At 36.2% G+C, this 133,342-nt stretch overlaps 1 protein-coding gene across 1 annotated transcript; it reads right to left on the bottom strand.

Moving 5' to 3' along the window:
* Nucleotides 1-23,140: 23,140 nt before the first annotated feature.
* On the bottom strand, nt 23,141-133,022 carry AUH (AU RNA binding methylglutaconyl-CoA hydratase). The gene is made up of 10 exons (XM_031507278.2): nt 132,797-133,022; nt 123,730-123,797; nt 123,545-123,632; nt 91,930-92,016; nt 76,483-76,575; nt 75,508-75,564; nt 28,104-28,291; nt 27,179-27,229; nt 25,357-25,404; nt 23,141-24,530 (listed from the first exon to the last, which is right to left on the bottom strand). The coding sequence occupies exons 1-10, from the start codon at nt 133,020-133,022 to the stop codon at nt 24,453-24,455; spliced, it is 984 nt and encodes a 327-aa protein (XP_031363138.2). The 3' UTR covers nt 23,141-24,452.
* Nucleotides 133,023-133,342: the final 320 nt, after the last annotated feature.

Raw genomic sequence — 133,342 nt, 5'->3', positions numbered from 1 at the left:
AGCAGTGTCAAAAAGATGAAGCCTTCCAGCTTCTTTGTAAACAAGCCTGATGAAGGATACCTGTCTGATAGCTATGTGAAGGATTTAAGCCTCAAATTTATTTCAGCCATGCACTGACTACACCGCTCTGGAAGCTCTCCACTTTTCCCTAGATGGTAGGGAACAGAAGCTACAGCTGCTGAAAGGACTACACACACTTGAATCTCAAAGATAGATAGATAGATAGATAGATAGATAGATAGATAGATAGATAGATAGATAGATGATAAATAGATATAGATGTGTGTGTGTATATATATGAGGGTGTGTAAATATATATATATGTACACACATACATGTAAAACCACCATTATCATGTGGAGTTACTCTCAGATTTGCTCACAAAAAGGAAAGCACAGGGCTACCTGGCCTTCTCTTCACACAGCATAACCTTTGCCCCTGGAGAACCACAGCCTTAGGAAGAATCACCAAAGTGCCCTCCTGGAGAAAAGTATCTATGAGGAGACATCACCAAAAAGCAGCTACCTTCCTTAACAGGCATACTTCTTTTTTTATTTTATAGGAGAAATATATTCTTAGTAGTACTTATTCACAGTAGTACTTTCTCAAAGACAGGTTATATAAAGTGATACAACACACACACAGAAGCATGCAAAAATAAAATATGAATGACTCACTGCACTTATGCAAACTAAGTTGCGTAAGCCTGTTTTTCTCAGCTCTTAAAAAACCCCAAAACAGCACACACACAACCCTACAAAATGAGCTGAAATGCTCAGTTATGAAAGCTAAAATTGCTGAATAAAAGCAGAACTCCCTCAGCTTCTCTGGGCCCTTCACACCCACATCTGGTATACTGTTTACTAATGGATAAAAATAGAAAGTTGAAACTTAACAGACCCTAACATTTATCAGAGTATTTAAGAATCAAAAAAGAAAACATCTGAGAAGTGGCATTCACTTCTCAGGCAAAAGAAACCTAAAGAGGGAAAGATCAACAGCTACCTTTTAAAAGGGATCCACTTAACTCTCACTGAAATTCTACCTTCTAGGTACTTAGCAAGGACAAGCTAGAAAGAAAATAATCAACTGTACTTCTTAATTTCAACAGGTAGATAATTTTAATGTAACCTAAAAAGAATTTAATCTTTCAAAAAAATCTTGCAGAATTTCCTCTAAAACATTACATTCAATCCATTGTTGGCAGATGACTTCACAAGACTTGATTTCTTAAGCAAGCACAAAATGCATTTTTTTTGCAAAAGAGCAGGTTATTTTCTTATCTGCCAGAACCAGCAGATGACAAGAATGGTAGAGGTGGGACATGAGCACATGGGTCACTGTTCAGGGATTCAATAATCATTATCTTGCTCATTACCATTAACAAGGTATCCCTAATCAGCCCATAAAGCAATAGCTGTTTAATTGCAGATTTGGAAAAGTTTGGCACACCAACTTTGAGAGCTGCCAGATCATGCTTTTGAAGAGATAGGCCACACATTTAGATAAAATAAGCCCTGAATTAAGGAAGGTGTAGCATGAAATGAACCTTCTAATGTATTCTCACAACTATGATCCAAAATAATCTGAGAGAGCTTTTACAAATAATCCTTTTAAATTGCAGTAGTAGCATTACTTTGGTGAATAATTCAAATCTATTTCTATGAGAAGATGTCAGGCTAGAAAATTGTATGAGACAGCTAACTCACTCACAGGATCCTGTTCTCTCTGTCTCCTAGACACAGCACACAGGCAGAGCATGACATACATCAGCCATTGGCTCCTATGAGCACCTGAATGCCACAGAATCACAGAACAGCTTGGGCTGGAAGGGACTTTAAAGAACATATTGTTCCAGCCTCTCTGATATGAGCAGGTTGCTCCAAGTCTTGTCCAACCTGGCTGTGAACACTGCCACAGATGGGGCATCCACAGCTTCTCTGGGCAACTACCCTCACAGTAAAGGCTTTTCCCTAACATCTAATCTAAATCCACTCTCTTTCAGTTAGAAGCCACTCCCCCTTGTCCTGTCACTGCAGATTGTGAAGAAGGATCCCTCTTTGGCTTTCTTCAGTAGACCCCCTTCAGATACTGGTGTGAAGTCTCCATGCAACCTTCTCTTGTCTGAGGTGAACACCCTCAGTTTTCTCTGCCTGTCTTCATAGGGAAAGTGCCATTATCAATTTTGTGGCCTTCCCTAGACTTGCTCCAGCAGCTCCTGCTTATCTAGGTGGCACCAGAACTGCACAGGTGGGGTTTCTCCAGAGCAGAGTAGAGGGGAAAAATCACCTCCCTCGACATGCTGGTCACACCTCTTTTGACACAGTCCAGGAGGTAACTGGCTTCATCAATCAACACCCCCAAGTCCTTCTCCTCCAGGCTGCTCTCAATCACTTTGTTCAACCTGTAGATGTGTCTAGGACTGCCACAACCCAGGCATAGGACTTTGCACTTTGCTTTGTTAAACTTCATGAGATTCAGGCAGGTCCAGCTCTGAAGCATGTCCAGGTCCCTGTGGATGACATTCCTGCCCTTCCATGTGACTGCATCACACAGCTTGGTGTCAAACTGGCAAACCTGCTGAGGGAGCACTCAATGCCAAGTCTGTGGCACAGCTCAGAGAAAGGGCAGGAGGCACTGAGCGTGCCAGTGTTGGAGCCAACGCTGAGAAGAGCTGTAGCACCAGGACAGGCAGACCAGGAAGACCCTGGACATGATGGCACAGAGTGCCACACTGGTAAAGGACAGCAAAGAAGGGAACAGAGAAGGGAGACTGCAGGATGGCTCAGGAGGAACTTGAGGCACAGCAAAAAGAATTTTTAGCGGTGAGGCTGGCTTTACAGAGAATACTGAGCAGCCACTGGAATAGTCCATATTACATGTAGGAAGAAAACTCTTTATCACATCTTCTTGCATCTCTATCTCAGATTCCAGCATCTCCATTCCAGCCCTGCAACTGCAGAAAAAGGCCCTGATGGCATCCTACCCTCACAACTGAAAGAGCTGCCTGGTTTGTTTTACATGATATATGGGACACAAGTCCTGATTCTGTGCCCACTGCCTGTTACTTATTCAACATGACAGACACATAGAAAACAGAACAGAGTATATTTAGAGGAAATAAAAGCCTAGACTTCAAGGCCACAAGCCACAGCTCATTGGTTTTGTAAGATATCTTTAGAAAAATACCATTTTCTGTGTTGTGGTAAATTAAAAGTTTCTATTTGAAGAAAATATTGATTTTTTTTTAACTACAGAGTTGGCAATAAAAAAAAGTATCTTGCTCTCTGTCACAAGAGCAATCAAAGCAACCCTGATTTTCAGAGAGCTCATGGATGACCAGACTTCAGTTTTAAACTGCTGCCAGTACATCAGCTTTGAAGTACAGGTTTCCAGCACACTGGTAACCCAAAAATCTGCCTGCACTACTGCCTCAGCCACAGAGACAGACAGCAGTCAGGAACCAGTTCTGTCTGCTCTGGAAGACAGCCTAAAGCAGAATCAGCAGTTCCCCTGCCTTCAAATTAATCTCACTTAACAGAAGGCAAAGAACAACTACATGGACTCCATGTTTCCAAGTTGCTTCTGGTGCTAGAGCAAAATATCCTTCAAAACTGAAAACTAGCCCAGGTTTAGTTTCAGAAAGAGTCCCAGTATCACACAGTGTGAGCTGCTGCATTTCTCTACCTTCCACTTAAGACACTGGGTCACTGCAAGGTGAGTTGAGCCAGGGGCAGTACACCATACTAGGCAGCAGCAACACCAAGACAGTGTCTTGCTAAAGATCTATCAGTAAGACCTTGATGAACCATATTTCAATAATAAAACCACTGCAAAATATTCCATTCTGGGGAACCAGATGAAGGCCAGTTTGTACTGCTGACTGCTTTAACATGTTTTAAGCAAATTGTCACAGGTATCAGAAACTTCTAGCACTGCAACAGTTTTGCATCGGTCATTTCTGATACACTGTGCCACACAGATCAGGTCCAGAAATTATATAATCTTTTCAGCCACAACAAACAAAAAAGAAATCCTTCTATTAATGGAACTTAAGTGCATAATCACAGATAAATCCAGCTTGATGATATTAACAATACTGTGGTTGAGAAAGACACAAGGAGGAGCTGAAAGAAATAAGGTGACACGAATCTAAGACCTATCCTCTAATCTGAACTCTACCCATTCTGTCCTGTCAGAAGTCATATAAATTAACTTTCAAACCTTAAGATGCTTTTTAATTCTGGGGAATTAAACAAAGCAGAAAAAAGTTTTAGTCCTATCAACTGGATGGTTGATATTATTTCCAAAGTTTGTCAAGTCACATAAAGTCAAATCTCATATATAAGTTTTTGCATAACACAAATTTTTCAGTGTTAGGCTTTTCAGAAAAGGAAACATTTTGAATAACTAACACACACCAGAATATTGTGCATGTAAAAGTAATACTATTTCAGTATACTTTGATTTCCATTCAACTTTTGTCTTTCAATAGTGCCACAAATAACCAAACAGATTATTTCCTTCATTCTGTTTTTCAAACAACATTAGAGGACAAAGACAAAATGCCCTGTGAGACAGGGCAAAATTCAATTTTATAAGCATCTATTTTACTGAAATCTGCTAAAAATATCCACTTGGGTTTCACAACTTCATCCTGACCAATAACAAGAGTTCTGAATTCCAGTGGAGATGGAGAAGATTACATGCTGGTACTCCATAGTGCTTACCCTGATAAATTAACTTTATTTTTAGGAAGTACAGACTTTACTTTCAAAAAGTACCACCACCACTACACCCAGGTTCTATTTTTAGAGACAGCCAAGAATCTACAAATTCAAACCAGACAGTTATGCCACAATTCAAGCCGAAGGTAGGAATTTTTCCCTGTGTTCTTTACCAGTTCTTCCCAACTTCCTGATCTTCCTTCCTCTGAGCAGGAGGATGAAGAACAGCAGTATTATTTTATTCATTGTGAGACTACATGAGTGCAAAGAGCAATGATGACTGAAAAAGGAAAGTGACAACACTCAAAAATTTTGTATTCCATATTTACCGTGGACAAAAGGATGCTTTCTCTGAAAATGACAGTCCAGCTTCCAGATTATGCATTCGGGTTTTGTTGAGGCTGTAATTTGAGTAAAAATGAGCTGACATCACAATTACAAATGCTAAATGGCTGGCCCAAGTCAGAAGACAGACACCCTAGCCCTGAGAAATGTCAGTCTGAGTGAAGCCTGATAGCTGAACTTAGTAACTCACACACACAAGGTCTCTGCTGTTCAGCCAAATTCATAAATCAGTTTGTGACCAAAAAGCATCACTGCTGGGCACCCTTCTCAAGCAGACAAGCCCAAAACGATAATGATGGGAGTTAAACTGTTCTTCCAGCCCCAGAGGCAGGGCTTTGCCACACTGACAGAGCTGCTCTTCAAAGCTAGAATGACTCTGGTATTGCCCGTCTTGGTGTTGATGGAAGATGTTTGGCTTAGCAATTACACTAGACATGTCACACATGATGTCCAAATTCACTTCCTGGTCCTAATGAGATAGCTGAAAAGTCTGATACAGAGGCTGTTTTCTTTAAAAAAAAAAAAAAAATATAGTATGCTCCACACATGAGGGCATGATAAACACACAGATATATATGTGATTACATTATTACATATTGATGTCTATATGTAACAGAGAAATTCTAAACATATAGAAGTGTAGTAGGCTTTGCACATGTATTTCACAGAATTACATATCACTCCCTTCTGTAATCATCACCTCAGTACGCACCCAGTTAATGCTCACCTGAAGAATGATTCTGCCCATTCTTTTGAACATTTTAGTGCTAAAATTAAGGTATACTTAATTTTGAATGTTAATTAAGCCATTCCAGATATTAAATCCATTGATACCTGATAAAATTATCAAACACTATGTACCACACAGCATTTATACTGTTTAAATAGACCCTTTATCTAAGAAAAAGAGATATAAATGAGACCCATGTATCCAAGTATGAAAGTGCGCTGCACAGGATACTCTTCTTCAGAATATTGTTAGCAGCTTAAGCAATGCCACACAGCCAAGAGCTGCTTGTGGCATTGGTGAGTTGTGTAGAGAGGCTGCAAGTGAGGAACAATGAAAACAGAGATCCCATCTATAGTTTAATTAATTTTTTTTGTGACACAGTGTTTGCTTAGCATATAAGCACAGATGGGTCTATTTTTTGCTGTGCTATCCTAAGCCAGTTATAGAAGCCTAGTAACATACAGCTACAAACTGGCACAAGAATTATTTTCACCCTTTTTATAACCTGGGGAGTAAACTTTAGCTGTGAGTACATCACAATTCCAATATAAAAGGACTTGGAAAACAAAAGAACACCAACAGTTTGTGTGAATTCCAACTTTACAGCTATTAAATAGACAGAAGCATATATGCATTGACCCACAGACAGTCATATATTATGTGACATTTTTTAATATACACACCTGTTATATTTTCATTTTCAGGGATGAAAATTCTGATAACAGAAACAATTGTATGAAAAGGTGTCATCTATTTGATTATTAAAACAGCTCACAAGTGCAGCCCTACAAGTCAGTTCAAATACTGTAAGGTAAGCCTACTCAGAGGAATGGTAATGAAGTGGGTATGTGCTGGCACATCATATGTGCTGTGTAAGCAAGACCTCCTCTCAGCTGCTGCATCTCTAGCTCCCTTCAATCACTCACAAGTTAAGTCCATTTGACTACCAGCTGCAGTTGCAATTGCAAGTTCTTTATAAAGACTTCTCTGTTAGCAGCTCTGGGTAACTTGACCAGTCCTGGAGTTTTTTCTCCTCTCCTGTCTGCAGAGGTACGCTTGTGTTTAGGGTAAGCAAATAAAGAAAGATGTGATAGACCAGGCTTGAACAACAAACAGGTCAGACATGGTACACCAAGTTACAACTTAGTGAAAATATGTCCCACATGGTCAGACAGATGAAAGCCCCCTGACTTCTGAGTGGACAGCCAGTCAAATATTGTCTTGCAGCTGGCCGAGATCTGGGTGCACCTGGAAGAAGTTTTGGGAGAAGGGTATTTGGAGACCCACAAGGTAGCAATTGTTTTAAGATATAGATCAGAGGTGTGGAAAATATTTGCATGGTGTTAGCTGCCACAAATCATGCAACTTTTAGTCGTGCACTTCTATAACAACATCTTCTGATGTATTTCACAAGAAGCCTGTGTTACGTGGAAACAGGTAAATGAAGACAAGCACAAACTATTTCCCAGCACAGCTCTGCTAAAGCAGTACTTACTACTTTTCTTTGAAATAGAAAGCTTAAGATGGCACACAGGAATTAAGTCCTGACATCCTGGGGTGAAGTACTACTCTTTTTTTGCATATGCAATGGAACAGCAAGCGCAGAAACAACATTTGTATCCTGACTGCTAGTGCCACTCCTTAAGTTCTAGGCCAAATCTATCTAATATATCATAAAGACCCCTCTCTCAACAGACAATTCAGCTGGAGGAGAAAGATGGCAGCAGAGCACACATTTGCTCCCAAGCTGCCTTATGACACTTGACCAAGAAGGGACTTCCTGACCTGTGAGGGGAATTCCTCTGACTAACAGTAAAGTTTCCATTCCATCAAGCTAACTCCCCAGTTCCAGCTCAGCAGGTGAGAATTTAAGGCAGTGGAACCACAAAAAGGTGATTGAGGACAGTGTCCTCTTGGCTGTCATCCAGAACCTGGTTTGCCCCCTGAGAACACTCCCTTGTGCTGGTGTTCCATGAAAGGGATAGAAGGTCCCAAAAATGGAACAGGATAAAGGGTCTCAAGGAGACAGGGATAGACTATCCCAAGTATCACTTGTTTCTTGGTTTGGTTTTTTGGGGCTTATTTTTTATTTTCACTGAATTAATGTAGAATTCTGGAGAGAAGAATAAAAAGGCCCAAAAGGCACTTAAAATATATTGCTCAGCCCATATGCATGTCTCAACTTAAAAATCCTGAGGGTCCATTGTCACAATATGCTACATCTCTCACCGGTATACCAGCCTTCACTGTCATCTTCTAGCAGAGTTCCTTGCACTTTGCAGATAGTCTTTTGTATCATATTTTATCCCATTAGGATCATAGAATCACAAAATATGCTGAGTTGGAAGGGACCCATCAGGACCATCAAGTCCAACTCCTAGCCCTGTGTAGGACAACCCAAGAATAAATCACACCATGTGCCTGAAAACATTGTCCAAAAACTTTCTGAACTCAGATAGGCTTGATGATGTGATCACTTCTCTGGGGAACCAGTAAATTGAGAAATAGGCCTAAGTGTGTATAAAACCCAGTATTTTGCAAATCCCATTTGTTCAAGTACATTCTGACTCTCAGAGACAACAAAAGAACTATGTATCCATGTTACAATCCTCAGAACTAAAAACCTCAAAATGCTCAGCCCTAGTCTTGTCCATGAAAACACCTGAAGCCTTACAGGATTGTGTTGGATTCTGCACTCCAGAATAATTTAAAACTGTCTCAATCAAGCTGATTAGACACCTCATTTATGCCCAAGCCCTTATCTTAAAACATAAAAGTCAGGTGCTCCTCCAATCAACCCATGAATAGATTGAATCCAACATATGTCAGTGTACATCTACTCCACTCACTGGGTAAGGCTGATGGAAAAAAATAATACTCACCACTTCCTTCATTTTCTTTTTCAGTGCAGCTGGAAGTGATATACTTTTTACCCTGGATATCGGATAATCATAAGTCACTGCCTCTTTTCCTGAAGTGCTTTAGGTCTTCATTGCACAGGAAGGCCTCCTGAGTGGTGCGTCAGCCTAGAAGGCCAAATTTTCAAAACCACTGAAGTTGCACTAGTGACCAGCAAATCACTGGTGTGGGTATGGGACATGATGAACACATGTGGAAAAAAATGAGCCTAGATGGGTAGGACACCCACCTGAAGGCGATGAGTTCTCCATTTTGGTCACTAAATGAAGTTTGGAAGCAATCATATGAGCAGAAACAAGAACATGGGTCTTCTTATCACCAGTCATGAAAAAAAACCACCAAAATTCTCTACACTGAAAAAATTGTCAACAAGGAAAAGCAGAGTAGACAAGTACAGCAAGAAACACATGTGGGTTTGAACAGAGGGGATAGGTAACTGAATTAATTTGTATCAGAAGCCAGCAATCCACCTGCAGTCTAGAGAATGCATGTTTCACACCAGTGTCTGGATTCCACTTGGAGATCCAAATACGTGCTCTTCACCAAAGTCCAGACTATGCCTATGATAATCTTTCACACAGCTGCTTTCCCTCCAAAAGAGCTGCCTTTCCCTTGATTTAAGTGGTCAACATCAGCCCAATAAGCTCATTATAATCAATCGTGCTGGTACTTCCTGCATGACTTCTGACATTCTCGTCTGTTGAAACTCCTCTGACCTTGGGGCTGTATCCCATGGATCCTGCTTTAATCCACCCCTATGTTTTCCCATAATAAGGATCATATAGCCCAACACAACAAATACAAGCACACATACAATGTTTTAAATAATTAGTAGTTTTCCCTTAAGGGTAAAAATGTTCTGTAATAGTATTTCTTTTTGTTATGAAATTATGTAAACGACCTTGGTGTGGTAATATTTTGTAATATGTCTGTGTTATGCAATTAAGGCTGTAGGATTCAGTTGACTTATGTGCACCTGGAGATACTGACAGATAGTGGAGACTTGGAGCTGTTGAAAAGCACTTATATATCCTTATGCTTATATAGATACACAGATAAACACACAAAACATCATACCTATCATCAGTCTACATCCTTTTATCAAAAAAAATATTAGGTACAATAAAGCCTGTGTAGTTTAATTTCTGCTCATTTCCTGTTCTCTTCAAATGAAGACCCCTTTATAAATCTTAAAACCCAATATTTGTGCCTTTTTTTAGGGAGGTAGATCTCTTGTCTTCTCTTCTGCTAAGACATGTAAATTTTGTTGACTTCAGCTAGGCCAGGGCAACTCAATATCCTCAACCTTGATTTTGATTCTTTTTGTCAGCTTTCAAATCAGCTTGAAGAGAAAATGTAAAAACTTGCCAAATGTTCCTGTTTGCAAAGCAAATCGTACTGCCAAGAACATAATAGTTTGTTTATTTAGTGACTTCTTTCCTTCTAAGATCATCGTGGTTAAGGTGATCTGAATGACAGTATTCTCATGAAAAGCAGTTTCACACTTCATCTTCCTCTTTTCTTTAATTTCAGCAAAGACAGTGGCTGACTGTCTAACCAAAAGTTTATCTCAAAATCATCACAGATCATGTGGTCACGCCTAGGGAAGTTAACCCTTAAGCACCAGTCTGCTTGTTGCCTCAGCACAAGCATCACAGTTAATCACATGCCTGTTGTGGCAGCATCAGGCATTTTTTCACACTTTCCATCATCCCACGGATTCTCTCATCTCAGGATTGTGGGGTAGCAAATCTGTGTAGGAAAGGTAGGTTTTTAATATTCACCAAAGAGTTGGTGTGAGAAAGGAATTAATTTGTTACTGCAGGGAAAGGCAACAGAAATATCAGTGTTTGGAGGCTAAGGAATATGACAAGAAGGTTTAGGATCAGCCTTAGTAAATAATACTGAGACAATGATAATTGTGGTCAGAAAGTGTCAAGCCTGTGCAAGATGAAAAGGTAGAGAAGGGCTTTCTTAGAACAAAATTTTACTAGTTCACTACTCTAAAAAGATTAAGACTGCTTTCATGTGGTTTCTGTTTCCCTCCCCTAACTCACAATCTGTCCCCTCAGTCCTAGGGTTCTGCACAGGGCCAGATCCAGGTCAGGCCACACTGTGGTTCCACAACATAAGCAAACACACAGATGTGTGTGGCACCAATTACTGCAGTTATAAATCTGAAACACAGAGCAACAAACTGACACCAGAGTATTTATATATATACACCTTACCAGATATGACCATTCCTTGAAGTGGTCTGTAATCTACAGCACTTCCATGACCCCAGTACACTTTGCTGATGTCATGAACGTGCAATCTACCTGTCCTTGTAGCAAGCAGCATCAGGCTCCTCTGGGTAGGATCTTAGGCTGCACTGTACACTCAGTGCTGAGCAGTGTGAGATGGATCTGAAAGCTGAAGCCATAGGTCAGGGCAGAGTTCAGGGTCTTCAGCACAGCACCTTCAGAGGAGTGTACTAAGTGCACTACAACAGAGTGCTCTGAGTCTATCAGAAGCTCTTCTCCCACCTGTCCTTTACATGAGAGCCTGCATGCTCTAGAGGTTCTCTCCAGGAGTACTTCAGTTAATTTGGTTAGCAGCCCAATGGATTCCACATTCCAGTGCCATGGCTGCCAATGTTACTGATAATCTATCTACGGAGAGAGCTTTTCCAATTGAAACATTGCAGCTGAAGTTCAGAGGCCTTGAAGAAAGGTCTGCTACGGAGCATATGCTGAACTCTGACAAGAGGTGCCACACTGCTTGCTAAGCATGTAACTTATATGTGAATGAGGATCAAACTCTAGGGCCTCCTTGGGAGTCAATGGAAAGGAGCTGACACTGTCAGCTGGGATGATGAACAATTACATTGATCCGAGCACCTCCAGATACATAGTGAGCATTCACAGCACTGAATTAGTAAAATAAAGTATTGATCTGGGGAATTATTGATATTGCCAATCTCCAGAAGATAATAAGAATTCTTAATATTTCACAGGATTTGGCTCTAAGGAGCTGCGCCTCAGAAACAAATGCTGCCAGCCAAAATACTTTGCACTGAAACCACTAAAATGAAATACCTACCTTAGAGAGCTGGTTTTGGTTTTCTGCATCCATCCTTTTAGAATATATTCATGTGATATAGAGAAAACAGATACCACATTCTTTTACCTGTACCCTTATATTTCATCCTTAAGACAAGAGTTATGCCAAAATCATCTAATACTGAAAATCCTTCGGAAAATACTGTACTCTCAGTCCCTTGTTATGTCAATCACCTGCAGAGGGAATCCAAAAGTCTTATTCATTTCCCATTCAGTAACTTTGTCAAACCACACTTTTAATACAAGAAATGTATTAAATTATGAAGTAAATATAAGAGATCTATTTGACTCAGATGCATTACCACTGTTTTTTTTTCCCTGCATGCAAACTGTCACTCTCATTTTCATTTTGTTAATTACAGAAAATGGGCTGATTTTTAATGTCTGTTCCAGCAGAGCTGAAGATGTTGATTTCAGACTGATTCAGACTTTAAAGTCTAATTCATGCAGTTGATCCACAAAATTAACCGGAGTATAGGTTTCATCAATTTGGTAGAATGTCTTTTATAACAACAGATGGTAATTTTTTGATGTACTCTGTTACAAAATGTAAATGTAAATGTACTCTGTTACAAAACCACTTTAAATGATTTCTTTTAAAAAAACCACCAACCAACCAAACCAAAACCCACCAGGAAACTACAAAAATTTCTCCCCCCACAGTGCTCAGATACTTTAACCCAAAGAAATTGCTGACAGATTTGTTTTCAGCACAGCAGAGTAAAGAGCTGACAACGTATTTTTTGCTGGATATGGTAACCTAGGTCTATTTTTAGGGCTTCTTTTCTTTTTTTATAGTACACCAAAATAGCACTGGGCTTAAAAATCACCATCTGCTTCTAGGAATTAAATAATTCTCTGAAGAATAGATAATAGGCATAAAAAGCCTACTCCAAACTCTCAGATCTTTCACAGCAGGATTGAAAGTCACATGTTACTTGTAAACATAATTTATTTCATCAAACAATACTGCAGGGTCACAACACCCCTGTAAGTGTTCAATATACCTATTTATCAGTTATCACCAGCATAAACTGTTTACATTCTAGTCGTGAATGACTGACTAGCAAGAACTATTGCTATGGCTTTCTTTTATGATTTAGAATAAAGCTGCTGATATTTACAGCACAGTAGACTCTCCCCATTTCTTTCTTCAATTTTGATTTAGTTATGGTGGGAAAGACTAATTTGTAAGGATTTTTTTTTTTTTTTGCAATTCCCATTAGAGCTGTTCTGCAATTAGCATGTTAGCCTTATTTGCAAATGTATGTAAAGAAATCCGAACTTGTTTGCATCCAGCTAGTTTGGATCCTGCTAACAATGATTCACCATGTCAGTTCAAGATGGCTCTGGACACTTTCTCACTGGCTGAAGCCTGTCAGCAGTTTTCCCATCCTCAGCATTCGTGCCTCTGACAGCTTGGATGACACTGCTCAACAAGAGAAAACCTGGTCCCTATCTCCTGTGCTCTACCCATGCTTCAATAGCCTTAGAAAATAACACGGTACCATTGCTATCTGTCAGTCCTGACCCTTGTATATTTGAACTTTACACTATGTAAACTGAGCTAGAAAAAGGTGGAAAAGGAGGATCCATTAGTTTTCCGTGAAAAGTGGTTTGATGAAAGAAAAAAGACTCATGCTCAAGTGCCTGTTCCACTTCCTTTCTGAATTAAAATTCCCACAACTTAGTCATCACACTTTCTGTGAGGGCTCCAGACACAAAGAGCACATACCCAAGATTAGATGGCACATATCCCCTCTCCTCAGCAGGGAATGTTGGGGAAGTGGGAGCAGACATTGTATGAAAGAATGGTCAGAAGGTGGAAAAGGCTAAAGAAGAGGAGAAAACCAGTTTCACTGGAATGCGTGCTGGTGGGATGGTGTTCCCTAGTTCTGTGATTTCAGTAAATTTTCAATTGCAGTAATTTCATATTAAAACATTTCAATGTTTTGAACCACAGAAAAGCATTCATCTTTTTAGTATAATTTTCAAGAAATTTAGTTTGGTTTTGTTTGTTTCCCCATGATATTCTGTTAAAAAAAAAATGTCTTTTTCAGAGAATAAGACTAAATCTTCTAAAATAGAAAATGAGATAAGACAATGCAAGATATTTTAAAAGACACACAGGATGAATAATAAGCAAACTTACAAAATGAAAATATTTTGGAAGTATTGGTATTTAACAAGTATAATTGTTAACAGGTTTGTCTTATAGTAGTTATTTAAAATAAAAGTTCACAACAAAAACAATTCAAAAAAGGAGACGTCCATTATTCATATTTATACTTGGTGGATTACAATTTTTGTGAAATGAGTTGTCTAATATTTAAAAGGCCTGCTAGTGACCACTGTAGCAACAGTATTTAGACTAACATTGTGACAAAAAGAGAGAGAATAGTCACAGAGAAACATATGCTTTGTTGGTATATCCTGCTTTGGCAGCAACAGGAATTCTTCAAAGTAATGTGCAAGAATAATCTCTTTGTAGTAAACAATTAAGAAATATTTTATTTATGAGGGAAATTAATTATTTTTTTTTCTTAGTTAGTAGTCACTAACTAAAGAAAGGACCTTTTCCAAGAAAGAGAAGAAAAAAGTAATCAAGACAAGCAACAGGTTTGAAAACTTTAAGTGTCTTTGGACATTTTCAAAGGGGACTCTTTTTACTGAAGAACAGTTGCAGAAAAAAAGAAAGAACAGATTACAAATAGCCAGGATTCCTAGTGATCTCACTGGGAATTACACATTTATTTGGAAAGCATTAAAGGAATAAGATTACAGAAGCAAGACCTGATCCAAATTCCATTATGTAAATGGAAAAAGAAAATTTTGTTGTCTTAAAAGGAAATTGAATTGAGCCGTTAGTTCCCAGTTAATGAGATACTAGTAAATGTTGAGGATTGCAGGGAAAGTGATAAAGGAGAGATGCCATTTTGGGTTGGGTTAGTTTTTTTTCATATTAAATACTTATTTAGGTTGTGATTTACTCAATATTTATCATCATAAGACTCTTCCTCCTACTGACTACATCTATCTAAAGTGCTATTCAGACGCAGAGGAAATGGGGCATACCACTGATTCTAAATGTTTCATTAGAGTATATGGATGAGCAAAGAAAGCTATTTAACCTGCATACGATCCATTCCTTATTCCAGACAATTTATTCCTTTCTTCAATAGCATAGTTATTGCTGTTTCTAAAGGTATTGCCTGGTTTGAAAAAAAACACTTCATAGGTTCCTCCTTCTTTTACAGTTGAGACACTTTTGTGATTTTTTTTATTCCACTGAAGTTGCTTTTGTTAGTGCATGGAATCACCTAAATGAATGCCAAGGCTGAAAGATCTCACAAACAGGTTTTCCCACCACTGCTAAGGCCAACTGGGCTCGTACTCTGCGCACACATCCTAGAATCTGAACCCAACCCCAAGACAAAGGATTAACCTTTTGTGCTGCAAGGTTCTCAAAACTCTCAGCTTTTGCTGGACCCAGAATAAGTTCAAGGCACTCAGCAACTGAGTCTGCACAGCAGGACTGTTCTAGCAGCATATCAGAGGCATGAGACTTTTTTTTCTTCTCTGAAGTTGTAAGTACACATAGGGGACTACAAATAATGTGAATTTCAAGAGAGAAACAGAGGCATTTTAATCTATTTTTCTTTAAAATTAATAAATTCAGGCCGTGTATAAACTATCCAGTCATATCCTGTAAAAGTTTAAACAGTGAAACCACAAGGGAAAATAAACTAACATCTCTTCCCTTTTTATCTTAAAAGTGTCTGAAATGAATTGGTTGCTAAAGAAACCTGATATAATTGTGACAGAGTGTTTTGAAACCCTTAGTGGAGTTCATCTGAAACCTCAGCATAACAAGTGGCCTCTTATCTGCGTACTATTCCAGGAAGAAATGCATGGCATTTCGTCATCACAGCTGAAAGAGTAGCTGGCTCTGCACGTAGGCTAAGCGAGAATAAGAGCCCTCAGCTATAATGAGGGCACGCTGCTAGCTAATGCTTAGTCAGAGGCCATTTCCTTTAGCCTTTGCTACTGCTTGCAGGAGTTGGAATGCAGGAAAAGGCAAAAACTAAAGTGAACATGCTGAAGGTCAATGTTTACCTTCTGTACTTTTTCTCAATGAAGATTAATTCTGAAGACATGGCACATATGCATTAATGTGGTGACATCCTAAACCATCTCCCCTATTACAAGGACTTTAAGCAGATTTATTTAATGTGGCAGTTCATGAGTAGAATTACTTAAAGGAGAGAGAATCATAAAAAAGCATATGTCTCTTTTTTTTTTTTAGTCTGACATTTAAAGGCAAATTAGTAAGTGGGAGTTTAATATAGATATTTCCTTGTGAACACTGATGTTGAATTTCCAAGCAGGCAAACTGACTTTCTCCTTAATAAAGCTCTTGAAACATGGATAACTTTTGGCAATTACTTCAAAACCAATTTTTTAGATAGCTTATAGCAATTATTTCAGGGATGAATCTTTACATGTGAGGGAATATGGTAAGGAACATTTCTTTTTATAGGCTTTTCCTCTTCTGTACATCCTGAAGATGATAATATGAGTGATGTACTGTCATGACACTTTTTAACATAGGAATCTGCATAATTTGAACATGGAATGATTAATCATTTAGAATATGAAAATGTTAAATATGAATGTGTAGCAATGTTCAGGCTGTAAGCTTGCAAGACACTTCACTCAGGACCACATTTTGCCTTCTTACTCTGCCTGCAGGAACATTGGCAATTATTGTGAATTTAATGAGCTATCACTATCCTGATTTAAGCACACAACTGTATGTACTGTACTACTGAACACACTGGACTGAGTCATTTTACATACATGCAGTTGCTGGTCTAAAGAAGGGCTAGATTTGACTTGTTCTGTTTAACTCACTGGCTGAACTGAAAATAGTTGGCACAGATTTTTCTCAGGAAATTCAAACTTACACAAGCAGAGGAAAAACATTGCAAATGAGATGCTGCTGTGTGCAAAAATTCATCTTGGGTAAAACTTTAAACCCTAGAAATAAATCTTGTTTTCAATACTCACAAATAGGCTTTTCTATTCAACTCTGAAGGTTTAAAGTAGTTGTTAATCAAACACTGTACACAGTACTAAGCAGCAAAGTGTTCAGTTATTTCTGAAACACGTTATTTTGAGGCTATGTTTGAATCTTCCATATTTATGTGATGAGAGTTATGTCACAAAGTTAATCATTCCCAGGATGCTAGCATTCGGGGTAATGAAAAACTTCTTGTGCAAGCAGTCATTAATCAGTGAGTCTAGCATTGCATAATGCTTTCTGAAGCATGTGTTATGTGATCAGAGTACAAGGCTGCATAATACAGCAAAGTGTTTATGCCATATGCTGACCTTTTCTAAAGTAGAAATGGAGCCATGTGATATGCTGCTTCTGCCAGCATTTGCTTATTGCCAATAATTAAGTTTGATGATAGGAAGAAACACAAACTTGTATTGCTTTAGAGTTCTAAAAGGAAGAAGCTTTGAAGTTTTTGGCACCATAAAGCACAAAGATAGCCAACTTGGCTTGGATACGCTACCGTTGTCCATTATAGGCACCGCCCATCAAAACTGGAATCAAGTGCCCTGCTCAAGTGGTTACTGGCATTTGTGTAAAGGAAAACATGTGCATCGTTACAGGGCTGCTGTACTAACCAGAAGAACATAAAGGTCACAGGAGCAAAGCAGCCAAAAGCATGCCTGGTACCTCAAATCTCAGAACAGCATTATTACATTTGATGTTCTTGTGCAATAGTGCTAGTAAGCAGCTATTACTTAATCTCCTACCAGTATTACACAAAACTATACTTGCGAAATACTTCAGATAAATATGCTGTAATTATACGAAATATAAAAACATGTATAGGGCAAAATGTTTTTGTAACTCTGAACACACATACCTGTGGGGATGTGGTTTGAGTGAACTATTTTAAAAATTGAATCCATGCTTGAAAAGCTTCTATGAATAAGCTTAAAACTATGTGCTGGAAGAAGAATGGATACATGGACATATATTTTATAACTTATACACACACACACACACACACACACACACACACTTACACAGTGTGATCAAAAGCTCTGTCCTGTATACAGCTATTTTGTGTCTGTTGGCAGAATCAGGCTACTGAGCTGGAATAACCAGCTTCATACAACTATTTTAGCACAGCCAACTGTAGCTATGCCACTGTTGCTGCAACATCACTTCTCCTTTCACTTGCCAGTGTTTCCTTCTCTCTCACTGATGTCTGTCTTTTCTACTTCGGAGAGCTAGTACAGACACTGGTAGTCAGTATCTGTGAGTATTATCACCTATTAACAGCAATTCAGTTCCATCATGTGATCTGTGATATGGTACCAATGTCTGAAAAATTATTTCTGATATCCCTTGCTTACACTGAGGAAGTATTTTCAAGCTTAACTAAGAATTCTAAAGAGTAAAGCACAATCACAAAACTAAGACATCTCTATACAGAGACATAGATGTCCTAGTCCAAAATTCAGATTCTCAAAATTCCTGCTGAGATTTTGCATTAGGAGGTGATGATATTAGGCAACTGCACTTAGAAAATGCTGTATCCAAGGCCTTTTGGAATTAATGAATTAAACCTTCCACATCTGAGTCTGACTCATTAAGGATCTTCATGTTTAGCAACAGGAGTCTGTACAAAGATGTTGGGGAAAACAGCAAAGTAAGCAGGTCTCCTATCCTTGTTAAGGCATCTATTATAAAACTAGTGTGATACTTGAAGGAACTGCATGAGGGAACTGCAAGGAACCTTACCTCTATAAAATATTAGGTGGATGTCAATCTCTACATCCCAATAAATTAACTTGTAGAATAAATTAAAGTAGAGAAATTTCTTCATGCATAACTTCAAAGAATCCAGTGAACAGGTCACTACTGTAGAAAATTTTGGCTCAGGTCAATTAAGTGAAAGGAGACAGCAGAAACTGAGCTCCTTTGTGTTTCATGAGTCCTTCAACTACTGAGCAGTTATACAGACGGAAGCACAATAGCACATCCTCTTCACTTTTTCGAAAAAGGACTAATATCAACTAAGATTTCTAAAATCCAAAATGGAGACAGGAATTTCATTCCACCCGAAGTGGAAAAAACCCATGTCCATGTGTTATTTATGAACTAGTAACTTAGAGAGAATCCTTCTTATGCTGTTTTTGTGGCTCCCACCTCCTTTCATATGTTATACAGACTCTCTAGGAGTTGTGTTTGGAGGTTACAATGTCTACTAGTCTTTTGGGTAAAGAATTCAGGAGCTGAAACTAACCAATACAGAAAGATCTACTTTGTGGCACTGCTCATGAAGATACTAGAAATTACTGTGACCTAAGTATGCAGCCTGAACCCACCCTACCAAACCTCTTTCATATACACTCTTCCAAGACCCACTGCTTCTTAGAAACATGATCCCTGGCTTTCTTCTCCTTACACCTCTGCTTGGACAGACTGGCCAAAAGATGATAACTACAGGACTACACGAACCATTCACCTGAGGGGGTCACTAGCTGGGGATACTCACATTCATTTATAAAAATACTTCAGCTTTGAAGACAACAGTCCCAGCAGTAAAGACTTATTACACAGAAGATGCAGAGTCAAACTCTTTTCACACAAGCCTACAGATGTATTATTAACATTTATAAGTCGTGAAAACACAACCTTCACAGCTCTATCCTCACAATAACATTTTTTAACTTTGTCTTTCTAAGCTGGATGGAAGAGACACATTTTAAAAAAACTTGTACAACTGGCATCAGAATTTTTAACATACTAAAAAGAATTGAGCCAAAGATGATATCACAAAGTCCCTTATGCTTAAGGGAAAATGTTAAATCAATTAGCAGTTGCCAGAATAAAGAAGCAACAATTTGATGTGCAAGTTCCTCACAAAAATAACAAACTTTCCATGTTCTTCTGAAAGTGGTTATATTATGCAACAAGAAAACTTCACCATATTCTCAGCTCTTTAACTTTACAAAAGCTTTATTAGCATATGCTTCAGAAATTATAATCAAAGTATTGTACTCACAAGCCAGAACTTTGAAGAGTTTATAAACATACATGTATAGACTATGCCTTAGAGGGTTAATGTACTATTTTGAACTCAAGTATTGCAAATAGGAGTTAGCTTTGACACAGAATGTTCACACCCTCTGTAATAAATTCTTTTAACATACTTCATATTTCTTCCCATGTGAATGAGTGTCCTTGGAAGAATTATCTACTAGATAAAAGCAGAAGATGAAATCTAAGTCTAGACTTATTTAAAGGGGGTAGACACTGATCTTATAATCTGTGACAGTGGCTGATTAATGAGTTGCTCATGATTACTGCAGGCCTCTCCAAACTGCAGGAGCAAATGATATTACAGGACTGGGAAGAATGTGCTATCTGGATGCCACACCTTTGTTGAAACTTAAGAACTCACACTGACTCCTACTACATTTATTCTAGCCCTGAACTACCATATGTACACGACCAGATACACGGTAACACACATGCATGCTGTGTGCTTCTGTGGCAGAATTTCTGTGCTACAGAATCCACAATAAGTATGGCCACTTGAAGCAGTCATGGTACATGATGTGTGGTGTCTACTCTTTTGCTGGTTGTACTCTTGCATAAACAAATTCAAAACTTCCTGAAGCAGAATAGTAGTATCACATCCTGAGGGATTGATTTGGTCTTGCCTGACAGTCTGGATAATTTTATTTACATGTACACACTTACATATGCATATACACATACACATGCATGCATATGACATGCCAGTATACCCACACATATATATTATAAAGCATAATGAATACACTGTGTAAACACAGCACACTCTGCATAACTAGAGAAGCTTATATTCAACTGTATTCCAAGGTTGAAACAGAGCATGATTTAAATCTATAATAAAAAAGGCATATTACCTAATCTTTAGTGGTAACACAGTAATTTCTGATTACATCTTTCAAACATCTTTCAGGAAACTTTTTAAACTCTACTAACTTTGCTTATAGAATATCAATGTTCTTAAAGTGAAAACAGCCCATACAAATTTTTAAAACTATTCCCTGCACATTTATGTCTGAGACTCAGAGGAAAGAAAAGCCAACAGGAAAAAAGGGCAAAAATAGAAAAAAAAGTCATTTTAATCCCACAGAGTAGACAAAAGAAATTTTATTACCTTCAGCTGAAAACAACTCTTCTTTTGATTTATCTGCTTGCCATTTTTCTTTTTCTCATTTTTGGAGATAGTTCTTTTTCTAGAATTGTGCAGAAAAATAACATCTTAACCACATCATCATGAACTTTAACACACCTTGAGTACATGGACTGTATCAACCTCAGTAGAAAATGAAGCCCTATAGCTTTTCAGCAGTGCCATTAGGTTCAAGAACAAGGCTAAAATTTCACAAATGAGGCATGAAAGCACATCTTGCTCAATGCACACCACTCAAATGAACAATGATTTAAGTACACTTCTTAAAATTCTAAATAAATCCCCTCTCTAATCTCAGCAGACATATTTTCAGGGATTTTCTTGAATGCAAAAGGTGCAAGTAACGACTATGCAGTGATAAATTAAGATTTCAATTACTCTTTTCACTTTGCTATGAATTGGTTTGGTATGTGAAGTGACACTAGTGCCAAAACCCCTTTACTCCCTAAGTTTCCCAAAACCAGATTCCAAGTAGCATGATATTCTGCCCTCTTCTCTGCCGATCTCTTCAATAAATGTGACTATTATTAAACGTATCAAAGAGTAATGAATGAGTAAAATAAGAAGCAGTTGAGAATGATCCTGATGTTTACTTTTCTAACTATAGCTGGTTAAAAGCAGTTCTAGAAAAGCTTTGACATGAACACTGATATAGGATTATGACTAATTTAATACAAACTGACAGAATTTCAATGACTCCAAATGTCATAAAAAGGCTCCATTGAAAACATCTCCAAAAGTACTTAACTGTATCATTACATAATCTTAGAATAAATAAAACACACCTTTTTTCATTACAGGTGAGCAACTCAAAAGCATTGAACTGACTAGAGCCATGCAGATACTTAGTATTCAGAAATTCAGTAAAACTACTAAGAATGTGAGTTACTTTATATTGAAAATATAAATAATTTGCTACATTGAAGACTAAAATTATATGTGTTATATAAAGTCACACATTAATTTATGCATTAAACTGTGAATTTCTAGGCAATTCAGTAAACTGAACTTACAAATGTTGTGAAATTATCATCTGATAACTAATAATAGGTAATGGACCTACCTGCGTTATAACTTTTTCAATATCCAACTCAGTGAAAGGCAGAACTCACTATCCACTTGAGCTCAGCAGAAGCAGGAGAAAAAGCTGCTTATGTCTAGGGACCATGAGATAACCTTTCAGAAAACCAGTGGAGACCAGGGCTCACTCATCCATGAGGTGTTATGGAGAAAAGCATGACTTTACCAGGAACTGAAAGAGTTGAGCCTAAGTGCTTGAAGGAGGATTTGCCAGATCATACCTTTCATAAGGAAAAGTCAGCCTTTTATATGAGCATTTTTGTTACAAATAACACTCACATGGAAGCAGAGTTCTAATACTCCTATTAATTATGAGCACTGCAGCCATCATAACATGTCACTTAATAAATGAGATAGTAAATGATTAACACATCTTTTGCTAAAATATTGTTCCTCCAGAATTAGTTCAACAACACTCTAAAGTACCTTTAAAAACTGTTGTACTGATATTCACTTTGTAATACTATTCAAACTGTTCACTTCAAAGATGGAACTCAAATTCTGATGATATGACGCTATCTTCTTATGAGAAAAAGAATGCAGTGACCACTGTGACAGTAAAATTATTTTCTGAGATCAAAACTGCTAGTTAAAGGCACGAATCCACACAGTCAAAGGCCACAGTATTCAAAGTTATTAGATGTTTTTAAATAGACATTTACTGAAGCTACTTAGTAAGTGCTTGGTAGAAACAGAGGCAGCTCAATAACCAGAATGTGTATCAAAGTTATGCAACAGAAACCCATCAGCAAATGCTTAATATTTTTTTCCTATTAACATAATTATTTTGTAGTCAGTAAAAATGAAAATTACATGTTAGCATTTCAAAAACATGAGAAAATGACCCTCTAGGCTTTATATAACTATCAAAACAAGTACCAATACTTTATTTGCAAATTATTGTGCAAGAAATTATTGACTCAGCAAGTTTACCAGTCAACAAAGTGTGAGCTCTACCAGTCATAATCAATTTACATGTAATGATATGTCTAAATATGGATTTAAATGAGTTCTTGTCATTTCATGTTGATGAGCTGCTTTATCATCATAGATATGGACAGTGACCATAGCTAATGTTGCAGAAACAGCAAAGTGTGCACAAGTTTCATGAGCCAATGGTAACCCAACACAAACAAATTTGTTTTCACATAAAAAGACAGCCTTGGACTGCTAAGCCGTGTTTATTTTCCAGTCAAATTAACAAAAATACTTTCTATGAGGTTATTTCCAGACATTTGCTGTATATGCTGCATCCACTGCAAATACACAGTATGAATCACAAGACTTCTTACCTTGAAACTTACTGCATTTCTCTTGCAATGCATGAAAAGAACTTTGAGGCCAACACAAAATAAAGAACCTTTCAACATCTTCCCTGTTGTATATAAATACACATTCACAAAACTTGCAAAAGGAATATTCTGAAGATTAAGATAATTCTAGGTTCTATTACAGCACATTCATCATATCCCCACACAGCCATCTTTAATACAATCATCAAAAATTTTAAATAACTGGGGCAAATGAAACAAAGTTCCATTACAGTGCTGATCAGCTGATATGTTGGAAAAATGCAAGACAAAGGCAGGTTTAACATACAAGAATGGATAATTAAAGGCTGGCCTCGAAAATGTCTTCATTTAATACAATTAAATGAATATAATGGCAACAACTTTATCAAAAGGACACCATTAAGTGCTAAAGTGGATTTTATTTTGCTTAGGATAGAGTAAGTAAGATAAACAAAGCTCAGCAATTTTCTAAATTATAATCCTTGTCATTTCCCCTAGCTTTATTAATATAGATATTCTGATAGAATACTCAAATATAATTTTTACTGATATACAGGATCATGTAAATGCATATTTGGTACAATTTCTTATTTTTGGTGTTCGGTAGTTGCTTTTGTTTTGATAAAATGATAGAGCAGATTTATGCTTAACATCACAGATACATTTTGTCTATGTAAAGAATTACAGAGCTTTTTCAATCATGGAATGGTATGTTTCATACATGTGAAATCTTAAAAATGCTGCATGAACCTGTGACTTTGCCATTACACAGATCAACCATCAGAAACTGTAATGAGCATGAGCTGACACACATTTCTATCTTGGCTTTGTACAAGTATGGACACATTCAAAATGTAACATCTGTATGATTTGCTGTTACTTTGGTGATTGTGATATTCCAGGTGCAGATGCAAAGTGCACCTTAATGGTCCTCATAGAAGTACTTTTATCCCCCTGTATTTTAAAGGCATCAGATTCTTTTATTCTCCCTTGTAGCGAGGAGGTCTCTTCTCCTTAAATGCAAGAAGGCCTTCAATTCTATCTTTTGTTGGGATAGTCTGCAATGACCAGAGTAACAATTCATTATTGATACCAAAAACAATGCCAAGAAAAATATTTTCATAAAATCTTAGTTCTTCAATGCATCCAAGATGCATCAGAAAAGCTATAATACAACAGAAGAATTAAAACTATATATAGTCAGATATAGGAATGTATCAGACACTTCAAGAGCATGACAAAAGGCTGATGAACAATTTTTTTTTTTTGGGTGTGGGGGTGTGGGTAGAGGGAGAGGAGAAGGTGGAGTTTATGTTTCTTGGGGTTTTTTTTGCTGGTTCAATTCTGGGTTTTTGAGAGGGGAAAAAAGATTAATAATCTGATTACCACATCTTAAATAAAAATATAATGCTAATGCTTCTATTTCCATCATTAAAATCTTGTCTCAACATCCAAGAACATATAATCTCAAACACATCATTCCCATGATTCACTGTCAAAGAGGTTTGTCTCAAATTTTTACTGGTTAACACATAAGCCATTAGTGCACATATTAGTGACGTGTCCTTCATATTATTTAATGTTAAACCAAAAGAAAGCAAAAGCAAGGCAGTCCTTGGACTGGCATGGTGGTGTGTGACTGGCTAGGTGTACAGCTAGTACTGCTTCACTACCTTCACCCTAACAGGACTGGTACAGATGTCTCCTGACCTGCACCTCCTCCCTTACAAAATCACAGCAAGTAGATGGAAGTTTAAATAAAATGCCTAAAAGTTTGCAGAAGAAATCACAAAGCAATTTCTAGTTAAATTTCTGCACGTTTCATCAAAACAGGCATCAACAAAGCCTGTTTTCTGTTTTCTTCATGTAATCATATTTACATACCTGAGCATAACAAGCTTCTTCAATTGCTAAACCTGTTACTAAGTCGACCTGAGGAAAAGAATACAATGGTTTTCACATGAATTTTAAAATTTATTATATATTATTTATAATATATAAATTACAGCTCACAGCTAACATAAGTATTGTGTTTTTATATGCCATATACTAAAATACTTCTGCAAAGTTCTTCTATGCTACTTCAATATAGAAGTGCTATACTGACATGTGCTAATGCTTATTTTTGTAACAGAGTCCTGATTTAGCCATACAACTAGCATGCACTACACTCAAAATGTCTGCTCTTTACTATGAGTCATATGGTTAGGTAAAAACCATTAGCTACCTCCACATTTATAATAATTTCATTTACTACAGTGGAAAAGATGCACTGTATTATTATGTAAAACTTTTTCTGAAACAATGTATCTTCAAAATATCATGTAAGAACAGTATAGCATGCCACAAAATAAACATAAATTCAAGTTCACAAGGGCTTAAAACAGAAAAATAAAGAGAACCATGTCTGTCCTACATCATCATCATCATCATCATCAATTTTTAAAACATTTAGTTTCTTTGTGAGCTGTCCTGAACAGTTTAAAAGGCTGAATTTTGGCCTCACTATTTCTCCATCTGTCTAAAGCACCAAATGCTACAGAATTCACTATCTCTCCACTTGATGACTGGAAGGACTATGGCCATGTACCACAAGCAGTTTTCTAGGGGAGATAAGTTATAGCATAAGTTATCAAAGGAACCCATGAAATCTGCGCCATGGCAGTTTTGTAACAACAGCTTGGATAACAATTTGGCTTGATCGGTTTTGATACAGTAGATCTTGTCTTGGGCCTCAAGACTGAACTAGAGATGATCATTTAGAGTTCATCTAACCCTATCATCCCTAATTTTATAAACACCATTATTTAGACCTTTCAATCCACTATATCTGGTAGTCAGATAACTTAGCTTGTAGCATTTTGAACCTTGGGTATTGAAATAAATTTAAAATTCCACCATTACTTCCTGTGGAAACTTAACATACTCTGTGCAATGGCATCTGAGTTTGATTCTCAGGCCACCACTTACTGCTGTTATGTTTTGCTGAGCTCATTAGTTGCTTTTGACTTTTAAGAAAAAAAGACAAATTCATCTTCTTGGATTCAGATGCTGCACATGGGATGATCCTCTTTCCCTTGTACAAGATTGAGCCACAAGGTGCCTTGGTGCAGGGCCTAATTCTAAAAATGAACAGACCTGTTGAACTCAGCATTAAGATATGTACGCCTAAAGTAAGACATAAGTCCAGATAGGATTTTAAATGAGCTTTAGAGCTGGGTCAATAGTGTGGCAATGGAGTGGCAATCAGAATCAAACATGAAATCAGGTTTCAGGTACAATTTTAACACTAACTGCTATTAAACTATTAAAAAAAAAAAAAAAGAATATGTCCTTCAGCCTTTAACTTTATTAGTTACTAAACACTAGAGCTTGACAAACTTAACAGAGTATGACTTTGATCGTTTTTCCCACCTGAGATTTGAAACACAATTTGTTCATAGTAATTTATGTTTACTTTCTTCTATTAAAATTAGCAGAGTATACACTACTCTTGAGGTTACTAAGCCTTGTTACAGAAATCAGCATCTCAGGAGTCTGAAATTTAAAAAATTACATTTCAATCTTTAGAAAGTTTTGACCAAATAGGCTTTGAAAGACAACACAATGATAAAATAAAAACAGTTCTAGAAAAAGTATTTCACCACAGTACAGCTGTTGCCAACCTGACTTCCAGCCTACTCTCATGGACAGTAGAGATCCTTACCTCCATTCCCTGATTGATAGCCAGTTTTGCAACTCTCATTGCTACTGGTCCCTAAAATGAGAGAAAGTTTATTGACATGTCATCTAAACCTGAAAGATTTGCAATTGAAGACTCTGCAAATCAATAATCTTATATCATGAACACCTAGACTTTGGACCTTTGTTAAATTTACAGTCTATAAGTCATATACCCTAGATTTTATTATTATAGTAGACACTTGCTTATAAATTGACAGTTTAAGAAATTTTAAGAAAACATAAAAGTATATTATTTTCTAAAGAACCTAATTATTGTGTTTGGTTTATGTTTCAAAGGTGCTGAGTGTGTCCATATTTGTCAAGCTTTATCAATTTCCAGAACCACTGCATGTTAAAATATTTACTGTACTTTTAGTTGTCTATCAAGGTGCTCAAGACACAAATAACCACCAATAAATGCCATGCTTAAGCTACAACATTTTACATTTCCAATGAAAAATTTTAGCTGTTACACTTGTGACCCAATAAACTAGTTCACTAATTATTTTCTTTTTCTGCCTCCTATGAATTTTCTACCCAAGACCTTTTGCCTCTCTTCTGAGGAGTTCCACAGCAACAAAGTAATGTATTAAAATAATTGCTATACTAAAAAATAAAACCTGTATAATTTTTTTTCTTGTTTAAAAGTTGAAAGCCAGCACATATAATGAAAACACAGACCAGATCATGGCAAGATGAGGACTGATGGAAGTTTTTTCCTTCACTATGAAATAATTACCAAATAACACCATTCAATGCATGAGAGAAAACTTCTGATTACTTGCTACATAATTACCATGGCTTTTTGATATATATTTTTGTGACAGTTCTCTTTAATAAAGCTGCTTCTTTTTCAGTGTTATTATTTGGTAAAAACTAAAAACCGAAATCAAAATAATTTGTTATACCTGAGGTAAGAATTCTCTCGCCAGAGCTAATGCTCTTCTGTACGCAGCATCCCCTGCTTCATTCTGTTCTACCACATGGCTAATCAATCCTATTGATTTTGCTTCCTCACCATCTACAATGCGTGCAGAGAAGATTAGTTCTTTTGCCAGTGACACTCCAATTGTGCGAGGTAATCTTTGTGTCCCCCCTAGAGTTTGTAAAAAGACAAAATGCAAATATTAGTTTCCCATGTATCTATGCCACAAATGTAGATGCCTTGCTCATTTTAAGTATTTTCATTTTAAATTCCATAAACAATTACACAGACATACAGAAATTCAACTAGTACAAAGGCATTATTAAGTACCTTCTTCAGTTTTTCAGACTACATCTAAATTGAAATCAATTGCACTGTTTCTTAGAAAGACATGTAAATAACTGACAATAGGTACCATTAAAAGAGATTCTGTTCTATTACAGACAAGTTACCTTACTAATATCAGCCAAAAGCTGAACAAAAACTACTTCACAGTAATTAACATAACCAAACCCTGTGTTTCTTTTTAACACTACATATTTTAATGATATAAATCACCACTTCCAAAGAATTATACTTAAAAAGAAAATATACCTTAACAAGTCCATTCTAAAATTAGCACCTTAGGGACAATATTTACATGTAAACAAAACTAAAAGCACTACTAGACAAGGTCTCTAAGAAGCCATGGTTTTGCCTTGTCTCACTCCTGTATAACTGATGCAACCTTAAAGTGTGAATACAAAAACTAGGGAAGAACAAGGACAGGTGCAGATCAGCAGAGAAAGCATCTAACTTTATAACAGTTAGCATTTCTTAGCACATTAAAAACTTCTTTGACTTATCAGCATTTTCAGAAGGTCAATAAGCAGTAACTACATTAACCAGAAATGAAGATTGCTTAGCTGGACTAACAATTAACTTTTAAGAACTAACAAACAATGAGAATGTGGGAATAATCATTATCAAAATTGAAGATGTAGATTCAAATCACTGAAGAACATGTTTATGAACTAAGACAGTGGAAATGGCCTTTATCCAGGAAAAAGGATTTTGAAAATCAAAAAATCTACCATTTTGACATGGACCCGAAACAAATACTTAATTTATACAAACAGTCTGTAAGCAAAAATTTCTTTCCAAATAGTTATTTCTGTAAGAGCATGCTGATATATTTAAATGTAAATACATGTACATATGCAAGAGGAATATTTATAGGAGTTGTTCGAAGTGGGGTGGTATAACATGTGTTCAACTAACAAAATATTTTAATTTCTACTACATAATATGGACTAAACCACTAATATTTTATTCAAACCATTCAGTTCTCTTACTGATCTTTCCTGAAAATACTTTCAATATGAGATAAATAAACTGACTGGAAACAAACTAAATGTTTTTGTGATTTAATGATTCGGCTTTCTATTAATATTTTTCTGAACCACAAGCTTCAGTGCTACTGTATTCTTTCCTGTAAAATCAGATCTGCCATTGAACACCTTATAGAATAAAAAATTGTAGATGGTTTGGAGGATTTCTGCCTTATGCCTTTCTAGAATAGTAGATGATAGCCTATAACAAAAACTGAGTTACATTTTCCATGCAAAAACTGGAGGAATGAAAAGAAAAAAATTGTAACAATTAAAATAAAATTTGTAGAAAAAAAGCATTAGTAAATACAAATAATGTGATGTTCTCTATGATCCTGCAGTGCTTGAGAGGATTTTAGCAAGTCAGTCCTAATGGTCAAGGGCAACAGATATTGAATAAATTCTGCTAATTCTGCTAATTTCTAAAGTTAGGCCAGTGATAGTGCTAGGGGTAAAATATTGCTACCAGCACAATTTGGAGACATTCTTAATAAAGGGGCAAAGGAAGGACACACATGAAAGTAAACCCACACTGGATCCCAAAAACCACTACAAACCCTGAAGCATAAGCCTTCCCTTCAGCCTTGGCTTGCCTCACGGGTGACATTCATGGAGAATGACTAAAGCTGTTTCTATCAAATTTATACCAGGCCTACATGCCAGAAAAATGTGAGCTGTGTTTTCAAGAAACTCACTGCTTCTGATACAGAGCTGTTCCACAACCACCACCCCTAACAAATATTTCTTGGGTTTTTTATTTAAACATTGAATGTCTCTTAATTTCTCACCCAAATAAGCTGTCACACTAATCAACATCTATTCTTATACACATTTTAAGCACACATTGGAACATAGCAAATGTCTACCTTATTCTCCTTAAGAATATTTTAGTCACAAATTATTCCTTTCACGGCAGCCATGGAATCTAGAAATGCATCCAGTTTGGCTTTTGATTAAAGAAAACTATTTGTCCAAATCATAAGACCTGAAACCATATGAGGCTGTATTTACTGACTCTGCATCTTCTGCTTCTTTCTTGCACGTATTCCTAGTATCTTTCTTTCTTTAATTATCTGCCCCTTCCTTTACTGTTTTATCTCTTCTATTACTGCTTTACCAGGAAATGCTGAAAACAAAGTTTCATTGAGCAACAATATTTCATAACTTTGACCAAACAATGGATATGTTGAAGCATGAAATAGTGTTTATAGATTAAAAAAAACTGTTCTTGCCAGTGTCTTACACAACAATGATTAAAGAGCAAAAAAAAAAAAAAAAAAAAAAAAAGGAAAAAAAAGAGCAGACTATAGTTGTTTGGCTGCCTCCTACACTGAAAAGCCATTAAGCAGAGGAGCATACTCTTTGATTAATATTTACAGAACAGAAGCCAACAGTTCACTGCATCAATCATATATATTCAGTAGTAGGGGTAAAAAACTTGCACACACAAAAGCTATAAGACCAAATTAATCAAATGCAAACAACACACTATAATACATCCAACACACTGAAGTTGCATCAATTTATGAAGAAAAGATGGAGTATGCCACAGATAGACATTCTGTTTTGGTAATACACAAAGAACACACAGTGTCTGCCAACTATAATCAGAGCTAAAGGAAGTAACACCCAGTCTTCAAAGACGTTACTTAACCAAGGCATTTCATCTAAATGTAGTGCAGAATTTGATAGGAGAATAGTTGTTTCATCTTCACAAATTTAATGGCATGTTATTTCAAGGACTAGTGATCTGATATTACTCACTGTGCAGATAAAAGTATTTAACATACAGTTGCAATGTAAATGTATTCTTACCTGAAATGGTATAGAGTCAATGTTGTAATAATTGAAAATAGCATTTTTAGATATATTATTTCTTATTTAAAGTTTGCTTACTGTGAAAAGACACAGTAAACAAAAGACTGCTAATTTCTGGTATAAAAACTATTAAACAGTATTTTTTTAATTTAACAAATAGTTAATTTTATATGAATATTTATTTACTATGAGTAATTCATCATTTAAAAAATATGTACACAACTGGTTTGAATTAAGGAAATTACGTGATAAATGCCCAAGAGTATATCCAACAAGATGAAGCAACCAGCTTACTGGAAATAGATTCATCATTCTGGCAGAGAATATCTACAGTCAGTAGTTTCTCATAGCTGATGGCACTGTCAAAACATATTATAAAAAATTGTGTTCTGACAAAAAAAATCCAAAATTTAATTCAGTAATAATCCTGTTTACTAAATCAAGTAAAGAGAGTGTTCCTATCCTATCCTATCCTAGCCTAGCCTAGCCTAGCCTAGCCCAGCCCAGCCCAGCCCATTCTATCCTATCCTTTGTTTCATTCACAGCAGATGAATTTAACTGACAGATTTCTAGCTTTCTTATTTTAAAGAGTACTGTGCACATCTTATATTTTATTAATAATCAGCAGTGAAACCAAAATCAATCATCCACAAACCTTCTAATTAGAAGTAAAATGTATCCTTGTGGTCTTTTTGCTGAAAACTCTAAGTAGATTTTTCACTCTTCCATCAAAACTCATAAAAATATGGAATGCAGAAATCCACTGTTTATAATAGTGAATCCTCAACAATGTAAATCCATGAAAAAGCCTAATATGGATAAAATTGTTATTTTAGTATAACACTTTTCAGTCATATTATGTCCTATATTAAAAGTCTCTGTTACAAACATAGCTTCCACTTTTAAAGTACCTGCCATCTGTTGCTAAGTTAAGAAGTTTCCAAAATACAAAACATGCTAAAGGTCTAAACACTGTACCTAGATAACATTTGACACAAATTTTCCAACAGACTATTTCCAAGACTAAGTCTCGACCCTGAGAAGTTGTATATGCTTTAGTTAATTTAAATCCAGGTATAAATATTTATGGGCTCAGGCATCCCCAATTTTGTCTCAGAAGAAAACATGAAGAGCCCTTCTCCAGCACAAACCAGAGAACCAACTCACAACCAAAACCAGCTTAGACTCGGAAAGACTTCCATAAAGATGCAAAAAGATGACAGGGTGAAAACATGATGGAGAAGAAAAGAAACAAAACACTATTTCTGTAAGATGAAAAAACCCACTGAAATGAAAAAGAGCAGGCAGTAGGTAAGGCCACTCTTATATATGGCCATGTAGCTGTTGCTTGGAAAAAGACTGGAGATCTGAGAAAAGACTGAGACAGTGGCCTGAGGTTGACTCAGAGGTTGCACCAGGGTCTGTAATGACTAAGGAAAGAAGTTTTTTGAGCAAAATTTCATAGTAGGTTGCCCAAAGGGCTCACACAAATCTGGCTCGTCGGTCAGGCCAAAGAAAGCTCCACATGCATGTCAGACACAATCTCCCCTAGCTGAGGTCCAAGAGGCAGGACAACTTGCTGTCTATGCCAGCCTGGCTGTGGCAAACCCCATCTCCAAAACAGCCCACTTAATTTGCAAATCAGTCCCTAGCTTTTACAAGCCGTTCTATTTATCTGCATCTGTGGATTGATTTATTTAAAAACCTATCTGAAAAATACCTACACCAAGCCACCATGCGTGGGTGGCTTGAGGATGACATCTTAAATCAGAAGAATGCAGTACTTGGCTTGAAGATGCATGAATGCTTAAGATGCATGAGAGGAAGTGTAAATACACTTTAAGAATTCACTAGCAGTTAAACAATTACAGCTTTTCTACTGAAAGATGAAATGGTCCATGTAAATTAGAAAAACTCATTTATTTTCAAAATAAGTAATTGTAGATTGAGAAAATAGAAGATGTTTCCTAGCAGATGGCTGCATACATGAAATGGATGGAACCGAAGAAATGCATCTGGAACCCAAACTTTATAAAAAGGACTCCACTTCAAAAGGTATTCTGCACCTGGCATAAGGAGCTCACTCCACATTTCACTCACAAACATGGTACAAACAACTCCACTGTCAGATAAAACACTGTTTGAGAAGCACAGATCTGTGTTATTCCCCATGGACTCCCAGGGCTTGCGGCTCCGAGCAAAGCTAATACACACGTTGACAATATTATTTGGTTTTAAACTGAAATTATTTGAGGGAAAAAAAAAAACAGAAATGCCAAAGACTGCTCATCTACTTATTAACTTTTACTTAAGTGTACACAAGTGCAACAAGCATGAGCACACAGTAAGACCGTGTGCCTTCCTGTTACTCCATATAGGAGCTTGGTATTTTGTTTGATGATGCAATCAGTCACCTTAAACAAAATTCAAAAGTAGAAACACATTAAAACGTAAGTCTTCTTGCTGCAGATAGATATTAATGGCCCATAAGAAGGCATTTTCCAGTTTCAAAATTACACCCACAGATTTATGAAGTCATTACTCAGCTGTAACAACAGGTAGGAGGTTTAGACCAGTGCTGCACTGTATGATTGTACTTCATAAATCATATGGGATTAATGTGTAATATTAAGTAAGAACTTTTATTTAACTTGTATTTTAAACAAATAATTTAACTAGTCCATATTCTCATACTTTTCAATTGACTATGATGGCTCAACTTCTTTTAATATAAAAATCAAGACAAGAAAGAAACAGATGAGAAAACTTTCATCTCTACCTACAGCAAGTGAAAGAGAAAAATCAATTACCATGGTAGTATCCTATTTTACTTATATTTTTAATGAGATCGCAGTCTTAAGTGGGTCAATTACTATAGTTTCCAGTGGATGGAACTGGAATGAATAAACAACAAGCAAAGCAAAAAGCAGACTAATAAATCTGAAGTCTTCACTGCTTTAAAGCAAGTGACTTGAATGTTTTCTTCACTTGAGTGCTCTTCTTACAGACGTCTACCATTTTATTCTTCCACATAGTAAAGAAATCACCTAAACTGCCCAACCAATTCCTATTTCTGAACTCTATTCTTTCTCCCATCCTGACTACTATTAAATTAATCTGCTTTTATCTCTTCCAGAATAAAGGGTTTTTAAGAATTGATGTCTGAAATTATTCATCCCTGAAATTCTGTGACTTGAGGAACACTACAGAAGGAAGAATTGGTAGCTAATACAATTTAAGCTCAGGGAAAATGGCAAAATCAATGAGATAGCAGGAGGACACAATCTCACCTTGTTCAGCTACCAAATCCCAAGAAGGCAGAGCACTCTTACTGATAAATAAATGCAAAATTAACTTGTACATACAAAGCACATTTTTCATCTTCAGTTAAATGTACTCCCAGCAGAGGAAGCATACACTACAGCTACACTGCAGTAACCTAGTACTTAGGCTATATCCTAATATCTACAACAATTTGGGGGTGGCTTTGAAAACAGAGATTCTACAAAAAAATGGCCAAATCCTTCAATACTGGCATGCATCAATATAGCAATATACAATGCAAAAGGAAACTCTTCCATAAATTGGAATATGAGATACATTAGTGTCAACATTTCAGTTTAAAGCCAGTTCCTGTGCAATAGAGGACCTACTCCAATAAGCACAAACTGGTATTGTAACACTTTATTGTCTGGGACTACTCAAACATTTTTCCTGAACTTCAGCTCTTCCATCACCTTCTTCATATTTTTTAATTATTGAAAAAAAAAAACATAAATCAATATGTGAGAGGAAATCAACAGAGACTAAATAAGCAGTTATTCTGAGTCATCATCTGTCAGATGGTTACAATACTTCAGGAATTAAATACATTAAGAGAATACCTTCTATGTTCCTCTTGCCTGCTGCTGTGACATAGCAATATAGGACACATGTAAGTCCCTGATTTTAGCATGAAATGCAATATGTGCAAGTCTTTCCCCCACTGATGAAAGAAACTAGTGCTAATTATATTCTTCTGTCACCCAGTCAAGCACACAAGTTGGATTTAATGGACCTTTATATTTTTAAGGATCAACAAATATATAAAAAATATAAATATAAATATAATATATTTTTTATATTAAATGGATCTTTATAGTTTTAAGGATCAACAAATTAGACACTAATATTGCTTTCCTTACATCCTACATCCAAATTCCATGAAGAAAGACATTAGGAGCTATATAGGCATGAGGTAATGAAGAAATGAATCCATATCAACAGCAAGAGCTAGAATAGCTGACCTGCATCTGTGGGGCCCTGCACTGCAATTATTAAAAAACTTACAAAAATATTTTAATTACCATAAGTCATTAAGAATAGTTTGTATAAAAAGCACAAAGGTTCAACTATATAGGGAACATCACTCATTTCTGACTAGCTGGCTTCAGGCAGGAGTGTTCTGAAGTGAGCAGAGCCCACTGCTGAACACTTTGTGCTTCTACTTGTGGCTGCAGCCCAGCTACTGGCTCCCAGTTTCTGGATCGCTCAGGGCACTCCAGATCTTTTGACCCTTATCTGGAAGAAATCCATCTGCTTGACTAAAGATTCAGTGCTAAAGCTCTCCCAAATCCTCAGCAGGTTAGGAACATTTTACTGGAGCCTGGAGACATCAAAAGCTCTATTACTGCCTAAGTCCTTCAAAGAACACATGGCATTTGAGAAGGAAACTAAAATTTTTTTAAAAAAATCCTTAAATAAAGGACACTTTTCTCTTGAAATCTGAAGAGAATCATGGAATCTTTAAGAAAAAAAAAAAAAAGAAAAAAAAAAAGACAAGCCTGCAAGGCCAGAAATTTGATGAGCAAGCATGAACCCACATCACCTTCTTGGCCTCAGTCTCTTTTCTCTTTCTTTCTCAGATAAAATGGAAATTTTTAACAGACTTACTACTTTTGTTTCATTCTAAGCCTGTGTTTCACCCTAGTTACTGCCAGCCTTCTTCCCTACCCAGACTCAGTTGTAACATTTATTCTTCTTGGAAGTAGACCACTGAAACAGCTCAGAAACTGAAAGCATTTATCACACCTCCATTTTTAATCCTAGCCAAACAGGATTGTATCTTACATGCACATGTAATTGAAGGTCATACAAAGAGCTGTAGGTGTTTTGTGGAGCCATCTGGTGAAATACCAAAAGATAAGCTTGCAGTGTGTCAGCATGCCTTTTTATGTTACAAAACATAAATATGATTTGAGACAGTCTACTTAGCTCTCTCAGTCTCTCTCTTCTATTTCCTTGTCATATGTGTCTATTTCTTTAGGTGTTTTTAAGATTCTAAAACAACATTTCTGGTGAAACAACAAAAAAAATTATCTGAAACAAAACATTATAGTTTTACAACTTGTTTTCAGTTGTTAATTAAGGGCAGGCATTGAATTGAACTCTCTGAATGTTAATAGTCCTACATACACCTGAAAAAAACTTACTAAAGTGAATTTATCTCTTCCTTCTAGCCTTTTGCTTGTATTCATGCCATGTACTAATTCATACCAGTGAGAACTTGTGTGAAAGAAAATCCTGGTTTTTTGAACAGACAAAAATAAAATATAAGAAATAAAAAGGAGGCCGTTAATGCGACAGTTATCTTACATGGCACTCACACTGAGTGTGTGGAATATCCTTGAACAGAAGCAATTTTAATTGTTTTCCACAGATTATTCTCCAGCCCTGGAGAATTTATATCCTCTCTTTATTGGTTCATTACAGAACAGAGGGCAAGGTGCAGCTGTGAGCTCAGGCTGCTACGTTTGAATTCCACAATCTCACCCACCTTTGACTAAACACAGTCATGACCCCCTACAAGACTCTGGCTTAGGTCCCTAAATACAAGAGCAATGGTGTTTGCTAACACAAGAAACAACTACTTCCCACTCAAAAATTAAGAAACATTTTCTGCAAATATAAATTACATAGAGCTGATGCTCAAGGCACACAGAAAGGAAGGCAGGGTATGGGGTGAAAGACATTTTTGAAGAAAATAACACTGGGAAATTGAGGGTAGAGAGTAAGCCTGAAATTGAAGGGAGTTAGAACAGATGACTGTAATAGGAAGAAAAATTTTCAGTGATCCTGTACAGAGCTTCTAAATGTCTCCTTTTTGTGAAAGATCATCACTCTATTTCCTAGAAACTAGGCAAATAAGGGCTTCCTTTAGCTTGGTTGTTTTCTAGAAATGTCTATAAAAAATTCTTAGAACCATCTAAATTCCCTCTGGCCAATAAATATGTCTCATCATTCTGCATAGTCAAGGAAGCCAAGAAGATATGAGGACCACATAAGGCCCAAGACAAGAGAAGAATTTCACTCTATTCATAATGAACTAAGAAACTCTCTCTGTCAGGTATTCTTCATATTAGTATATTGAACTAAAAGGTTAAAATTAAACTAACTTTCATCCTTTTTAGTTTAGATAAACCAAGTTTCAATGTAGTAATTAATATTTCCTAATGCTCAGATGCAAAATAATATCAAAATGTGCACCAGTCTAGGCTTCTGAGAGACTGAATTCTTAAAACACTCATGTCTATGTCAAGTACATTGCACTCTGTTCCAGTTTTCTTTACAGTTTCACAAAACTGCCAGAGCAAGAATTAGCGTAGAATTACTCAAGAGAAAACTTAGATTAACTTAGTCATCTGATTAACACTGTCTTCCCAGATCTCAATTTCTTATTAAAATATAAATAATATTAATATAGAGTTGTTTATGCAAAGTTACAAAGGATTAACAGCTTTTTTTCTTATGATGAAAAATGGAGGTAAAGAAGGAAGGACAGGAATCTACTATTTCTGGAATTCAGAGATTTGCAATAGTTGGCTCAAAAGAAATCTCCAGAGCCAGAAAGGTCCTGTGAAATAATTAAGGAAACAGTTCTCCATAAATCATTTTGTTCAGCTTGTTTTGTGGTGAACTAACTTGTGCAGCTGTTCTTCTGAGGCAGACTATACAATTGCCATTTCATTTGTTGAATTTTCTGTGTACTGAAGAAAAATGCCAGACATAAGAGTGAATTCATTAGGAGTTTGGAAACTATTTTTCTTTCTCATATAATACAGTCATAAATGAACATGAAATGGAAATAATTAGATTCTGTACCCTTATTCAGTAATGACAGATCTCCAGATAAGTAAACTACTCAATTAAAACAGAGCCACAAAATTCATACTAATATAAAAGATGTATTTTTAATTTCCTTCAAATTTAACATTGACCATAAGTAGATGAAATGTAGTGTTTTGTCTTATGTTGGCCTGACACATTGATAAGACTTACTTCATCAATCAGTCATCAATCCTTTGGCAGCTAAAAATAGGGCCAAAACAAACTAGAAAGCTGTGCTCCCATATCAGAGATGTCAGATGTTTCATTATATCTTTACATTTCCTAGCTGAGAGATCAGGAGATGGCTTAGCTGTGTTTTCCAAGTACCCTTCAGTGTTCAATAATGCCATGATGGCAACCATACAATATAATTAAAATATTTCTCAACAATTGCATTTTATCTGTTACAGGATAAATTATGCATAACTGCATTTTGTATGAGTATCCTAAATTCAGTTACTGTACCTCTGAAACACATACATTTGATTATCTTTTAAGCTTAATCAGGTGGTTTTGTTTATTCATTTTAGTATATAAAAAAGATTATCACTTTTGATCTTCTGTTCCTCAAAACCCTTAAGTACATATAATGTAATAAAAACAAAAGTTTAGCCTAATATTTTCTATCTTCTATGCTGCAACAGAAAATGTCCACTTGTAATATTCATAAATGAGTAGTTGAGAGAGTTGCTATTTTTAGGTATTTATTGACACAAAAAAGTGTTAAAGCTTGTATGCTCTAACAAAAGCTTTTTTCCTCCCCATTTCCTCCCCCTCATTAAAAGCTCATACTCTTACAGCTCCCTACATGAAAATACATGGATTTCTTTTCGCTAAATTTTAGAATTCAAACCAACTGCTCTAGAAGTATAAAATAGGTTTAATATTTTCAGTTTGCTCTAACACATTATATCCATATCTGTGAACAAGGGAAGTGAGACACATCAGAATCTGTTTTGCAGCCTCTGTGATTATGACTAATCCAAGTCCGGTAATCACTGTGTAAAGGCTAAATTGGCTTTTCTAAAAGCAGAGGGGTGGAACCTAATATGATATGTTACAGCAGATGTGTGGAAGTTTTAAGTTTACAAATCTGATTACACCTGTTAAAATTTACAAACTACCCAGCAGAATACCTTAGTGCATCACAAATTGACTAATGTGAGTTTATTTAGAAAAAGTGAAGATTAATATTTTTGTTGCCCACTTAAAATTTTGTCTAAAAAGTCAGGACAATTAGGGGATGAAAGAAGCTGTTTGCTGGATTTTTACCTTGCTAACAAAACAAAGCTGTTTATACTTCTTCACAGAAGTTTTGGGAAAAGCAAACTTCTTATCATCACCACAGCACAATTTCCTCACAGATACTACTGAAATCTATTTCCATAACATTCCTGTAGGATGAAGCATTATCACCTTCATGTACTTTTTATATAGAGAAATGAGTAATTGTTTTCCCAGACCTAGGCTAAAAAATGTAAAGAAAAAGGGCATGATGTTAATTTTACATAAGCAGGAAATAAAATATACAACATACTGAGTATTAGAAGATCAAAGGAGAAACATCTACTTTATGAAGGAAGGGGTCAGTGAAAAAATGTGTCATGTTTCATAATGCTTATGCATAAAGGACATAATTTCAGTCAAAAGGCATTACAGTGACAGTTGAACTTATTACAGTTTCTCCAACTATCATTAGAAAATGTGAATTTACCAGTAATTAGAGTGAGTATTCAGACATATTTTACTTTGAGCAGAACACAGGTGGTTTTTCTGCAAAATCTGCTCTGTTTCCTATCAGTTAATGTGTGTAACTCATTTAAGTTCACCAGACTCTTCACTCTGAGGAGCTTAGCCAAGATGACTGTCTGGTCCCACACTGAAGCATCGGCGAGACTGCAGCTCTGCAGTGGACTGACCAAGATAAATATGTTAGGTTTAAGAAGAAAAAAGTACTAGGCAACCTGGACAGGTGACTGAAGTACACCAAACTCTGGCCAAAGGCCATTAGTCAAAGGAGAAAGCTGGCCAAGAAGCCTGGCAGTTCTTCAAGGCTCTCCAAGTGGAGGGCTTCTACATAAGCAGCTCCAAGCAGCTCCATTTAAAATAATTTTGAGGCTTTAGATGTGGTGAGGAAAATCTATGTATGAAGTAGAAAGGTTGCATAAACAGCTAGCCAAAAGTCACAGACTTATTACAATTAATTTCTTACCTTTTAATTCATTTGCTTCTTACTGATTCCTGCCTTAGCTTAATGCGTCAAAAATTTTCTTATTTCCTTCTGCCATACTAGCTAGCATTCTTAGGCTGTTCAGTTGTCTTTATAATTCACCACAAAAAAAAAAAAAAATTGGTTCAGTGCATTATACAAAGCTTTGTTTCTCTCCAGGAATTACTGTCCATTTTGTCTCACCGATCTCAGATTTAATTATGAGATCAACTTTCCCTTGTAAATTTAGCAGGTTAAAGTTGAAGGTTAATAACTTTCCTGAGTTCTGCCGATTTGTAAGAAATGGGCTGAGACAGCATTTCGCACCCTACTGCTCAAACTCTGGAGGTGAATATGAAACCTGTATATGGGGATCAGGTAACAGTAAGAGAGTCTGCAAAAGAGTAGATGTTAATTATCTCTGGCAGGAGGAGAAATAGCTAAATACTACTTGGTTCAATTTTCTAGTACCCCCCGCAGGTTAATACAAAGGAGTAGCATTTGGCTTCAAAGTGAATGGCATATATATCCTGCCTAATTAAAATGAAAATAAGACCAAAGGCCTTTTATGTTGCTATTAATATTTAATAAAATATTTCTAGGCTTCTGTGTGAAGAAATACCAAAGGGAGTTCTGACTGTATTTCACCCATCTCCTCAATTTAAGGAAATGATAGTATCTTTTCCACAATAGCATAATCCCTAGTATTATTGCTGGGACTACACTTAATAGTCTTTCTTGTTTTCAGTTTCCTTGCATACATATCAAGTTATCCAGACTACTCACACTATACTGGTCAAAGAGATAACATCGACAGTTCATTTAATTTAGTTACTTCAAGTGTAAACTAATCTTTCTAAGATAAATTCAGGATTCAAAAATAAATATGGAATTCTGTGAGTTCTCTGAACTAAGGTGCTATATTTTTCATTTCTTATTGCATTGTCTAACAATCTTGCACTTTCTACTATTGTGCAATCAATTTTCATTTCACACCCATATTAATTTCCTTTGTATGAAATAATACTGGAGGCAGATTATTACAGATCTCATTTTTTGTAAGTGCTAAAAAAGTTAAAATCCATTTAAAAGTTAACACTTAATATAAAGAATCTTAGCGATATGATGCATTTATAACTCTATTTCAGGCAGTGCTGGTAGCATTGCCTTTATTATTATAATATAAAATTTCCCAATGACAAATATTATTTTTATTTAAGCATAATCTCTCAAGTTTTTTAAAAGTTCTTCCCTTCATTAGTACTATAAAGAATCTAGCAATCAGTTCATATTGCTAGACTGGTGACAGGTTCTCCTAATTCAGCAAAAAATGTTCAGCTGCACCTAAGAATGAAACTCATAGGAAAATGTGACTTGCTCAAAACAGAAAGGAAATAAAGAAAAGGAAAGGGAAGGAAAAGAAAAAGGAGGGGAAGGGAGGGGAGGGAAAAGAAAGCCTTGTTTTGAGTCACTGTAACATTTTTACATTGGAATACAGAGTTAAATTTGGCTTGACTTTGGTAGCAGTGTCATTTGCAAGCAGAACAATATATGTGAGAAACTTTCAGTCTACAAAAATTTCTCATTATGCGCTGCCCCAGTATATACACCCATGAAATGAAAGAATATATAAAGAATTATGAGCTGGCTTAAAACTTTACAAGCTATATTGTACAGTTTTGTGCAAAATTGCATGTAAGTAGCTAAGTTTTGGGTGCTTCAGTTTTCAGTCTTTGCCAAAATGCATTTTACATATGTCTGTATAATCTTCAAGACATTGTACCTGTTTCTGTTTTTTCAGAATCTGTATGAGGAACCATGTCATCCTGTTCTTTTGAAAGTTTTAAAGTTCTTGTAGAAGTTTTCTATGCCTTCTGATGTTTATTTATTTCTACTGGAGTTTCTCATGCACTGTCATGTAAATAATTATTATTTTGCATTATTCTTTGTGAGAGAACTGGTAGACTGTTGGTTTGACCAGTGTAGTTGGGGAGGTGGCAATTACATCCTCCAATCCACTGCCACTTTTAGAATTCTATATATTGTGAGGTCAGAAATAAAGTTCCCGCCTTCTGCTTCCTTTTGTTCTTTTGATCTTAGCGTGCGTGTGTGAGTTATTTCATGTTGTAGTGCAACAGAACCATATAAAGCAGGCTTTTTGAGGAGCCATATAAGGCATATTATCTTCAGCTGCAAGGTCCTGGATTTCTCTGCTGCTACAAGGGAATAGTAAAATTTTCCTACATCAACACTGAATGCCATGTAGAGCACAGTACATACTGCAGTTGGGATTGCTGATGACAGAAGAGTAATATAACCTGCAGGATGACTGTATAGAAGCATTCAAAAATACCCGTTTGATTTATATTGAACTAAGGAAATTCAAAGTTAATCAAATAAAGCAAGTTAAGTCCATTCTAAGAGAGCTTAAGTAATACTTAAAACAAATAAATTTGGAAGTGACTCCCCTCTTCCAGCATACATAAATCTTCAAAAAACACTAGCTCCATTCACAGCTCCATAAGGGATTGCATTTTAGCAGGCACAATCATCTCTGGCACATTCCCATCCAAATGTGTCCATCTGGACACTCTGTGCCCTGCTCTTTTCCCATTTCCTTGCTGAGTTACCAGGCCCAGTCCCCTCTTCAGTGCTGTGGCTGTTTAACTCCCTCAGCTTTTCTCTCCCTCAGCTACTAGTTCCTTAAAACCTTGTCCTTTAAGTTCCAGGATCACTTACCAATTTTTTCCTCCTAAAAAAGCTAATGTAACTCCCCCCAAAATCCCATTTCTTCTCCAATGTGGCTTCCTGTTGAAGTAGTTTCCTCCTAAAAGGGTCCTGAGCTGTGTCTCCCTTCCATACAGTCACTAGAAGCTGTGAATATCCCCTGGGATGCTCTGCATTCATCCATACACTGTAATATGGTGGGCATTGCAAAAGGGTAACCAAGAGCACAGGCAAAAGCCTAAGAATTCTGCCCTGGCACTTGACTTCAGCATCTCAATGCAAGGAAAATAATGCTCAGGTCTGGACAGAAACAAATAAATGTCATTGGGAAGCAGCAGACAAATAAATAGTATGTGAAGACTCAATATTTTTGCTTCAGTCTTCAGTGACAGCCTCTTTTCCCACACCTCTGAAGTGGACACACCACAAGAAAAGAACTTTGAATCAAAGTTCCTCCACTGTAAGAGATCAGGTTCATGATCACCTGAGGAACCTGAACCTATATGTAAATCTGTGGGACCTTATGAAATGCTTTACAGAGTCCAGAGGCAATTGGCTGATGAGACCCTGAGATCAGTTGGTCAGAGCCTGGTGCTAGTAACACCAAGATTGTGAGTTCGATCCTTATATGGGCCATTCACTTAAAAGTTGGTCTTGATGATCCTAGTGGGTCCCTTTCAACTCAGAATATTCTGTAATTCTCTAATACTGTAGTTGCCAAACCACTCTCCACGGTATTTGAAAAGTCATGTCATTCAGGTGAAGTCCCAGGTGGGTGGGAAAAGGGGAAACAATGCACCTATTGGGGAAGTAGGGACCCAACAGTCTCACTTCTACTCCTGAGAGGGTCATGGAATGGATTCTTCTAAAAGCTCTGAAGTACATGTGGAACAGGGAGGTGATTCAAGGCAGCCAGTACAGCTTCATTAAAAGTAAGTCCTGCCTGACAAACCCAGTGGCCTTGAATGATGGAAGTACTCGGTCAGTGGACAAAGAAAGCTATCATTTATCTGGACTTATGTAAAGAATTTGACACACTCCCCTTTAACATCTTTCTCCCTAAACTGAGGAGATGAATTTGATGGGTGAACTGTTTGGTGGATGACGAATTGGTTGGACAGTCATATCCTGAGAACACTGGCTAACATCAACGTCCAGATAGACATCAGTGAAAACTGATGTTCTTCAGGGGGTCTGTATTGGGACCAGTGCTGTTTATTATCTTCAGCAATGACACAGACATCAGGATCAAGAGCACACTCAGAAAATACACAGATGACACCAAGCTGAGTGGTAATGTTGACACACCTGAAGGTGCCATCCAGGATGTCATCCAGAGGGACCTAGACAAGCTCAAGAACTGGACTTATGGGAATCTCATGATGTTTAACAAGACCAAGTGCAAGGTGCTGCAACTGGCCTACAGAGACCCCTGGTCAGGCTGGGGATGAGCAGATGGAGAGCAGCCCTGTGAGAAGGATTTGGGGGTGCTGGTGGGTGAGAGGCTGGACATGACCCAGCCATGGGCACTCCCAGCCCAGAAAGCCAAACGTGTCCTGGGCTGCATCCAGAGCAGCGTGGGCAGCAGGGGAGGGAGGGGATTCTGCCCCTCTGCTCTGCTCTGCTGAGAGCCCACCTGGAACCCTGCATCAGCTCTGGGGTCCCAGCACAGGGAGGATAGACATGCTGAAGTGAGTCCAGAGGAGGGACACAGGAATGATCCAAGGGTTGGAGTACCACTCTTATAAGAAAAGGCTGAGAGAATTGGGCTTGGAAGGCTCCAGGGTGATTTTATTGTGGTCTTTAAATAATTCAAGGAGTCTTATAAGAAAGTGAGATTCAGTAGGGGGCCTGTTGCAGTATGACAAGAGTTAATGGCTTTAAACAAAAATAAAGTATTTATACCAGATGTAAGGAAGAATTTTTTTTACAGTGAGGGTGGTGAGGTTGCCCAGGGAAGTTATCAATACACTACCACTGAAAGTGTCCAAAGCCAGGCTGGATGAAGCTTTGAGCTCTCTGTTTTAGTGGAAAGTGTCCTTGCAAGCTTTCCAAGGAATCTCATATCCTCCTCTGAATATCTTAAAGCATTCAGAGAGAGGTAACATCCACTCATGCTATTCTTTGTGGTTTTATTTCCATACAGAGTAGTTCTTTATCACATATCCAGTGTTGTTTCTTGCAATAATCTGACTTCTTTAGAGAAGAAATGGAACCACACAGCAATCTCTCTTCATCACACACAGCACTGCAACCAGAATCAGTGTCACAGACATTATTCTGTCAAACAATTCAACTCATATATAGATTTATTTCACCACACCCTTTTAATAATTTCAGATGGAAAAAGTTAAAACTGAGTAAATAATAACTATCTTTAATTTATTAAATTTAAACAGGAGATTAGTCAACTTGCAGTGTACTTTTCAAAATCAATTTTATACACCAGTGCCATTGAAACATTAAAAAATCTACTTTGCTTTCTAACTCCATGTGTCTGCCTTTCCAAATCTAAAAATCACAGCTGCAACAAATATGTAATATATATACATTATGCATATTCACATATTTGAGTCACTTTGAGATTGCATTACCAATTACGTTTGTACAGAGCTCCTTCTGGCTTTCTGAAACTCTTTGTGCCAAGAGGAAATTATAATTTTTATTGATATTCATAAACAAACAATGGCTTATGTTTAAAGCAAGTTAGTGAACACTACACAGAGAAATGTAACATCATGTTTGCACTTGTTAAGAACTATATTACCCTTTGCATGTGCAAAGTACATCAGTGTTTGACATGAGATGTTGGAGATGCATAGATCTAAATCTCCAGGAAATCAGTTGGTACCTTATATTCAAAACAATCACTTGCCTTAGCAATTTGTTGAATTGAAGCTTTACAACTTTTCACCCTCAAGAGCACCCCAGTAAAACTGACTAACTGCTTCAAAATATATACATTTTAGACCACAAAAGTTCTCACATGCAAAATGAGGAAATTCCAACTGGAAAACTAAAAATATGGCAAGAAATCCAGAATATAATGAGCAATTCCTTTTCCCTCCTGAGCAGTCGCTCAGACAGTTTCCTCAAAAACCTTAATTAAGAAAGGTTCACTCTTCACCACATAAAGATCGGTATCCACCGAAGTGTTTCACTTTCATTTCTGAAGCTGAGATATAGCAATATTCTCCAAAGTTTTGCTCTCTCAGTCAAGACAAAAATAACATATGCTAACGTCATACTTAAATATATCATGTCCCTAGTACAATCTTGACATATGTTTATGTAAAAAACCCATATACCTACTGGTATGATAACCTTTCATGCTTGCATTCTGTATGTGTCACAGAATTTGTCAGCACTGGGGGCTTTCCAGTTATTTTCTTATTAAAGTCAATGGAAACGGAAACTTAAAAGGGCAAGCTCGACATAACTGCGAGCATAGTGATGCATATGTTAACAGGAGATACTAAATATCTTCCAGAACAAGCTATACAAAGTGCATTTTCCTATTCAGTACAATCTGCAGCAACACAGTTTGATGATAAAATGTCATCCATCTGCATGCTTCTCTAAATGCTCCAGTACCCTCTTGCATGTCAAACACCTTCTCTTCAAACTTTTAGCTTCTGTTGACACTTCATTAGGGCACATTTTGAAAACTGCCTTGATTTTAAATATATGTATTTTAAAATACAGAGTCTCTGGAAGGCTTTTAGCAATTCTCTCTTAGCTTTGGATATGAAGTTTATCTTCCATCTTTTAACTCTAGTTTTTGTACTCTCGAATAATATAAAAGCCCTCAAATGGCAATTCAATGAGCACTCTAGAATGCTCCTAGTGTCCTAGCAATCCATATACTGATGACAGGGCTGAACTAAGGACTTTAAGGCCTCCAAAATCCATTCCTCTGCAAAGCCTTGGCATACGATTTTTAGGCTGAGACATCAAATTCATTCAAACTCCCTGCTGCAGAGCTAAGAAACCTTACAGACTCTACTATGAATTTAAAAAGCATGTAGACTTCAGAAGAAAATAATCAAGCATGTAGGACACCTAAACATATAATGGTGGGTATTAGCTCTGACCAGAAATAAAGAAAAAGTTTTAAAAAGAACCAGCATCTGCTGGTCTGCTACGTTTCAGTCTAATTATTTTTACTCACATCAACCTTGCATGTCATTACTCATCTCAGAGCTCAGTGAAGCTGTACAGGAGTGCTCATCTAGCAGCACATTGTAGGTCAGGATGATCATGCTACACAACAGAGACCCTGTTTGCTCTGATGTTCAGACCAGGAATTGCCAGAATCCAGAACTCAGAGTTGTGCTAAGAAGTCTCAAATTTTGAGATGCATCTGGTCCAGTACTAGTTTTCAATTATCTGATGAATTTGCTGCAGTTTTTTCCAATGCCACAGATTTCTCACATTCTAATTTTAATTCTGACACATCATTACTTTCCCCACAATCATTTAAGATTTTTAAGATACACTGCACATATGCATCTACTGCCTACATAAGGTAGTTCCTATAGAAAATCAACAACTGAAAGGATATTTTAGATAGGTGGATATTATTTGCATTTTCTATCTGTCCAAGATTTTTCTTCCAGTCATTACTATCCTAGATGTAGTGTATTTTATATGTCTGAATATAACTTCTAAAACTATTCCTACAATTCATAGATGAAACTGAAGTGATAAAGGATACGCTCTTCAAAAGGACTAAAAGTATACAAACACCAATTAGAATTCTATAGTGGCAGATGTCAGTATTTTATCATTCATTTACCTCCTAATTCAGAAGGCCCTGACCAGGTGACTGAACACTAATATAATCATCATTAGTTTCTTTCTTATTCTATCTCTAAAATAATTTTCCAAAAAGAGAATTTTGTAGTACTTAAAAAAAACAAACTAGTAGAAGAGGTTTTTGACCTACATACAAGTAACTACATCTTAGGTTCAACTCGAAGCTGAAGAATGAAACAACATTCTGAAATTCTTCCTTTGCTCTTATTACATGTCAAATGCAATTTTCTACAATAGTTACACTGTGACTGTATTTTGTTCCTTTATCACTGAAAGCTCACCAGGAAGCAATTTTGATTATTAGTCTAACATACCTGTGCTTTAAGTAGATTAGAAAGAACAAGTAATTTAAAAGCTTAAAAATATAATATATCTACTTCTTTATTTTAAAAAATTGTATTTTTCAATTTTGGCTGATTATGAGGGTAAGGCTAACCATTAAAATATTAGTTACTTCAACTGCGAATAGAGTACAAAAGTTGTTTCACTTCTCAACATGTAGAACCATTCAACAAGTTACTAAAACCATCATATTCTGAACCACAAGTGAATCATCACACACATTCCATCCCTGAGGATCAAAGCTGAAATTTTACTTTGTTCAACATGAAGTCACCAGAGTTTAAAACTCATTTTAATTCACCACACAAAGCTTGAAGCTGTCACTGAACATCCTACATGTCTGTAAACTATTAAATCAAACCATTTGAAAAATATGATCTGTGCCTTCTTAACTGCTTTACACCAACAGTGCAATTTGCCTTTTCAGACAAGTCATCATCTCATAAGACAATATTAGCGAATGTGTTCTTTTTAGGAAGGGCATGATTAAACAGCTTTGGATGCAGTTAAACTAATTTAAAAACCACTGGAGTTGCCCAATTTAAGACATTGACAAAGAAATCTCTGTACTTCTTCATACATCATAAAAAATGTAAATACACAATTATTGTACATGATAAGTGCTGCAAAAACAATAACATTACGAGAAAATTGTGATGAGAACATTAAACCGGTTAGTGAGCCCTGAACTGTGTTAAACACATATCCATTACATCTACAGATAGCAGTAATTAAGCTTTCTGCATCTTATTGCCATAAGATAACTCTTCATGAACAGTACAACATTTAATAAATTTCTTTCAGTGAAATAAAATTAAACATACATTTGCTAATAAAGCTACTATAATAAAGATATTAACAGCTATCTTTCTAATTCTCTGAATTGCTGTTTAAAAAAATTTACTCATCACAGAATGATTGACTGATTCTTTAAAAAAAACACCTACAAAATAGGTATTCAGAGCTGGCTATTTTCAAAATAAATGTCTCAAATACTGAAAAGGAAAAGAGACGGAAAACTGCTTAAATACACACTTGAAACACCTGAATGCCACTCCTAAGGTTTGAACAGGAAGACTTACCTTACAATTGCCTTTGTCCATTTTATGAGCAGACTAAATAGAAACAACCAGTCTAAAAATCAGAAAGAGGTTATTCTCATTTTACTCTTCTATGTAAATTGATAATTATTATAAGGTTTTGGAGTGCACCCTAGCTCTCATATTTCAGAACATACTTCTAGTATCACATTCCCATGTGAGTTTGCAGGAGCTGCAATTCAATTACGGAGCATAGTCAATTACTCATGAGAAGAGATTTCAGGTTATTGAACTATTTGTTCAAAAATAAGTATTTCTCCAACTGAACGCAATAAAATTTCAGCAGCAGTCATCAAGTAGAAAAATTGGGCACGCAAAAAGCCTTATGATAAATTCCCTCAGCAAATATAAATGCAGCAAATACAACATCTCAAAGGAAAATGAGGAAAAACCCCAGAATGTCAGAAAGTGTATGTAAAGTGGAAGTAGGAACAGTCCACTTAAAAACCATATGGAAACATCAACCACATGAGCACAAGTGGAAGTAAGAGCCAGAGTTAGAGGGAAACAAAATCTTCTCTAAGCATGTTAGCACCTTAAAAATTTGAACAAAATAAATACAGGGGTCTCTGGAGAATAAGGCATGAGATCAAGCAAAAAATGACAGGGAAAAAGTACAGCAAAGGTCACAGAAAGGCTTCAGTATTATTCAGTGTTTTCTTTGCCTTGTTTTTCATTGATCTGCTCCCTGGCTCATCAGAGTTCCTTCCGAGCATCACAGTGGAGTCTGTGGGACTGAAGTAACCCACACAGTAGTGGATACTGGGTCAGGGACCAGATGAGCAGACTTGGGCATTTCCAAGTCTCCAGGGACAAGACAGAATGCATCCAAGGGTGCCAAGGAAGTTGACTAATGTCACTGTGATATAAGTCTCTTCTTCTGAAGGTGACAGCAGTCAAGTAAAGTATCCTGGAAGTCATTTGAATTTCACATGAGAGGAAGTGCCTAACCAACCAAAGGGAGATGGTTGACTAAAAAGATGAGGGGAGAGCAAAGACTGTAATTTACCACAAATTTAGGGAGTTTTTGGTAATCTACCACATTGTCCTTGTTGTTATCCTCAATCACCTATATGACAGTTATAGAAAAAACAGAGACCAACTTATCTCAGAGATACACAGCAAAAGACTCAGATGGAAAAAGCACAAATTGCAGCAAATTAAATTCTAATAAAATAGAAGGAAAAAGGTCTTCACAAGGAGAGGGATTAAACCATAGAACTGGTTGGTCAGAGAGGCTGAGAAATTACCTATTTTTTTGATATACCAAATGGCAATACAAGGCCCTAACTAATCTGACCTAACTTCAGGGAATTGATCTAACAGGGAACTGAAATCCTCAAAAGTACCTGCCCAACTGAAGTTGGTACACAAGAGAAATTCATCTTACACGGCATCAACCTTAGTCAACCTGACAGGTCCAGCTGTTCCAATAAAAGAGGCTACTGCTTCTCTAAATGCACATGAAGTTGCTTCTACAACAGATCTCTGGACTCAGAATCAGATTCTCCAAGTCTGCCGTAGTTAAAAATTAACCTAGACATCTTAAATTGCAGCTCTTTTGTAGATTTTTTTTTTTTATTTTTTTTTTTTTTATTTTTTTTACTGTCATAAAGAAGAATTTGAACAGGCTGTTCTACAAGTAGATCTAAATGGGTGATGACCTCTGGCAGGAGGGAAAGACATGCAGCTGAGAGTATGACAGCAAGCAGTAATCTCTTGACACAGCTGCTGGTAATATGCTGACACCACTCCATGTAACTCTTCAAATTGTTTAACCAACCACATCAGGAAAAAGTGCATCATGACTAGGTCACCAGAGCTAGCATTCAACAAAGCAACTGTTCTTTGTCAGGTAACACAGAGACTCAAACGAACTAGTGTGGGTGAGGTAAGGAGCAAGGACCAAGAGAGCAAAAAATCAAAAAAATGCATGAGTTTTGTCAGCACTTCCCTTACTGCTCAGAGAATCCACAGTTGCAGGCACTGGCAATGATGTAATGGTCGTTTTTAAAAAAGCAGTACTTAGATCATTGAATCACTTAACTATCAGGTCACTGTTACATTGGAATCTACAGATCCCTCTGTGCAAAATCAGCTCAGCGGCACAAGTTCTGAACAAAGCTTGTAACAAAGCAGGGGCTTAAGGGGAGGAAAGATCAGACAAATTCATGGAAGCAAAATCCCACAAGAGTTATTAAAAATATATAAAACTCATCCAGCTCAGAAAACCCTGAATCAAAAAAACAGAGACTGGGAAAGTAATAAAGTGAAGTTTCATTTATAGACGCTTGCTCTCTGGGAGACAAGACACAAGACTAGTCAGACCTTTGGGGCATGCAGTACAAGCTCTTTGGTTCTAAAATGTCACTTGCTCAAACAAGCCCCACGCATAAGAGAATCGTATGTGGAAAACTATAGCTTCTATTCACCCTTGTACTTTAAAGTTTAAACCTGAGCTTAAAGACTTCAACTAGTTCTTAAACTTCTCTGTGGACCAATCAACTGTCGAGGAATGTTAGACTGTGTGTACATCAGAAGACAAAAGCATTAACTCAAAAACATTTAGTCTACTGCAGTTTCTTTAGTGAATTTTAAATTTTGCTTGATTTTAAATATTAGTCTTGTTGCAATATAAAGAAAACAAGACAAGTGTACAAAATTGTAAATCTGTGTCAGAAACAAAAGTTCTAATAACATCTTCATCTATGCCCTAAGGGACTCATTAAGGGATCAGATAGAAAAAGGAGGCCATGAAATAATTTACACAATCACCTTAACCAGTGGAGATAGCTCAAGCTGTATTTACTCAATCAAATGTACTCTGACTTCCTTTAGTAGTTTCCTGTAAGTCCTTTGCCAGTTCAAAACCTTTTTTCCATACTTCCACTGAGCTTCATTTGCAGCATCAAAAAACTATTCTTCAGGTCAAAAAGGTTTGTCATAAAGATCATAAGTAAGGTATTGAGAGAGTATTGAAAACAGTTTATTTTTTTCTCCACCTAGAATATCTTGGGAGTCAGAGGCATTCTTTCCCAGTCCTGTTGAAAGATACAATGGGTTTAGATTACAGTATGTACAATTATCTTTAACACCACTGCTGATGAGCGTATGAGGATGAAACTTCAGCAAATTCTTCATTCTCTAAATGTCAAAGACAGGGTCTCTGCTCTGTTTCTGGTCCTGACATTCCTCTCTTTGCACTTCTTGTTAACTCTACACTGCTTCTATTCAGTAAAAATATCAAAGTAATGCTTTTAGGTTTCTGTTTTATCTATCCATGATGTCTCATTATGTACTGTGAGATTTAATCTGCTCTTGGAGCTACAGGAGTAATTCCAGACTTCCTTCACACACACCATGCTGGAGAGTAGTGAGGACACGGTAACTATCGTCTTCAACTCAGGCCTTAAATTTTCCTTACTCTGATGCCAAAAGAAAACTGAAGACTGAAGAGACTCAAAACATTACCTATCATACCTACTACAGTCTCATGGTTTCCTTATATTTTGAAACAATATATTGCAACTTTCCTACATTTATGCTTACACTCGTAAATATTTTCCATCAGGAGCAATCACCTTCCTCCACTTTGCAGCTTGCTTTAAAATACAGAATTCTCATCTTTTACCAGGATATTATTGTGCTACAATAGAAAAATTAATGGTATCAACTAATTCTAAAAGTATTCTTTGATATTACAGATTTTAGAAAATATTCAAAATTACTTAGTTCTATTCTTAGTGTGTTAGATTTACAGTTATCAGAAGAAAATCTATCTTTTTTTATATAAAACAATTGGAAGTTCATTTAATCCCTCACCTAAATACCACAGAGATAAAATAGGACATGCAAATGATTTGGGTTTGGGTAGGATTGATTTTTATTTTAAATAATCATAATAAAAATTGAAGTGGTTTAATTAACTTTAAAATAGATTGCAAATTAACAGACTGCTGCCATTACATCATTGCAGAACAACTGTCCAGGTACAAATACATAATATTTTTCCAATATGTAACACAACAGCCTAACTCTACTGCACTGGCTTCATGGTATGAATAATATAATATCCAAACACTGATTCATGTGACTATAAAACAAGAGGCTGCTGTGGATCACAGTTCAATGAGCTTTTATTCCACTGAGACAAAGTGATTCATATAATAGACGTTTTCTAAACTTCTGAGAAACTATGCCACATTAACTCTTCCATAAAAGGCTTAAAGTATGATACAAAGCCTTAACTGTGCAGAAGGCTTGATATAGAGATGTTTGCTAGGGTCAAAGAAGTGCTCTAACACAAAAGGTATTTAGTAAAATCTAAACACTTTATCACTTTTCATTCTGCCAGTCATAAAAAGAATTTTTTGTTTTATTTTTTTGAATGTGAAGATAAAAAGAAACTGGGATTGTAGTAACAGCTTCTTTGGGTGACACAGTCACATTGGTTATGTTTCACTGATGGACACATCACTGACAACGTTTCACTTTTCACAAGCTTTACAGAAGTTTTTCAGCTCCTCTATTTCAATATATAAGGTTTCATCTAGAAGGTCTTCATAAAGATGAGAAAAAAATTTGTTTTTTATGAGATTACTAAAAATACCTTTGAGCTTCTCCCTTGATGGTGTTCAAAAATTCCTATTTTATCTTTCAAGTGTGGTAACAGCTGTAAGGTAACTGCAGGTGCCTAGTCAGACCAGGCTATTGTTCTCCCCCTTATAAAACCAAACATTGAATAAAATGTCTCAATCCCAAAGCTGGTACAAAAATGTAACATCATTGTCTTAGAGTAATCAGTAATAAATGTGATCAGTGATCACATTTATTATAGCTCAAAGGAAAATAAACAAGCTACATGTCACAATAATGGAATTACCACTACTAATATCCTGCATGCAATGAAAGCAAATATTTCTACTATGATTAGTAGTCTAAAAATGTAGAAAAAAGGATAAAAACCAAATATTTAATGAACACCAGTATCACTTTTGCACCTATTTTATGTTTGAAATTTTCACAGGTAAACTTTTAAAGAAGTATAAATATCACACAGCACTAGTCAAAATCAGACACTTTTCCAATATTTTTGAATATTTAATTGTCAATTTTTCCCAAAGCACTTAATAAGAATTTAGGAGTCATTGTCATTTATATTCTTCAAAATAGTTCCACAAACTGTTTATAAAACAAAAAAAAAGAAAAAAAAACCAAGCTGGAATTATGTTAAATTCATCAACAAAAATAGAAGTTAAGAAAGAAAAAGAAAATTGTAGCTAGTGAATTAACTAGTTACATTCAATTAAAAGCATGAGTGTATGGATGCATGCATGGGTATACAACACTCTGCACAAGATGAAAACAGAAATTATTTTACTGATAATTATTACATTTACAATTAATAAAAATGTTTTGGATATAATGCCAATCCTTTCAACAGCATCCTTTTTTCACATGTAGAATATTACATGAGCTGTTGCAGAATACTAAGTGCAAAGGAATAGCAAGACATAACTTTATTCGGAGGCATTACAAATTTAAGCTTCCATATATTAAAAAAAAATATTTTTTTATACACTCCTTCAAAGTGAATAGTATTTCTAACTAAATCGCAATATACTATACTTTCTTTTCTGCACATATCACTTTTATATGTCTTTACTACAATAAATCACTCAATAGTAAATAACCACTAGACTTGATCTTAAAATCTTTTCCAACTTAAATGATTCTGTATTGAAGCATTCACTGAACTACTTTTCATCACCTCTACTTAAAGTAATTTAAAAGAGCAAGTACAATAAGCAGTAGTCTGTAAAATGAGCTAGGCATCCTATGGCATGACTCTAAGACAGGAAACACTTGAAATTAGAGTAAACTTCAGTATTAAACAACTAAAATTACTTAGATATAGTGTAATATTATGTATATATATATTCTTTACTAAGTTATCCTTACATGTACATTTAATTAGACTCACGAAAATACAACAAGTATGGTATCAGCTTCTACAATTTTAAGTTTGGTTAAATAGTTCATTGGAACCTCAGTTCCAGGTAAATTATAGAGTACTTAGTTGTGTGAAATTCCACTCTAATTACTTGGAATTATTTGTATTTGCCTAGCATCACAAGGCAAGGTCAGTGATACCAACTACAAATAAACAGTCTGGACTTTATAATAGATATATATATTCTTGTTTATCTTACCTCCAAAGTTCTATTGACAAGTTTAAATGACGCTTCAGATGTCTGGTTTCTAAGCAGAATGGACGTAGAAGACCAAAAGTACACTGAAGACTAAAATTATATATTTTTTTTAATGTTGTTAGCATAAACTGGCGCTAGAATTATTAAATAAGTAGATGATTTCTAGCAAGCTTCTCCATTTTCTTCAAGCTGAAGGGTTTTCAAACTGATGAACTATTTAATTTGCCACTTTCTACTTCTGCACTATTAAACTATCAGTTATGATGGCAAGGCATTATGCAATAGCCTTTGCAATAATAAAACATTACCTACTGTATGAAGCCAGATTTCACCCAGTTTCATATTCAATATCATATTTCTTCCCTAGAAAGACACAAAAAGGAGTATGGTGCATCATTGAATCAATGTGGATTTTCCTTAATTACACATTGTAAAAGACTGATTTAGCAATCAATCAAGGCAGAGAGGTTTGTAAATTAGTCTAAGTCTTTGGGGGCCTACAAGACAACAAATAAGTTATTTTTTTAAAATCTTCCTAACATCTTAAGAAAATAATTTTGTAGAAATAAATACCTTGCTTAATTCTGATTGTGTTTAGAAGTGGTCAATTTTAAGATTTTGACTTAATCAGACACATACTTGATTATAAGGCTAAGAAATGTGCAAATCAGCCCTTTTTACCAACCAGTAAAAGAACTTGGTAAATCATAGTGAAAGATGACATAGAAAACTGCCAGACTGACCATGGAAATAACTAACAAACAACTGCTAAAATATTTGATTTATCATTATGATGCTATGAACATCAGAATAAAGCACTTTTTTTTTTTTTTGTAGAGAAACAAAAAGTTAGCAGGCCAAGACTTAAAAGTTGAATAAAAAGCAACATCTCAAAAAGAATGTAAATAGAAATTAAAATATCAGTCAGATGGTGGTGTGTTCTGTTTAGATGAAATGATATTCAAATGTAGTTAATTCTTGGGAAAAAATTTCCTCCCACACACATTCTTAAAGCTGACTTTTTAATTGTGGAAATGATTACAACTATTATATCACTTCCATATTTCTATATTGCCATCTCAGTGATTGATGTAATTCACTTTAATCAGATATTTAAAAATCAATAAGCTACACTGTGAACAGTTCATGTTCCAGTATCCCAATTCTGTGGCAGTGCAGGTTAGTCTGGAGTTATTTCACATTTCCAAGAATAGGCATAAAAATTCCTACTCATACTTTACTTCATACATATCTGAAGATCAAAAATTAATCAGTAACATTTTTATGCAAAAAAATTCAAGTTATTTAAAGATAAAACATTTTTCATAACTACAGTTATTTAGAACAAAGTAACTATGTCACTATACTTTGTTAAAGCTGACCTGTCATAGCTTAAATTCTTCAAAGATATGTTTACCTGCTTAAATCTCTATACAAAAAGGAAGTACCAGGAAGAAAAATCAACATCCCCTCAACTTTTCCCCAGAAATTATTTCCATTTCAGTGGGCATCACTATTTTGAAGAGGAAAGAGACAGTAAAGACCATGTATACAGCTGTGGAAGCTGCCAGACCTGTCTCAGTAAATGTCAAAAGTCATGTTTGGTCATGTAGAGTCAGCCAACCAAACTCCACACTTGGTCTGTGCTTACAGTACTATTAGCTAGTCTACTAAAAATGTGTCATTAGTGTAACCTTACCATCTATTCAGCTGTGCACAAAAGATTAACTGTAAAATATTATCTACACTCATCCTTTCAGAAACCTGCAATCTGATAATAATGTAACAGGAATAACAGAAATATTAATTATATTATTAAGTATTAATTTCTCTCAGTGACAAAAAATCTACATCATCACACAGAGAAGTGATGGATCTATGATTTCGAAAATGCACTTCCCCTAAGCTAAGTGCTTATTGATCTGTTTATGTAAATGCCTCACAGTAACACTGTCCCTGACAGAATTAGACTATGTACATATAAATAAGAGATTATTCCTTTAAGCAAGGAAAATTTGAAACTTGCATTAGTTGTGGGTTTTTTCGTATCTGTTTACTTTGGCATTCTTGATGGATTTCAGTCACAATTCTTTAGGCAAAGCAGAACCTTACCTCTATCAGTGGCTATTTCAGAGAATGATGAAAACTGCAACAGCCAGAAACTGATAAGAACAAACAAATAAAACAAACAAACAAAAAAAAAACCTCTCATTTTCCTCCTGAATGTCAAAACAAAGCAATTATCTCAGTATTATTTTCAAAAGATAACATTTTAGTTAAGATCATTCCATGTGTCTGCAGAGGCACTAGACATATGCTACAAGAAAGATTCCTACTTGGTGTTTGGTCCTACTCAGAAACAAATCCTAGAACAACCAACCCAACGAGACTCAGCAAAACCCAGAACAAACACCTCAAGGAAACTCAGTCAGTAATGTCAGACATGCTAGAGTAAAGCCACATAAAAAGACCTATTACTCTAGAAATCAACCACCAGTCTCAGAGTCCTTCTTAGCAGTCTCTCTACAGTCTGATGATACACTTTGAAATTAACTAATAAAATCTGATCCTCACATCTATATCCTCATAGGCACTCAAATCAGAATTGGATAAGGTGCCGTACCAGGGTATCTCTCCATTTCTTTTTATATCTTCTGTCCTGCTACCCTCTGGGTCAAGAATTATTGGACCTTGTGGATCTCTTTTTCCTTAAATGTGACTGTTCACAACAATCACATTTTCAGTAAGATACATACATTTTTAAGATAATCTCAGAACATATTTTACTTTTAGAGCAGGAAAAGGTCTTCAGCTAAACAGTCAAATTCATCCCAACCTTAGCTGTAGCTGTACTATTATTTCAATACTCTGCATTCATTTTTCTTCCTCTTACTCAAGCTGGCTTCCTGATGTGACAGCTTAAGCCAAATTTTCTTTGGTAGCAACTCAGTAACTGCACTCATCTTACATACTTTATCCTTGATTACATAGGAGTACACTAAAGATCTGCATCAGGCCTATTACAATTAACAGAAGAGCATGAAAGTGAGTTTATTGTCCACACCACACAGAGTTAGAAGAAAGAAGGTAGAAATCACAAAATACTCATTTCAAAGATTAAAATTCCTTTCTTTTAAAGTCTAAAGTATGAATCATACATGTAATGAAACCTTTGGAGTAGGAGTTTTGTCAGAAGTGATAATACAAAGTTCTATTACATCAGGAAACATGAGAATGAAAAAAATAACAAATCAGAAAACTAGCATGAGACTGCAATAATATTTTGTTCTTTGAACAATGTTTTCAGGAAATTCAGTGATTTTTCCATTGATACATCATACTTCACCACTGTGAAGCACTACTTCCCTTTTCTATGTAAGGAGCAGGGGAAAGGGAAAAAAACAACCAGATTTAGATTCACATACATATTTAACATGTTACTTTATGTTGTGCTGAGAAGGAAAGATGTTGATTCTGAGAAATAAAAAAATTAAAACCTGGAAGAACATGTATTTCACTGTGTTTTGATACTTCATTAAACTGCTAAAATCACAGAATCACTGAATGCAAAGTTGGAAGGAATCTTTGGTGATCACCTTGTCCAATATTCATGAAAGGTCACCTAGAAAAGGTTCAGGACCATGTCCAGATAGAGGAATTCTGAAGATCTATTTTTTCTAATGCAGCAGCTAGCTCCTGGGTGACAGGATAAGCTAACAGATGTCTACATAAATCTGCTAAAATATATGGCACATGAAAAACATACTAGTGTATACTAGTCTAACTATTATTTTATTTGACCCAACAGAACAAAAAATACAAAACTTAACTTTCACTGATTTTTTTGTCCTTTTTTTAAAATAAACACTTATTTTTCTAGAGAAATGAACACTGGGGGCTTGGAGGGCTTTTATTTCAGGGAAATTTGAGTGTGTTTTTTCAAAAGGAAACAATTGAGAAATTTTGTCACTATCATTGGTTTCATTATGAATAATCACTTCTTCTCTAGGAATAGAAAAGCGTGTCTTTGTAAATATTCAACCATACCAAATTAACTCAGGTTTTAAAAATTTAAAAAATGTATTGTTAAGATAAACTTTTAGTAAAGACCAGAGTAGAGTATACCTCTCTGACCTGGAAAAAAGGTGTTGTCTAGAGACATTACATATGTATTGCAGGGAATTCAAGAGTATCAGACAATCTGTAGCTACAATACAATCTGTATTTACATTCCATACTCCACCTATTTTATAGAACATGGAAACAATTTACTTGGAGTTTAACCCCTTTTAAAATGGAGAAGCAACAGAACTGAAAACATATCAGCCTCTTTCCCTATTTGGAACTTTGACATTTCCAAGACTACCTTAAATCCTTCTTAATTCACAGAGGCTTATTTTTTCCATATGAACAATGAGTAAGGACAACAATAGCTGCTTCCTATGCTGCATGTACTATTATTTTTGTACTCCCAGTTTCTTTCTTCCTCTGTATTTCTCACTTCAAGACTAAAGAAAAGAAGAAGCTTTTTAATGGCAACAGTATTATGCTCTAGGTGACCTCCTATTCTGTTGAAGAGATGGATATCCAGAAATCTGGCACTTTTAAAGTGTTCAGCATGAAGAATTTTGATCATCTGTCATAGTTATAAAGCTGGCTAGGCATAACTTCCTTTTGAGCAACTTAACTATCAAAATTCAGACACATTTCTGCCTCTAATCTTAGAGAAGCAGTAAGAATTCTTTCACTGCTATGGGTTCAGTCCTGTAGGAAGTGACAGCCCAATATAACTGGGTTAAAACTGTCTATTAATTTCCTCAGGTGAAAAAACTTTAAAGTACATGCTGCATATTGCCTTGCTCAAACTCACAGCAATTAGTACACGAACCTAGCATCACACTTAGGAATTTCAATAAAAGATCAATAGTTACCAGCTAATTTTCAGACAGAATTATCATAGCAGAGAGCATTTGGTCTTCAAACAATCACATTTCTCTTCCATATTGGAAGGAAGCAGTCAATTCTGTATCAACTCTTTTCTTTCTGACCTTTTTTAAGTTTTATATGAAATGAAGACTGAAATGGAAAACAAAATAATAAAAATATGAACATTTACTCTATTTTTTATGGCTTATTATTTATAAAAGAGTTGTTACAATATTTTATATGAGTTTTTATATACCAAAATTCAAAGGAAATAAATGGCTACAGCCACACAACATACACTTACTAAATATTTATTCTGAAGCACACTTTTTCCTCTCGGATTTTATTTGCCATATTTATAATAGCTATGTGCACACCTATGGTATACTTCTGTACCTGCATGAGTTTATCAGAGCAAATCATACACACAAAATTGAATACTGCCTGTCCCTTTTAAATATAGAAAGAAATAAAAAAAAAAAAAAAGAAGAATCCAAACCCAGACACATCCATTTGAAAGAACATAAAACCAATTTGCTCTTACATTCTATATTTTACAAGAAACTCTCCTTAAAGCCTTCTGTGCTTGAAGCCTTGTATCACTGAGATTATGCATGGGATTCCACTTAATATACCTAAGTCTGAAAAGTGCTTTTGGATGTCACAGTATCTGTAAGCTCCTGTACTGACAGCAAGATCACAGAAGTAACCAGAGGCCCAACAAGGACTCCAAGGCACAGGGACGCCACTTTTAGGGACTGAGCCCCACATGCTATTTTCTGCTGGTGAGAACAGCCTTTTAGGAACTGCCTGAAGGGAAAGGGTGGCTTCTATTTCAAGGCATGAAAACTCAGAAACACTTAGGTCCTTTTGCTACTGTGTGCCTTTCAATCTCAATTGTCCTGACAATTAGGGTTAACCTATTTACTGGATGTCTGAACTGAGACTTGTCTAACCAGGTAGCAGGGTACATGTAAAGAAGATTTAACTTTGTCTTGCCTATGTTTGACTACAGGCATGGTAGCATGCTAATACTCATCCAGAGGAAATGATATAGAAAATATCAGCTTTCCAATCAAAGTAGCTACCCTCCACTGATCTTTTCTAAGAGGACTATTTCTCCCATGTTTACTGCTACACTGAGACAGACTTCCACTACAGAAAAATGGTGGGGAAGTCTGTCATCTAAGACGAATTTACCAGAATTTTTTTTCTTCTAATTCTGCTAATACCCACCTAGCATCTCCCTAATTCATATAGGCTAGAAGAAGTGACTTGGGAGATGTTTTAATTTTTTCTTAAATTTTTCCTTTTTGTTTACAAGGCATGTGAATTCACTGAAATTTTAGATGCAAGGCTTGATGATTTTGAAGGCAGAGTTACAACAACAAAGTCTTATAGTGTACAGTGAAAATTCAACACATAAAATGTTCAAACCTATGAAAACGTCCACTATTTTTAATTGGTTCTAATTCATCTGCTTTCTGCAAGACCTATTTTTACGCCAGCTCTGCTGGGAGAAGCATCACCTGCTGACTCTTTACAAGAAAACAGTTAAGAGAGAGATTTTCAAAAGAATTTTCCCCAGTAAAAAAAAGTGAAAAAAGTGACCTCATGACAGAAGGGGAAAACTGCATTTAGCTTATGTTCTTGGTAAATGCAGACATTTAGCAAAAGTGTCATAGAAACACATTTGAAACAGTCAATAAAGCAGATGCCAAGCTCAACAAAATGAAAAACTTCTGTCACAGTAATGACAAAAAAGCCACAAAACCCTTAGCATACTGATATTTTCAAGAACAACATTCATACATATGTTTAGATTATTAAACTGTTCTATTTTATGTATCTTACAATACAGGTGAACTAGTCATTCAGGTTGAGGGATTTTTCCAAACATGCCAGTTTCAACGTGCCAAAACAACTGTGAGTTTAGAAAGTCACCAAACATTAACATATTTCTCTATTTCTTGATGAAACATAAAAAAATAAACAACCCCTCCCCCCAAAAATCAGTCATGTGAATCTTGACCACACTATGCATTAATAATGTAATAGTATATGAACATTATAAACTACCAAAAGAATTTTCCTAAAAGTCATTTAAAAATTAATATAACAAAAAAATTTCAATAGTATGTTTTTAAGAAAAACACAGGTCTCAAGCACAGAAAGATGTATCCAAATAATTTTCATTTGATCTACCAAGCATATAAAACAAGTATGTCCTGCATCTATGTGATTTACTAGATCAGAATGTTCTTTCACATTGTTCATCTCTGGTTTTTGTTTTATGTTTTATCACATTAGAAAATGAATCACTAACAGTTTACTTTGTTTTTACTCTTTTTTATTACAAAGGCTTTGGGGAGCAGTCAGAAGATGCAGGGAATAGAGAACAGCTTAATTTACTGACACTTGAAAGAATCTAAAAACAAAGGAGACATCAAAAGATGCATTAGACCAAGTCATCAAAATTTGCTAGCATTCCATACACTAAAAGACTGATATTATGCAAAGCAGCCAGACCTTTCTTCGTTCCATGCAAGGAAATCATATAGTTAGCATTCTGGTAAGATAAATATCAGAAAACAGAGGAGTATGCAGTAGCTATGCCCTTCATACAGGTCTCCAGTGAAAATACTGGCTTTGGCAGGAGTCAGTGAGAAGCTGCTAATTTTTGCCCCATTTTGCCATTTTTTAAATTTAAAAAATGCATTTCCTATTAAATTACAGAAAAACAACTACCCGTCAAATTGGATTTCATAAATTCTCCTCCAGCACTACAGCCATGTAAGATAATACTTCAATGGATATAACAACAAGATGTTTAGCCCCTCAACGACTTCAGGTACACTGTATAAAGTTGGAATTTTAAAAGATACGGCATTTTAAAATAAAAGTAATTGTTAAAAAATACCTCTAGTGCCATTAAGACATTTCAGCAAGACTCGGAGAAAATCAGATTAGAAATAAAAATAGCTATTCACTTACACCACCTTTCCAAGGCACTATGAAGAATGGTCATGTTTTCAACTATCATTGCTCACACATGGAAGTTCAGGCCACAAGTTTCATCCAAATGTAAAACTTCAGAAAAAACCCATTACTGATTATGAAACCTCAGACCAAAAAAATGGCCACTCTTTCCATGTTTGCAATGGCAGTGATAGCAGGTCAGCATTATGCTCTGCTGTATGTTCCATCAGAAATTTAGTATCTCAAATAGCACAAGAAGTACCCTAACTCAGAAGATCAGCTGTATTGAATTACACCCCAAAATCCCTCAAAACCACCAATCATCTCATAACAAAAACAAACCAAAGAAACAAAAAATAAAAAAAAAATCCTACATAACCCTTTTTCATTATTAAGCGTTAATCTGTGCTCAAAGATCAGTTTTGTACAAGTCTAGAAAAGCTTGTCCCCAAGAGCAGGGCTTACTACTTGCAGTGATGATGCCTGATACTTTAATCAGAGCCATCTTACTGCTATAGGCAAAATTTAATTTTTAAAGATGGTGGATTAAGGGCCAGGATGCTGTGCAGCTTGTACCATGGGGAATGTTAAATGAGGAACAGGAGAAATAGTCAGATCTAAAGTAAGGTAAAAGACTCAGAGCTAGGATGCTCACGGCAGGGTGTAGAGGGGATCCCTGTAGAGCTAGGTTTGATGCTTCTCTACAGCAGAAACAGAAAATTTGAAGATACCAGCAGCATTGCTAGGAATTGCTATCCAGCTGTGTGACTGCACAGTAAGAACTGCTTTCTGACCATTGAACTCTTCTCCCTCGCTGGCAGCATCGAGCTTGTCTCTCCAGGGCTCTGGCTGATGTGAGATAGAAAAGGGCTAACAGCTATTTTGCTCTGCAGAGTAACCCACTGCCACAAGCGACCGTCTGCCATGCCTGTGGCAAAAGACAAACCTGATTTCAACAAAAACATTGTAGAGATGGGGATGAGAACAAACCTGAAACACCAACAAATTCAAATTACTAAATTTCTTTTTAATTGACAATACTATTACATTGTGCTTTTACAAAGAATTGTATATTACCTACAGATGCTGAATTTCTGTACTTTTTCAAAGATAGCCAGCATAGTTCTCAAACACACTGTAGTTTAATGTAGGGTAAAACCACTACTTCAATCTCTCTGCCATATTTACTAATTACATATATTTTCCTTTTGATTAAGTTGCTGGTTTGTTTTCATTAACAGTCAGACTCTTCTGCATGATCAAAACCAAAAAATATTACATTAAACAGCAGTCCTGCAACTGATCACCTGGTAGGGTGACCATGACTATTTCCAGACACTTCCTCAGCCTCTGTTAAGCCAGTGACAGATTGCAGTTATTAACAGGTCAGTGAATAAATTAATTCCAGGGCACTGAAAATGATGTTCATGAAATGAAAAGTGGCCTTGCTGACATTGCATCACTATTTCTAGACAGTGTGCTTGAACACCAAATAAATCTCACAACTTGGATGAGTGCCAAAATCTAGTGACCTAGTTTCATTAGTGTGGGAAAAGACTAGCAATTGGTCCTAAGAGAGCAGATTACCAAAATAACTTCACACAAAAACATTCCAAAAAGAATTTTCTTTAAATCAGACATTTTCCAATCTAACAAGTCACTGAAAATCCTGTTTCCCTTGAAATGTCAGTCTGAGATCCATTAAATTCTAAAGTTAAAATGCATTTATATTACTTATGCTGACATTCCTATACAACATTTTGATTAAACAGAATAAATATTATCTTCTTTCTATCTCATTATCTCTTTCTATCTCATTCATAATAATTTAATACTGTTTTAAATCAAAACAGCTTTTGCATTTTCAGTGAAAAATGTAACACTTCAGGCTTAAACAAAAAAGTTTTACTAATAAAAGTAAGTCTATTTTTAAGCACGCAGTAATCTGCTCAGTAATCTTCCTTGATTAAAAATTCCTTGGCTTCTCTTCAAAAAACACACTGAGTATAGATGAGCTCAACAGCTGTCAACATAATTTTTAGGAACTTACCAAGTATTGTTGCGTCTATACTAGCCCCCATTTATATATTCCAGCTGGTCCACCAGAGCCCCACTCCCAATCCTTCGCCTCCAGTAACAGCTATATTGAGATGAAGACATTTTGAAGAGGGGAATCTTAATAACAACACAAAGCAAAAAGATACTTCATCTTTTTTTCATCTTTCCAAAGCCAGTTCTTTCTGTAAATTGCTTTCCATTCTCTAATCCAGCAAAGTGCAGAAGATAAACTGAAATACTGCAAGAAAACTACTACAGCACTGGTAAAAATCCCAGAACATTCTTTCATAAGTCAGACTTGAACATGACATAAGTAATGCAATGCAATTAATTTCACCCAGCAACCCCTGCTTACAAGCTCTTACTAACACATGCCAACGACAAAACTGCAACTGTTCTCTGCATGCCATGCGCAGTGAGGGTCACTTGCACAACGACTTACACAAGAGGTCTAGAATTTAAAAGGCTGAAAAAAAGTCCCTGATCATTTAATCGCCTCAAAATGTTGGGTTTTCTTTTATCCTCCGGATTCCCTCTGGATTCATGACTACTGAAAAAATCCTGAAGGATGATCACAGCTTCTGCTGTGTCAATGGAAATTTTGAGCAAATAATGTCATGAAGATTGGTGACTGAGTTTTGGAAAGACATACCCATCACTTAAATTTCAAAAATGCTGTGGGAGTACCTAGGGAGAAAATAAACAGAATGAAATCCCATACTAATACATTTTTCCTTAATAAATCACTTATGTAAGTGTATCAATAGGAAAGTTTCATCATCTTACTTCTTTCTCCTCAGTTAGTAAAAACTTTCAAAATCCTCATGTTTGTATCTCAAACCCATTTTATTTATCTGTCAATAACCTCCTCCAGTGTGCGTATTTTTTTACTCTTTTTCTCTCCTACATCTTCAGTCTCTGTGTCTATGAACAATGTATTTGTAGACTGCAATCCCAGCTATGTGTACAGGCTGTGGCCGAATCATAACTAGGTGCTGCCAGCTGTGGACTAAAAAATAATAAAGAGCAGACATGGGGACGGGGGATGCACTACAGAAGCTGAGTTACTTTAAACCTCTTAAAAGTGGCTTATAACATATTTGATGCCAATTTATGAAGCTTGCTTATCTCAGCCATAAAAATCATGTGAGTCTTCTACACACACTTTATATCTCACAACTAAAATGCAAATTTGGTCACAGAAAATGACCAAGCGATATGTAATATGGTCAACTATATGGGTTGCATCCAATGTCCCATCTTCAGCAGCTTGTACTAAATTGTGTCTATCATGGTGCAGATTAACAAGCTTCTTAACACTACAAGGAGTATTTTCATCACCGCTTTTACACATCTCATTTAGTGATACACCAAGAACTAAAATAAATAGTCTGTTTCTGGGGCTGTCAATGCAGAGAGACAGGATAGGCACTAAGCCTCCCAAAATTACCTAGATGAATAATCTTCTTTACTCCTTTTATGTTGCTGTATTCCACTACCCTGGTATGTTTTTCAGGCATTTATATGGGTAATTTGGTAATAATATATATCTGCCTAATTCTATACTAAAAGATAAAATTATATTTTCCGCTCACCACTCCAAGGTTTTAGAAAACAAATTCCAAACCCAGACTGAGTTGCTTATGCAGTTTCATCTTCATTCTTCATTGATTCTTTAAGGTCAACAATTTTCTATACTTCACCTGCCCATTTTTCTACCTCTCTTAAAATTCCTAAGGAGTTCTTTCTCCTTACCACTTTTGCTACCATAGAGATAGGAAGAATAGAGAAAAAGTTGTTTTAGTTTGTAAAATAAAGCAAGTGAAGCTGCATGAAGAAAGGACACTATTGAGACAATATTTAATCTCTGACAACAAGCTGAAGTAGCAATGAGGTTCTTTATAGAAGAACTTGGAAAGGTAGTCAGAAAAGGTAGAGAACCTTAAAATTCAGACTACAGAAGAGGCTGAGCCTAGAAATCTAAGCTAAAGATTTTTGGTTTAGCCTCTAGGCCACCAGAAAGAGTCAGTCCTTAATTTGTCCAATATTTCCTTCCAGAATGTAATATTTTTTTTTTTTTATGTAAAAAGAGACCAAAACAACCAAACCACCAGCTTTAATAGAAAATTTCATGCAATTCTGTTTTCCATGTCCAGCAAATTTTTATTTCTCTCACACCCCATTTTTCCCCAGAAATACCAGCTACTATTATTTTGTCTTCCTTTTGTTTTTGCATAAGCTTAGAAATAAGATATTGAAAGAATACAATAAGAAAAAAACTTCAGATGAAACTGTGTCATTGGAAGTTCCTATTACGATTTTCAGTGGACAAGAGAGCTTGTGATAGACACTAGGTTCTGGTTTTAGGACATGTTTAGGGAACAAAACGGTGGTCTTTTAAAAAATAAAAAAGTGTGGTCTTGTACAAAGGCTTTGTACAACTTTTTAAATTAAGTCCAAATTTAATGCAAGGGGAAAATTATTTCATCAAAGGCATTCATGAACTCTGATCGATTTGTACAAGTCAATAGAAAACTCATTTAACTGATTATGTGTAAATCTGTACACAGGCAATTTTTATACTTTAACTGGCTGTGAAAAAAAGATAAAATTCCTTACCTAGCAGCATTTTAGATCATTCTTTTCTCTGTTTACTTTACTCTTTCTATGTCCTCTTCAGTTGAGCACCCCAAGTGAATATACCCTACTTTGCACCTATGTTATGAAACCTAGTGTGGATGTCATCCTTATTGTAACAGTTGGCCTAGACTATAATTTCTACTCAGTGTCATACTATTTTAATATATGTGGTAAGAAAAACCAAGCTGCAAAAGCAAATTTTAGGTTTGCTTTGTTTTCAAAGGCACACTGCATAGTTCCCTGCAGTACAGAGATGGTCTGGAAAAAATACAAATGTGACAGTACCACACACACTCAGTGAAAGAATACCTGAATGGGGCTTAACTCTACATTATTTAAGAAGAAAACAAATAACTTGTTGCACTTTCTCATTTTTCTGGCTGTCATTCAAAAATGAGCAATCCACTAATCACATAAAACAATGTTCCAACTCATGAAAGCTTTCTTATGTACCCATGATAATTAGGAAAGTAATTGATAATATTGCTCAGGTTGTAACAATGAATTTTAGTAAAAATAGCACTCCAAAATTTAATCTTGATATACCACAAATAGTAACACTTTATGTTTTCAGCATTTATCAAACGCTATTCCTATTACTGATGACACTGAAATACAGAAATATAAAGAATATCCTAGCAGTCCATTGTAATGTGCATTGGATTTCAAGTTGAAATTGACATTCAATTTAACATTTATACTTGGCTGAATTGGACAACTACTGCTGTTAGCAAGAACATGTTCTGTGTGAGTTTTTCCCATGCAGAAATTCCCTTGACATCTTTCTCATCCAAAACAGATTTTTTTTTTTAGCTTTAAAGTACGTACTGCAACAGAGACAATAAGAATGTTTTTAAAAGCAAAGAATTAAGGAAAATATACTCTGATTGCTAAATTTACTTTTCATTCTTAAACTGGTTTTCTTCCTATGCAAAAAACCCTAATATTTCAGTGTTCCTATATCTTATTTTATAGTCTTTTAATCTGCAAGCTCTATAAATCTCCAGATACAATTTGAAGTCTAGAAAAACAGCCAAAACAATATTGTTACCAAAGTAACAAAGGCAGAACAGAGAAATGCTGTAATTTAATCTCTCTCTTGTTCTATATTTTAAAGACAAAACCAGTCCAGTCTCCTACAGCTTGAAGCTTCAGTTTCACCTTTGGAACATAGAGTTCAAAGCAACTTTTAGATGTAGAAAGAATTTATAGCTTATTTACAAAGACCTTCTTAGAGAGTTTGTAGAGTTTCTTTTTGTTTCCCTCCTTTTTTTTTTTTTTAAAGTCTTCTTCATAAAATATGCTTTTCATCTGAATGCTCCCAAGGAAAGCATGATCCCAGGGATATGTGCTTGGTTTTTATTTTAATATTACACAGTGGAAGACAGCTTGGTAATGAAGTAGTGGGATTTCTGGGAGGAGCATGGAAGAAAAAAGACAAAATGATGATGAAATGAACAAAGCCTTGCTAATTAAAATGCCAAACCTCTGCAGGCCAATAGCCAGTTTTTATCTAGCAATGACAAATTACCTGCTTACACAAGCATATTAATTTCAATGGAGGTACTTTTTTTTTAGTGGAAACATAATTGTTGATGTATACCAAGACATCATTTAGCTTACACCTAAATCTGTTATGAAATCTTTTGTTTTGCATAAAGAAAACACAAACTATTTTTTATATATGCCTCTCTTTTCTACTTGCTATTACAGAACACTTCCCCTTGTGAAACTAATGTAACTCATTCTGTTAACAGAGTAGGAAGTTCATGTATGCTCTTTACAAGTATTTTTATCTTCACAATAACAAATCTAATACTGAGTGATATACAAATACAATACTAATAAATAGAAGTACTAATAAAAGCACTGAAATGAAAGCACTAATAAAAGTCTGAAAGGCATCATCAATTGCAGGCTTAGTATGACATCCACTGTGAGAATCTAGAGATACACAGCTGAATTACATCACAAATTGAGACAGTTTCAAAAAGTTACAAAGCAAAAAAAACCAAAAGACTTCAACAAAAAAAATGCTCCAAAAGACAATTTTTGGCTGAGGAGAAAGTTGTCACTGAAAAACACTTCCTTTTCAAGTTGAGAGACATCAAAAACTACATTCAATTAATGACAGATATTTGCACTTTTTTTAATATCAGTTTAGGAAACAAAACAAAGAGAATGAACACAATTTTCTTGTGTAAAAAGACTCTGCTCACACTGCTTTGAATTCTGTAATGATACAGGATTACACAGAAAATAAATTGTTTAAACAGCTTGTAACTAAGAGATCAAAAAATAGTAACTCCTTTTAGCAATTAATAGCTTTGAGAAAAGTCACTCTAACTGATAACAAGAATCTCCTTAAACTGCAAAGTTAATGAAGTCTGGTTTCTCATGAAATCCTGTCTCATACAAACTACTTGCTGTCCACTGTGATGTGTATTCTGACTGAAACATTATCCACAGCTCAGATACACACACAGCTTCTTTCTGTGTACCCTTTCTGTCATGCTGAAGAACAGGTTAGTCCATGCTGAAACCTTTTCATCTGAGGCCAATACAATTTTCCCTTCATCTGGCCACCTATTTTTAATAAAATTCTGGAGACTATTTGTTTTTGCAACCCCTACCCTGTAAACCACAAATTATACACGGAGTTCACAGTGATGAAACCTGAGGAAGAGCAGGAATGAACAAACCTGTACACACTCTGAAATACAATACAGCACAGAAGAAACAGTCTAAGAGATTCCTGGACTACGTGGAAGATAATTTCCTGACAGAGTTGGTGAGTGAGCCAAGAGGCCAGGTGCCCTACTGCTATTTATGAACAGAGAAGGATTGCTGCTCAGAGGCCATCTAGGGCACAGGCAACTATGAAATGATAGTTTTCAGTTCTTAGAGCAGTAAGGAACAGAGCCAGCAGAATTGCCACCTCAGATTTACAGAAGACAGACTTTTGCTTGTTTAGGAGACTAGTTGATAGAGTCCCTTGTGAGGCAGTCCAGAAGGGATACGGCTTTCAGGAAGGCTGGACATTCTTCAAGAAGAAAATCCTAAAGGCAGAGGAGCAGACCATCCCTATGTGGCAAAAGAAGAGTCAGTGAGAAGGAAGACCAGCCTAACTGAACAGAAAGTTTTTCTGGAACTCCATAAAAAAAGAAAAGACACTTGGGAGACAATCCCTTGCTGTGGGAATCCAGAGCTTGGGATCCTGGCAGGGGGTCAGGAACCCCCCTGGACAGAGCCCCAAGAGACACTGTCTACGATCTCTGCCCATGGAAAAGAGTTTTCAATCTTACAGGATGAATTACAAGTTCCAAGTGTTTGATATAAGTAATAATTAAGTGTGGCACGGGTGCAAAAGTAAAATTTTAGGATTCTAGATTAGGGGTTCAAAGGGGACAAGATGGAGGAAATTGGGTGTGCCTTGTCCTTTTTCTCCTTCTTCATGCCCTCCATGTCTCACTGTGGTGTTGGCATTTTTCTGTTGGTTTAGGCTGGGGACACACTGTTCAAAGTAGGTGACAGATATTGGCACATTATTGTAAATATAGCACATGTAGTTTCTGGTGTATAATGTTTGTAACATCCCAGTGAGGGCAGAGCCCCACACGCTGCCCTGCAGGACAGAGCTGGGCAGGGCAGCAGAACATGTTAGAGATAAGCAGCACAGACGAATTATGGCTTCTTCTTTAACAATGGGGCAGAAAGACAGAGACTTTCTACAATCTTGGAATCATCAATACCTCTGATTCTGACACCTTGCAATGCTTCAGGCTTGAGGCAGAGTGGCTGGAAAGCTGCTTGACAGAAAAGGGCCTGTGCTGCTGGGTGACAGCAGCTGAACACGAGCTAGCTGTGCCCAGGTGGCCAAGAAGGCAGATGGCATCCTGGCCTGTATCAGAAATGGTGTGACCAGCAGGACAGGGCAGGGATTGTCACCCTGTACTTGGTACTGGTGAGGCCACACCTTGAATCATGTGTCCAGTTCTGGATCCCTACAGAAAAAATATTAAGGTGCTAGAGCATGTCAAGAGAAGGGCAATAGAGCCAATGAAGGGAGCACGAGCCTTGTGAGGAAGTGGTGAGGATTAAGCCTGGAGAAAATGAGGCTCAAGGGAGACCTTATCGCTCTCTACAATAACCTGAAAGGAGGTTAGGGTCAATCTCTTTTACCAAGTAACAAATGCTTCAAGTTGTACCAAGGGAGGTTTACACTGGGTATCAGGAAAAATTTCTTAACTGAAGGGTTGTCAAGCACTGGACAGGTTGTCCAGGGAAGTGGTTGAGTCACTTGAGTGGTGTAGATGTAGCACTTAGCAATACAGTGTAGTGGTGAATTTGGCAGTGCTTATTTGACAGCTGGACTTCATGAGCTTAAAGATCTTTTCCAACCTAAATGATTCTATGACACGTTTTTTTGTGTTGGCATAAGACCACTTTTACAATGATGATTGGCAGATTCTCCTCAGAAAACAAAAACCTGCAATATTCATGCTCAGGTAACTTTCTCATCATCAAGTTACTAAGCTTTTCTCTCTGTTACATATTTCAACTAGTTCTTTGAATCTTGCCTTCCTTACTAGAAAGTGGGATGTACTCAAGAGGAAAAACAGAAATTTCTTCTCCTTTTTCTAGTTAATGTCCTGGCAGTTGAAACTTTTTCCATAGTGCAGAAAACTGGGTTTAGATTTCCAAATGCAAAAGGATAGTCCTACTCCCTCACAATGTGAACACAGTCTGTGAACATAGTTATTGTATAAAAGAAGACACTGAGGTCATCCCACTTGGTCTTGCTGTGTTGTCTGCCATGGATGAATTTTCTGAGGAGATTCAACCTGCTACAGTAAAGCATACTCTATACACGCCTACTTGGTTAAGACCCTCAGCAGACTTAGAAGGAACAATTCATTTTGGTTAACTAACTGCTCAAATGTAGCCTTTAGAAAGTTGCAGTACATCTGTGCATATTCAAAAGAAAAATATCCTGCACCTGGGAAATCTGTGTTAAAACTCGTTGGTCAATAGACAGCACCTCATTGTGTCTTTTGATAATCACATTTTATTAAGAATGGAATAAACCACAATATACAAAAAGGTCCAAAACATAACAGCTGACATGCCCTCGATCTATAATTTGGTTCTGTTGAATTCTAGCAACAATCTTCTAACACAGCTCTTTGATTATAAATTTCTGGCGTATTAAAAAAACAAACCCTCATAGTATAAATATGTTTTTCACATAGACTCAAACATCCACATCACCTGACTTAAAGTTACATCTATCACATACACCTGGCAGTTGACAGAGCAGAATAAAAACAGTAGTTTGCCACAGTACAGAGATCTAGTTCAAAGAAGCAGCTCAGTTTGCCAGCAGATTTCAGGTGTACTAGATGGCAGCAGAAATCTATGCTGGCCTCTTAAGAGCTGCAGCTCACTTTTCAGCTCCACTCTACAGTTCTGTTTTGGCTCAGAGCAGCTTGAAATAAACACTCAGAAAATATTCCATTACCACATGAAGACTATGGTTCAAGTGTGTATATCTGGCTTCTCTACCTAAATGATATATGCAAAATTCCTTCACTTTCTTTCTTGTGCCTTTCATGAAAGGCACAATCAGTTACTCCTAGAATGACAAGAAGCAAAAAGGACTGAAACAAAGTCATTGCTCAATAGGACTGGTGTAAGCACAGGCTGACCAGGAAAATGTTGTGATTAGCTCAAATATATTCAACAAAAATAGTTGTCAGAAAGGCTGATAGGAATAGGGGAAAAAACTTAATCACTGAACATACCACAAAATGTTTTAAGTTGAAAATTCAATGTAACAAGATCAAATCTGTCACATTTCCAAGGACATACACCTGAAGACATATACCTGAATCATTATTTTAGGATGAGGAGAAAAAAAATTCAAACCTCAGTCTTTGAACACTAGTAAAATATTCTGAATGAAACTTATAATGAATCAGTTAACTAGCACTTTAAGGTAAAAGCACAGAAGTTTGAAACATTTATAATTAACTGAAGACAAGGAAATAAGACAACCTCAAAAAGTTGAATACAGAGAATATATGGAGAATTTGAGCTGAATATCTTGAGCTGGAGAGTATGTTTCCAATTACTTAGGCAAGGAGGGAGTGGGAGGACAAAGAGTAAAACCTAACAACAAAGATAAACAGCATAAACTTCTTTTTTTTTCTTTACTGGGACTTATTGCCAAGGCATATTATTTAATGACAACACCACTACCAGTAAATACATCTTTAAATCATCTACATTATTATACTTATCCTACACAAAAAAGAAACCAGACATCAATCATAACTGTTTTCCTTATGTAAAATGTAGTTCTGACCACAGAAAAGTGTTGATTGAAATCACATCTCAACATTAACCAAAATAATATAGCAATTGAAATTATACAATAATTGTCCAGATTAGTCATAGGATGGGACAATTTTATACACAAAGTTCATACCACTACTGCCATTATGGTTGATTTTACTGGTTTTTTATGTGACCTGCAATAGTATCCACTAGAATTCGATATAGTGCTTTTAAAATAGATTCCATCCATTATAAAGAAAACAAGAGCAAAGAAACAGTATAAAGATCCCAAGAAGTCCCACAAATGAAGGCAAAAAAATCACATGGATACACTTTATTCCCAGCTACTGCCCTTTTCCCAGAGCAGCAAACACCTTAATTCAAGTATCAATGATTTGGCCCTTTGCAAAATTATACAGCCTTCAGATCAAGACATTAAATGTCATTTACAGAATCACTCCATGTTGACTTAGTTAATAAAGCCTTTGATAAAAAAAAAATATACACGTGACGATCCCTGAAGATAAGAAATATATATTTAAATTCATTTTGGTAAATAATACAAGCAATAAGCAGTAACACATGCTATAATACTCAATAGACATATAAGAATAAGCAAAAATCCATAAACAATTCAAAACCTAATACTAAATATACATATTTTATTTAGTTATCTGTGGTAGAAAAAGCAAAACTTTCATACCTGCACCTGGAATGATCGCCAACTTTGTTTCAACTAAGCCCATTTTAGCAGAAGATGCTAAAAAATAGAATGCAAAGGAGTTCTTACTCTAATGTAGAAGGAGAAAAATCTACAGAAAATACATAATGATGACCTAGAAGTTTGCTAATATATTAAGTTTTCTGCAAAAAGAAAAATAAATCATTTTTAAAGCACTTGTTTATTAAAGAAACAAATAGATTCAAATGATCTGCTTTTAGTGAAAGATCCAACTACTTCCATCAAGGCAAATTCAGTACTTTATTAATTTTCACATAGTAAGTAAGCAATAACAGTGAGTAACAGAGACTTGGTTTCAAATGGAAAGTACTAAAACAAAATGTATACTATTGCTTAACATCTCAGAATGGGGCAGAATTCTGTATCTGACTAATTGAATTCTTTAGGTGACAAAGAAAAGTCTAAAGTCAAATAACTTTATATATCCTAACTTAGTGGCTCAGAACCAAATATCCATTTACTTTCCATCAATAGGCTTTACAGTTTGGACAGTTTATTAGCTCAAGGTTCCTCTTTTTCAAGAGTTCTTGTCACTTTTATAATTTAATTTCTTATGTAATAATACACTTAGTAGCAACTTCTGTTTTTTCCCTGCACCCTGTTTAGATAAAATCAAGTCTCCATCAAGAGCACTTTCAAATGCACAAGAATCAAAAAAAAAAAAGAAAATAATTGCATGACCCTTTTGGCAAGACTGATAAAATTAGGGTCAGAAGAATCACATAAATATTTAAGAAAACCAATCCAGCTAACAGGGTTAAGCTGTTATAAATGAAACATTTGCAAGTACATAGACAGGTTTCTGCTAAAACTCTTTAAAATAATGGGTTATAAACAATGTCAAATACAACGTATTGTAAGATTTGCAACAGACAGATTAGTCAAGCCAGCTATAACACTAACAACCCCATATTCCATAGCAGAATTCAGACCTACCTGCCACCCGTATATCACAGGCTAACGCAAGCTCTAGGCCACCACCTAAGGCAGTTCCATCTATTGCAGCAATAGTGGGTACAGGCAGATTAGCTGAAAAAGAAAGTACCAATTAACACCAACCTTATACAGAACACCTCTGGAATGTGATTTTATTACATTTTGTTCATTCCACAGTCATACATTTCACAGCTAGAAGCGAAATGTGTCTTGACATTCTCAGACCATCACTGGCAATAATGCCCACTACCACTGCCCCTTCTCTCCTGTAAAGCAGAAGCTAATAGCTTAGTAGAGGTGGGAAACTCTTAAGTTTGACAAACAAATCTGCATACTGCCAGCACACATGACAGGCAGCAGGGCTCCAGAGGCCTGCACGACCATGGCACAGTTTGTGTGTAATTTATCATCAGTGTTCTGACACAAGAAAGTCATTTAAACAATCAGCTTAAAGTACTGCTTTTCACCTTCTGTAAATTGAAATTCTCTTCATCCCTATTCAGCACAAACCCAAAGGTTGATGAAAAATGCATTTTCATTTTAGAAATACACTTGTATATTACAGTTTTAATTATATTTAATGTAAGAATTAACACAAATTATCCATTTTAAAATATACTCAAACAGTAGCCCAGTAGTACATCGTCACTACTAAAGTTTCAAAGATAGCCAAAAGCAATTCATTAGCCAGAACTTGGGTGAAATGTTAAATCAGTTCTTGAAAACAACACCATTTTTTTGTAGATTGTTAAAGAATATTTTCTTTGTTTTAATGTTTCAGCTAATTTGATTCAATGACCAGTTGGTTCAGTTTCATTAGCCAGAAATAGAAGAGAAAAAACTCTTCTGTCAACATAAATGAAAATGATGCATGAAAGACATTAAAAGACTTCTTTCCTTTTAAAATCTAGAAGAGTAATATGACAAAAATTATTACTTTAATGTATTAATTAGAGCTTTTCCTAGTGAACTAGTTAGTTCTAAATTTAGAAATTGTGGTACCTAGCTTACCTGTTTCCTATCTGACAGACAAACTTCAATAAACTTAATTCAACAAAAGAATCAATTAAATATTGGTATACATCAGCATGACAATTATTATAAGCCTGTAGTCTCTCGCTGGGTAACAAACAAAATACGTAATTAAACAAAGGTTATTTTACCTGCAAATTGACCTGCTTTTATGATTAACGGCTAATGAAAATCCAATTACCTTTAAAAAAAGAACAAAAACTTAGCAATTCTTTTCAAGATTCTAACAGATGCTTTAAAACAAAGTACCTGGGTTGCTGGTTTAGATCATGATTAACAGTGATTATCTGAACCAATTTTAGTGCCAAAAAAGGCTATTGATTACTGTTTTCAAGAGCTCTTTCAGTGACTTAAAATTGCTCCAGGTACCCATTATACCTGCCATCTGCCACAGAAGGCATAGGAGACAGAAGAATGGTAGAAAAATCTGCTCTTTCTCTATTTACTTCTTCTCAGTCATATGGAAAGGCAACTCTCATTTCCAACAGGGCACGGTTGCTGACAGAAACTTATAACCCTGTCAACACAACCAATTTGCCAAACAGTCTTGCAATATTGCCAGCTGACACAGCTAGCCTTTCTCTTAAAGAAATATGCCTTTGCCTTGGGTAAATAAAAAATAGTTTGCCTGAACATGAAGGCATGGTCATTGTTAACTGCAGTTTCCAGCAGTTACTGCCTGTATGAATGTTTCATTTATCAGAAAATAGCAAACAGTATCTTGAGCACTATTTGCATGGCTTTTGCAGCACTATTTGCATGGCTTTTGCAGTACTCCAAGGCAGAATGCTTTACTAAGATAAGCAACTACTGGAATTAGCTATGGTGCAATTCAAGTATATATTCAAGTATAACAATAATTCAAGTGTATATTCAAGTATAACACATAGAATTGGAAGTTAATGAATGAGTATTATAAAACAGCTTGGTTTCAAGAATTACAGCCAGTTTCTACCATGAAAAAATAAAAAATCTTAATTCAAGGAATAAAAAGCAGTTTGATAGTGTTAGAATCATCACTTCCCAAGGACATTCATTTAAAAGGATCACCTGACATAAGAGTTGACAACAAATGAAAGGCAAAAGACATATTCTCTGTAATAGCCTTCTGTGTATCTATTAAAGGAATTTAAGAAATTAATCCTTTTAATATGTTCTCATGAAGCATCAGAAAAACTAGCATAAAAAAAAGTTAGTAATCACTTGGGATTGCAAACTGTGTTTCCAGGCTATTAGAACTTTTTAACAAGGGTAAAGCTTCCTGGAGTATTAGTATTTTGTAGCATAAGAAACACATGATCACATTTATCTTCATGATTTTAATGTACAACTGCCAAAACTGTTGAGCTCATAACAAAAGCAGAGATGATGTTTGACAAATAATGCCCTGTAGGCTTAATTGAGTTGTATGCACTCAAATTTTAGGAACAATAAATTACACATATAGACAGGTCAATCTTCACAATGATTCTACATGACAAGGCTCATTTGCTATGAGTGATAAAAAAAATATTTAAAGCTTTGCCAAGAGGCCTAGTGGTTTTATATTTTAACATTCTATATTTTTGTCATAGTTCAAATAACAAGATATAAATTTCAGGCAATTGTACAACTACTCATTAGTCCTAAATTCTAGATGTGATACAGGTATATCAGGGTGCAATCATGAGCTGCATAGTAAAATAAAAAAGGAGTTTAAGATATATAAAAGAAACAGATTAGCTAAAGTAAATGAGAGAGTACAACACAGAGACAAGAACAGACCATGTATATATAAAGATTAAAGCTGTTATAAGTAGTTAAAAGACTAAGTAATGAGCAGCATTAAATTTTAGTTAGAGAATTTCATTGAGTTACCATAGTATATTAAAGTCTGGAATATGAAGGACACTAAATAATAAGGTAGTTCACACAACTAATTCAGAAAGGATTACTTCACACATGTATTCTAACGTAAAACATGCTGCTTATTCTGTAAATTAAGTTATATTCTGCACATAAAACATGTCCCAAGTAAATGCCAATAGTCACACCCTTACATAACATCAATGCTTAATTATATTACAAAAAAGTAAGACTCTAAGTACATTAAATAAATAGAAAGGTCCAATTCAGTTTATGTTATGTCAGCAACAGAGCCAGACATAAGACAAAAACACATCCCTATATTCAAGATCACAGGAGTAGAGACTGCCAGCTAAAGAGAAGACAAATGTGAACAAGCAAATCAAAATAAATTTTATGTATTAAGTTGTTTGAGGAATAATCTCTTAGCACAGAAGCTGACAAAAACTATAAAAAAGCATGTTTACTGGCCATTCAAGACATGATACAAGAAGAGTGACCAACAGGTAAACTGAAGAACTTGAATAAGAAAAAATAATCTTAGTAACATTAGATACCTCAACTAAACCCATAAACAGCTTAAACAAAATAGAAAATATGACATACAGGAACATAAATATATACTGCTTCCTACTCTGTAGTAACTGTGAACTTTCAGCTCAACTCAGAAATACATCTCTGGTAAACATACATATCACATGTAGTTTTAGATTAGGTGGACCGGCAGCATCTTTAGTCTTGGGATACTGCCTGTGACTCTTCATTACTGAAAGGTGTAGAATAGAGTAAGTTAACTCTCCCACAGTTTTGCCATGAGTACAGAATGTCACAGGAGGAGCACTTTGCAATTAAGCACATAAAAATATATTTAATGTGTTGGAAGTAATTTCAAGTTCTTCTGAGGCAGGTAATTGTTATTTCATCTTCAAGTGACTTTCCACATGATGTCTACTGCTGCTGACTAACAAGGTATTTCCTTTCTGCTTAGAGACCATGTTATGACAAACAACAGGCCAGCATATGAATACAGGCACCTGGTCTGGAAGATCTGACCACTAAATAGTTTCTCAGATGTATGCCATAACGCCTACGCAGCTGATTCATTCTACTGCAGATACTGACATTCCCCAAATAGAAAGCAGAAAATGCCTGGATTCTACTGACCTGAATCATAAATGACTGTTTAATCTTCTCACTAATTTATTAAGGAAGTTCTTATAAAATTACAGATATGTGAGATAATAGCTGGGAGGAAACAGGATTACATGTGACACTTTCTTAGTAACTCTCTAGTAGTCTTTTTCTATTCTTACACAGCCTCAGTTTCTCATTACTGATAAAAAATAAACAGCCTGATCAACAAGGAAAACCTACTTTCCAATTCAGTAAGGATGAAGGAAGTATGAAGAATTAATACATACAGTAAAACCAAAATGGCAACAATTCACACATGAAAGTAGCCTTGTTTTTATGAAACATTATATACAGTAGATTTCATGTAACAGACAAAAATCCACTCTCTTTAGCTGGTGTCCAATTACTCAAAGGAAGACCTATTACTAATGCTGATCCCTTACTGTGAGTTCTTGAAACAAGCAAAGGAAGAATAATATTATTAATTCCAGACTTTGTAAATTGTGCTCCTGGTCAACCTGCATGCACTTGTGCCAGCTGATTAACTTAAAATATTTAACACCCAGAAAAATAAATACAAATTCAGAATATATAAAACTCAAAAAGACCAACCTCCTAGGAGTGTCCTCCTTGCAATGGAAAAAAAAAAAAAACATTCCCAAGATAGACACAAGATTTTGAGATTTAGACTATTGAAGTGCCAATGAAATGTATAAGAATCAACCATTTGTAGCCTGGCAGTTGTTGCAATGAACCTGAAGAACACCTGCAGTACCCCCTTCCTTTAGTCAAGATGTAGGAGTCATCATTAAAAGAACTAAAATCTAATAGACATAGAATTCAGTTTCTCTAAAATAAAAGGTCTGTACTGTTACTGCAGTACCACTTCATGATTCCCATAAATCAGAAAATTCCACGGAAGTCCACTCAAGCCCTATCAATACAAAAATTCTACACAGATATAATTAGATACAATTAGATATAATGAGATATAGATATAGATATAATTAACTTCTTATATCTTACTTAACTTAGATATAATTAATTTCTATTTTTGAAGTACTTTTTACAGATTAGGGCAAATATATCAATTTGCCCTAATTACTTCTATGCAAATAATTTAACTAATTATACCAGTCAGAATTTGGTACCTACAAACATTCAAATGCCCCAGTTTAAAGCCGGCCCTTTTATGCATTTGATACAAAACATTAATGAAACTAAAGACAGTCATCTTAACTTCCCTTGTTATTCCCTTGTTTTCCTGTACCTGGACAATGTTCAAAAAAGGTCCTTATTGTTCCTTTCTCATCTTAATTCAGTGACCTCTGGCAACCAGTCTTCAGAAAGAACAGCTATTCAGATAACAGATATTCAGTGATAAACTAGAAGCTTGTCACTATCTCTAGTACCTACTGAACCAGATTCAAAACCCTGACTTGTCTTTAATTATGAACAGAAGAACTCTTGTTACCCAGAATGAAACTGAAAGTAGTGAGCATACTCAACTTGCCTCAAAACTGAGTATCTATCTAAGACAGAAGTAGCCACAAAATTCAATTTTAAGTAACAATACAACTGAATTGCCACAGAACAAAGAAACAGATTGTCCAAGCTATTTATTCCACATGTGCATTTCTGATTATTTGACAAATCAGCTTGATTAGTGAACAGCTTACGAGGACAAGCAACTTCAGGGGACATTTTCAGCAAGTAATTTTTCCTTTTGAATAATGTATTTCATAAATCATAAAGCCAGGAGGATGAATTGTATAAAAGTATCTTCCATACTGTCAATATTACATGGATTACCAGAGGAAAGTATGCTATAAATTGAGAAAGAGATTAACAGTTCCACAACTTGCTATTTAACTCTAGCAAATTACGGAAGTGTGGCAAACATCTGCCTACGTATGTCTGTAGCACATGGGAAACCCTTAAATCACAGAATAGCTGAGGCAGAAAGAGACTTCTGGAGCTCACCTTGTCCAGCCTGTCTGCTCAACCAGCAGCACCTTGAACAGGTTGCTCAAACTCATGTCCAGGTGATTTTGGAAGATGTCTAAGGAGGGAGACTTCAGAACCTCCGGGGTAACCTGTATCAATGCTCTGTCCCTCCATAGTGAATAAGGACTTCCTGATCTCAGGGAGAATATCTTCTGTTCAATCACCACCAGAGACAGCCCAGCTTCATCTTCTAACACCTCATACCTTGCGAGCCATCTCTTCTCTAGCCCTAGCCTGCTCAACCTTTTCTCACTGAAAAGATGCTCTGGAGCATTCAACACCTTCAGGGTCTTTCACTGGACTTTCCAGTAGCTCTGCCTTTTACTGAGGAGCCTAGAACTGGCCATAGTATTCCAGCAGTGGCCTCATCTGTGCAGATGAGAGCAAAAGGAACACCTCCCTCAACACTGGGTAACACTGATCCTAATACAGCCCAGGATATCACCGTCCTTCCTTGCCACAAGGGCACAGCACTATCTCACATTCAACTTGGTGTCCCACCCAGACCTGAGGGGTTTTTTGTGTGGCTGCTTTTCCTATCATTGCCCCCATCATGTAGCTGGTGCATGAGGTTGTTTGCATCTTCCTTTGTAGAAATGATTGATGTTCCTGTTAGTTTGTTACTCTAGCTTGCTGAGTTCCCTCTGAATGGTAGCACAACCCACTCCTTATGATTTTACATCATCAGCAAACTTGCTGAGTCTACATTCTATCCCATCATCCAGACCATGAAAGATGTCAAACAGGACTGAATTTGGTGCTGCATACAGACTGGCTAGAGGCCTCCAAGCAGATTTCATGCTGCTGATGCAAAATCTGGACCCCTTCATTTAGCCAATCTTCTATCAATTTCACTGCCTTTTCATCCAGTCCATACTCACCAGTTACTTTACAAAAATTTTACAAGAGGTACTGTCAAAAGCCTTACTGAAGTCAAGCTAGACAATATCCATGTTTCTCAATCTAAAAAACAATGTTTCTCATCTAACAAAATTCTCGTTTCATCATAGGTTGTCAGACTGGTTAAGCAACATTTCCCTCCTCTGACTCCACCTTATGACTTTCTTGTCCCTTGTGTTCCCAGTAGTAGTTTAGTTTCCACGTTTAGTTGTTCTGGAACCTCTCCAAGGACAAATTTTAATCTACAGATAAGAAAGCTCCTTCCCCATTTCTTAGTACATTTATTTAAATGTAGTAACAATAGAGACTTCAAATTAATAAAAAGAATGGTCACATGCTCCCAAAATGTTTAAATATCACTAAGTGCATATGTGTAGATAGATTCCATGATTGAAGGTCACCCATTAGGAAAGCAAGAAAGAGGAAAAAAGAGTCATATCTTAAGAGTAAGAATGTCAAATAAAGAATTAGAAATTTTAGTCTTGTTATTACAAAGCAATGCACTTATTCACATGACATTTATCTTTAGTGCATATTTCAACTACAAATAGCTTAAACCTATTTAATAGTGCAAGTCTATGGGCTGATTCCTACACTAGCATTGAACGGTTTGAGATCTGTTACTTTACAGAGTTTCTTTATGAACTCAAAATCTCCAAGTTGTCTGGTTACAAGTAATAAAAGAATTTTCAAAAGGTCACAGACATAAATAGGAATTTTGAGTCAGCAGTAATGATTATTTGAAACTATGTCCTAGCTTGCATAATAACTGGGAATGGATTTTTACTTTGTTTTTAAAATAATTAAGTTTATACCTAAATATTATTATTTCATAACTCAGAATAAATTTCTCTTCCATCTCTTCACTAACCCAGATTCTTGATGTCTCTTGGTGGTGTGGCTGTTGATTATAAAAACTAAGATTTTTTAACTTAAAAAAAATAAAGGGGGGGCATAAAGGGCATAAGCTATGCCCCTTGACTGGCAATTAGGGGCAGGCCATGTACAGTTCTGATAACTGGAATACTCTTTATACTAGGAACATTATGATCACAAAATTACATTTAACATATTAAATAATTTATGTCACAAGAAATCAGAAAAAAATATTACAACACAGCACTCTATCTCGATTTCATTTTTGGGGACCTTCCCCTGAAGAACAACATTGTGATGGCATATAACCTTTGCAATGAGTTTTGTTTCAGGCAGTTACCTTACCTTGCAAAATCTGTAATCAAGTCAGTGACTACAACAGTTTGCTTTCATTTTCAGTTGCAAGCACTACTGTAAAAAAAAAGATTCATCTATAGAGAAAAAAGCTAACAGAAACAAAACATTTCAACAAATACTTTCATCCATTCTGTAACACTAAGAAATCCAACCAGTATGTCACAGGGACATTTCTCTCTCTCTTAGGATTTTTCATAGAGGTGCACAGAGAGAAATGTTCCTGTGACACCAGTGGATGCAGCAACATTTGAAAGTGGCTGAGAGAGACTGTCAAATCCACATGAACTTCAGAGTAAAGAAGATTGGTCCGGCCATTCTTGCACATGGCAAGTAATCACTTGTTACAAAGTTTTACCTCTCTTAAGTGCAAAAATAACGATAAAGTGATTATTCAACTAATTTCTATACCTCTGTATGTTTCAAAAATATATTCATCTGCAAAAACGACCACACTTTAAAGTCTGAATAAGGAATTCTGTGCCGTACATTTGCTTGTCACAACTGTGAAAGGCTTTTAGGTACCCTCTAATTCCTGCACTTTAGATAAGAAGCTTAACAACTACAATTGTTGATAGACTTGAACATTACTGTCTTTGCTTTAATACCTTCAAAGTTCAGGCAGACAATAACAGTAAAGAGCTGCAGAAGAAAACTCCGTATTTTTTAGTATTTGAAACAAATTTTGCTTTTTAATGAAAATGGTTACTGTACATTACAGCTGATTACTAAGCAAAAGGTATTAAGTTTTTCTTCCATTTGTTTTGACATAGGCTAAAGCACCTCACTCAATCCTATTAATTTCCCAGTTTAGCCCTTTAATCATTCACTCTCATATGTGACATAGAAACAATGTGTTTTTTTTTAACTGAAAAAAAATTTCAACTTTAATAAAGGCATATTATATGAATTATTTTAAAATTTTCTAATTGGGTATTTATTATGGACAAGTAAGAGAGTGTGTTCTACATTCTTGATAATAGAAACAGGAACTGAGAAACTAATGGGAATGAAAGAGGTGTTTTACTTAAACCCTTCAGCTACTGTTTTCTGTATCCAACTCTTCCATGATTTTCTTGTACTATAGACAATCATTTGGATATTTCAATCATCTCTCTTTATCAGTCTGATAAAGAGATTCTTCTGTTTCTTCATATTTACTAACATTTTGTCTTGTAGTTTCATTCTGCTCTCAGTACGACAATAATAAAGTCAAACCTAGATGACAGAATCCACTTTCTGTAAAAATGAGTGAAAACTACGGATAAAAGAAAAATGAAAATTATTCCTTTTATTTTTTACTCTTGCTAAATACATTTAAGAACTTATTACTTACACAAAAACAGTACAGCATGTAATCAAGCAGTGAATTTATGAAACACAAAGGAATTAAATAAATTCATTTACATTTTTACATTCTACTTCTATGCTAGATTTTTTTTTCTTAAAGAGCATACAAAATAAAACTCAAATTATAATCTCTATATAATATACACACACACAACTGTAGTCTCTGATATAGTCTCTGGTTGTTAGGAGAATCAAATTAGATACAGTTTTCATTTTTTTAATGTTTTTTTAAACAGTAACATTTTAAACAAACATCATTTTAAAGAAACGTCATTTTTATTCTGATTTACAGTATGAAGATAACACATACTCTATTATTACTACCACTCTTGTTTGACACAATACATAGCCCAGTCTAGTGTTAAAATATTTTATTCTAAATTAGCATAATTTACCAAGTAATAGTTTCAAGCCAGTTCATTCACAGAACACTGCAGAAGAAACACTCCCTAACATTTTATAGTAAGCTTTTTGTTTTTTACAAGCTAGCTTAGTAATATCATCAATATCATCAGAGCCTACCTAGGCAAAAGGTGTATTCACTACAAGATTTGACAACTCTGAAGTCAAAGCCGTGTGCTTGGCCCCATCAGTGAGCTCAGGATTTGTTCAATATAAGAGCAACATTATGCTTTCAGCACTATGTCAGGAGTTGCTACCCCTTGAATACCAATTCATTCAAGGAACAGAGACCAAGACAGGCAAAGCAAAGCACTAACAAACTTTTATTTCTCATTCAGTGATTGAAACATACAATTTCAAACTTGAACAGGGTGAGGAGAGGATAGCACTACCAACACATCAAACATGCACAGTGTGGCTCCCAGAAGAGGGAATGGAAGCCCTGGACAGCAAGTGATACTGGAGGCCTGTTTTAACACAGTACAAAATGGCCATGCTGATCTCAATAAACCATTTGAGTGAGCAGCATTCTAGTTTTGGAACAGTTACCTTTGTGGAAGAAAACTTAAAGAGCCATGTCCACAGCATAGCCTCTTGTCCTCCAGAACAACATTAAGAATGACTACCAGAAGAAAAACTAAACTATTGCTGAGGTTATGTTGATTTTTGTCACAGCTGTACAGCAAGCAGCACCAGGATCAGACAACACTTAGTCAAAGGCTACCTTAAATTAATTCAATATCAAGAGAAGAAATAAATCTACCACTGGAAAACAACCAAGAGCCTAGCAACACACTCAGAATGCTGGCACTCAAGGACTGTATTAGCTATGCTGTACACTTAATCAAACAGGCAACATCATAACACAGCAAGCAAAATACTGTGCTAAAATCTATATTTTACAGTGTCAGCAACACAGAAAGAGCATAATGGCTGAGGCCAGCTGTTAAGCATGGCTCTGCTAGCTGTAATTTGTCCTTTTTCAAATTTGATAGCAATCTAAAATTTCATTTGGCTTCCCAGTAAACACAACTCATAGCCTATAACTCTCTTCCCTATGAGAGAAATCCACAGTTCTTATCAAAGGATTTCCAAATTAGAGCACTGCATTTTTGATGGCCAGACCTACTTCCAGCAAACACAGATGGATTTCGTAAATTTGGTAAATTTTGAGTGTTCATTCCTAAACCAGGATTTCAAATGCTAACCAAACCTGCACAGAAGCCTCACAGATTCAAACAGTAAAACAAGACAACAAATACTAAAACAGCGCCAACCTCATCAATGATAATCATTACTTTTAAGCCTTCATCATGGAAAGGTGGGGTAACAGTTAGCAGACCAGAAATCAAGTGAAATTTTTTTATAATCTTGATACCATTCTTGGGACTTCTGAAAGAAATATTTGACAACCTGCATTGAAAACCAAACTGTAGTACATAATGTGGCATAAAAAATTGCATGCATGCACAATCTTTAATAGTCAAACTAGGAACTTTTTTGATAAGAGGATGTTTGTCTGAAGGAGGAAAAAGTGTGTTCTTTTAGGTCAATTGAAATTTTGGTGATGACTGAAAGCCAGAGGACAGAAGAAATGTTAAATAAGGAAAAAAATAAAAACCCTGTAAATATAGAACTGTATCTGTTTTGAATAAAATAAAAAGCACACAATAAAAAACACAAATGCAAGCAACTGACCACAAGGTGCTTTCATTCCAGATGATCTCATTCAAAGTGGAGTATGTTAAAACTAACCATATCTGACAGCATTATGTATAAACAAATTTACTAAATATCACCACTTATTAAAGTTGCATCATTTATAAGTTAGAAACTAATCAAATATTTTCAACAAAAACCTGTAAGATTAGTTATAATGCAACAAACACAACATAAAACAAAGTAACTTTAGGATTTTATTAAAAAATTCATTCTTAGTAAAGATCTAGGTTCTATTAGGCCATGAGTAAGGTGTTCTGTCTCCAAATGTGAAATAAAAACAAGCCTGACCACATGTTAATTTTAAGAAGTAACCAAGAAAGTCAATTTCCAATTTTTTCCCCCTTTTTATGGGATTGGGGAACTTACGCCTACATTCTTTGGAAAAGTTTTGCTAGTCAATGATGTTTCCCACTTAATAGAGGTTGGAGCTAAATGTCAATTTGAGTAATTACATGTATTTGCTGAGCTCTTTCTGGAGCTTCAGTTTTTATTTTTATTAAATATGGTGTTTTTGAGGAATGTGGCTATTGCATTCAGCTCCATACATAGCCTCAGTTTGTTTTGCAGCTGAATTCTCAAAAGATAACATATGCACACACTATCACAGCTCTGACCCTATAGCCAGTATAAAGAACAGCATGGATTTAATGAGAGGCATACCATAAAATACACATTGAAGAGCTGACCCACACTGATGGGGTTTTTTCCTCCCAAAAGCTTCAAAAACAAGGCTTCTGGAAATAATTGTCATTTGATTTAATTCAGCCAGGCCTGTCTTGTTGTGCATAGTTACAATAAATCTATTAAGGTTTTTCTCTCCCAATTTCTTTAGGGTAAAGACAGCCTTAGATCAGTAATGAAGTGCTTCAAGGCAGAATATAGTAATGGATAAGTAATCTTCTATTTCTTACTATTAAAAGAAACAACAACAAAGAAAAAAGTAGAAAAAAACCCAGACACACACACAAACCCAAACCCCAAAAAAACCTCTACAATTTTGGTATAATTTTAGCAAAAGCAACCACTGCTAAAAATAGAGGCCATTTTCATTTCCCCCTCCCCAGCTTAAAGCTCCAAGTGCCACAACTAATGGGACTCTGTTCAATTTTTTTCAGCTCTTTTTTAAGCATTTATTTATAAACAAAATCACATTTACTGCAGTCTTACTTCTTCACCCAAATTTAGCAAGAAGTTACAAATTACTCCCATATAAATAAGTGTAGTATGCTTTTAATTTCCAGAAAATTCCCTTCTGCAGCTGTATTCTAAAATGATACTACAGCTTATTACAGAACAACCAGTGTAAGGGTTTTAAATGCAATGACATCAACAGAAACTAAAGAAAGCCAAAGGATGTCAATTCTAAAAAGTTAAGTTTATCTAGTTGTTTAAGACATAATTAACCTTTACTGTAATTTGTCTATAAAGGTAACTTAATGGTCTTCTTTCAGGAAATACAGCTAAAAAGACATAACTACTTACTAGGTCACACATCTGAATACAAATGCAATTATCAAAACATGACCTAGTTCTAAAAAGCAATAAGTAGAATACATTTTAAATGAGATTATAGTATTAAACTCTGATAGGAAAAAGAACAAAATAGGAGATTGGAAATATTGTTCCCTAGCTACATAACATTCTGCAGTGGTAAATAATAATTTAAAATTTTTTTCCCCTCTTTAACTATCTCACAGCATTCTAGTTGTTGCTGGGCAAGAAAAATACCATTATTATTTTCAATGTACAGATTAATTGCAGTGACCAAATGCAAATACAATGTCCCTATAAAAATTACGTTTGGTAATGACTTGCTGTAAAATTAACATTCACTTCTATTCAGTCACCCAACCAATCTAACCTCCTGTATGTATTTTCCTGATACTGTCTACATTTCCTGAATGATGTTAATGAGACCCCACCTGGGGTAATGCATTCAGCTCTGGGGTGCTCAGCACAGGATGGACATTGACCTGCAGGTGTGAGTGTACTCTGGAGTGAGCCCAGAGGATGCACACCAAGCTGATCAGAGGGATGGAGCACCTCTCCTATGAAGGCTGAGAGAATTGGGATTGTTCAGCCTGGAAAAGAGAAGGCTTTGAAGGGACACAACTGCAGCCTTCCAGTATCTAAAGGGAGCCTAGAAGAAAGATGGAGAGGGGCTTTTTACAAGTCTATAGCAACAGGACAAGATGAATGGATTCAAACTGGAAGACAGTAGGTTTTAGGAGGAAATTCTTCACTGTGAGGGTGGTGAGCTATTGGCACAGCCTGTCCAGAGAAGCTGTGGATGCCTCATCCCTGGAAGTGTTCAAGGCCAGGCTGGATGAGGCTCTGAGAATTGTCTACTGAAACTGACTGAGGCAAGTAATCCACTGCATGCCTTTAACATAACACTGAAAATTTGCTTACATATTCAGTAGTTAAATGCTCTCACAGGAGCTTTAATGAAGATGAAAACAATCAAACATTTTTCTCAGGGCTTTTTCAACCCTGAGACAAAACAGAGCATCAAATAACTGAACATTTTCCAGTCATTCAGTGAAGAATGCCAAATTCAAATATTTCTTCAGACTTTAAAAATATTCTCATTTACAAATTTGAAAATAATTTATTAAAAAAACCCTATCTACTAATCATAGGAAAATCTTGAAACCAGTTGCTCATATTTAAACACTAATATGCAGCTTAAAGTATTTCCAGTAACTTCAAGCCAAGGAAGGCTGAAAAATTATTCCTTAATGATAAGCAAGCCTCCCAAAATTCTTACAAAGAAAATGAATGGAATAACTTGTTGCCACTTGCTTGGCATTACAATAAAAGGAAAAGTACTGGCATGACATACAGTATCAGCTGCAGGAAATTAAAGATCTATTCACGTCATCTAGGTATTTTGCAGATTTCACTTATTTAAACAGCTTTGAGTGTCTACTTCACTTCAAAGATATGACAGTCATTTCAGGACGTAAGTAGCTGCATGAATTACCTAATCAAAGTTTCATTCTTCAGCAGGTCGTCATTTAACTAAAAAAAACCCTGCTATCCATTCATAAAATTCTGCCAAATCAAAATGTTACATAGTGTTCTTAAGGAAATGTATCTAAAAATATTTTAGAAGTTAAATGTAGAAAATTAATTCCTTAAAACATGGAACACTACACTTATCTTTTCAACAGATCATATTGGCAATAACCTGTTGAAAGTAATTATATTTAAACTGATCAGCAGAGATGTAGAAATATAATTACTTGAAGGTGAATTCTTAAAATAAAACATACAATGAAGCTACTATCCTTAAGAATACAAGTTGATAAAAAATACAAGTTGATTAAAATCCAAAAGTATTAACAGGTTTTACTACACCAAAACATATTAAACAAAATTTTCAAATACCTTAGTAGCTAAATTTCTATTAGCAGCTAATGTTTAACATGCTTCTAAAATATATTAGACTGTACTAATTATAGAAACCACAAGAATGCAATAGTAAAAACTGAATTCTAAGGGACTTTGATGTCACTGAACAATCCAGCCTTTATGAAAACAGCAGGGCAAATCACCTCTATTTCAGTTGATATTTAACATTCTTTTAAAAAGTCTAACTGAACTTGGAACTTTTTAAAGGAATAAATGCACCATGATTCGTATTTATCAATATACTCCATAGTCCCTATAGGTTCTTTCCAATTCAAGATCTGTGATGTGATGCTACGCAGTTAAAGATACTCTACTACCTGTCAAGAATTAACTGTGCATGTTTATGTAATTCCTCTGATCTAACATTCTTAGGTTAAAATAACATTTTTCAAGGGAGAGGTTACTTACCCAATTCATTAATAGTCGCTCTTGCTCTGGAGACAAAAGAACTAACTTCACTTGAGTGCATTTTTGCCCTTTCCTTAAGGTCAGCACCTGGAAGTGACATTTCATACATGTGTTAGGAAACTGTAAACTGTATTGTAGATTCATTTTAAAAAGTAAAATATTTCTTCATTTATAAAAATTTCAAGTCTGTTTCTAAACAAGAGTTAAAGTTGTTCATATAAAGTTTCCACAGATTTCAAGGAAAATATGAACTATTTATCAGGAAGGAAAAAAAACAAAACCAAAAAGCCCCAAAAAACCAAAAAAAAATGAAATTATTAATATTTTAATTATTAATGAAATTAACCATATTTTCAGTAAGTATATTCTTTCCAGTGAAATTTCTTTTTCTCTTATTAAAATAGTTTATGAACAGTAACATTTATGCTTATAGTTCATCTTTCATACTGTTTTATTTTCCTAACTGTGTCACAAAGTCTAATAAATGTGTGTTTTTCATATTATACTCTTGTTGCTCTCTTATTGGTAGATCATACAGTACATACATTGCATGGTTTTACATTAACAGGCTGTATTTCTAAATAAAAATGCTACAGTGGACCAATTTTTCAGTTCACTTTCCACTTATTTACTTATATTTATTTTGGAATAAGTTACATACCATAAATTTGGCATACCATAATGTTTGTCAAAAAAAAAGCCACATGTTGAAAATGTTTACCTATTTTTTTATGTGTATATAAAAATTAAGTTTGTTAAATAAGCATACTAAAGCTAGATATGGACACAAATGTGTTTTTAAAATCTCACTTATAGGAAAAGCTGACATTTCCTCTCCTGAGTGTGTAAAAAAGAAGAAAACTAACAGTAATAATAATAAGAGCTAAATATAAAAGTCTATCCATCTTATAGATGAACAATACATTAAAAAGGCAAAACTTGCATAGACACATTCTCTAAAGAAGTGAAACAGTCATAAGGTAACTTAGTGTGCATTTGTTCATTTTGGTAAAAATTAATCTATTGAGCATGTCTTTGCATGCCTGAAAAGGCTAAAAAAGACAATAAAAGAAAAATTTTTAAAAAAAGGGTTTATTTTTCTCTATCCAGAGAATACTATTCATTCAGGAAAATGCACTAAATCCAGATTAAGTGAAGACTGTAGCTTGGAATTTTAAATTATGCAGTCATAGGTTTCATTTCACCTTTTAACTTTCTGGACTTAATTCATGATAGGCCATCCTGACCCTCTTCATCAAACATAGTTTTAGACATACTTTTGCTGACAGCATTAGCTGTAATGCTAAACAACTCTACACTAGCTCTGTGAAAATCAGTATCTCAATCTAACATTTTCTGATGGACATCCAGTTGTTGCTTTAAAGTACCATGTCTAATAATGCAGCTCTGCCTCTTTCCTTCTTCTGTCAAAGCACAGCTCCTCTTTTAACTGTGACTTCTCCTCTCCTTCTATATATGTCAATATAAGTACAATGAAGCATCAGTCCTGGCTGCATTTGCATATTTCCTGCTAAGTAACATTAAGCCTAATTTACACTACCAGGTACTTCACAAAAAACTTCCACACAACCTTCTAGAATGTGCCCCAACGGAGACAGTATGACAGGCCACTTGATCAGACAGTACGAAACAGGAATTATTTAAGTCAAGCTTGCACTGCAGAAGAATTGCAACTGCTACCTTAGTAATTCACAATCAATGCATAAAGAAATTTTGCCAGAAACCCAAAAAGCAAACAAAATTTGTACCCATAAACCTGGATAGAACTCCAAACCTAATAAAACTGCAAGCAACTTTCACAAATCCATTTACATGTAGAGTTCTGGAGCTAAAAGGAGCTTTTGAAATGTCATGTTTAAGAAGCTAAATGGTAAATTGCTTTAGAAGTCACATCAGCAAGGATGCAAATGAAAAAATATCATTCACTTGATACCAGTTAAAGTCTGGATCTAGCGTCATCAACTCTGTTCAAATCACTGCCTAAGAAACTGAATGCTTTATGTACAAAAAAATCTTTGGCTGTGCAATCTGACTCAAAACTTCCACACACTGAAATCGTGCTCACTGGGCATTCCCTTGAAAAACACTTTAAAGAAAATATCTAGTCTTACTGCAAAGAAAATCTTCTGTAAATATAAGATTAAAGCCATTTTTAGGGTTTGATTTATTCAGACTAGAATATTGCATAGAAAAATGGACTCAACCAAAAGAAACCAACTCTTCTAAAACAAAAAATACATTGTAGACTTCTTCCTTCAGTTAGAATATACATTTCCTTGGAGACATTTACATAAGTTGATTAAATATTTAACAAAAACCTTATTTAGAAATGGATTAAAATATAGCTGCTAATTTAGAATTATCAATATGGTTTACTGTAAATAAATTTCAAGAATACAGCTGATCTTAGTGCCTTAACCAACTTCTGGAAACTAACATTTCCTTTTTTTATATGTTTCTCCCTCACAAATGTCAAGGAAATGGAAAGAGTCCTTTTGGTAGCCCTTTTTCTATTTTAGCTCTCCAAAGAATAGAAATAGTAGCTGAAGCTTTTTCAGTGGGAAGAATTTTAGTCAGAAGCCATTCACTGCACTCCAAAAGAACATATGCCTTGGCATCCTCTGGGTCACAGGAGATGGAACTGCCACCAACTTAACGCTTTTGTTCCTGTTATAAGATTTGTCTGCTCAAAGAATTATTGATGAATTCTGACCCACATAGCAAAGGACTGTTCACATATTTCTTCAAAATCTGTTTTTAAGTCAGAAGTAGAAAAAGTTTAGTTTCTGAAGCTATAGCAATGAAGGAAAATGCAAGTTGAACCAAAGAGTTCTGCTCTCTCAGCTACTAAAACCAAAGACCCCCTCCTCTCACCCCAGGTTTTCTACTTCAAAGTAGCTGAAAATAGTCTTTGCTTAACTGCTGAGAGCAAAAAAGTAGCTAAGGTTTTCAAACCACAAAAAGTCTGACACAACAAAACTGCAATTTTTCTACGGGCCGCAGCTGAAATCTGTGGACAGTTTGACCTATCTGCTCCCCCACATCCACTCCCAGCACACTCCAGGGACTTTACTGTGGGTCCATTCCTTCCTGCCACGCTGAACACAGAACCCTCTAAGACCTCCTACCCGAGAAGGAAAAAGGCAAACCCAAGCTACTAGGGAGTGGAGGCATATGAACTGTTGCAGTTTTGATGGTACACTGTAATTATGTCCCCACATCCATCCGGTTCATACTGGAGCCTGAATTGTTGGTTTCTCCATATTAAGCTTCCTGGTATCTTAATGCTTTGTCCCAATAATTGATTTTCATCCACTCAAAACAGTAACAGAAGCTGTGATTTTAGGAGTTATGCTACCCAGCTCTCACCTCACTGCTCCCAGCACTTTATGAACAACATTATAAAGACTGTGAAATGCCATTTTCAAATTACTAGCTGCTACTGCAGGAAAGTGAAGTGCCACAGTGAAAGACTACACTGACAGTACCATCAACCCTCCCTCCATCAGCTATATTAGCATTCCGTCAGGTATTCTCCACTTGTGAATAAACTCTTCTTGAATCAACTTAATTGACAGAAGTACCACTTCAAAATTTACACAGCAAACTGGTAGAAGAGAACTTTCCTGATGACTTCCAATGAAAAGTTGTGTTTGAAAAATACCAGTACAGGCGTTGTTTAGCAGTCAGCTGTGATCTGGTCTTTCCAGATCAATTCTTGAAACTGATGTAAGGAAGAAGCATGATGTTTTAACTACCTACACTTGTATTGAAGTTGGTCAATCCAAAATAAAATCTCTGTTGGATTTTGATCTATCACTTTCTCATTTTCCTCCTCCTATATCAGAAGAAAATAGGAAGGTTAGTTTGTTTCCCTTTGTTACCTTACTTTCCCTAAATATGAAAGCCCTGTCATAGTAACTCTCTTTTGCACGGTTTCAAATATTCAGCTATTCAATGGTGGGCTGTAATACACTGTCAGCTGAGAGAAATATTGCAGCAGGTGCTGACTTCCACTTCACAATGATGCCAGAGAAAATGTTTATTTGAGAAAGCTAAGGGCAATCCAGCAAGATAGGGATACTGCTGTTATTCACCAGAATTTTCCACCTACACATATGTATGACAAGGATGGCTTTTAACTTAGAGAACACACCAAAGGAAACCAACTTTTATAGTGATTACTCTGACCCCATGCCTTCTACCTTATTTGGATATTTTTACAAACTTGCTAATCAGAATTTATATACTGTTGAAAAGCTGTGTGTTGTGTTTGTAAAATACATTCCAACTATAAGACTCACTTTCCAAATAATATAAATGCCTAGAAATCTTCTTGTACAGACTATTCTATGCAACATACAAAACACACCCCAAAATCTCTAAATCAAAACCTTTATTCAATAAATACTTTGTATTAAAAAGTAGGTCTTTTAGAAAGCTGGCACACCAAAATTAAACAAAATTAACAGTAAAGTTATTCTCTCAAGTGTCTAAAGGTGCTTGAATTGTCGTTTGTCTGAGAAGAGGAAAGAAGTGACACATGCACAGGTATTTTAGTAGAATAAAGTATTAAATTCTTAGTGCAGCAATGTTACTGTGAGCTTGCCCTTTGATCTTACCACAGATCAACTAGTTCTGTCAACACACCAAAATTTTACTAAGGAAGTGACATTGGGGAGTATCAGAAGATACTGTTTCCATACTATATCCTATTATTCTGTATCTTGTCAGCAAGAGCTGAGAACACTGCAAACACCAAAACACAAAGGCACCACCAATCCACTAAAACAATTTAAAGAATTTATGTAGGAAACTTACAATGCTTTCAGCTAGAAGTACAAAACACACATTACCTCACCAATTAAAATACTATGAATTCCTATGAACCCATATCTTATTCCCACACAATACATTTAAGCAGACTGTGAAGTAATATTCATCCTTCTCCACATATACTGAACTAAATAAAATACTGAGGGCAAAGAGCCAACTTTGACATACATTATAGATTAACTTAAAACTACTGAAAAACAAATCAATTAAAGTATATGAAAATATCTTTATTAAAAAGCAGACGTGTGCAACTTCTAGAGAAGCCATTCCAAGAAATCCAAGAAATCATTAGCAGAACATCAATAAACTTCTACAAGGTTAAGAATACCTCAAGAGGAAGCTGTACATATATGTGAGGACAACATTATAGTCAACTTACATTTAAAATGAGAAAGAGTTATCCACATTTCTCTTTCTCAAAGTTGCAAAAAACTTCAGATATATAGCTTTTACCCTGAAATTTATTTATGCCAACTTAGCTCCCAATTTTAGAACTACACTACCTCATGATATGTCGCAGTCGAGATGGACACATGACATGACACTCTAGGTTCATGCAATAACAGCCAACTTTTTTTGAGTTCCCTTTACATAGTTTTCAAAAGCCCACACAATTGCCTCTGATTCTCTGAATTTAGTTGCCACTCAGCTTACCAGCCAATAGCTGTCTGCATCCCCAACAGCCTAAACTGGGTCCCTAATGGCCTAGATGGGTCGAGTTATATAATGAGGGTTATCTATAACTGTGGGGCCTCCAGGCCAGCTGTTAGCCTCTAGAGTTCTCCCTTTTTGTTTTTAAATACAAAGGCAGTGTCTGTCTTCCTCTGCAGGGCCCTTGCAGACAGGATGACAAATGTGGCACAATGTACAGAATAATGATGATGACACAAATAATAAGCCTAGGTTGACTGAAGATCTTTACCCAACACGACAAGTCTAGACTTACCAGCCATTGGTTTATCCCACATACCTTCAAGAGATTTTACAAGCATGCCCAGAAGCCATCAAGCACAGCTTCACAGTGTGGTATGCTGCAGGCTATTTACGTCTATGACCTAATTACACAAACTTAAGAAAGTTACAAACAAGTCAACTCAACTGTCAGATATAACATTCAAAAAACTGTAGGAGATAAAATTCAAAAAACTAAAAGTGGTAACGCGTCTCTGTATTGTTTCCACTATAAAATATGTATCCTTCTACTCAGTCCTGTCCTTTAAATATCCAATCCTTGAAGTAAAAGGAAGTTAAAGGCAAATTGTCATACCAAGGGCATGACATAGTATTCTACTTAGTCTTGTCCTTAAATAGTTTGACTCTTCAGGTTCAAGTGAAGCAATGGGCAAACTTTTCCACAATTCCTGACAACATCCTGCATCTGACAAGTCAGTTTGTTAGGTCGTGATTGAGAATTTTAAGAACATTCAAGGTTTTCATGGGGGTATATACCATCCCCACACACCCCCTTCTTCGTTTTTCAAACATGAATTTTAAAGTGTCATGGGCATTCTCAACAATGTCTTCCTTTTAGATACTACTGGAATTATTTTCTTGTATTCTTTCCAGCAGCTCATACAAGTAAGAACTACATGTTCTCATGCTATTCCATTTTTTATATAAACTATTCCATAACTGCTGTTTAGTAAAGCCAGGTTTCTTTTAAACATGCATTGTGGTATTGTTCAGCTGTCTCTAGCACTCATTTGTGGTACATAAATTGAGTTGGACTGAATTAAGTACAGGTAAAAGACCAGATCTATAGTGGTAAGGCACATTAATTTACTGCTTAACTCTTTGATGCTGTATTTTTCTCAATAAAATTTGTAGTTCTCACAAAAAGAAGAGAGTTATATGCTAAAAACATTATGGCAGATACTAAAATCAATTTAAACTCAGTGATAATTCTATTACATTCTTAATTATCTTTTACAGATGCATTAAATAGATCTTCTTCAACTGCACATCTGATACATGCAGACCATTAATGCATGTTCAAATTTAACCAGAATTATTATAATTTAATGGTCTTCAGTGAACCTCCTCTAACTGAGTTCAAGGAGCTGCCCACTGCAAACTTTGCCAATCAATTTATCTGACATTTGGATCTTACTGACCTGAACTTGCTGAGGCTGAGAGACTCACTGCTGATGGCATGGATTGTCATGGACAGTCAGTCTACCAAAGAAAAGAAATAGTTAATGCTGTCCATTGTAATCAAGGAGAAAATAGTTCACGTATTAGAACTCCACTGATGTTTTAGTTCTTTGACAATTAAGGCAATTACTGTAAAAATTCAGTTCAGCTTCAGTGTTATAGGTAAGGAGATGCTCCTCACAAGTAACAGTGTCAAGGCAGCTGTTTCATGCATGTTCAGCTGCATAGTCTGGTCCAAGTGAGTTAGTGATAGCAGCTCACAATAAATAGTTTGGGCTACTGAGTTTAATACATGTGACTTCTGGTTAAAATTCTGTTAGTCAGTCTCACTGATAAAAAATTCACTGGATTACGGTATCTTTTGAAAATCCTTTAAGAAGCCTTAAACTGACATCCAAGATGAACGCCGGCTGTCAGGCTGGAGTACAACAGTTTTTTTAATAGAGTCATTTAAAATGCAGACCTTGACTAGTGAACACTAGTCAATCATAACACATATTTGTACATAGCACCACTTAAATGTTTTCAGGTTATCAGTACCCATGTCTGTTCTCAGCCTTAATAATTATGATATTAACGTAATTCAACCTTTTCCTGAAGGGTGTTCAGGACAATACGCACCAATCCCATTATGGACAGTAAAGCAACACATTCAGCAAAATAATAAGCATCACTGAACAAAAATACCCACAACTTCCTAAATGTTCACCACCACCCAGGATCTGCCATGGTTGGGGATATAGTCCCTTCTCCTAGCAAGGACTTGGAACAACCCTCCTGGGGAAGGTCTCCAAGTCTGCCTTGAAAAAGGGGGTCCAGTTTTTATAAGACCAAAATTACAATTCAAAATGCTTGATTTCATTTTTAGGAGAGAAACACCTGGGAGGTTTGATGGTATATTGCCCTTGCCAGCCAGGGTCACAGCTTGGCCAGGCCCAAGACTTTGGCTGGGAAGTTTTCCCTAACATATCTTAAAAACAAACCTCTATTAATATCTACTGAAAAAGTCTCTTAACATAAATAAGTTATGAATAATCAAAGGAATGCACACAAGTAACATTAAATACTTTATGGCTGGATCCCAGTATGTGCTAGGCATTGAGTTTAAACCTTCGCAAAAATACACACTTAAGAAACAAGATGATGTTGAGATTTTGATTTCGATTTTGTCATACGTTACTAAATTTTGCAAATGTGTCATCAATATACTTAACAACATCCCTCTCAGGAATCTGCAGCTGACATGGTCTTACACAAATTCCAAAATGGCACCCTTAAAAAACATTAGCTTATTTCTATGTGGGAAAAGCTTAAAACTAATTAGCAGAATTAAACACCAGGATCTTCAGAAGTCATTTCCATGCATAGCTAAATGCTGCAAGATAATTTCTAATTTAATAAAGCAGATTTTCATTAGAGTTGTGTAGGTAAAAATTTAGGTAATTTTTGTTAGTTCAGAGTTTAAACCAATATCAAAGAAGCTTTGGCATACATCAATAATATTTAACAACTCACAGACATGGTCCTTAAATTCCATAATGGCATTTTTCTAATGCTGGGAACTTCCTGGCTATGAATTTTTACAGTAGTCACTTGCCTTGCTGTGTCTGATTATCAATTCTTTGGAAGACATCACCAAAGGAGCCTTCCTCAATGAGTCCCAACTCATTATCCAATTTCGGGTCTGCCCTGCACGCTGAGCACCCACACCACCACAGGTGAGCAGGCCACAGTGGGGCTGCAGCAGCCAGGAAGGAGCCACCCACCACTCCCCACAGCTGCACTGTCCATGCCCCAGGCCCTGGTCCCAGCACAGGACTGGGTGCTTGGGGCCTCCCCAGGATGGTCACTCTTGGCGTGGCAGCAATTGGTTCAGAGCTCTGTGTCGGGCTCCTTCCAAGTCTTTAATAATGTTGGCAAGAGAGATTCCACCATTTCCCTGGGAAAGCTATTTGTATGATTCATATGATTAATTCTTAATTAATTTTCTCACACTGATTTTCTTTTTATTTGGATGGTATTCCCCTAGAGCAACCTGTGCCCACTGCCTTTTCTGTCATTGTATAAACCATTGTAAATATAGTATCTTTCTTTGAATATTCCTGGCACAGGAAGACCAATTATGTCTCCACTTTCAACAACCTCCAAGCCTCTAATCATGTTATGCTGGCCTATGAAGCACTGAGCAGAATAAGCACATGCCTTGATCCACCAATGCCAATGGTTCTCTTCCTGATGCAGTCCATGACACTGTTTGCCTTCTTTACACCATATCATGCCACTAGCTCATATTGTTTCCTGTCCCCTAGAACCCACAAGTTATACCTCAGCCAATGTGCTCCCAACCTATTCTGCCACTTAAGTTTATTCCATTCGAGATGCAGTTCCTATTTATTTTTGTTAAAATTCATGCAATTCTTGTTGGTCCAATTTTTCAGCCTCTCAAGGTTTCTCAGAACAAATGGTGGCTCCTCCTTCCCAGACATCTCCCTCTCATTCCATTTTGAAGTCATCTGCAAACTCAGGGATGGTTCAGTCCTATCATTAAAATATTTACAAATATACTGAATCGCACTACCAGACTCAGCATCAACTTTCAAGGAACTCCACTTCAAGGACCACAAACATTTTGACTTTGAGCCACTAACATCACACTGCCCTATGATCTCTAGAGACGTGACACCTTTCAAAGTCCATACATCTAAATTGTAACTTACCAACTTGTCTACAGGAATCCTGGCGTGAACATGTCAAGTGCCTTTTTAAAGTCAAGGTACAGAGCACCTATAACTTCTTTCATCCACAGAAAAAGTGGTTTCAACAGAAAGCAGCACGCTGGTAAAGCACAATTCACCCTTAATAAATCTGAGCTCAGTTTTCCCAGCCATTTTCTTTCTTGTCTTTCACATTCTTGGAAAAAACTTCCACAAACACTTGTTCCACAACTTTCCCCAAAAATGTAGTGAGACTGAAAGCTTTGCATTTTCCCAAATTTTCACTTCTGTAGATGGGTATAATATTTGACTTTCCCGACACTTAGGCTTTCAATGACCTTTCAAATAAGATAGATGGTTGACCAATTCAGATGCATCCCACCAAATCCTGTTCATATGTATGTGTCCAACTGCAACAGCTGGATCTTTACTTAGTCCTACTCTAACAGTGTTTTGCTGTTAACTTTGCTGCTCCTTCTTGGCATAGAAACTTGGGACCTGAACTTTCCCATGCAGACCAAGGCAAAGAGGAAATTGAATACTTCTACCTTTACTGTGTTGTCTATAATTAAGCTGTCAGACCCATGCAGCAGCAGACCTACATCTTCCTTGACATTACGTTTGGTATTAACATACCTACAGGTTTTTTTGTTACTCTTGACACCTGCCAGTTCAAACTCCAGCTGAGCTTCTCCCATCCTAAACATATTTCTACATAACTGAGCACTTTGGAAGTCTGTCCCATTTTCCAAGGTATAAACATAAATATAAAAATAAAAAAATATAAAAAGGATATTCAAGAGATTAAAATATAAGATTTTTTTCACAATAAAAATGAAAATTGAAATCTAAATGTTTAAAAGACAAAGAGTACACTAAAAAAACTTAGAATGTACTGAGTATTCTATATTGTATTCCTAAATATTTTCAAGATTTTAGATTCAAACTGACTCTCCCAATACTTCTAAATCACTTACTATCAGAATATTAAGAAATGAAACATTGTTTCAGAGAGAGATCTGAAAGTTAAGGACAAAAAGTGAAAAAACATACTAAAATATCTACTAAAAAAAGAACTGCTAGCAACTTGCTTCTGAGGATCAGCTTCTTTTAGGAGTACTACTGAAAAGGAAGATCTTACAAAGCAGTACAACTTACTCTACATTTTCTGTGCTCTGAGATCTTATCTTTAGATTTGAAATCAAATGTGCATGTAACATAAAATTTATATCAAAAGATCATTTACTCAAACAACAATTTGTAAAAGAATAATGTATTGTTGTTAAGACCTGGCTTTGCATAACTTTTCATTTGTTTGGCTTTGTTTTGTTTTCTAATTCCTTAAGGATTGATTAAAAAGTAAGATTCACATTGAGTTTGCCCATGCTGCAGAGTACCTTGAAACTTTTTAATAAGGAAAGAATCTCACAACATTTATTCTAAATTTCTTCAAACTCTCAAGTTCTCATACTTAATTTTTCCTTTATATTTATTTCTTAATTTGAAATTATACAGACATGAATACCACTTCTATGTAGCAAACGTGACTTGGGTCTCTACATTTTAATGCATTTCTGTTGTGGTTTAAACCAATTGGCACCTAAGTATTCCACACAGCCACTCACTCATTCGACCTCCCATGTCAGTGTGATGGGAATGAGAATCAGGAAAAGAGCTGAGATAAGAACAATTTAATAATGAGAGTAAAATAAGAATAATCATTTTCATAATGACAACAACAGCAGCAACTGATACAACAAAAAAGAGAGAGAAAGATGAAAGCCAAGGAGAAAAGCCACATGATGTACAATAGGCACTACTCGCCCTGCCTGTCTCCCTACAGCAATCAGCAGCGCTCAGCCAACCGCTCCCAGTTTATAAACTGGGCATGATATTCCATGGTAGGAAATATCCCTTTGGCCAGTTTGGGTCAGCTGTCCTGGCTGTGATTCCTCTCAGCTTCTTGTGCACCTGCAAAACCTTTGGCTTAGGGTAAGCACTACTTAGCAACAACCAAAACATCGGTGTGTTGTCAACATTATTCTCATACTGAATCCAAACAACAGCACTGCAACAACTACTAGGAAGAAAATTAACTCTGTCCCATCCAAAGCAAAAACCACGTAATGATTTCAACAAAGGCAGGAGACAAAAAACACAATGGCAAATAAATCAGTAATATACTACAGAATATTAAGCAAGTGCTTAAAATCTCATATGAAATGGAATGAACTTCAAAAGTTACATATAAGTATGTAGAACTCAATTTTCCACATGCACAAAATTCTTAGAAAGTCAGCAACTAGCAAAGATCCAAAATTATTTGAAACTAATATAAGTAAGGGCACATATGTTCATGGGCACTAGGAAGATATTTGAGTATGAAACACATATGGAACCAAAAAAGTAAAACCAGAGCAGTAACACAAGATTCAGCTTTAACAGTGAATTAATATACTAAGATCAGGCTCTGAAGTGCCAAAAAGCTATAAACAAACAGTCGCTGGCTGAAAACACAGCCCTTGGCCCTATGCCTATCTAATTGGGTTATGTCTCAGCCTTTGGTACTGTTACACAAACATACTAAGGAGATTATAACATATTTTTCATAATTGCCTGCTAAGTATCACTTTATCTAAGAAATTAGTTCACAATATATGGTTAAAGTATTTTTCATAACTTAAGAGAAAGCCCTTTCATAACTTAAGAGTAACCACCTCCTTTCAGTTGTAGCCATTTGCTTTACTTAAGAACCACCAATCCTGCTGCACACCTGTACAGAAACGAATTTTTGCAAACACCACTTGAACTGCATACAAAGGAAAATACATTTACATATAATGATAATAAAAAAGCAAGTTGTAGTCTAAATTTCAAAACAAAATGGGAAAGATGCTCACTGCAGTATTTTAGTGGACAGAAAAACAGTTTGGCACGAAGGCTGCCACATATATTTCCTACATAAAAAGCAATTTAAATTAATAAAACCCATTTTTTTCATTATATTCCTGAAGTTATCTAAATGCAGATATATGATTTTTAAGCCAAAGTGGATATTGATATTCTTCCATGTAAGATTGGCTATCATAATTTATTAGCATGACTTGATATCTGCAGTTTTTGCATATATGCCCTCTGTGTTATAGAAACATTCCTGAGAACCATCCAACTGTGAAAAACAAACAAAATGTCTGCAATTCCTATATATTTAAGCCTGTGGCAAGATGCCAGTCCTAAACATTCCCTGTGGTAAAATGGCAGCATTATAGCTCCACTGTAAGTTATCTTACATATCTTGCAATAATTTACATGCAGATCAGCATATTTAAAGCGCTATTTGCTCCATCAGATCTCTTAAATAGGATATTTCAAAGGTACAACTTCAGAGATTGAGGGGGAGGGGCTGTCTATTTTTTTTCCTTTAAACTCTTGAATTTTGAGACTTTCTGGAAGGCCAAGGTGATATTTCACACAGGATTCCACCTAAAATCCAGGAGTCCTGAATATAAACACCTAATTCCATATTTAAAGGGTTGACAATCTTCTTCCAACACCTATGCAAATTCAGACCAGCCACAGATTAAAGTCAGCTAGCTCTTTTTCCATCCTGTGCATCCAGCTCTAAATTTAGACACATACAGCAATATTCCTCCTGCTAACCTCTTCAGCTGCAAAAAAAAAACAAAAAAGACAGTTTACACCTCACACGTATTTCCTGATCTCATCTTCACTTGCAGAAGCAAGGAAAAAAAGAATCATTATAAAGACACAAACCTCATCTCTTAAAAATAAAGTCAATTTTTTTCCAAACACCAATCAGCTTTCTCTGTGAAACTTCCATCATCCAGTCACTCCCCAGTCCCTATTCTCTTACAGTTCTTACTACAATCTAAAGTTTCCTCCATGAAACATGAAAAAGACTAGTTGTGCTGCTTTTGGCTGGGATAGAGTTAATTTCTTTTCAGCTGGAATGGGGCTGCATTTTGGATTTGTGCTGAGCACAGAGTTGATAATACAGAGATGTTCTTGTTATTGCTGAGCAGGGCTTGCACAGATCCAAGGCCTTTTCTGCTTTTCACGCTGCTATGCTGGTGAGGAGACTGAGGGTGCATCGGAAACTGGGATGGGACACAGACAGGACAGGTGACTACAACTGACCATGGGGATATTCCAGACCATATGACATCATGCTCAGGATACATACTGTGGTGGAAGGAGGAAAGTAAGAACATTTGGAGTGATGACATTTTTCTTTCTAAGTCACTGTCACACTTGATGTGGCTCTGCTCTCCTGCCGAAGGCTGAACACCTGCCAGTCCATGGGAAGTGGTGAATGAATGCCTTGTTTTAGTTTTCTTGTGTTTCTTTTGATTTCCCACTTAAACTGTCTTTTTTTCAGTTCATAGGTTTTCTACCTTATACTCTTCCAATTCACTCTTTAATTCCACTGGTGAGAGCATAAGCAAGCAGTTGTGCTTAGCTCCTAGCCAGGGTTTAAACCACAATATAAAAAATACTGGTGAAAAAGTATGATGATAGGACAGTTACATGTTTCCAAATAGTAAATTAAGACATTATTTTTGATTCTGTACTATGTCTCAGTTCTGATTTCTGTCAGGCAGGCTAACAAATCAAGACTACCAGAAGACCAGCACAAAGGCAGCATAATTTTTGATTCTCAGATGGATACAGAATCAATGGAGAAGATCCAGAAAGAACAAATTGTGGTAGCAGTAGTGAACACCAACCAGTAAGTTGCTAGGACCTCCAACCACGGGCCTTTAAAACAACCAAATCATGACAAACTGGTGTGCTTCAAGCTTAGAGTAGTATCTTATAAAATATCCCAGCTACGGGACAAGATCATGTGTTTACAACTCACATAATGGTAAAGATAAATATCAGCATTTAATAAAAAACAATGCATGCTGCAATCATGCATCACACAGCTCTTTCTTAAAAAAAAAAAAAAAAAGCAAAGCTTTTTCCTACAATACTTGTATTTCTACATTATTTCCACAACAAGCATTACAGAAGTACTGACTACTTCTTTAGACATTGTGGTAGTCTGAAAATTCAACTTCAACTTCCCCAAACAACTTTTCATTCTCAAATTCAGCCTTCACTAGTTGAACTTCTATATTAAACATAACTGAATTTTTAAATAGCAAAGTTTCAGTTCAAATTCAGTTTAAATTCTGAACTGAATTCAGAATAGCAAAGTTCAAGCTAGACAACCAAAACAGCTGTATTTTTACCCTGCTCTTTACCTCCAAATTAATGGTGTAATTATTACTTGTGATTTCTATTAATACATCTTCAAAAACAAAATACTCTGAAGAGATCAGCACCAAAGTTGTTTTTTTAAACAAAAAATTTGAACTAATTTACTTAATAGAAAATCATATATGGCAATTCTAACAACACTACCACTGAAAAAAGTAGCATTGATGTAGTACCACGTCATTTGTATAAATTGCAGTAGTCTAACATATAATCCCTATAATAACAACTGACACACAGTTTTCTATCGTCTGATTCACAAGAAAATGTTCCCAAAACTTGCTAATGGTGAGACTCTTCATCTTTCTTCTCAAACCTTAAATTAATATTCAGACCAAATATTCTTAGTAAATACTACTAAGCCTTTAAACTCAAAAAAAAATAAGAAAACATCCAAAATTCTCAGCAAACTGTTTGTTCCACTTTGATTTCTAGTAAATTCAGTAATCAACAGAAAGACATTTCATAGCACTATCACAGATGACTGACTCAAATATTTTGCATATACTGTATGTCTGAGCATGGCAGATATGGGATTTTAACATTAAAAGGAATCGATACTGATGGGTTTATTTTTTTTTATTAGCAGTAAGTACAAAAATAGTTTACTAATAGCACACCCAGTTTTACGAGCTGTAAACAGAAAAGGAGGAAGTGTGCTTTGTGGAAGAGAAAAAATTTCTTCTAAAGAAGTCCTAAAGTCAGTATTCTAGCATAAATGCTATTTAAGAAAGAATGATCGTTTCCAGATAAAAACTATAGTTTGAACTGCTAGATCATTTGAATACAGATAAAGACATGAGTGAAATTATTTTTCTTCTTTTTCACTACTTTTCATTCCTTCCCTTGATTTCACAGGCATTACCCTGTATCTTTCTTTTTTTTTCCCCAATGATCTGTATTAGTCATGATGGTATATTAGCTGTAAACTTCCCACAGGTCATGATTCAATGACACTGAATTGTGTGCAGCAAGTGATACTTTCAGTGAAACATTTAAAGAAGCTGGTAAATAATACATATGGTACATGAAAATAAAGAAACCTTCTAAAGAATATCTGCAACAATAATCACATTCTGTCATCCCCAAACTGTTGTCCCTAAATTACAAAATAACCATTCTCTGCACACATCAGACTGCAAACAAACTTGAAGAAAGACTTGAAGTAATGGCCTCAGAAAGACTGCATGAGGTGAAAGCTGAGTTTGAATAGAAACCTTTTCAAGCTACACTAGGTAAGAAGAACACAGATTTTTGTGGGAAAACTCGAATGGAAGAAGCACTGTCTGGGTTAAAGATATAGAGCTCAGCTTCAGCCACTCTAGGTCTATTCAGAAAACTTAAATCTTGGACTTTAAAAAAAAAAACATTCAAATTGCTGGAATTCCTGCAGAAACATCTCTGACTCAAATTAATACTTGAACAGCACTTAAGTCTTCCCATTCTACATAGTAAAATGTGTTCTTCTGCATGAAACTAAGGACAAGTAAGTATCTGAGCCATGAAAAGGGACATCTCTTAATTACCCTTTGTTCACACAAAACTAAGACATAAAAAGTGCAGCTGCAATTCTATTTGTCAGTATACCAAGTTAAGCAGTTCACAAGCAGTACTTCCCCTTACTCCCAGTGTCCCCAAAGGCTTCAAACTGACTCAGAAAAATAAATCAAACAGCTTGCAAATAGCAAAGTTTCCCATCCACTGAATATATTTCCAGCACCAATATTACAAACTGAATTATATTTTCTAAAGACTTGTTATTTTAAAATACTTCAGAGATATTTATCTCTTCTATTTATGAAAGACCATCCAATTACTTCAGAGAAAGAAAGGAAAAGAAAAGGAGATCCAACACGGGAGTATTACTTGCTATCTGGAGGGATTTGAGAAATTATACAGATGGGTGATATTTGCACCCAGAGCTCAATCACGTAAAAACTATGTCCATCCATATGCATTCAGTAAGTTCAACCTGCCAGCAAGAAACCCACAAAGAAATCTTAAAATATAAAAAAAATATTACTTTAGATCTAATTTTCTTATATTGTACAAAACCCTGATGCTTTACTATTAATAAGAACTACATACATTAGATTGGAAGATGCTGAGGGAAATTGTAGACAACTAATTATCTACATGCTGACAGACAACAGAGAATAGAAATATTCATTTCCTTGAAGTTGCAAAATAAAGCTCAAAATTCTAACTAAGAAATTAGATAAAATAATGTAAAAGCAGACATACAGGACACTAAACTAGTAGCTGAAACCCAGTGGATAAACAGATAATGAGGAACAGAAGTGGTTTTTGTGGCAAAGTTATGTAAGCAGAAACAACTGCGCATGACCCAAGAGAAGTTCAGGGCAAAGTCATTGCAACATTGGGGGCACCCAGTGAATATAACCACCAGAGATTCCTATGGACGAGCCTCTAGGATCATAAAAGGACTTCCAGTAGGAGGCAGATGCATGCAAATTAGTTCTAGGAAAAGTGATGTTTATGGATTACCTAGGAAGTATGCTATAATGAATATGTATGATCACGATGGAATAAATACCCTGTTGTAAAGTTTCATGACGTACATTCAATTAGAGGAAAAATCCTCCAAATGTGTCCAGACCTGCAATAAAGAATGCCTGCTTTCTAATACCTGATTGTGTTAGAAGTTCAGACTCAGCCAACTTCAGTATCAATGCAACTTTTTATCATTAAATACATTTGGAGGAACTGCATTTTGTTACAACAGACAGATCTGACTAGAAGTCACAGCATTTCTTTTACTTGTCTTATAAATTTGGTGCAAGACAACAACAGAGTTGCCCAATCTGTATAAAGAGAAGCACCCATGTATTCCTATTATTTAATCACACACATGGAATCAGTGCTTAACTAGGAAAAAACTAAAAAATTTACAAGGAGAAATTCAAAATAGAAACTTCAGGATTTCTTCATTTTCATACTACCTGTACTAATACATTTTTAATGTTTTAATAAATTTTAAATGTTCAAAACAAATGTCCATAGATTGCACATTAAAAAAAAATCGACATATAAAATTCAAACCATTTTCACTATGTACAGGTCTCTACTTTTTCCTACATCACTCCATGAACATGTTATAATGGTGATGTTACACATGCAAATATATATGCAACTCCATACTCCATTTATGTAAATTCAGTTGCTTTTTTTCTCCTTCAGTTTTCAGGAGCTACATATTTAATTTAGATGTTACCAAAAAAAATCTTTTACTGCAATAAATATCCAACAAAGGTATTCTTAAAGTAAACAAGTGTCAGCTGCAGGCCAAGACAAGAATAAAAAATTTTAATTATTGGAAGTTTATCTTCATATTTGTGGCAATTAACATACATATATATAACTGCATTGTGTCCAATTCTATGCCATTTATAAAAGTAGATGTGAAACTGACTGTTGCAAACTGCCTTAAGATGAAAATGTTATAGATTCAGATACATCTAAGTACTTCTGCTATATGCCATTTTTATTCACTCTTTTCAAAAGCAAATGGGAAAGAATTCTCTACCATGTAATAACTATTTTTGCCATGTGTTGCGCACATGTATTCTATTTCCAGCACACTACCACCAAGCACATGAGATCAGATTATTTTTGCCAGCAGGTTTTCTCTGCCAAGGATATAAACAGCTAAGCAGGCTCAGTTCCCTCACCAATAAAGAAATCAGGTGCCATAGGCACTTAGTACTCCAGAAAAAAGTGTTACTTAACTCATACAATTCACTGTGACAATCTGCCTCAGAAAATTGTGAAGAAAACTAGCATCCTTTCTTCACAAATCAACATGACAAATATCTGCAGATGTGACACTTTCAAATGGAAGTGACTACTCAATTTGACTTATTAATGGAAGAGACCTGGACCTTAGACACTGCAGTGGAAAGTCAAATATTCAGAGGTACATAGTAGAATCAAAGAGGAATTAAGTTCCTCATGCAAGAACAAATGCATTTACCAGGGCCTCACCAAATTTATCTTATCAATTTAGTATGGTCAGAGCTAATCAATAATCTGTAACTTCCTGTTAAAATTATCTTTACATGGTTTTAGTCCCTTTAAAACCATAAAGTTTAAACCATTTAAACCATTAAATCATAGATGAGTGAGTTTAAGATCTGAAAAAAATATCGATCCATGAGTATGCTATTGCTCTCTTTTTAACTAAGATTTGAACAGTGAAAATTACATTAACTAATATGGCTAGCCTCTGCCATAATCATGTCAAAAGAGCTCTTGTATCATGAAATCGGAGAATTGTTTAGACTGAAAGAGACATTCAAGATCATGAAGTCAAATAATTTACCTTGCCCATGTCCCTAAGTGTCATAGCTACACATCTTTTAAATACATCCAAGGATCTTGTTGGGACTCAGTCAATTCATTCAACACCCCTACTAACCAATTACAATCATCAAACCATGAACAACATGCTATAACAAAAAGACAGAATTCTACCTAATATAATCCTCTGTATTTTCCAGGCAATTATGTAAAACTCTATTTCAAAATATTCAAAGGTGTCTTGGAAATCTAAAAATGTATTTATTACAAAAAGTACAAGAATTTGAAAAGATAACGTTCCTGGATTGTCTTAATGCCAGTTATGATACTAACCCAGCTCTCAAAAGATCTGATAAGAACAAAAAAAAAAGTGAAAAATTAGATGTTTTCAATCTTAAATATAGACAATTTTTTCTCTATTCCAAGATTTGAAATGAAAAGCTTAAAGCTAAAACCACATTGCTGATGAAGATCCAAAAGAAAGACAGTCAAACAATATTTTGTGATTCAGGAATACATCCCAAATTCATGATCCAATACTTAATATTCTAAGGTGCTACAATTCCAGAGTCCAAGAAAAAAAATGCAATGTGAAGCAGTGAGAATAACAATACCCATAAATCATCTCAGAATTTCTCTAACTGCTAACCATAAAGGGGTAGAAGTACAGAAAGAATCTTTTTCCAAAATCTGGGTTTCTACAAGAAGAGAATGGTACTTTTGGATTAAAAAAAGCTAAGGAGTACCTCATTAAACACTAAGTTCTTAATTAAGAATTCACCACTGTGTTCTGAAAATAGAATGGGGGAAAAGAATAACCCTCTAGAGCTGTAACACCTGTCAAATAGTCTTAAAGTGACTTCAAGTATCCCTCTACCAAAACTAAAACGAGTACAGTAAAAGGTTGGTATTCATAACCATACAGGATATTTTTGGAGCTAATCCAGCTAATGATCCCAGATTTCATTTTTCATGTCATGCAAAGCCATAGTTTTGTACTGCTTGACTCTGGATAGCAGGTAGGCCCCCAGTCAGTTGTTTTTCCACTGCACAGCAGGATGGAGAAATGAAAAGAACCACACAAGCAGAGGGGAGGGAGACCTTGCAGGTTGAGACAAAGGCAGCTTAGTAAGTACAAGGGGAAAAAAGAAGAAAATAAATGATGCAAAAGCAGTCATTCCCCACCAGCAGACCAATGTCTCTCCAGTCCTGAACATGGTCTACCTACCCAATTTTACCACTGAGTATGTCATGTTATGGAATATCCCCCTCCTCAATTCACATTGTGCCAGCTGTGCCTTGCTCCAGCCTCCTGCTTACCCCCAGCTGACTGACTGGCACAGTGAGAAGCACAGTGACGTTGTGCAAGAACCATTCAGTGACAACTATGAAACACTGGTGTCTTTTCAACACTGTTCTGGTCACCAATCTATAACAGCACCATATGGGCTTCTACTTGAGAAGTGAACTCTAAACATGCCCAGTACAAGTTTTGAAGATAAGACCACTAGTAATTAATGCATTTTTTGGTGCACATATCAACCACAGAGGGAAAAAACTCATATACTTCAAAATAGCTATGGACAGATACAGAAATCTAAAAGCTGATATATACAAGGATATCAGAGGACTCATCTGAACTGCCCTGTGACTTCAAAGAACTTAAAGAAACCAACAATGACTACATAGTTATTCCTGTAGGTTTAGATATCAAATCAACAATATTTAATACACCTGCAGGTCACAGACTATAGCTTGCTTAAAGATGACAGATTATACCATAATACAAATTTTTCTGAACAGGAGAATCTCAGGAAGACTTTACTCACTTCCATGGAAACAAAACTGTTCAAATACAGCATCCAGTCCACTAGTCTACCCTACCAAACAAAAGACTTAGCAGCACTGAATTCCAGAGTCCTCTCTCTTTGATCCACACACAGACATCAGAAGCTGTTTTCAAACATCACAAGCAGGTTTCCAGTTAAGTCTTTCTTTACAACAGTCAAGTTCATCTACACATCTCTAACATGTAAGCAATTACAGGAATTTCTTACATGGTGTCACATATGCCTACAGTCTTCTAATTACATGCTTCAACAATACAAGATAAAAAAGGAGGAAAAAAAAAAGTGTGATGCATGTGAGTACCTATAAATGAAATTCAATGCAACTCCAAAGCGCTCCAAGGACTATATTCCAAAAGTCAAATCCTACTGTAGCAACTATATGAAATATAGGAATTGATCTACTTGTGCAACCTAGGAAATATAGGTTTGGATAAATCTTAAAGAAACAGTATAAAAAAACACTTTTTAAAATCAAAAATGAAAGGCAATGCACTTGCAGCATATACACAGCCATTAAAAATACATTCCCAAGCAGCAAAAACTGCAAGCCAGTGACATCACCAAAGACATCAGAGGAGCAAACTCTTAAGAAACATATTAAAAAAAACCCCAAACAAATACAAAGGAAAATCCTTTCTCATTATTCTCAAAATATTTACATAAATTATTTTAAATATTTTATATCCAGAAAGCACAGACTCTTTATAAGAGCAAATGGGGAAACAAGTGGTCCAACCTTCTAGGGCCACTGCAGAACACAGTTTTCCCAATATAAAATCTGCTGCATCATCTGGTATCTTTTCCATTTTAATTTATAGTTTGTTCGGGTATAGCCACTCCAGAAAATATTTCATTGTTTGAAAACTCATTATAGCATTATAAGTAAGATCTGAATGTGTTTTTCACTGTTCTAGGTAGTCAGGTGAGGTATTCCAGTGAGGTATCTTCCACTGCTTCATAATCATCAAGATGTCACTTTTATTTAAATTCTGGGATATGCTGAAGTTGCATATCCCAGATATTCATGGTTCCTGCCTGTGTCAAGTTTGGACAAGTCACTACAAATGTCTGCTCTGGAGATTTTTTATTATTTCTGTAACAATCCAAAAGATCTAGAGCATTGCATCAATTTCAAGTATTGCAGGAAACTTTAGAAGTTCTCCAGCTGTTCAGGATCATACATGATTTACTTATTTGTAAGCTATATGGTTATACTTACTTTCATTCATTAAATGACTTTCAGTCATTTGGTTATAAAAGTCTTAGCTCTAACGTTAGACTCCAATCCTCAATTAACCATTATAAAAAGTAAGTTACATCTCCAAAATTTTTACTCAACATAATATAAACAAGATGTAGGAAGGCAACGTAGCTGTTTCCTTCAGACATTTGTCTCCCTATGTTTTCTGTACAACTACTCAGAGAATACCCTGAATATGATCCTGACTGCCATATACAGAGTCCAAACAAAAAAAATTCTCTTATCACCAGTATATTTATTTGTAACTACTTCTCCAGACATAACAAATTACTTTGTACCATATATTTCAATTTAACAATTTTAGGCATTCAATTTGATCAATTTTTTCCATGCTTTTATAATTTTTCATACCTTTAGGAAAGTCATTCCCTTTCTTGTTACTCTCCTCTAGATAAAGAACTAACCAAATACCACTACCTCAGAAATATATCTATGACCTAGATCTTAATATTTTTAGTATTTTAGGTGGCTTTCACTGAAAAAAAAATATTTCCATAAAATACCACATTAATTGTGTGCATTTGTTGTAATGGACGAAAAGCCGAAGGAAATTTGCTAAACTTCTAAAACAGATATTTTTTTTTTAATATATTTTTTAATCAGCAGGTAAAACACACTCACTATGTTGTCCAATAGCCAAAGATACACTTTAATCCTGCTTGTATACTTCCCAGAACACACAAAACAGCTGAATGACACCAAATATAGTATAGCCTTCTGTTGCTCAAAATGAGTTCTAAAGACAGATATCCCTCTCATAAATAATCCCAGTTAATAATCACATTTCCAGTGACTGAAGTAGGTGCTGTATTTCTACATAACTGTGTTACAGAGTCCAGCCTTTGGTACATATTATACCAGTAAAGCACTAGCTTGATCAATCAAATTAGGTAACTGTCTATGAAATGTAGATTTGGTGTGGCAAAACTCACCACATATCCAACTCAGACAGATTTGGATCTTTTTAGTCAATTTTAAGTAATAGCATGGATCTCAAATTCAAGATGGCTTCAATCTTATTGAGAAAGGAAAAATAAGAATGCTTGTATCATTGAAATAAATAAACTTTTACATTTCCATTTTTTAACAGATGTCACAAGCCACAGAAGAGAAGGAATGGTCAGATGTTGTTTCCCCAGCTTGAAAAAGCAAATCTCAGAAGTGCATCAATCAAGGAAAAATACTGCTAAAAAGATGACTCTCTAGCTGGAGCTCACAATTTATCTTTCACTAATGGCCTGCTCTTAAATTTATTTTTTTATTTGTGTGCACAAATCACAGTAAGCTATGGTCTACACCTTATTCAAGACCAAAAAAGGAAGAAAAACAGCACAGAAATATCCACAACTAGCATTACAGCTATCGAATTACCAGAAGCTTTTATTTTTTTAAAAGCTTTATGCTATGGTAATATTAGCTATGAATTAAGTTGTCTTTTACTTTCACTAGACCCTTAGAAATCTTTGACACAGGAGACAAGTACATGCTGGTTGAAAGTACTTTCAATTAAAACTGTCTGTATTCAGTGAAACAATGGAATCCCTCTCAGACAGAAACACAGTATTTCTACAAATTGCTCCTGATACTAAAGGAGTAACTAAACTCAAGCTGTCATTAGAGAACTTCAAAACTAGAGAAGGACAACCAGTATTTCATACACAAGTCTTTAGAGCACACAAGGTAGGAAGACTGAGTCATCTAAACAGAAGCCATACGCAAGCCGTAAGAAAAAAAACCTGCCCCTCAAGTTACGAATAGAAAAAAGAACCAAGAAGTTATAGATTTAGTCTTTTCTGTTGAAGTTATTCCACTTTAACTTCTGAACCATACTTATTGCACAGCTCTGGTCACTATTCACTCAACTGGAGAAAAACCTTCCTGACTACTGTTATTTTAGACCATTTTTACACAAGTTCCTCTGAGACTTTATATAACCAATCCACCCTCAATTCATAGCTCTTCAAGGATAAAGGTCTTCCCTCAATCTTACTTTGAAAAATCCATAATAACTGGATGTGTAGGTTAATGTCGGCTCTCTGCCAATTCCTCTCTTCAGTAAGACAGGGAAGAAAATACAATTAAAAGCTCGTGGATCAAGATAAAGACAGGGAGATCACTCACTTGCTACCATAATGCAAAAAACAGACTGGACTTAGGAAAGATAAATTGAATTTATTGCCAATAAAAGGTAGACAGTGAGAAACAAAAACCAAAATAAATCCATCTTCCCCCCACTGTTCTTTCTTCCTTTTTTGCTGGCTTAACTTTGCTACTAACTTCCCTACCCCTCCCCACCACTGTGCAGAGCAAAAGGGAGGGGGAATGTGGTTTGCAATTCAACCATAACACTTCATCCCTGACACTCTTTCCTCCTCACTCTTTTTCCCTGATCCAGCACAGAATCTCTCCCACACAACACAGTCTTTCCCAGGACTTCCCACAGGAAACACAGTTCTTCAGCTCCTGAAGAAACTGCTTCAGCATGGTCCTTTCCACAGGGCACAGGCCTTTAGAAACAGACTTCTGCAGCATGGGTACCCCATGGGCCACAACTGCCAGAGCATCTGGTCCTGTACAGGCTGCTCTCCCACAGGTCACAGCTCTGCCAGGACCCTGCTCCTGACTGGGCTCTTCATGGGCTGCAGCCTTCATCAGGATGTGTGCACCTGCTTCAGCATGGGCTTCCTCATGGCTTGCAGTGTGGACATCTGCTCCAGACTGGTCCTCCATGAGCTCCAGGATGACAACCTGCTTTGACAAGGTCTTGTCTTTGGGCTGCAAGGGAATCTCTGCTTTGGCACTTGAAGCACCTCCTCCCCTTCCTTGCTGCTGATCTGGGGGTCTGCAGGGCTGTTCCTCTTCCATTTTTTTCCCACTCCTCTCTCATGGCTGCTGCACATGGTTCTTTACAATTTCTAATATATATGTTGTCCCTGAGGTGCCACCAGAATCTCTTAAAGACTCAGCATGGGGGAGTGATGGGTCTTTTTTGGAAATGGATGCAGCTTGCTCTGTCAAGTACCAGGATAGCTTCTAGTCTTTTCTCAGAGAGGCCCATGTGAACTAAATACATGAATTTAAAAGCTCTAGTCCCAAGTGGAGAATAACTTTCAGAAAGCTGAACAAATGAAAACCAAATTCTATCATCTTCTCAAGTAAGGTATTGCACCAACCAATAAGAAGACAAACAAGTGATTCTTTGCTTAAAATTTTCTAGTTCATTAGATGCTGATTTGAAGACTGCACTGTTGAGCACAGTACCACCCAATTTCCTATCATATTCCTTGTGCCTGCTGCCTCATCAGGAATGGATCAGTCTTCTGTAAATCAAAAAAAAATGAACATTGTTAGATTTTCATATTCTTACTGAAAAACCTCCTGGAAAACTCCTTTTTGCATTTTTTAGCTCTGAAAAATCCTCTGTCATTCCAATTACTTCTGAAATTTAGTATGTGTTGTCAGGTAATAGAGGAGCATTTGGAGTTAGATGACTATGGTACTTCCAAAAGAAAGGTACTTAAACTGGTACTTAAAATGGTTTTTCTTACTGGGATTTTTTTTCTGTATATAGACAATCCTAACTGAACTCTCGACTGGCTCAGTTATTCAACATGTTCTTTAGAAAATAATGACAGGAATTAATAATTCCAGAAAGACAACACCAAAATTAAGAAGCAAAATCATCTACCTCAGACAAAGCAAGACGTAGAAACCAAATGTAACAGGTGACTGTGCAAACTCACAAGACAGAGCTGCCACATGGCTGACCAACCTATTTCATGTCACTGATGATGCCCTAGGAGAAATGCAACTGTTATTGAGTCTAACAGTCTACAAGCAGCTAACAGCACTTGGGAGTCTGAACACTGCTGAAAACTTGGAATGAGAAAGAGGAAAGAACCTAGCTACAGTTTACATCATAAAGCATTTATTTGGGGGAATGAAAGGTACATGCAGCAACAGAAATATTCAGAAGACACTAAAATATTTTAATGTGTGATCTGAATGCTTAAGAGGGAAGAGTGGAGTAATACACAAAGTCTTTTCTCAGTTTCTGGTGCAGGAGCTGAAATCTGGAGAACCAAACATGGTCTGGTAAAGTATACAATCCTCCTTGCTTACATAACAGAAACTGCAAGAAAAAAGGAGATTACACCCACAGTAATACCTCCTTACTACTCCTGCTAGTTCTATAAAAATAAGAGTAGGTCAAGTATTTGAGAGCTATTATGAAACTCCTCTACTCCTCCATATCAAAACCTCCTAAACAAAGAAGTCCTCAAGGATCTGCTCTACCAGGCTTGTCTGCTTCATCAACTTCTGTCAGAAAAACTGCACCAGCTGGAAGTGGCAGCCGTGAATTAAACTCCATATAGCCAATTCAACTCTGATGGAAACAAAATTTTGATGTAGACAAATTATGCCAACAGGAAAAGCATTTGGGTTGGCTTTACTCATACCATAAATTCAAATAGTGATTTTTTTCTGGCACAGAGATTTCTTCTGCTTTTCCAAGTAGGGACTTTATTGGCCAAGCTGCAGTAACTTTTAGGTCAAAGTGGTTTAAAGAGCTCAAATACCAAAATTTTTCGAACTATCTTGAAAGCCTGTTACAACAACAGCAAAAAGTTAACTGTCTGTATTCTGATATGTCTCAAAGATTTTTGAAATAAGGTCTCCAAGAAGCATTTTTCAAATATGTTAAATAAAAATTGTTCCAAAGCTTGCTCTCTTTGTATGCACACATATACAAAGCAAATAACCCATCAACCTCACAACCTCTATTTCATATAGTCAAGCTCATTTTGCAAAAACAATACTGAAGACAAACAGTTCTAAACAATTAAACTCTAAACACAGTCACCACAAAAGTCTCAAGAAGTTACAAGGGAAAGCTCTCCTAACTCTCCCATGCAAATCAAAATCCAGAAGCAGCGTCTTCCTCTAGTCCGCTTCTCCTTTAGGAGATAGTAGGATTTTTCTCAAATGCAGGGAAACTGACAACAACTTACATGTGGATTTTTAAGAGAAATTATCTCTGACTGGACTCAGACAGAAAGAGTTAAGCAAATGTCTTGGTTGTTCAGGCACCAGAGGTACTATTCTGAATGGTAAAATGATAGCAAGGGGTTTTATTTATTAGCATGAGCTGCAAATGGAACCAGTGGACTATGGGTCAGTAAGTTACTACCTGAGACAAATACATGAAGAATACTTTTTTTTAATGCCTTCTTGACCAGACATGAATAGAGGGATGGAAGAACATTACATTACCAAGAAAAACAACAATACATGGGACAGCAAGCAAAAAGTTAGAAGGAAAATAATATAATCAGAATCTGTGTTTTTTTATCAATATAACCATCAACACATAAAACTGTTTCAAAGGAAAGATTATTACTTGATCCCATAGTTTTCAATTGCAAAATAGAGCATAATCCCTATTTCACATCATCAAACTTACTGACAAGAGTGAGTGAGATGGGAAAAAACAGAAGAAAAGCAGAAGACCTAGAAACATGCAGCAGTCTTCAGCTTCAGCAAAAACATATTCAAAAGTAAAATTCCCTAATAACTAGAAGTTATATAAATATTATCTCAGCTTTTATTCAAAGCCTTAGAAAACTGAACAACAAAAGCTTTAAGGTGCAATTTCAGCTTGTTCAATTCTTGGGACCAAAGCCATACCCAAATACTCTCTGAAAACCAAAAAACTACTCTTGAAGTATTTTATTTGTACCTTTTTTTTTTTACTTCATGTAGTTAAAATCAGAAGAAGCTCTAAGACTGTCTCCAGAATGCCTCTGATTGAGCAGTGAGGTTGGACCAGATGACCTCACTGAAATCTCTTCCAACCTTATCCATTCTGCAAACACACCAACACAGCACTGTATCACACAACACTATTATGCAGACTTACTCTAGAAGTATTTTGAGGATGAAAAAAGCCTAAAAATCTGCTCACAAAAAGTACCTAAGCAATATCACTAATATACATATGTCAAAATTATATTAATAATGAACAATCAAGCTATTCAAACTGTCTATGTGAATGTAATCTGGCTCCTTGTGTGAACACAGTACAACCCATGATTACTTGACCACAGACATTTTACCCATGGGACATCTGCCTTATTCCATGCATAAGCCTATGCCTTCCTAAAGAATGGAACATTGTCAGGAAATAAAAAGACTCCTTTATAGACTCACCTACTTTGGCTGCAGAATGGTGCAAGTACACAGCTTTGACTAACATAGGCCAGGACCGGTCATACATGTTCACTTCAGAAAGACCAATACTTTACTTATTTGATTTCAGATGTAGAAAGAAAGGAGTCAAGAAGTGACTCAGTGCCAGAGCATTTTTAATGGAAGCACAAGAAGCCCTTACAGACATAATTACTCTAAGACATAGCCTATACATAATCATAGACACCCTTAACCCCAGACATGCAAAGCTTTGATTTCTGGGCATCCCTTTTGATCAGTGCTAGAGCATTAATGAGGAGCTTTCTGCACCCATGGATGCATAAAGTATTAAAAAGGAGACACAAAGAAAAGAGTAGGTAAAGACTCAAAGTGAATTTTTATGCAGAAATGAAAGGATATGACTTCTGGCACATCTCTACATTCTTTTATAGAATTCTATTTTTGTCCCCTCCAATTTCACCATGTGAAAATACCATAATTTGAAATCATACCCAAATCTATATCAGTCATCAAAAGAGTTTAAATATTTTAATCATCCACAGTGCTATTTTGAGAAAAATGGTTGGATGTCATGTTTTGTGGACTAGGCCTTAGAAGGAAACAAGACACTTGGCTTGTGGCTTTCACAGATATGTGTTGATAGCTAAGGAATGGCAGGATTTAATGATCTTGGACTGCATTCCACACATAAAAGAGAACTACATTCTAGGATAAAGTTTCCCAATACACAGGCTATAAAACATCAGATGGTGGTCCAAAAAATAATCATAAAAGTGTATTTTTAAAAACATACATTCTCACACATATTAGCAAGAAAACATTATTGAGGAAATAAAAAAAAATAAAAACATTCCAGCTTAACTAAATAGCACTATAAGGCATAAGAAAGTGTGACATTTCACAAGATGATTCTTGCATTTTTTAAGGAAATTAAATGTTCTTGAAGTAACATAATCTCCTTTAACATTTAAGTTTGAAAACACTTTCTTGTGTTTTACTGAATTTCCTGAGTCCCCTTCAGGAACTGCTTTATTACATCCAGTATGTTCCTCTCCTCATCTTACTTCTCCAGCTGCTAACCTGTTTTCTTCCAGATCTCACTATGCTTCCTCTATTATCATTCTCTTTATAGATACCCTTTAAAGTCACCTACTGAAGCAATCCATCCATCCACTGCACAATTTTTGCCTATTTTTATTAACAAGCTCTGCCTCAGGTATTCTGTTTCACTCTAAATTTCAGTTACCACTGTTTTGGAACATCCTTTATTTCACTTGTTCAGCTACAGGAATCTCCTTTCTTAGGACACTTGTTTTACCCATCACTTTTTTAAAATTAGAGACACCTAGTTCACACCCTGTATCTACTCCCTGGGTTAAGATCCATATATAACTACCCAGCCCTTGTCTTTCACAGTCTTCTTTTCAGGACTAATTTTCCTTCCTAATGTCTTTGCATCTTCTCTGTTGTTATGTCTTAATACATATTCTGAATTGCTTGGTTTTCTAAGCCAAACAAATAAGCAGCAATGAGTATGTTAAATCTTTATATCAAAAGAGCTCAGAAAAGACAGCTGTCAAAGAATACTAGAGACATACTTGGAGCTCATAAGTACAATAATAGTAGCATACCTGAAATACTCTCCCTCAAAATCAGTATTTCTGCTCTCCTACTTCCAATATACCACTCCTACAAAATTCAAGAATGTCAAATAAAAAACAGTTAAAAAAGCCCAACAGCCATCTTTTTTATCTCTAGTACATAACTTGAAACACCATTTGCATGTGTAGCTCTGATGCTTCATTCTTCATCAGTTTAAAAGCTACGTTTTTTTTCTGAGATGACTAAAACTTAAAACTTCTTGATTTAAAACGTAAAACTTCTGGTTTTAAACAACCTTTACATTAAATATGCTGATTAATACATACCCATTTAACCAATTCATATGTATAAATAAGTACTGAATTATTATTCCCTTTTTCCAACACAATTATTTTCACAAGTCTTGTAAGTGACAAACTGTATCTGCATGAGAACATGCTTACTAAAAGCCAGAATTTTAAACCCAACTAAAAGTGCTTAAGTACATTACATATTTAAACACCGGAAAAACTATTTTGCATTTAAAACTAAACTGTTTATGTTATTTGGGCTATCAAGAATGACAACTACATAAATTATCAGAAAAATAAAATTTCAGAACTGATCTCCTCTTTCTTGACAGTTCTATTAATGTATTAGAAAGAACAAACTGTTTTACTTCTCTTTTCTATTTCTAATGGATATAAATTAAATTTGAATAAAGAACTAGTTGAAACATTTTTAAATAAGACTATTCACTTGATAGTCACAAAATATACTGATGTATGAATTGATCTTGACATGTCAGCAAATTCTGTTTCCCAGCATGTGGTAGCTTTTCTGAGCACTTTGGCAAGATGCATGCACTGTTGGATATGTGGGCTGGGGTGTGTGCTTTTTGTTTTGATTTGTTTTTAATTTGAGAATACATTCAGCCTGCAGTAACATGCATATTCATCATGAAATTTTAAGTTTACATATGTTTCTTTAATTAAAAGTTCTAGTTAATGCATTTAAAAGAAAGGTTTGATACAGCTTTCTACAAAGCCTCTTTATATGGCCTCAAATTATTTGCATCTTACTCTGACATACTTGCAAGAGCAAGAGTTTCTAGATCAATTAAATGATTTTTTACAATCATGGTTAAAAATTGTATATTTTATATTATATAATTTGAAATGCTTTATGACACAGAAAGAATAAGCCCAGTATTTGATTTGTGTTAGCAATTGAAGAAAATAATTTAAAAAATGTTTTGTTTGTTACTGAGATGAATATATGAAAATGATATGTTTCCTTGGAATCTGGCCTTTTTTTTTTTTTTTTTTTTTTCTGAATAAGAGAATATGGATTTCCAGCTTCTTAGGAAAATTAAGTTTGCATACCAGCACAGAATATCCCCGGGACTTCACTCCGGAATACAACAGTTCGTACTTTCTTATCAGATTTCAAAGCATCCACAGCTTTTGACATCTACAGAGAAAAGGAGGAAGGGGAATCACCAAACACTTTTTAAAGTGCTTCATTCCAATATTTCACCTTTACAGTAAAAATTATTCTTGTCACTTACCATTTTTACAAGATTTTTGCTAAGTGCATTCTTGGCATGAGATCTGTTTAATCCAAGCACCACAATTCCTGGAGAGGAAGAAAGATCAAATCACTGTTACAATGTAGTGTAATATGCATCATCTATGTAAATTATTATTATTTTGAAATTATACAAAAGGCATTGAGGACTGAAAAAAAATGCTAGTGTAATCACTATTGAAAGAAGATAAAATTATTTATTCTTTTCAATACTCAAGAGAAATTACACTTACTTTAAGAACAAAAACAGTGCTCTAACATCATCATGTGGAAACAGTGCTTACAAAAATTGAATGCAGAATTATACAACTGCGTGCAAAAATTTCATGTTTGTGCATGAAGTGCTGACAAACCATCAGGAAAGATGCTTAATTGTAAAGCACATATTTCCATATTTAGAGAGCTATCACCAGAGATTTTTTAAAGCATGAAGTGCTATAAGAGCAAAGACCAGCAACTCCAATACAGGTAAAAGGAAGTCATAAACATAGAAAGAATGCCACCAGTGGGAAAAGTTGTTTAAAAAGGAACAAAATCAAACAAAAATTCTACCTGAAACAAAAAAAATCAAGATCAATGCTTGGTACATGGTTCCAAAGACACATTCACAGCTCCCTTAGTCCAGTTACAGATCAATTGTCTGACTGATTACCTGTACATTGGTTTGGATGTTGTAGTAGAAACAAAAATTGTCTTTATTTTGCCCCCCTCACCTTAACAGGCATGAATATCCAAGAGGAAAATTCTGAAACATCTATTTTAGTAATGCCTAAGTTTACCACAACTATAGCAATCTTTTAGACAATTACTGTTTGAACCCATACAACTGCCTGAGTTCAAAACACCAGCACACAGTCCTGATCCTGCCCTGGTAGTATTTTATCAGTCAGGACCCTCTTCATGCAGAAAATGCAAGGATAAGGTGGAAGAAAGGACTAGGGCAAGACCAGGAATGAAAGGCAGAAAAGAAGCTCTGTCTCAAACAAAAATGCCCACAGTAGTGCCACCAACCTATGATATGAAAAAACAGAATTCCAGAAATTCGGTGTTTGCCCAGTTGATTACTACTTCACCACTCAGCTTTGAATGTGCAATCTTATACATAATTATGCTCTTGTAGCCTTCCCTGTCATCTCAGTGCATACTGCTTCTTCTATTTCTGGAAAACCTGTTCTCCCTTAGGAGTGACCCATTAGTGTCTGAGCTCCCTTCCTCTCCTTCCTCCTGCATGTCTGTTGCACACACATGCACACATGACAAGATTTAAAAGAGCTCCTGCTCCTTCTGTAGTTAACAACTCGAAGACAAAGTCTTCATTTGCCAGCTACCACTGTCATGATTCAAATAAAAATAGTGTCAAATGCAGTAATAAAGCTCACATGACCTTCTTGCACTTAAGGTACAGTCAATTATTACGTATAGGTACCTCCTAATAGGGAAGTGAAACCAGGGCAACCCAAATGACCTTCATTCCTTGTTCTACAAGCCTGAGTTCCCACGCTTATCCCTGTGGCTGGAGATATTCATCAGGACCACCTGCAAAGGTCGTTACTCAGCACTTACTTAGGAATCTGTTTATATTCTGTTAAGCAAAAAGGAGTGGTACTGTAGCACTTTTCTTCAGCTGTTACAACTTCTCCAGGAGGAGGATCAATCCAAATTCAAATATTCCATAGGTTCAACACAAGTAGATTAGGCAAAAGCATCATCCTACATTAAAGCAACAAAAAGACACTTCACCCTGACTTCACTTTGATTACAGGCACTACAAATCCCATGCTTAAATAAACTAGAGATAGTATTACCCCAAACCATACGTCAGTCAGGAAATAGCATCCTTTTCAGAAGCATGTTATGCTTAGTGGCAGTAACACTTAATGACACTTGAATTTTTCTTCTCCCCACTGAAGCCCAAAGACTGCTACTCCACCACCACCAACAGTGTATTCAGAAGGAAGCTCCACTTAACACTAAAGCACTTCAAAGATTTTTTTTTTTCCTACAAAGGAATTATCCTTGAAGACAAATCATACAAGTCAATTTTTGCTTAGCAGTTGTATCAAGTCAAAACTACCACTTCTGCTTCCTTCTACAGAAGTAAAAGACAAAGACGGCACCCACCCAGCTGTTATCATTTAAGTATAAAAAAACTATGAAGCAAGAATTGCAAGACAAAAAGTATAAAATGTTTGCAAGGGATACCTACATATTGCAGTGATATATATACAAAAAAACCATGCCTTACAGTCACATTTGAATTATTATTGTTCTGGTATGCCATTACTACAAGATCTGAGCATCCTGAGGACAGAAGGGACCTTGAAGATCATTTTGTTCCAAACCTCCTGCAGGTACACTTGCACTAGAGCAGATTGTCCAGAAGCCCTTCCACCATGGCTCTGAACACCTCCAGGTATGGGGTGACCACAGATTCTCAGGGCAATCCCTTTCAGTCCCTAAAAGTAAAGAATTTCTTCCTAATATCTAAACTAAACCTGCTCTCTTTCAGTTTAAAGTCCCTCTCTATGTTTCTTACAGGCTCCCTTCAGAAAATGGAATGCCACAGTAGGCCACTCCAAAGCCTAGCCTTCAGGATGAACGGTTCCAATTCCCTCAGATTTTTTCCACAGGAGCACTCCATCCCTCCAGTCATGTTGATGGCTCTTCTGGACTCACTCCTACAGGTCCATGTCCTCCCTGTGCTGGAACCCCAGAGCTGAATGCAGAGTTCAGGTGGGCTCTCAGCAGAGCAGAGCAGAGGGGCAGAATCCCCTCCCTCCCCTGCTGCCCACACTGCTCTGGATGCAGCCCAGGACACCTTTGGCTTTCTGGGCTGGGAGTGCCCATGGCTGGGTCATGTCCAGCTTCTCACCCACAGCACCCCCAAATCCTTCTCCCCAGGGCTGCTCTCCATCTCTTCATCCCCAGCCTGTGCTGATACCAGAGGTTACTCTGACCAGGTGGAGCACCTTGCACTTGGTCTTGTTAAATTTAATGAGATTCCTATGGACTCACTTCCCAAGCTTGTGCAAGTCCTTCTGGATTGCGTCCCATCCTTCAGGTATGTCAACTGCACAGTTCAGATTGGTATAATCAAAACATTTGCTGAAGGTGAACACAATCCCCTCATCTATGTCACCAATGAAGATACTAAATGACAGTGGTCCCAGTATAGACCCCTGAGGCACATCACTTGTCACTGACTTCCATCAAGACCCTGAGCCATTGACCACTACGCTCTGGATGCCACCATCCAAGCAACTTCTCATCCACTGAACAGTCCATCTCTCTCCACTTTAGAAAGAAAAGTGTTGAGGGGAACACTGCAAAATGCTTTCCAGAAGTCCAGATAAATGACATCTGTAGTCATTCCCTTGACCTCTGATGAAGTGAATTCTATCATTCAAGGCCACCAAGTTGGTCACGCAGGACTTGCCCTTGGTGAAGTCATGCTGGCTGTCTTCAATCACCTCCCTGTTCTCTGTGTGCCTCAGCACAGCTTCTAGGAGGATCTGCCTCACAGAGGTGAGCCACAGAGAAGAGGCTCATGGGTCACAAGTTCCCAGGCTCCAGCTTTCCATTGCTTTTAAAAATGAGTACAAGGTTTCCCCTTTTCCAGTCATGGGGGACTTGACCTGAGGGAGGTCACTTTTCAATAATACCTGTTATATTGTCATCTGAAGCATTTAATCATGGTTCATTCTTCCTAAAGCACACACATACATATATGCTTTCCAAAATCCTTTTAACTGAACTGTTTGAAAAATCTACTTATGAAAGAAAATGTATTAAAAAGCAATCATTAATAAATAGAAGTAAAAATTAGTAGTCATACTAGTAGTAGTATTTGCTCTGTTGGTGTCTATATGGTATCAAAAACATGACAGATCTAAGAAGGAATAAGCCTTCACATAATGCTAAACCAAATATTAATGTCATAGTTTTTCCAGGGAGTCATCCCCACATTATTTCTGGGACACACTGCAGCACATAATGTGCACCTATTAAGAATACATCTGCAAACTGAAAATTAACTTCATCTTAACTGGCTAGGCTCTTCAAGAGACGGTGATTCCCAGTGTTGTCCAATATAAGCAGCAATATTCCTGTATACTACTTTCCTAGCCAACCATTAGAGGCAAAGCATATGTAAATGGACAATATGTTCTCTACTTACAAGCTGCCCCCGTCAAAAGAGAAAGCTGCCTTTAGTATAATTCTCATTGTTTAGAGAAAAAGGAAATGAAACTTGTATTATAAGTTATATGATAAAAATGAAAGTTATATTATAAAACGAAAGTATAGTAAAAGCAAGAAATGTCTTTCACAGAAATAAGGATACATATGTATCTGAAAGATAGCTTCAAAGTATCTGTAAATTCCCAGAAACATCCTGATTCATAGCATACACTAAATTCAATACTTAAATAAAGTGAAGAGATTAGATCCTGGATTAACTCCTGTTTGTATCAGCACACAGGAGATCTTACTTTTAATAATGTTTTTTATCTCTTTTATATTACATATTTAGAAATCAAAACATTCATCCTCAATGTTTGGTAGAAACACATCTAAATGGTTACTTAAAAATTAATCTTGTCTTTAAACCAGTACATTTTGCCAGAGTTTGAAAGATTCACTACACCTGCATATAAAGCAGCCACAGAATTCTTTGTATTTATTATTTATTTGCATTCAATACACACACAGAGGCCATTTTGCATAATTTAAAAAATATTTCTAAAATGTCTGAATTATGCTTTGATAAGTGGAAGGGGGATCAAAGTGAGTTATTATTAAGCTTGTTTCACTTAACTACTCAAATGCACCAAGGCAGACAAGTGGATTTAGATGTTTATTATTCTGAAGTAGTTTTTTAAGCAAAACAAGAACATATGGTGACTATATCATGCACAAATCTGGTGGCTTTCATTAATCATCTTATCAAGAAGTATTTAAGTGAAAAATCACACAGATGTGTACTAACCAGCGCTTTTTAAAAGCACCAAAACATTCTTCAAAATCCCCTATGAGCATGTTTCATCTCTAAATTCTGATTTAACTCTTTTCCACACTTCTTAAGTTACTAGATTTCACCTGCTCAGCCCTCCTTTAAACACAGCAAAGGAACAGGAAATTTTTCCAATTTATCAGCTAGCTATCAGTTTCCAACCTCTGAGCAAACAACTTAAACTAAGACCATATTTGGTTTTGCCCATTCCATGTACATTAAAATTCTAACTGATTAAGACCAAAAGCTGTCTTATTCTAAACTGAACCAAAACCAGCTGGGAAATTTGACCATAAGGAGTCATTCTAGTATAAAATCTAAATTCTAAAAATATTTTTATCACATTCCAGCAAGTGACACTGCCACATTGGAGTCAAGACCAAGAAGATATTTCTCCCAATTTCACCTATAACTTAAAAATCCAAAGCACTAGAATAATTTACATTTGTAATGGGATCACTAATGCAATTTGGCTAAGTTCTGAAATGTCAATAGCTGTAATACATTTCATCCCTAGTGATGATCAAATGGAATCTCAAATCAACTAAAAGATACCTACTTAATTTAAAAACACTGACAGTCATCTTTACTCACAGGAAGCAGACACTAAGAGCTTCACAAATTGAAACATGGGCAGAATATATTTTTTAATCACATTCTTCAAAAATCTCACACCTGCTGTATTCCAGTTCTGGTCAAATTTCAAATTTGGAAGCTGGAAAGCCTTGAGTTAAAATGTCAATAACTAGCCTTTGCAAACATACTCTCATTTTACTTCATGTTGAACAACTTCCCAAGACCTGGGGTATGCAAATCACATGGAAGTGAAGCAGAACAGTTTGCTACTTTGCCTACAGGCAAAGATTTGTCTACTGCCTGTAGATTTGTCACGTACATGTGCCTGTACGTGAGGCAGATACAGCCAGTGTTCCCTCCTCCCCAGTATTCACAGTCCACTCTGAGCAACATGGAAACACCAGGCATATGCAAGAGCACAACCACAGCATCAACAAGCACGTGTGTGCCAGAAAAGGTAGTCAGAGAGCAGGGTCTGAGTGTGCATGAAGTCAAGAAGTATAAAATGGTGTGATGAGACCAGAGCACCGTATGGGAAAGTCAAGAACATAAAATGGTACATCAAGGAATGGCAGGGTAGAAAAGAGCAAGAGAGAGCACAGGGGTGTTCACAGAGCTGGTGTCCTCATTCAGCAGAGATATCACATGCTGTAAGCAGATAAATATAGATTAACTTGGTATACAAGGTGAGAAGGAAGGTGTGTGGTAGCACTACAGGGAGGAAGCAGAGCCACGTTTCTTTTGCAGAAATATTGCCTGCTCTTTGTGCTGCTGAGTAAGGCGTATGAAATTAATGTCTACTTCAAGGATACATTTCTCTATCCTTGTTCTTATCTTTTTCTAACAAACAGTGTTTGTGTCTGTGTCCTTCTGTCCTTCTTCCACTTAGAGAATTCATTAATTAAAAATACACTGATTGAATCCTTCCTTATGATAGTGACAGTTGCTTTAACATTACAAATACTATCTCCAAGTTTTGGGACATTAGGCTACGTATAAGTATGAAACACCTTCATAACATAACAAAAACAATGACTCCTCGCTGATTCAACAACTGGAACACACTGCCTAATTCTATGTGTAACAGAAATAAAAGTTGATTACTGTGTAAGATTGTGGTATTTTCTACCACTTCTTGATAGAGCACAAAAAAAAGGAAGGAAAAACACTCTTCTAACATTTTACAAACTCTCCTTTGCTTCTGTCTTGTCTCTTCCTTAACTTAAAATAATCCACAAAAAAAAACAAAACTTAATAGATTTTTTAAACTAACTCAAAGTTCTAGAATCAGCTGGAAAAACAGTACTAAACTAGTACATTTTAAAGGAAGCAGAAAGAGTTGGGAACAGAACTACAAGACAGATGATGATTTCAGGATCATATTTTATCACCTTTACTATCAATACTAAATAATGACAAAAACCTGCCCTGATGAAACCTGATAAAAGCACATCAGTTTTCCCTTGAAAAAGAAAGAATAATTTTCTAAACTCATACAAAAATTCAAAGTTTTGAGGTTACCTCTCTTTATATGTATACAAATCTATGTATTGGCCTACTTAACTCACAGGCATTTGGCTGAATTGGCAGCAGGTGTGAAATAGCTGAATTAATGTGCTCAAAGACATAAACTAAACTGTACATCTCAACACATGGTCGTTCCAAGATGTACTCTCCATGTAAAGAGAATCATGTGCAGATAATCAAAACCCTATATTATGGCCCCCTCTATAAAAGCGGGTATAACATCATGTCTAAGTATACGTATTATAGGCATAAATCCTCAGGAACAGAGTTTGCACCTCTTCTCCACCATTCCTAGCCCTGCTGAATCCACAGGGGAAGGAAGTGACAAACGCCAAAGGAAGTGGAACACTTCCAAAATCCAGAGAGCACCAAATCATAATAGGAGGCCTAAAGTGTCCATGCTGTGATGAACTGGCTGCATGTCACTAAGGAGCACAGATTTTCTTTCTTTTATTAACCAGATGTGTTAAAATAAGACTCTTGGTATAACTGAGTAGAAAAAAGTGAGTAGTGCTCAACAACACTAAAAGCAAGGAGGAGGATAAGATGATTATTAGGAGAGTGGCATGAGATGAGAGAATACTGAAGCCATACCTTCTACCACAGAAAACACGGATATCAGTTTTGTGCCCTCTCTGCCCCCTGCACACAAAGCACAAAACTGATGTCTGGAGCAGCCTGACTCTAGACATTTGCTGCTAAACTTCATTTTCACACAATTAGAGTGGCAAACAGATCCAGCTCACACAGGTGTACCTCACAAACACAGTATATATGCTGCAGTTCTCTAGAAAAAAAAGTGATGCTGTTGACACACCTCAAGAAGAAGATCCATAACAACCTAGACAAGCTCATGAAATGGGCCCATGGGAATCTCATGAAACTTAACAAGACCAAGTGCAAGGTGCTCCACCTGGGTCAGGACAGTCCCCAGTATCAACACTGGGCATGAAGAGATGGAGAGCAGCCCTGTGAGAAGGATTTGGGGGAGCTGTGGGTGAGAGGCTGGACATGACCCAGCCATGGGCACTCCCAGCCCAGAAAGCCAAAGGTGTCCTGGGCTGCATCCAGAGCAGCGTGGGCAGCAGGGGAGGGAGGGGATTCTGCCCCTCTGCTCTGCTCTGGTGAGAGCCCACCTGGAACCCTGCATCAGCCCTGGGGTCCCAGCACAGGGAGGACATGGAACTGCTGGAGCAAGTCCAGAGGAGGCCATCAAGATGATAAGAATGGGACACATCTCCTATAAAGAAAGGCTGACAGAATTGGAACTGTTCAGTGTAGAAATTAGAAGGCTTTGAAGTGACCCAATCATAGCTGTCCAGTACCTGAAGGGAACCTACACTAAAGATGAGGCAAGACTATTCACAAGGGCATGTAGCAACAGGACAAGATGGAATTGGTTCAAATTGTAAGAGAATAAATCTAGATTAGTTAATAGGAGGAAAATCTTTACTGTGACAGTGATGAGGCACTAGAATAGGCTGCCCACCGAAGCTATGGCTGCCCCATTCCTGGAGCTGTTCAAGGCCTGCCCGAATGGGGCTCTACACAAATCTGTTCTAGTATGAGGTGGAGGAGTTTGAACCAGGTACTATTCAAGGTCCTTTCTAACCCGAACCGTTCTACGATGCGGTGAAGATCAAGAAGGACCGAGCCGACCCAGTTCTGACACCACCATGCCGGCAGCTCCCAGCGCTCCCGGCCGAGGAGGAGAAGGAAGGAGAAGGAAGGAGAAGGAAGGAGAAGGAGGAGAAGGAGGAGAAGGAGGGGAAGGAGGGGAAGGAGGAGAAGGAGAAGGAGGAGAAGGAGGGGCCAGCGCTCTCTGCCCGCCCCTCGCCGCGGGCAGCTCCCCCAGGGCCGCCCTCTCCCTGCCCCGCAGGGGTCACCCCGGCCCGGCCGGGACAGCAGGTGCAGAGCCGCCTCCCCTCTTTACCTTTGTGCTCATCATCCAGGTACCGGACGCGCAGCTCCTCCTCTTCCTTCGCCTGGGAGCCGTAGCTCCTCCTGGCCGAGGGGAGAGCGGCGGCGGCGACGCCTCCCCGCAGCGAGGGCGCGCGGTGGCCGCTCGGGCCGAGGGCGGCGGAGGTCGCGGCGGCTGCGGCTGCGAGCCTGAGCCGGGCGCGGAGGAGGCCGAGCCCGCCCAGCGCCGCCGCCGCCATCGCTGCTGCCGGCGCCGCCTCAGCCTCGCGCGGCCCCGGCCCCGCTGCCGCCGCCCACGTGACCGGCTGCGGCACGCACGGGGCGCGCTCCCGCCCCCCCCCTCACCGCGGCTCCTGCGGCCCGGCCCCGCCGCTCCTCAGGCTGGGGAGATGGGAAACGCGCAGAAAACCAGCCCTGTGCTGGGCCGTGTCAGAAACAGCAGCACAAACTGCGTGGGCAGAAGCAGGGCGGCGTTCTGGCCCCTCTGCTCCGCCCCGGTGAGACCCCACCTGGAGCGCTGCATGCAGCCCGGGGGTCCGCCGGGGGAAAAAGGCACCGG

This window comes from Lonchura striata, chromosome Z (assembly GCF_046129695.1).
Source record: "Lonchura striata isolate bLonStr1 chromosome Z, bLonStr1.mat, whole genome shotgun sequence".
Classification (NCBI taxonomy): Eukaryota; Metazoa; Chordata; class Aves; order Passeriformes; family Estrildidae; genus Lonchura; species Lonchura striata.
The sequence above is the reverse complement of the archived record's forward strand: the minus strand, read 5'-3'. Positions and strand labels throughout refer to the sequence as shown.

Bases quoted from the DNA above. Each gene is read 5' to 3' on its own strand.
- AUH (XM_031507278.2), bottom strand. From the start codon at position 133,022: ATGGCGGCGGCGGCGCTGGGCGGGCTCGGCCTCCTCCGCGCCCGGCTC. The intron at 123,798-132,796 runs GTAAAGAGGGGA...CTTCCTCTCCAG, and splicing joins CCTGGATGATGAGCACAAAG to GAATTGTGGTGCTTGGATTA. The intron at 28,292-75,507 runs GTATGAAAGTTT...TACAAACTCTAG, and splicing joins GGCGATCATTCCAGGTGCAG to GGGGGACACAAAGATTACCT.